The sequence below is a fragment of the Pempheris klunzingeri genome, chromosome 23, assembly GCF_042242105.1.
Source record: "Pempheris klunzingeri isolate RE-2024b chromosome 23, fPemKlu1.hap1, whole genome shotgun sequence".
Classification (NCBI taxonomy): domain Eukaryota; kingdom Metazoa; phylum Chordata; class Actinopteri; order Acropomatiformes; family Pempheridae; genus Pempheris; species Pempheris klunzingeri.
The window spans coordinates 17,920,982-18,061,643 of NC_092034.1; the positions used below are offsets into that span (position 1 = coordinate 17,920,982).

General features: G+C 41.9%; 5 protein-coding genes and 3 non-coding genes across 8 annotated transcripts in view; 3 read left to right on the top strand and 5 right to left on the bottom strand.

Moving 5' to 3' along the window:
- The first annotated feature begins 17,215 nt into the window (after window positions 1-17,215).
- trnat-agu (transfer RNA threonine (anticodon AGU)) lies at window positions 17,216-17,289 on the top strand. The gene has a single exon. It is a non-coding gene; the product is annotated as a tRNA-Thr (tRNA).
- A 191-nt stretch (window positions 17,290-17,480) lies between these two features.
- On the bottom strand, window positions 17,481-17,562 carry trnas-uga (transfer RNA serine (anticodon UGA)). The gene has a single exon. It is a non-coding gene; the product is annotated as a tRNA-Ser (tRNA).
- A 17,037-nt stretch (window positions 17,563-34,599) lies between these two features.
- Window positions 34,600-68,569, top strand: zanl (zonadhesin, like). The gene is made up of 52 exons (XM_070854472.1): window positions 34,600-34,675; window positions 35,888-35,913; window positions 36,380-36,529; window positions 36,698-36,963; window positions 38,596-38,680; window positions 39,054-39,206; window positions 40,280-40,447; window positions 40,541-40,638; window positions 40,734-40,812; window positions 40,913-41,875; window positions 41,993-42,186; window positions 42,341-42,482; window positions 43,007-43,251; window positions 43,406-43,554; window positions 43,797-43,925; window positions 45,678-45,816; window positions 46,067-46,208; window positions 47,152-47,348; window positions 47,541-47,679; window positions 48,513-48,629; window positions 49,185-49,309; window positions 49,751-49,896; window positions 50,498-50,641; window positions 50,732-50,839; window positions 52,528-52,697; window positions 53,531-53,733; window positions 54,669-54,813; window positions 55,534-55,781; window positions 55,984-56,161; window positions 56,290-56,398; window positions 57,086-57,180; window positions 57,399-57,575; window positions 58,267-58,475; window positions 58,608-58,752; window positions 58,965-59,062; window positions 59,230-59,376; window positions 59,503-59,667; window positions 59,873-60,000; window positions 61,233-61,504; window positions 61,595-61,803; window positions 62,223-62,367; window positions 62,479-62,726; window positions 62,814-62,943; window positions 63,044-63,245; window positions 64,176-64,337; window positions 64,515-64,645; window positions 65,418-65,620; window positions 65,727-65,862; window positions 66,370-66,507; window positions 66,853-66,946; window positions 67,351-67,394; window positions 68,480-68,569. The coding sequence occupies exons 1-52, from the start codon at window positions 34,602-34,604 to the stop codon at window positions 68,536-68,538; spliced, it is 8,568 nt and encodes a 2,855-aa protein (XP_070710573.1). The 5' UTR covers window positions 34,600-34,601; the 3' UTR covers window positions 68,539-68,569.
- A 4,054-nt stretch (window positions 68,570-72,623) lies between these two features.
- On the bottom strand, window positions 72,624-84,170 carry trappc14 (trafficking protein particle complex subunit 14). The gene is made up of 12 exons (XM_070854742.1): window positions 83,560-84,170; window positions 82,656-82,739; window positions 81,597-81,726; window positions 81,407-81,493; window positions 80,854-80,974; window positions 79,417-79,564; window positions 78,675-78,736; window positions 78,291-78,463; window positions 75,708-75,847; window positions 75,197-75,387; window positions 74,644-74,808; window positions 72,624-72,894 (listed from the first exon to the last, which is right to left on the bottom strand). The coding sequence occupies exons 1-12, from the start codon at window positions 84,007-84,009 to the stop codon at window positions 72,891-72,893; spliced, it is 1,755 nt and encodes a 584-aa protein (XP_070710843.1). The 5' UTR covers window positions 84,010-84,170; the 3' UTR covers window positions 72,624-72,890.
- A 6,680-nt stretch (window positions 84,171-90,850) lies between these two features.
- gal3st4 (galactose-3-O-sulfotransferase 4) lies at window positions 90,851-108,512 on the bottom strand. Its single transcript, XM_070854978.1, has 4 exons — window positions 108,490-108,512; window positions 105,759-105,875; window positions 93,041-93,341; window positions 90,851-92,205 (listed from the first exon to the last, which is right to left on the bottom strand). Exons 1-4 carry the CDS (start codon window positions 108,510-108,512, stop codon window positions 91,096-91,098), a joined length of 1,551 nt encoding a protein of 516 aa, XP_070711079.1. The 3' UTR covers window positions 90,851-91,095.
- Window positions 108,513-129,294: 20,782 nt separating this feature from the next.
- Window positions 129,295-130,240, bottom strand: LOC139223126 (lysophosphatidic acid receptor 6). Its single transcript, XM_070855089.1, has one exon. It carries the CDS (start codon window positions 130,238-130,240, stop codon window positions 129,305-129,307), a length of 936 nt encoding a protein of 311 aa, XP_070711190.1. The 3' UTR covers window positions 129,295-129,304.
- A 6,760-nt stretch (window positions 130,241-137,000) lies between these two features.
- trnaw-cca (transfer RNA tryptophan (anticodon CCA)) lies at window positions 137,001-137,072 on the top strand. The gene has a single exon. It is a non-coding gene; the product is annotated as a tRNA-Trp (tRNA).
- An 854-nt stretch (window positions 137,073-137,926) lies between these two features.
- The window catches only part of tm4sf21b (transmembrane 4 L six family member 21b), a 4,347-nt gene continuing 1,611 nt past the window's right edge, over window positions 137,927-140,662 (bottom strand). The window contains exons 2-5 of the mRNA XM_070854584.1: window positions 140,537-140,602; window positions 139,818-139,969; window positions 139,012-139,198; window positions 137,927-138,218 (exon numbers count right to left, since the gene is read on the bottom strand). Of these exons, the coding sequence (XP_070710685.1) occupies window positions 138,216-138,218; window positions 139,012-139,198; window positions 139,818-139,969; window positions 140,537-140,602 (408 nt within the window). The 3' untranslated portion in view covers window positions 137,927-138,215. The remainder of the gene's footprint in view (window positions 138,219-139,011; window positions 139,199-139,817; window positions 139,970-140,536; window positions 140,603-140,662) is intronic.

Sequence of the window (140,662 nt, forward strand, 5' to 3'; positions counted from 1 at the left end):
CAGGCCAAAACACCCACAAGACAACCACTTTCACCTAAGCCAACATACAACGGCTGCTGTGGATATTCACATTCCCCAGTGGATGAATCCTAATGCTTTGGTAACCCCCTCTGACCCTTTGTTCAATACCACCGCCAAGCCAAAATGTCCACTTTTACACAAGAGATTAATGTAATGGGCACATTTCCATGGAATATGCTGAGCATTACATGCACTCTCGCCTGGGTCAAGCTAAAATGACAAGTTTACACACACTGATGCTCACAAGAGGATCGCTTTATCTGAGAGATATTTTTTACTACCAAACACAGCAGTAAGAGTTACATAGCAGGGCTTTAACATTAGCTTATCTTCCCTACAGTCACTGTTAGTAGAGCCACTGACTCTCACTTTGGTGAGTGACACAACAAAACACCAAATTTGGTTGTAGCATCCAGCATTCCTTATCCCACTACTCACCAAGCATCTGGTAGACAGGACAGAGGGAACTAAACCAATCTGGAATGAGGCCTGTGGCAGACCCACCAAGATCTTTATTGAAACCACTTTTTCTCTTGGAAGTTAAGTTAAGACTTAACTGCCTCAGCTGTGTTTTGGTGCTCATTCAGAGAAAAAGGCTCATCGAATTTAGTTTGCAGTGCTCCCAGCTTTAAAACAATGACAACAACAGTGACAATGTTCAGTGTACTTTCTTCCAAAGAAATAATCAATCACTGTTATCATTACCAGGAACACCGAACATCATCAAGTAACACACAAGGTGCATTCAAGATTAGCAGAATGTCCCTCTGTGAGCGACTAAAGGCCTCACTGTTCAGACCAAGTGACTGGTGAACTGTCTCACGCTCGCACCTTTCTGACATCAGCACTGGGGGGACTGCATGTGTGATTTTCCTAAACCAGAAACCAAGACGCATCACAGCCACTAATTGTCCAGGTGAGTGGAGGGTGGTTCTTTGGTTAAATAATCTCAACGCTCGCAAGACACAAAGATGAGATGAGATCATGAAAATAGGGTTGTTCCATCATTTTTCCCAGCAGAGCTCTTATGTTCAGTGCTGTCTTGCTCTAATACCAAGGAAAAGGACAAACCCAGGCTATAAACTGAGATGACACGGTTTAGGAACTAGACTGCCCTGATGTCATCGTCTTCTGCCTTTCATCTTTTTCATGTCTGGGGGGGATATTTATAGGTCTATTTACACTGTCTTATGCTTTGTACTCGCCTTGTCATACTGCTTTAGTTCTGTGTATTGGTGGCTGTGTTTGGGTGTTGTTGCACTTTATTTGCCTTGTTAAGGGAAGACAAGGCAAGTTTTCTTGTGTTGCATATTTCAACAAGAAGGCAATTCAAAGTGCTTTACATAAACCATTAAAGGCATTGTGCAAAAGAAACTAATTACAAAAAGACATTTAAAAACTGTAAAGAGCAGAAACAATAGACAAAAACAAGCTAAGAAAAAATAAAATAGGTATAAAATTAAAGGATTAAAGTATAGTGCAGTGCAAGAAATTCACAAATCATCTGTTTTAATGAGTAAACAGAATAGTCTTTGCTGCTTTCCATGTGTAACTTTGTCTCTGGAGACAGAAAGCAGACCTGTCCTGTCCAAGACCATCTGAGATGTCTGGATGGTTCATAGCAAAGCAGAAGTCATTCACTGCTTCACAAACCAGCAGCGGTGTTTGAAATCAATTCTTTAGCAGACAGTCAAAGATCTGAGAAGTGGAGTAACGTGATAAATCACATTAAACTTTATTCTCTTTATTCTCCAGTTAAAGAAGCTGCAGTTCCCACTGATAACTTCGAAATCTGGCTCCTCGTCAACAAACAACCACAGAGATGAGCTGTTCTAGCTTTGAGTGAAAGGTCGGTGATATCATGAGTTATTTAAGGAGACCTCTGCTTCACCACCGCACATGTCATCTATCTGTTTGTTTACATAATGTTGCTTAAAACACATAGATGCATCAACACGTTTCTTTGTCTGACTTGGCCCCCACAATCACTGGGGATTCGGTACATTCCACATAAGGTTGTGAATGGAAATCTGACTTGTACCACCCACTCAGTTCTCTGCGTGGCTTCAGGAACATGGAAATCAACTGTTTCCCAGACAACACACAATATCACCCACAGACTTGGTAGTCAGTCAATCCCGAACTACCTTTACAGTTTTTGCAATTTCTGTAGTAACTATACAGTACATCTCAATTAGTATCAATTTGATACATCATTTGACATGTAATGAGGAGGCCTTTTTTAAACAGTTTTACAAACAGACTTATCAATACTTAATATAACATTAACTGAAGCTTAACAGATCTGTTATTAGCCATTACCGGGACGTTTTGGTTAACCAGTTTGTGAAAAATGTACCTGGCTGTACTTGTATCTTGACCTGCCAGATGTGTGACTGAATGCGACTGGACCAAAGGGCTCAGCACACTCCTCGTGCCTCACGCCAGCTCCTGTGCAGCTGCATGCACGCTGTCCACAATTCATTTGTAAATGCTTGTGCTCACAGTCGTGTGGGGGTTGTCATTCAGTGCTGTGGACAAATATACAGAGAGGCATCTATGATGGTAGGAAAAGCTACATGTGATGTTCTTTGTACTAAAACAGTGCCAGACCTCTTCTTTGTTCTTCTATTGGCTATCTAGAGCTAAACACGTCCTGGACCAGTTTCTCTTGGATAAACTGAGATAAAGCCGACATACATTTTCTCATCCAACTAAGACGATCAATATTTTTCTGAAATGTTCGCTGAAACCTTTTCAGTGTCCCAATAACAACAACATTGTAACGCGGTGCCAATCCCATTTTGAGTGCTAGTGTTCCACAAAGTTTTCCAGTCCTGGGATGTTTGAGTATTGTCAATGTATACATGTTAATGGAAACAGAAGGAGCTCCTTTTTTACAAAAAGTAGAGAAAAAGAATCATGTGACCAAAGCCATTGAATTAGCAGCTGTCAGAGAAACTTAGCTGATCAAATGTGCTGACAGAAGTTTCACCACATTTTTTTACCACAATTTAGGGAAAGATCTCTTAATGACTTCCCGTGAATTCTTAGCAACTGTGTTTATTTAGTTATGCGTTCCCCCTTGAGGCTAAATGTTCAAGTGTACAACAGTAAACAAAAACATCTACTCACATATGTTGCCAAGGAGGAAACGTTAAAGAGCCATGGAAAGGGTAGTGAACACATGGTGTACGGTGAGTAAGAGAAGACGGAATTCCCTGTTTCACTTGCTGACCTTTTGGCCTGCAGGTTTTGCGTCTGGCACTGGAAAAAATTACAAGTAGACTTGAGTGTTTGTGTTTCCTATCTGTGTTTGTGTTCCAACCATTAGGAGACACCTGAAAAACACACTGGAGGTATAGACTGAGACAGAAAAAGACTAAACATGTGACAAATGTCTCATCAGACTAGTCTGAACCAGTGAGTTTTCATTTGTATCAGCAATAAAATATTGTGGAGCTGCAATTTCTTTTTGTTAGCTATTAGATGTTTTACCAAAAACATGGAAGCTGACACCATCATCAGGCCACATGACAAACAGCAGACTTCTGTCTTTGCAGTTTTTCTGATTTTATTTGAATTTGCATATTCACAACATTTACAGTGAAGCACATGTTGGCAAGTTTAAGTTTCAGAGGATGATGTGATGAAATGGGAGAGGAATAAGAACACTGTTTGTCTTGATGTCTGGATTTATCTGCCTCAGACACTAATGTTATGAATAAGACTTCCTGTCAACCAGGGTCGTCTGTGGCTCCGAGTCAGCATGTTGAAGTGTCCTCGGGCAGGACACTGAACCCCAATGTGCTCCTGAAGCAGCTTCAGTGTGTGAATGTGTGTGAAAGGATAGTCGCCTCCAGCTTCTTCCTGCGTGAATGGGTGAATGAGGATGTGATGTAAAGGTCAAAATGACTGGAAAGCCTCTGTACAAATACTCGCCATTTACCATTACTGTTTGCCCTACATGAGACAAATAAATCCAGACATTAAGACAAGTTGATACTAAACACCCTTCAAAGTAGCTGTACTGAGTCTGTAAAACAGGATAAGGCTGTTTATAAGACGTGTTGCTTAGATTAGTAGTTTATACTTTCAGTGTTATTTCTAAAAAGAATAATAGAGATTACACCAACACAGTTTTGCTGATACAAATAAAAACTCCCCAGTTCAGACTGTTCTGATGTTCATTCATCACGTATCAAGTCTTTTTTCTGACGAGTGGACTACTACATGAGAGTTACAGAGGTATGTTGAGCTTAAAGCCAGAATTTGCAATCCCTCAAAGGTGGCTGTGTTTTAACCTGGCTAGACCTTGTATCCCTCATTATTGGACAGAGTAAGACCTAAATACACTTCTCAAGCACAATATATACATTTACTGCATCAAGTTTAAGGCTGAGAGCACACATCATATCATGATACCCATTATTTCTGACTGCTTCTGAAAGGTAGCTCACATAAAGCCTGGCTTTGATGGGTTTACTTGCTAGTATACCTCGTCAGTGTATCCAAATGGTATCTCAAATTTAGAGGGAAACACAAACACTCAAATCTGCAGTGTAATTCTTTCCAGTGCCAGACGCAAAACCTGCATGTCAAAAGGTCAGCTGCTGTAACAGGGAATTCCTTCTTCTCCTACTCACTGCACACCGGATTACATTTTTTCTCTGACGTAAGTAAGGAGAGTGGAAAAATCCCTACAGTAACTAAAAAGAGAGTTTAAAGTGAAAGATGTGGATGATTGGATGTTAAACCTGCATGCTTGTAGTGTGAACACAGCATCAGGGTGGATGGCTTTAACACGTGGGATTGCTGTTGTTTTGTGATTTCCTACTCATGTTGTTTAATTTGCTGTTTACAGCATAGAGTGATAATGATTTTTCGACCTGGGCTTTATTTTTGAAAGCAAATCGAATCACAATGTTTTGCCGTTTAATTTGCAAGACTTATACATATGTATAATATGTTTTAAATGTATACGACACTAAATGTTCTGTTGCCTGTATTAGAGTGTATCAGGGAGGTGTTTGTGCAACTCTGTGGCAACTGTGGAACCCCTGGATGTACAAGGAGGACCAAACAGGAACAGCACTGGTTTTGTCAGGTTTTGTGATGTCACATCCGACAACAGCAGATGTCTCATGGGGCTGAAAAAAGGAAGTGAATCAAGGAGCAGAGATAGTAGTCACATTCTAGACTTCCCAGCAGCGAATGAGAAATAAGGTTATCTTATTTGTCTTGACATTTTTGGGGATGTGTTATGTTGCTTTGCCTTGAAAAACACAAGACAAATTGAATAGAGTTCTACTGAGTTGGAATGTGTTGCAGGTGCCAAGAGAATTGCAACCAAGCATCCATCCATCCATTATCTATCCCGCTATTCTGTCAGGGTCGTAGGGGAGCTGGAGCCAGTCCCAGCTGACTTTAAGTGAGAGGCGGGGACACACAGAGACAGACAACCATTCACACTCACTCTCACACTTACGGGCAATTTAGAGTCATCAATCAACAGCAGGTCTTTGGTCTGTGGGAGGAAGCCTGAGTGCCCAGAGAAAACCCACGAAAGCACGGGGAGAACATGCAAACTCCACACAAAAAGACTTGATTCGAACCTTCACGCTGTGAGGCAGCAAAGCTAACCACCGCTCCACAAAGCTGACCCCAACAAAGCATCATAATCTTTTTCATACACCATCATTCATCATTCATTTCCTTTAAAACACACTGTATGATGTTTCCACCCAGTGTTCAAACTATGATTTTGCTGACATTGTTGCGTGATCTGCCACCTCTATAGTGAGGCAGCTAAAACCACTTCCTTAGGGTTAGGGAGAAAGTCCTGTGTCAGCAAATCAGTTCTCAATGTTAGAGTCAGATGCACCTTTGGAGGTAAAGTAAATTTGTTTTCAGTTTTCATTTCACATAAAGTTAAACCTTAAAAAGCTCATCGTTGATTTTGATGAAACAGACAGCTGGAGAGTCCAAACCCAACCCTGAATTGTGGTGTCATAGTCCTAAACTTTATATGTCTGTCATTCACTCCAACAACCTCCCTGTGAGTCAAGTGCGGTACATAAATGTTGTATTTCATTTCCTCAAAGGAACATTTTCTTTGGTAATGGTTTGGTTTTGGTTTTGGTTTTGGTTTACAGTAGAAGTGCAAGACGCATCCCCAACACTCAGTCCGTGCATTTAGACCACACTAGTTGTAATGAAGGTATGCATGGCAAATGTAGCTTAGTAAAAAGTAAGTAAATACTGGCTGAAAAATACACTCGAGTAAAGTACAAGCACGGTATAAAAGTACAGAACATTATAAATAAAGGCACAACAGTACTTAAAAATGCAGCTTTTCTACTCATGTGTGTTACTTGTACAGTGTTAGCACCCACCACTGGATAGGGACTGATAAAACTGACTCACCTCGCACTAAGAGAATGTATGGAAATGACACACTCATTCTTGATAAGCAACAGACCAAGAATGACCATAACGATGAATGACCTGAGAGCACTGCAGCATTATTCATGCTGCTAAGTAACCCTCAACAGCCCACTGTGTGGCAACTGAATCTGCCAGACTTTTCAGTTTGTCAGTTGAAATGAAAACTCAAAACTAAATCATCTTTCTCAAAAGAAAACTAAACTGATACTAAAATCCACATTAAATTGTCCAAAACTAACTTAAAACTAATGGCTACAACAAGCTAAATGAGTTTTACTTGTATTGATATTAAATAACTGATTGATTGATATTAAAAAACTAAAAACTGGCCTTGTAACACAAATACAGAATACCAACTACCATGTATTTGATCATTCATATTTGCCATTTCAGGACTTTTATTTTGGAAAGGTTTGGAGAAGGCATCTCTCTTTTAGGACATACGATAGGCTTAACTTCTAAAAAAACCCCACAAATGCAGACAGACCAGGGAACAATTTTTCCAGGAAAAGGAGATCAGGTATTGGCAAGAGTTCACGCCAAAGAGCAATATGTCATAGCAGGTATTCAATCCTGGACAGCACTAGTATCAGCTATAAATAGTTTGTCAGTTTAATCTTCATCATTACAGTGCTCTGTGTTCTTCCAAAGCAGAATTCATTTTGAATTACATATTTCAAGCTAAGGCTTAAGTTCCCAGCTCCGGCCTGAAAGCTGATCAGTTGATGCTGTTTATCTAACTACAAGATATAGTGAGTCTCTGCCAAGGCGTTCTCATCTGCCGGGACAAAGCCACATCGGTTTTGTCGGAGCACAGGAAACCAAAGCTGCCAGATACTGATGAATTAAGTTTGTATGAGGTATTAAACAGTGTCCGACTATTCAACTTTATTACTTTGTTTTCATAATGCTCTTGAAAGTTCACCAGCAGAAGAAGAAGAAAAACACCATTCTTACTGTATATGTCTGTCCACAGTTATATATATATATATATTCATATATATAATATATAATAATAACCAGTAAATATAATTCAATTCAATTCCTTTTAATCTCCACAGGGTGTAAGCCTGGAGGGGATCATGCATTTGGTTATGTGTGCGTGTGTGTGTGTGTGTGTGTGTGTGTGTGTGTGTGTCAGCGGCTAGTCTCGGAAAATACAGGAGCTACACAGGACAAAACAGGATACAGAAATTCAGGAGTGTTGACTCCTCACTCCTCCCAACAAGCCAGACGGGGCAGCAAGTCATCACAACAACTGCTTCAGTTTGAGATCACAGAGCAAAAGGCATTCGGCTTGGCTAAAAACAACTGATCTGAGATCTGAGATATATCCTTTTCTAGTTATAGTTATATATATATATATATATATATATATATATATAGATATATATATATATATATATATATATAGTTATAACACAGTTAGTTTTTCAGCTCCTATTCTGTATGATCAATCAATACTGTGCTGTCATTTCTGGCAAGAATTAGCTGGGTCAGTGTTTGCCGGCAGTCTACCGGTTGAAGTCTACCGCCTGGAGCCTTTGATAGTGCAGCTGTCCTCATGCTATTTCCTTAGAGACAAGACTTGGCTACCAAAACAAAAAATAAGATGCACCAGAAAACCAGTGTTCCCGGGGGCCTGCAGGCTATTGCAGTGATAAATATCAAAAAACTGAGCTGGAGCACACAGTGAGCGGCCTTACAGTGAGACTGAGAGAGTTGTGTAAGAAACAGAACGTACGGTGTAATCTTTAATGGTAAACCACGAAGCCAGTATTAAAAAGGAAAAGGAATGGAAAATTCCTTGGCTTGTGTTTGCCCGCATGTGGTTAGAGTTAGTAAGTGGGTGAGGTTATGTTGAATCAGACCGTTTGTACAGACAGAAGATACTGCATTCATGAATACACTTGCATTAACAAAACACTTCGACATACACAGTTACATAATCTGTTCTTTTGCCTCCATAAAGTCAGTTATGTATCGTTTGTTTCTTTGAACAGCTTATATGTTTGGTCGATATAGTTCCTGTAAAGTATCTCCTCTAGAGGGCTCCTCAGTTTCTTGGACTATAAATGATTCTGATGTTGCTTGAAGGTCTAGACTTACCCAAGTATTTTCTGATCTGCCACCTTTAGAGTCTTATCATCCTATTACAAAGTCACAACAGGCCCCTACATCACCCTTTGCTTCTGCTGTAAAACTCATGTGACCACCGACATGAGCTCTTGACCTGTGGACTAAGGCTGTTGTTTCCCTGATCAGGAGGCCAGTTATTGGTGTGTCTCCTCACTGTTAGCTAGCCCACACAGCAGAAATAATTGATTGTATTGCTTTGGACAGCAGTGTCAGTCATCAATCTGAAATATATCGGAAATATCCCCACTATTATTGGATGGATTGCCATGGAATTTAGCACACTCTTCTTCCCCTCAGGTTGAACTGTAGTACCTTTGGGGATCTTCTGACTTTCTCTAGTGTCGCCATCAGGTCACCATGCATCCATTATTTTAGTCCTGCAAGTATTTGGTCATAGCCCAAAGACATTCCCTCAGCTGTACTTTGTATTTACCGCTAACTAGCAAACACTGAGATGACAACGATCAATTCTGTTAACTTTGTGGCATGCTGATGTTAGTATTTATCTGAAAGCAGCACTAGAGCTGCTAGCATGGCTGTAGACACTTAGGCTGGTTCTAAACAAGGGGTGGAGCGGTGCAGCAGTAGATTCAGTCCTTTGTGTTGTTAGCTGCTGCTACATTTATTTGCACATCAAGCTCTGACTTACCTGCACCCCACCCCTTCCTCCCTACCTGCAGAGGAAAGTGACTCACTGTCTTCTTTTGACCATTTCTGAGCCACCCATGACTCTATTGTGTGTGTGTACACCCTCATCTCCCAGAACCTCGATAACAGTCTGCTGATTTCTATCAGGATCTGGGAAGAGACACAAATCTGTGCCCGAGCAAGGCAAAACAAATAGATAACTCCATAAGGGCATTTATGGCCTGTATCACAGAGTGTTAGCCAGATGACTTTGGGCTTAAACCACTTTTAACTAGGGCACATCACCATTAGGGGTGGCACAAATAATCAATATAACAGCATTTATTACCATGAATACAGGTGCCTCGGGTCAATATTTTCATTTTAATTGACTAGCCTTAGAGTTTCCTGCATTTTGCCCATTGACATTACCTTACCATTATATTCCTACTCACACATAAAGCAGGTCAGAGGTGATGGAGAAGAAGCTGCCATCTTCATACAAGTCACAAGTCAGGGAACACTTTGGTTTCTAGATGGCACAAAGACAATCAACAAATAACTTGTGGTTTGTAAATCCTGTCTAGCTCAACTAAAAATGCACAGGAAATACAACAAATATGCATAGCCACATCTTCACCCTGAACTTTCAAGAGACACCAACTGGAAGTAACATAAGAAAGCATTCCTTTGAACACAAGAGCCACCGCTGGTTTCACTGCAGGGACCTTAGGCTGTGCTGCTAAAAACAAAGGTTTCCAGTCATGTAGCAGACCATGCAGGGTTATGTAATGTTGAGCTGAGGGCTCAAAACCTTTGGATCAACAGGATTCTTCCAAAAGATATTTCTTCATTTGGTGTTGTGCTTTAGCTTTCCAAAGCCATCTGAGCCTTTTTATTCGTCATCACTGACTCTTTATCTCTCACGGCTGCTGCTGTGGCTCCCAGTGACTGTGGTTCAAAACAGTGTTACACAATGGGCATGATCAGACAACAGAGGCCCATCAGACTGATGATACTTCAGGCTGACAGACTCAAGCTGTCAGCTAATGCTGCAGCTACCATTCTGGATACAGAAGTTACGTTGCCTGTATTATTCTGGGAATTTGGTGGCCTGAGGTGAAATTTTCATTTTAGAGTTTAAAGATGCCAAAAGTAAATAAACAGTGACGTTATTCCCACCAGAATTCATCCCTAACAGGATATAAGAAAATGTACATTAGAAAATATGGAACTTTCCTTTCTTGGGGGGAGGCCCTCGCCCTGCTTTCACATGAATTCCAGTAGGAGGACTTCCTAAATCATCAGAAACTTTTTTTTTCCCCAGCCGGTACCTAAGCCTGACTTTAATTTAAATTTCAACCTGATTGTGCACTGTGGAAGGGAGACTGGCTAAATGTGTTCCATCTTTATATGTGGGGCCATTTGGTCTTTTACTACAGTGATTCATGCCTCACGGCACAAGTCAGCTTTCCACAGCTGTATTTCCCATCTTCCTCTGTGTGCTGGTAAGGGTTCAATCCTTGAGTTGTCAGTACGAGCCAAGACTCGACCTTGAGCACATTCTTCCATTTGCTCAATTCACAGTTGGGCTCAAAAAACACAACACGCTTCCAGTAAAGCGAGAGCTTCACAACTATAACACAAAGAGAAACAGAGAGCTGTTTCTTATAAATGAAGCACAGATTCTGTTTAACCAACCTTCTGTGTTAACCTAGGCCAGCCCACAAATTGACGATGCTTGTTTCCTCCAGCATGACTGGTGACAAGTGACTAGTCCCTAGTGAATGTCAGAGAACTAAATATATTTAGAACATCCGAGTCATTTTTCCCATGCAGCAGAACTTTTCCTTGGGTGATTTGGGTGACTCATACCACCGACTTTCTCAACAGCTTCTGCTCCCTTCACAGTTCATATGAGCAATAGACAGAAAAAGAGAAGGAAAACATGAGGAAAAAAATGTGTGAAACACCAGAGCCCTGTCCCAGCAGTCAGACTATGACCTCTGATGGGCAAGAAAAGTAAGAGCAATAGCAAGGAGGACCCAAGAGCCTGAGACCACATCGATGCACTCATCGATGATGAACCACTTTGTATGCATGTCTGTTCCAAGAAAAGCCTCATCAAATGCTTCAGATCTCTGACAGAGGTCACATGTTGCATGCACAATGGGTCAAACATCCCTTGTTGATAAGGGTAGAAACAGGTAAAAGACTCAATGAGACCGACTGCACTCCACAATACCAATGCAAAAAGCTGTAGCAGAACAGCATTCACCCAGATGCAAATGGTTTTACAGTAATTACTACCATCATCTAAGTACAATTAGTTTTAAAACCTGGATACAGCAACCCAGAACACATTATACACGATGTGCAGTCCTTAAATGTCACAAACAACACTACAAATTCTACAAAGTCTTTATTATATACATTAGATTATTGTAACCTTCATTTAAATAAACAAAATAGGAAATTAATCAATTTCTTTTTGGAAATACCAGAACAATTATATTTAGTATTGTTGGATTGTGCATGAACCATGTAGGGGTTAATTAAGGATAGGAGCTACACATGTGTTACTTCACACTCATCTGGTCCTGTCATCAAAGATTATAACATAAGTGATGTGCATTTACATGCTCCAAAGTATTTCACCAGAATGGGACGTGTCCCCATCTGCTGTAAAGTGACTCATCTACAAACACATAGTAAGCTGAACCAGCTCAGCCCCCCTCTGACTTGAATGGGAATAAAATGATTTGGTCGTGCGTCTCTCCTAGACATTCTAAATATTACCTGATGAAATGGATCAAATTTTGATAGTGAAATAAATCTTTCGGGGGGGTTGTGACACTCAAAGATGTCCTGAGGGCTTTTTTTTTTTTTGTCCAACTATTTCATGAGCTGCTGTGATACTGGGTTGAATCATGGAACGGTCAGCTGGAATGTCTGCTTCAGTCCTTACTAGATGTTGGTTGGAGGGGTGAAAAGAGGGCAAGAGGAAGATTTATGTTGTTTCATTGTGGACAACATGCAAACCTGTGACATAACCCACTGGTTTGTGGACTGCCGTCCTGAAGCCTGGAGTTTGGCTTTTTGCTCGTCGCCATCTTGGTTTGACACTTGGTGACACTTCATGTTTTTTTCCCAAAATGATGTACATCCATTTTTACACCTATATGCTCATCTGGGTTGTTTTAATATTTTAAATTCATCCTTTTAGTTTAAGGAAGACTTTCTGCAGGTTCCTTTTCAGGATTCATGTTCAGTATTCAGTATCTACAACTCAAGCTGTTTACTGACAGCTTCTTTCAGACAGCTGGGAGATTTGAACATAACTTAGCAACTGACTTAGTAGAAAAGTGTTTCACAACATTGCACTGTGGATAGTGCCTTTGTTTGCCTCTAATGCAAAATCAGTTTGCTTTGTGATTTCAGTTTGGTTTCAAAGTCAGACATCAGAAGTAAAAAGTATATTATTTGCCTCAGAGATGTAGTGGAGTAAAAGTAGGCCTATAGGTGGCAGAAAATGGAAATACTCAAACTAAAGCACCTAAAATTGTACTCAAGTAGAATATGTACTTAGTTACTTTCCACCATTGCATAATTGTCAATTGAGTCAATTGTTATGCAGCCTATAGTGTTTAGTTTTTGTTCATTTGATCAGTGAGCTCCCCACAGAGGTCTAACTGGACACCACAAACATGGTCTAAAGTGTTTTATCAGCTATATCTGCCATCGGTGCGGCAGGAGACACGAGCACTGTCTTTACATTAATGACAATGAGCTTAGTAAAAGAATACAGTCAGTTTATTCAGTCTATAAATACTAGAATGTGCCTGTTTCCTCAAATGATTCAGCATATTTTCCCACTGCGAATGTTGCTTGTATCTCAAGTTTGACATGAACAACAGCTTTCCTAAGGGTGGACACAGGACACTGCACTGTACTCTCTGCTTCACTCCAAAATGTTTAGTGTGATTCTGTGGATGGATGGATTTCTTAAACGACAGCTCAGATGGCTTCAAGGCTTTCTTTTTTAAATGATGTCCACAGATAACAGTGTTTTTACATTCATTTCATCATTTAAGCTGAGACAGACTGTTTGTTGTTATCATGCCAATGCTTGGCTGAAGTATACATTATACACAGATCACTCATGACAACCACTTTGTAAATGCATGTTCAACTGAATAAATGACTAAATACATTTATGAATTTGTCTTTTTACATTCATTAAAACATTGAGACCCACATGATTCCATATCAAAGTGCTGAGGAAATTTGAACACCTGCAACTCCATGACAACTGGGCAACTCCATCTGTTCACAAAAATCATGTGATATGATCAAAAGATTCAGAGGAGCCGCTGTCAAGGCAGAAGTGGTATCAGTTTGTTGTACAGCCACAAAACCTGTTTGTCAAGACAAGACAGGGTCAAGCTGTATCATTGAGACCAACGTTGTTTTCTTGATCTTCTCTGACCTTAACCATGTCATATTCGATTTGATTTCACCTTTTTAAGAGCAGCATCACTCCCACTTCAAACCAGTTAGAAGACAAAACAAAAAATACGGAAACACCTCATATCACATTAGTTTGGATTCAAACTAACCCTTTAAATACTAAAGTCACAAAATTGAGTGACTGAGACATGTTCTGCAAGGTAAAATGACTGAATGATTCTGTCTGGCAGCTTTGACTCAAGCACTATAACGGCTGTTTTTGATGGAACAATAAAAACAAGTTGTCATTGAAGGTTTTGCAAAAGTGTTCAGTATCATTTTGTACTTTTTCAGATTTTTCTATTTAAAGCGTTTACTCATGCTGTTGATAAAAAGTGTGGGTGGAGTCAACCATTCTAGACTGGGAATGTTCTAATAATAGAGACTGAGTGTGGTTGGAGATGAGGGGGCCCAGTGTCCTGGTGGTCGGGCTGATTAACGACAGGAAGTTATCTCATGGAAAATGAAAGCGTGTGTAAAATGAAGGCGTGTGCGTTTTTTTTTTTATTTATAGAATAAGACATGTTCAAATGTTAGCTCATTCTGAACACTCAAAGTTTGGGGTAGCCTCTGAGGGTCTTCACATGATAACTCCAAACAGCATGATCAACGTGGGTCTTTTTCTTTTGACGTTTTTTGCCTTTCCTGGGCGGTGAGGAGGCACAGAGGAAACAGAGGAACAGTCACCTGCTGCCTTTAGTCTGTGAGCACCTCTCTCTCTGCTGCTGAAGAACCCATTACTACAAACTATTAAAAAAAAAAACAAGTGTTCTTCTTCTATAACTTCTATAACTAAACTTCAAATCTTGCTAGACTTACTCAAAGGCGCCACCTGCCTGCTAACTCTGAGCACTGCAGCCTAGAAAATCATATTACACCAGAACATTTGGATTATAAACTTACTTTTCTGTATTTTTTACATTAGCAAGTGTGCCAGGTCAAGAGTTACATTGTGGAATTACTTGCCACCTTACACGTGTTTGAGACCATCAGCTGTGTTGTGCAGCCCTATGTGTCAACTGTTTTAATCCATGTTATGGCAAGAACAACTCAACTAAGTCTAAAATCTGTACTCTGGTCTGATGAGTCCAAATGTGAGATGTTTGGTTCCACCCCCCCATGTCTCTGTGAGACACAGAAAAGGTGAGCGGATGCTTTCTACATGTGTGGTTCTCACTGTGAAGCATGGAGGAGGAGGTGTGATGGGGTGGGGGGGCTTTGCTGCTGATTTATTTCAGATTAAAGGCACACTGAACCAGCAGGGCTACCACAGCATTCTGCAGACACATGCCGTCCCATCTGGTCTGAGCTTAGTGGGACCATCATTTGTTTCCCAACAGGACAATGAGCCCAAACACTCCTCCAGGCTGTGTGACCAGGAAGGAGAGTGATGGAGGGCTGCGTCACATGACCTGGCCTCCACAACCACCTGACCTAAACCCAGCTGAGATGGTTTGGGAGGAGTTGGACCACTGAGTGAAGGAGAAGCAACCAACAGCAGTGCTCAGCACCTCTGGGAACTCTTATTAGACTGTTGGAAAACCATGCAGGTGACCTCATGAAGCTGACTGAGAGAACGCCAAGAGCGAGCAAAGCTGTCATCAAAGCAGAAATTAGAGAATCTAAAATATCAAACATGTTCTGGTTTGTTTAACACTTTTTTTCTTACTCCATAATCCCATGTGTTCCTTCATAGTTTTGATGTCTTAATATTAATCTACAATGTAGAAAATGATTAAAAAAAAAAAAACTCTGAATGAAGGTGTGTCCAAACTTATGACTGGTACTATGTACCAGTGTCTCAGATTCTAATAAATTCTAATAGTCTATTTGAGGATTTTCAGTCAGGTTTTAGAGCGAACCATAGCACAGAGACAGCACTGGTGAAGGTTACAAACCACCTCCTTATGGCATCAGACAGAGGACTTCTCTCTGTCCTGGTCTTGTTAGACCTGAGTGCTGCTTTCGACACCATTGACCATCACATCCTGTTACAGAGACTGGAACAGTTCATTGGTATAAAAGGAACCACATTAAGCTGGTTTAAGTCCTATTTATCAGAACGATTTCAGTTTGTAGTCCTCCGTCCACACTAAAGTTAGACATGGAGTTCCTCAAGGCTCAGTGCTTGGACCGATACTATTTACCTTATATATGCTTCCTCTGGGTAATATTATCAAGAAGCACTCCACTGTTATTTCCACTGTGATGTAGATGATACCCAATTATACTTATAAATAAAGCCAGATAAATCCAATCAGTTGAGTAAACTTCAAGTCTGCCTTAAGGACATAAAGTCCTGGATGAGCAGCAACTTTCTGCTGCTAAACTCAGATAAAACTGAAGTTATTGTGCTCTGCCCTAAACACCTTAGAGACACATTTTCTAACAATATAGCTACTCTGGATGGCATTACTCTGGCCTCCAGCTCCACTGTGATGAATCTTTGTCCTTTAACTCCCACATTAAACAGATTTCTTTAATATTGCTAAAATCAGGCCCATCCTGTCTATAGATGATGCAGAAAAATTTGTCCACACATTTGTCACTTCTAGGTTGGACTATTGCAACTCCTTATTATCAGACTGCCCCAATAAGTCGTTAAAGACTCTCCAGCTGGTCCAGAACGCTGCTGCTCGTGTTCTGATGAGAACTAAGAGAAGAGACCATATTTCTCCTGTACTGGCTTCTTTTCATTGGCTTCCAGGAAAATCTAGAAAAGAGTTTAAAATCCTTCTCCTCACCTACAAGGTTCTTAATGGTCAGGCTCCATCATATCTTAAAGAGCTCATAGTACCGTACTACCCCACTAGAGCACTGCGCTCCCAGACTGCAGGTCTACTGGTGGTTCCTAAAGTCCTCTAAAGTAGTGATGGAGCCAGAGCTTTCAGCTATCAGGCTCCTCTCCTGTGGAATCTCCTTCCAGTTTGGGTTCTACATTTAAGAGTAGACTAAAAACCTTCCTTAGTGACAAAGCCTATAGTTTAGGGCTGGATCAGGCCTTGGAGCAGCCCCTAGTTATGCTGCTATAGGCTTAGACTGCTGGGGGACTCCCATGATGCACTGGGCTCCTCTCTCCTCCTCTTCCTCTCCATCCTGATGCTTCACGTCTCTTTAATGTCTGTTACTAACTTGGTATCTTCCCCAGAGCCTTTCTGTGCTTTTCTCATCTCTCAGGTTCCTGTGGATCCTGGTCCTGGTTCTCCTGCTGTGGTTCTCTGGCTTCATGAATCACTGCTGTGGATCGTCATTCACATCCACTTTTTACTGATATTAGTCGTGTTATTATTATTCATATATTAACTACTGTCATGTTTTTCAATGCTACCATATTGCTAATTATCAGCCACATTCCTGTTGACAGTACTATAGCTGCTGTTATTATTTTGGACAGTATTTGTTGCACAACGCGACGGTGTTCATTCATCTTTGACTGACACATGATCCACTGTGCCACCCCGGCTGTCTAGGTGGCGCCGTGGCTTAGTTGGTTAAAGCGCCTGTCTAGTAAACAGGAGATCCTGGGTTCGAATCCCAGCGGTGCCTTTTGTAACGACGGCGTGACTGATTTTGTCGATGTAAAATTGTTAATTTCCCAACTTACACGTTACAAAAGACAGTTCAATTTTAACATGGACTTGACTTTCTAGTTTCAAAACCATACCTCACAGAAAATTCGGGTTTATCTCTAATGGTGTCTTTACAATAAAAACCCTCGATGTAATGAAAAAACCTGTCGCTGCGAGCAGGGTTCGAACCTGCGCGGGAAGATCCCATTGGATTTCAAGTCCAACGCCTTAACCACTCGGCCATCGCAGCCTGTTAACATTAGAAGGGGAACCTATCGATACATAAATGATGATGTATGTCGATGTGGTTGTTGCAGTTGCTCCGATGACCAGGATTGCAGGCCAATTCATTTTCTCGGGCGATTCTTTTCACTATGGATGTAGTATATTTTTGGCCACAGGCAGAACATTGGTGGCGCTGGGAAGAGATTCCTCCGATAGCCAGCAAATGACGAGAGGGCGCCCTGCGAGCTCCTCTGTACTGATGCTGTTGTTTTTTACACACTATCTATGTAGCTTTATTACACAGCGCTTATTTATAACAACTGCAATGAGATCACCGTCAAGAGCGTTAATGGGTGACGTGTGCTAAATGGTCTGTACTTGTATGGAACCTTTCGAGTCATTTCAACAACTCAAAGCGCTCTCTAGCCCCCACCTGTGGGTGGAGGAGACCCTGGAAAAATAGCAGCAGCAGGAAGAAGAAGAAGAAGAAGATGATGACCAAGTATAGATGTAAAAAACTAGAGTGTACAAAGAGTGTGAAGAAGGCTTTGAGGAGCAATGGTGCAAAAATGCTGGAATAAATATTCTAATATTATAATATAATATAATAAATGCCTATGTACAGGTTCCATTAGACACCTGAGGCAGGTATATAGAGTAGGATGGGGGTGTGCAGAGCACAGTAATGGTGTGTGAACCAAAACTGGATTGTATGTAACGTAACAGCACCTTGAGTGGTTGAAATGACTAGACTGGAAAGGTGCTGAACAAATACAGACATTTAAGATAAGATAAGATAAGATAAGCCTTTATTTATCCCACAGTGGGGAAAGTCACATTGTTGTCAGCAGCAGTTCACAAATACACACATAGAAATATAAAATATAGAAATACCAATATTATTACCAATATTATTATTGGTAATATAATATAATATAATATAATAATATAATATTATTACAATTAAATAAGACATTTCAGTTTTCATTTTGTGTTTTTAAATATTCTGAAATCAATTCAATTCAGTTCAATTCAATTTTTCAATTCAATTTATTTTGTATAGCCCAATATCACAACAGAGTTGTCTCACAGTGCTTTACAAAGTTCACTGAAATAAACAAGAAGTGTAAGTGAACAAACAATCTAATAAAGAGTCCAGCAGTCGATGAGGCCAATGGATCGGTCCGATGGATCAGTCCGAGGCATCACCTGCCCTTTATGACCCTCCTTCTTCGGGAAGGAAAAACTCAAAAAACCCAGTGGGAAAAGAGAAACCTCCGGGAGCACCACAGTGAAGGAGAGATCCAGCTCCCAAGGACGGACAGGCTGTAGCCTTGGACAGACGCACATCCATTGGCTGGTGGAGAACCACATCAGCAGGACCAGGACCAGGATCCAGAGGAACCCGAGGACCACATCAGCAGAACCAGGACCAGGATCCACAGGAACCAGATAACCACATCAGCGGGACAGAGACCAGGACCCACAGGAACCAGAGAACCACATCAGCAGGGCCAGGACCAGGATCCACAGGATCCACAGGAACCTGAGAGATGAGAAAGCACAGAAAGGCTCCGGGGAAGATAGCAAGTTAGAGGCAGACATTTGGCTGACATGAGACATAACGATGGAGAGGAAGAGGAGGATAGAGAATAGAGGAGCTCAGTGCACCATAGGAGTCCCCCGGCAGTCAGAGCCTATAGCAGCATAACTAGGGGCTGGTCTAAGGCCTGAGCCAGCCCTTAAATATATGCTTTGTCAAAAAGGAAGGTTTTTAGTCTACTCTTAAATGTAGAGAGGGTGTCTGCCCCTGAACCCAAACTGGAAGGAGGTTCCACAGGAGAGGGGCCTGATAGCTGAAGGCTCTGCCTGCTGAACTACTTTTGGAGACTTTGGGAACCACCAGTAGGCCTGCATTCTGGGAGCACAGTGCTCTAGTGGGGTAGTACGGTACTATAAGCTCTTTAAGTTATGATGGGGCCTGACCCTTAAGAGCCTTGTAAGTGAGGAGAAGGATTTTAAACTCTATTATAGATTTTACTGGAAGCCAATGAAGAGAAGCCAGTGCAGGAGAAATGTGGTCTCTTCTTTTAGTTCTCGTCAGAATTCTGGACCAGCTGGAGAGTCTTTAACGATTTATTGGGGCAGCCTGATAATAAGGAGTTACAATAGTCCAACCTAGAAGTGACAAATGCATGGACTCATTTTTCTGCATCATCTGTGGATATGATGGGCCTGATTTTAGCAATATTACGTAGATGGAAAAAGGCAGTTCTAGAAATCTGTTTAATGTGGGAGTTAAAGGACAAATCCTGATCAAAGGTGACTCCCAGATTCCTCACAGTGGAGCTGGAGGCCAGATTAATGCCGTCCAGAGCAGTTATGGTAGTAGAAAAGCTGTCTCTGAGGTGTCTGGGGCCAAGCAGAATAACTTCAGTTTTATCTGAATTTAGCAGCAGAAAGTTGCTGTTCAACCAGGACTTTATGTCCTTAAGGCAGATTTGAAGTTTAGCCAACTGATTGTGTTCATCTGGCTTTATTGATAAATATAATTGTGTATCATCTGCATAACAGTGGAAATTAATGGAGTGCTTCCTGATAATATTACCCAGAGGAAGCATATATAAGATAAAGAGTATTGGTCCAAGCACTGAACCTTGTGGAACTCCATGTCTAACTTTAGTGTGGACAGAGGATTCATTGTTAATATGTACAAACTGAAATCGATCTAATAAATAGGACTTAAACCAGCTTAATGCAGTTCCTTTTATACCAATGAACTGTTCCAGTCTCTGTAACAGGATGTGATGGTCAATGGTGACGAAAGCAGCACTCAGGTCTAACAAGACCAGGACAGAGAGAAGTCCTCTGTCTGATGCCATAAGGAGGTGGTTTGTAACCTTCACCAGTGCTGTCTCTGTGCTATGGTTCGCTCTAAAACCTGACTGAAAATCCTCAAATAGACTATTAGAATTTAAAAAATTACACAGCTGATTAGCTACGACTTTCTCCAGGATCTTGGAGAGAAAGGGAAGGTTGGATATAGGTCTATAGTTGGCTAATACACCTGAATCAAGAGTGGGCTTTTTCAGGAGAGGTTTAATTACTGCTATTTTAAAGGACTGTGGTACATAGCCTGTTAGTAAAGACTGATTTGTCATATCCAGTAAGGACGTGTTAATTAGGGGCAGGACCTCCTTAAGTAGTCCAGTAGGAATGGGGTCTAGGAGACATGTTGACGGTCTGGATGAGGAGATTATTGAGGCCAATTCAGCAAGATCAATTGGAGAAAAAGAGTCCAAGTACACATCAGGTGTAACAGCTGTGTCTATGGTTCCTAAGTTTGAAGTTGGACCAGACCCTGTTGAGGGCAGGAGGTGCTGAATTTTGTCTCTAATAGTTAGAATTTTATCATTACAGAAGCTCATGAAGTCGTTACTGCTGAGCTCTAAGGGAACACAAGGATCAATAGAGTTCTGGCTCTTTGTCAGCCTGGCTAACGTGCTGAACAGAAATCTAGGGTTGCTTTTATTTTCTTCTATTAACGAGGAGTACTAGTCTGCTCTGGCATTACAGAGGGCCTTTCCATAGGTTTTAAGACTATTTTGCCAGATTAAATGGGAGTCTTCCAATTTGGTGGCACGCCATGTCCTTTCTAGCTTTCGTGAATGTTGCTTAAGATCACGTGTCTGGGAGTTATACCAGGGAGCTTGTCTCTTTTCTTTAATTCTCTTCTTTTTTAGAGGGGCGATAGAGTCTAGTGTCATTCGCAGTGAACCTGCAGCACTATCGACCAGATAATCAATTTGGGAGGGGCTGAGATTAACATGGGGGTCATCCACAGCACAGGGACACACTGGCTGAAATACTGAAGGAATCACCTCCCTAAATTTGGCAGCAGCACTATCAGATAAGGATCTAGTGAGGACCTCCCTGTCATATAGAGCATAGTCCAGTAACAGGAAATGTTATCAGGTAATGGTCTGATAAAATAGAGTGGGAAGACTGTTAACTGTTCAGTTTCAACACCATGAGCCAAAACAAGGTCAAGAGTGTGGTTAAAACAGTGAGTTGGTTCATTTACACTCTGGGAGAAGCCAATTGAGTCCAAAAGTGAGACAAAGGCAGTGCTGAGACCATCATTATCGAGGGCGGTACACTGTGACAACCAACACTGGTTTTAGAGTTTTCCAGGTTGGGTGTGAAAAACTAAGAACAAGGCTTTCAAAGGAGGTATAATTAAGTTTGGGTCTAGGTTGGACTATTAAACTAGAGTTAAAGATTGCTGCAACTCCACCTCCTTGTCCAGAATCTCTGGGAAATATGAGTATTAGTATGACTGGGAGGAGTGGCCTCATTAAGTGGTCAGATATCAGATCATTTACAGCTTTGGATGGCAGAGATCTGATGTTTAAAAGTCCACATTTCTCTCCTGTCCTGTTTCATAGGGCCAATGGTGGTATTAACTCTGATTAAATGTTTAGGCTGAACTCCTCTCCTGTTGGACTTAATAGATCTAAAAGGTGGTCGGGGGACAGACACAGTCTCTATGGGATGTTGGGTGGGTGACTGTACTAATGGAGGAGCAGAGAAGTGTGTAAGACTGCAGCTCTGCCTCCTGGTCTCGACTCTGGATTGTCAAGTTTTAGGATTTATAGACTTCGCCATATTTCTAGATAAGAGCGCAGCTACGTCCAAAGTGGGATGGATGCCGTCTCTTCTATGAGACCAGGTTTTCCCCAGAAAGACTTCCAATTGTCTATGTATCCCACATTGTTAGCTGGGCACCACCTCGACAGCCAGCGGTTAAATGATGACATTAGTGATGTGACGTTCGCGAACGAGTCGAGTCTTTTGAACGGCTCTTTTAAGTGAACGATGAGAACCGATTCGCAGTTGCGAGCCGTTCGTTTGCGAGCCGTTCTCATGCAAATTACTCACACTGCCTTCACGTGTCACCTGTGTGCATTGAGTCTGAGTTGTTCACGCTACCTTCACGTGAACCACTAATGACGTCCCTGAGTTTGAGTTGTCCTCAGCATGCTCCATTCACGTGAACGCAGCTATACATGCGCAGTTGACTTAGGGGAGGAGATATTACAGAGCGCAGCCCGACCGGACTAAAGGCATTTGCTGGTGTATAAGGGAGGAGGAGATTTCACCGCATGAAAAAAAACAAAAAAAAAAAAAAATGAGCCAAAGGAAACGTAGCAGCATTTGGATGCACTTTTCTGGGGACGACAGGCAAGGTAAAGCACAATGCAATATTTGTCGGAAAAACATCTCTTTCAAGTCCGGATCAACAAACAACTTACACCGCCATATGAAAACTCAGCACCCGACAATAATAGTGTCAGATGTCAGAAAAGAACGAACTGACTCCGGCACTAATGAGAGTGACGTCTCTGTCAGTCCCTCTTTCACTGAGTCCGCTAGTTCTGCCTCCACATCAGCTAGTGTGAGACGCCATGCCACTGTTATTCTGTCTTCAGCACCAGCATCACCTGACGCTCCCTCAGACACCACTGGGCCCACATCATTATCTGGCAAAGGACCTTCCTCTTCCACACAAACCATTCCTGCCACAAGAACCAAACAAACATGTCTCACTCAATACAGTTTTGCCACACCTGCCTTGACCCCATTGAGACAGGCAAAAATTGATGAAGAACTCTCTAAAATGATTGCCACTGACTTTCAGCCATTCAAGATTGTGGAAGATAGAGGATTTAAAAAGTTCTGCAATGCTCTCAATCCCTCCTACACTCTTCTAAGCAGGAGGGTAATATCCCAGGAAGTATTTGATATGTATGAGAGGGAAGCAGCATCATTGAAAAAGCGTGTGTCCAAAGCATCAGCTGTGTGCCTTACAACAGACTGCTGGACATCAAGAGTGACGACCTCATTTATGTCTGTAACGTGCCACTTCATTGAAGACTTTAAAATGCACTCCTGCCTACTTGACTGTTTTGAATTTAATGAGCGACACACAGCAGACAACCTGGCAAGGAAGCTACAGAATATTGCAGCAGAGTGGGACATTGAGAAGAAAGTGGTGTGCTGCTTACCAGACAATGCTGCAAACATAACAAAAGCTATCCAAATCACAGGATGGACCCACCTTCCGTGTCTGGCTCACACAATAAACCTTATGGTTAAAGATGCCCTTAAAAGTCAACAACAGATCCTTGAAAAAGTGAAAGAGGCAGCTGAATACTTCCACAGAAGCACAGTGGGTGCTGAAAAATTGAAAGAAACACAGCTCCAAATGAAAATGGACATACTACGGCTCAAACAGGACTGTGTCACCAGATGGAATTCCACCTATTACATGTTGCAAAGCTTCCTCATTAATAAAAACCCCATCATCTCCACCCTGGCCGTCACAAATCAGTCGGAACTCTATCTCAAAATGAATGGACCATTTTGCAGGAGATGTGCACCATCCTTAAGCCATTCGAAGAGGTCACTGTGGAACTGAGTGCAGAAAGGTATGTAGCCAGCTGGTCAGCAGTAGATTTCTATAGTATGCATGAAATTCCCTGATAATTAATGAATTAATTTGAGATCATAAGATACTTGTGTAAAAAAGTGCAATATATCACTGTTAGTGTAATTGTATCATTCTAACAATATTCATTATTTCCTCACTAGCTATGTGACTGTCTCAAAGGTAATCGTGCTGGCCAGGGGACTGCAGAGAGCCACGTCAGATTTTCAGAGGAGGGCAACAACCCAGGAGGCAAAACACATGGCCAACTGTCTGCTTTCAAATATGTCCATTAAATTCCGCAGAATGAAATATAACCACACTCTTGCAGATGCTGCTGCACTTGATCCCCGATTTAAAAAGATGGCTTTCACTGACAGCAGTGCAGCAGATGAAGCCTTTCAAAGAGTAACAACTGCAGCAGCAAGACTCCAAAGCAGCAGTGAACCCACCCAGCAGCCAGTCCTTGAGGAAGGAGAGGGCAGTGCTGCACCAGAGTCGGTTGTTTGGAGCTATTTCCATAAACAGGTAAAGGTAACAAATATAATTCACATTTTTCTTTAAATTTAGTAGGATGTATAATATCACATTTCATTATAAAATGGTTTTATCTTCCACCCCTGTGAGCAGCTAGCTGGAGCAGTGGCAACCAGAAACACCACAGCAGGTGCCATCATGGAGATGCAGGGTTATCTGGAGGAGCATCTTCTCCCGAAAAATGAAGATCCCCTTGTGTGGTGGAAAAGCCGGGCCCTTGTATACCCTAGCCTTACCAACATCATGGTCAAGAAGCTCTGTTTAGTGGCAACATCAGTTCCATCTGAAAGAGTGTTCTCGAAGACAGGACAAATAATATCAGAGAGGAGAAGTCGCCTCAAGCCGGCAAAAGTAAGAGCTCTTGTCTTCCTCAACTCGAATTTGCCGAAGGATTAGGAGAGGCAGCAGAACCAACAAAGGACGCAGCTGCTTAATATTTCAGAGATATCTTTAATTTAGTTTACACTTATTGTTTACACTTTGTTATTGTTTACATTCTGATGTAGATTGATTCAAGCGGGTTTGAGTTTCTGTTTGTAAAGTTCGAGTGTACACACACACACACACCAGGTATTGCATTCACATTTTATCATATCCTAATTTTTATTCTAGTTTTATTTATATTTTTTAATATACATATATATTTTTATTCTTATTTATTATTTTTGTATTTTTTCTGTCTTGTTAAAATGTTTGTAAAAATTGTGAAAATTTGACAGTAAAGTTGTTTTGCATGGAAATTCATCTGCAGCCTGCGTAGTTTTTTTTGTACCACAAAGTTTTTAAGGTGAGGGAAAATTCAAAATAGTGATCTCACTGTCAAAGCATGGGGTTATGGCACCACCTTATAGACTGTTTACAATGAAATCACAAGCCAAATGAAATTATGATCAATATTTCAGAATAACTCCCACCAATAGAGTATTGGTGGGATGTGTAAATCTGAATTATTCTGAACTTCTGAATTTGATTCTATGTTGCCCGCTCTGGCCCCCGGGATGCACTTAACTATGTTCGCTGGGGCCGCTAGCTTCACGTTCCTGACCAGAGTCTGTTTCTCAGCGGGTGTGTCGCTGAGTGGGGAGAAACGGTTGGACACCTGAAGGTGGTGGTGCACCGTGGGCTTCTCCTTTGGGCTATGTTTCAGTCACCCAGCCGCCCTGGTTTCGCGGCTGCGCGGGAACCGCCGGGTGAGTAGGAGCTAAGCTAGGTCGGCCCGCACCGGCTACTGGGGGCTGGCTAGCTACAGCTGACTTATGCTCCATGGTGCGGAACCTTGTCTCCAACTCACTAAGCCTCGCCTCCAGTAGGCTACAGTGAATAAACTACACTTATTACAGGTACCAGTTTCACTAAAGGAGGCCGAGGAATAGCTAAACATTGAGCACACTGAGCAGGAGACTGAGAGGGAGAGAGAGAAGCCATTGTAGAGGTTTTAGCTTTAGTTTTTTTAAGCTAGCAAGTGATTTAGATACAAAGCTACAGAAATAGCGAGATAATCACCACAGGGAAGTGAGACCTATGTACGCAGGTTTTAAATTTAAATGTACAGCTGGTGGTTAGGACAGTAAAGCGTGAAAATAGATCCAGTGGAGACAAAGGAATGTGAGACGCTGTTGATAGCACAGTACACGGAAACTCCGATAGCCGGAAATGACGCTTACTGTATAGTGATGGGAATTTCGGCTCTTTCGGCTCCCAAGTGGCTCCTCAGATTTTTTTTGTTGCTTCAATAAATGTATTACTAAATTATGTGTAATAATAATATAATAATATATAGAATATTTATTGTTTATATTGCCTTATTGATTTGAAATTATTTAATTTTACTGGGGTCATAGAGCTCTGGGCTGTCGGTCTTGGTGGCTGTGGTGTTGTTCTGGATAATGCTGTAGACATTGTAGGAGCAGTAGACACACTGGCACCTTCATTAACAGCAGCTTCCCTTGCTTGTCTTTCCTCCTCTAACTGAATTGATGGGTGAACAGTACACACATGCCTGTGCAGGTTATTTGTGGAGCCTGCCTGATGTGAAATTTTAATTTAGCAAAGTCTGCACTCTGCCTTTGAACTATCAATATTAAAAAATAAATAAATAAATAAATATCATATTAAAATGTGTCCAAATATTTCTACATTTTCTGTCGCTCATGTTTCTCACCTGTCCTGCCTGCAGTCTGACTTGTAGCAGTGCTCTCTCTCGCTCTCTTGTCTCTCCCTCACTCCAGTTTCTGTGCTCACTGCGCAGTGTCTATACCCCCCCCCCTTCCCGCTCAGTGTGGACACATAGACACCACCACACATCTTGACCAATCACGTGCAGCTTTAACAGAAAAAAGACGAGAAAAACAAACATATCGGCTCCCGATCAGGAGCCGGCTCCTGTCGTTCACTTCAAATAGCCGGCTCTAAGAACCAGATCGTTCGCGACCGACACATCACTACATCATGACACATCATCCACTGTAACAGGAAACAGGAGTCAGCAGCAGCCAATTTCCGATCGTTTGATGTGTTTTTCAATAAAATGACATTTATATTCATATGCAGCTTACACCCGTGCCATAAACATCCATTGTTGTGCCTTAATATCAGTTTATCACAAGTTCAACAGTAGCATAATGTTTGTAAGTTAGTACCTTCTTTCAAAGGGTGCCATCTTGTTTCTTGATTGTTTTGCTGTCATGTTGTGACTCAAAAAATGAGCAAGTCAAACTGCTGAAGCCTCTTAAACAAGTAACGAAGTGAGCTTGGCTCAGTAGATAAAGGAATTTCCACTGAGAATGGAGGGGACATGCCTATCAATTTTCAAAATCCTGTTTTTGTCTAGAATTTAACAAACTATTAAAGATAACATAGAAAAGAGGTGGAAAATGGTCTTATTTATCACCCACTCAACACTTCTGAGACACACCTAATTTGTCGCTAAGGTGATGAACCAATACAACTGTCCTGACTTTGTAAGAGTTTCCAGTATCTTTATGAGAGTAGGACTTCCACGCATGCAACTGACTCATGTCGATCATGATATCTTTTTACGATTCATGTCCACCCAGCGCCTACAGAGCAGTCGAGGTTAAAGGTTATTTTGTTTCTATATGCCTCTCTCACTGGTGAAAACTATTTATTCATCGTTCAAGTGATTTAAAAATGATGCACTGTATTTGAATTTCATGTTTAGTTGGTCAGTCGGCTATGCTGGATGTAATCTAAAGAGCTTCACTGTACGACTGAGAATGTCCAAGCACTTTGCACTCATACTTGTTCAAACATCAGAAAGGACACAATGCGACCGCTTGCCATTTATTACACCCATATGACTCAAAGAAAGTCAAACCTTCAGAAAAGCTCTAAAGATCAGATCAGAACAGAAAAAGAAAGAACATTCTTGCGGTGGCGCGATCAGACAAAGCTTTCTATACACCCTTTTTTCAAACACAGACTGAACTCTGCTGAGTCCCCTGCCTGGATTAACCAACTAAGCAAAGCAGGCAACTGCCCCTGGGCCCCAGACCCTGAGGGTCCATGGTTTAATGGCTGGTTTGTGGTCATTTGATTCACTTTCATATTCAAAAGTAAATACATAAAGTTGTTCGTTCCCATATTTTCAGTCTTTTTCAGTCTTGTGTCCCAGCTTTAGACAATACACACCTGTAGTGTAAAGGCCTCCGCTGCTTCAAACAAGCAAGATCTGAGACCTTAAAGGTAGGGGTGCCCAATACGTCGATCTCGTAACATTAAAAAAAAAAAAGATTTTAGTCCATCATCTATCATCCCTAATTAGGACTAAGCAGTTAAGATTGAATGTATGTATCCTCCTTGATTGACGTACAGGGCGGCCGGTCTGAGATCTCTTCTCTGGTACGGGTCACGGGCAGGGACATGCACGGTCAAACGCGTAGCTATAAACCCCAGGTTTCCTCCTGTTAAGGAGGAGTTCTTCCTCCCACCGTTGCCTAATACACTGTTGCCCATAAAGTTGAAATAATTGTTCAATACCCCCAATTTAGTTAAAGCCTGAATACACCGTTTGCAAAGGTTCATTGTGGTTTAAGATTCACTGTGATCTGTTTGGAAGAGTTTGATCAATAAAGTTGAGAAGATATTCACTTTATTTATCAAGAATAAATCATCCTTAATCCTTAATGTTGAATTCCTGAATCGTTGAGTCTCTCTCTAATTAAAGAGTTTGGTCTAAACCTGCTCTTTATGGAAGTGTCTTGAGATAAAGCTGTTATGAATTGGCGCTCTATAAATAAAGATTGATTGATTGATTGATTGAATTTATATCTGCAAGTCATCAGAGGAAGGTAGTGACCACAAATGTGCTGAATGTTCCAGTTACTCTTGTCACTTGTGTGCAGTGTTAAATGTTCCATCACTGTTGGTCACCTATGTGCATTACTGCTGTCAGTCTTTATGTGTAATACCAAGGGTTACATTAGCTGTAGTTATGCAGAGTACTCTAACATATACTGTATATATAAAGTATACTCAGTATATACACTCCCCTCCAAAAGTATTGGAACAGTGAGGCCAGTTCCTTTATTTTTGCTGTAGACTGAAAACATTTGGGTTTGACATCAAAAGATGAATATGAGACAAGAGATCAACATTTCAGCTTTTATTTCCAGGTATTTACATCTGGATCTGATACACAACTTAGAAGTTAGCATTATTTGTAACGGAACAGCAAATTTTTAGGCGAGCAAAAGTATTGGGACAGATAGACTTAAAATAGATTAACGTGAAAAGACTTAATATTTAGTTGCAAATCCTTTGCTTGCAATAACTGCATCAAGCCTGTGACCCATTGACATCACCAAACTTTTGCATTCTGCTTTTGTGATGCTTTTCCAGGCTTTCACCGCAGCCTCTTTCAGTTGTGGTTTGTTTTGGGGGGTTTCTCCCTTCAGTCTGCTCTTTAGCAGGTAAAATGCATGCTCTACAGGGTTGAAGTCTGGAGATTGACTTGGCCAGTCTAAAACCTCCCACTTCTTGCCCCTGATGAACTCCTTTGTTGTTTTGGCAGTGTGTTTTGAATCATTATCTTGCTGCACCATGAAGGATCTCCCAATCAGTTTGGTTGCATCTTTCTTTAAATTGGCAGACAAAATGTTTCTGTAGACTTCTGAGTTCATTTTGCTGCTGCCATCATGTGTTACATCATCAATGAAGATGAATGAGCCCATCCCAGAAGAAGCCATGCAAGCCCAAGCCATGACATTACCTCCACTGTTTCACAGATGAGCTTGTATGTTTGGGATCATGAGCAGATCCTCTCTTTCTCCAAACTTTAGCCTTTCCATCACTTTGGTAAAGGTTCATCTTTGTCTCATCAGTCCATAAAACTTTGTCCCAGAATTTTTAGGCTTGTCTCTGGACTTTTTGGCAAATTCCAGCCTGGCCTTCCTATTCTTCTTGCTAATGAGTGGTTTGCATCTTCTGGTGTGGCCTCTGTACTTTTGTTCATGAAGTCTTCTGCGAACAGTAGACTGTGACACCTTCTCTCCTGCTCTCTGGAGGTTGATGCTGATGTCAACAGTTGTTTTAGGGTCTTTCTTTACAGCTCTCACAATGTCTGTGTCATCAACTGCTGCTGTTTTCCTTGGTCTACCTGTTCGACGTCTGTTACTTAGTACACCAGTGGTTTCTTTCTTCTTCAGGACATTCCAAATGGTAGTACTGGCTTTGGCCAATGTTTGTGCAATGACTGTGATTGATTTTCCATCTTCTCTCAGCTTCACAATTGCTTGTTTTTCACCCATGGACAGCTCTCTGGTTTTCTTGTTGGTTACGCCTCTAACTATAAATGCTGTCTGCACAGGCAAAACCCAAATCTGAGACTGAACGTAGACATTCAGCGCGATTTATTGTTTGAATAATCAATGTAATAGGACACACCAGGGCAACAAAACACACCTGTCAGTCACATGTTCCAATACTTTTGCTCACATGAAAAATGGGTGGGTTCAAACAAAAGGTGCTAACTTCTAAGTTGTGTATCAGATCCAGATGTAAATACCTGGAAATAAAAGCTGAAATGTTGATCTCTTGTCTCATATTCATCTTTTGATGTCAAACCCAAATGTTTTCAGTCTACAGCAAAAATAAAGGAATTGGCCTCACTGTTCCAATACTTTTGGAGGGGAGTGTATATAGAAATAAATATATGTTTAACATTTTTAATGTAGGTGGATCGTTTTGACCTGGTCATTTTAAAAGTAACATGCAAGCCGGGAAAGTGTGGGCCCCCCTGTTTAAAGTCAAAGTGTTTCATAACTGAAAACAAACTACTTGGTTCAGTTTAGCAAGAAATTATGGTTTGGGTTAAAATAAGGATTTAGTTACAATAGTTAAGTTCCATTTTTGGTTTCACACAAGAAACAAAGCCCATTCTCTTGGGTGACGCTTAAGTGTCTCACACAGATGCTAAACTTTGCCTTATTTGTCAGGATGACATGCCTTGTGATAGTATTTGACATCCTAGGAATGAGAGCAGTCTGGGAAGCACACTGTCAGTTCAGTCTGATCAGTCTGTCCTTGTTTTTTTGTCTGCCCACATCTCTTTCACTCCTTTTCCCTCTTCCTCTTTCTTTTGTTAGTCAGATACAGGAACGTATCCACATCCTCCAAAGACCTGGAACAGGAGACTGACACATCAGTAGCAAACTGTCTGAGAATGTTTAGCCTGATTCTTTCCCACAATAGTTTTAGATGGTTCCTGTTGCCCTGGACTTACTGTATGTGAGCTCTTCCTCATCCATCCCATTTTGTTTGCACTGTAATCTGCCATCTTCCTCCTTAACCTCTCATCTGTGACTCAGTCAGTCAATCAATCAGGATGACGTTTGATGATGTTTGTGGCCCTGCTGAGACATCGGGCCAAGGAAATGTCCTCAATGCCAGGGAGTGCTCAATGCCAACCAATGATGCGTTGGGCCGTCTTGATGACCTTAATGACCGTCTGAATGGCAGTTAACATACCATGCTGTGATGCAGTACGCAAGCACACCCTCCACTGTGCATCTGTAAAAGTCAATCAATCTTTATTTTCTTTATTTAGTATTATCTAAGGATTTTTAATAGTTTAGATAGAGCAGCTGCTAAGATTTGAACATTCATGGTGACGACATCACTGACCATTTTTTTAATATTCTTTTTATTGAGTTTTATGGTATGTGCAAATAATAATAATAGTAATAAGAAGAAGAATAAACTAAAAAACAAGCAAACAGGAAGGCAAGAACAAAAACAAAACAATCCCACCCACCACAAAACTAACTTCATGCGCTGCAATACAATATACAGAGTTTTACAGAAATAAATGCAACCACATATACTTATCAGACAGTATTTAAAAAAAAAAAAAAACATTGCATCCTTCAGTGAGATACTGAATTATTATGCTATGGAGCTACAGTAGAGTTTTTGTAGAAAAGTATGCAGAGGTGTCCAGAGTCTCCAAAATTTTTCTGATTTGTCATTCAGATCGTGGGTCAATTTTTCCAAAGGAAGAAGATCACTGGCCATTTTGCTAACCACTTTACCGGCATGCTATCAACCTTTGAGTTCATATGGCACACTGCCAGGCCTAGCCTCATCATAATCAGGGTCACACCCTTAACCTGGTATTTCTAAAGCTTTAAATACAGTATATCCTATAGATCGTACAAAAGGTAGTTTCTGATAAATAAAAGTATCTTGGAGGAGTGTGGAAAAGAGTGAGGACACTACAAAAGAAGCTGGTCTGTGCACACACCGGATTTTTTACTGTAACAAAGCAAGGTCTTCATTTCTACTTGTAGTGCTCACATCCAAGACTGAAACATCCACTCCCTTATTCTGTTACAGCTCCTGACAGTTCCACATATATCACACACTTATTCTCACATAGTCCCAACTTGATAATCTGAAACTCAAAAATTGCTCAAAGGTGCAGACAACACATAGTGAGTAGAGTGGCCAAGTTAACTTTAGTTTTAGCTATAGACACGTCAACATATATGATATAATGATGTACACTCTGACAACCTACACTGAAATAGAGTGTTCATGCGTATCCAAGCAATGTGTAGTAAATAGAAAATGATTTTACAGCACAGATAGTAACTAGGCTGTATCAGGCTGGATGGAAGAGGAGGCTCAGGGAGGGGTCTGTGTGGCCCGGCATGATAGAGTGATAAACAACAGTCAGCCCACCGACGAGCACAACCCCCCTTAAATATCCTCCTCCATCAGTGGGGGAGGTCACTACACACTTATACACACTATTTGGCCAAATTAATATCTACACATTATACAGGTGAAAATATACTCATCACCAAATACTTTTTACTTTAATATTTGATGACGCTTTAAATTACGGCTGCAATTTGTTACTTCATCAGTTATTCATAAACCTTCATATTAAGCCCTGTGTTTCATATCCAGGTGCTAAACTGAGTACAAAATACAGACAGCTCTGACTTTTCCCACTGTGTCTTGGTGTGTGTGTGTGTGTGTGTGTGTGTGTGCTTTTGTACATCTATTTTTGTCCTTAAAACTGTGGTGTGGGGACATTTTTACCAAGTGAAGACATTTTGTTTGTCACATCATCATTGTCACATTTGTTACAACTTAGTTTTACGGTTAGAGTAGATTCAGTTTAGGCTCAGAGCTAGAATTAAGAATTGAGAGGATATATTTTGTTATTAAGGTCATCACAAGCTTAGAAATACAGATATGTCCTTAATCAAATTTACCAATCTAGTTCTGACAGGTGATTTTCTAAGTGTGCTAAAAACAAACAAACTGGAGGCTTCCTGGAGGCAGAGGGGGAAATGATTTGCAGTAATAGATGATTTCATGTTAGCAAGCAACATGAACAATCAATCAATCTTTATTTATATAGCGCCAAATCACAACAGTGTTATCTCAAGACACTTTCCACAAAGAGCAGGTCTAGACCAAACTCTTTAATTAGAGAGAGACCCAATGAGTCAGGAATTCAACATTAAGGATTCAAGAATTCCCACATGAGCAAGCATCAGATGTTATATTGAGCAACAGTGGCAAGGAAAAACTCCCCTTTAACGGGAAGAAACCTCGAACAGACCCAGACTCAATGTTGGGCGGCTTCTGTAGGGAACAGGATGGTCCTTTAAGGCAGTGATCAGATTAGAACATTTGTCCCCATTTTATAGATAAAGCTCGGCAGTGAGTGTCACTGCTGATGTCGTGAGCCAGAGATCAAACTGCACATGGAATATTCAGTCAGTCTGGTTGCTATGGAAAACAAAGTTACACAACAATTTGATTTCTGTTTAAAGAGCACAAAAGTGGCTGAAAATAATGCTGAATGCTGAAAATATAGAAGACACAAGACAAGATGGCCAAGTCAATCAATCAATCAATCAATCAATCAATCAATCAATCAATCAATCTTTATTTATACAGCACCAATTCATAACAGCATTATCTCCAGACTCTTTCCATAAAGAGCAGGTCTAGACCAAACTCTTTAATTAGAGAGAGACCCAACGATTCAGGAATTCAACATTAAGGATTCAAGAATCCCCACATGAGCAGCATCAGAAGTCAGAAGCCTTATAATTTACTATTATTGATTATTAATTAAATGCTGCATGGTGCACATCCTTTTCCCCACCATCACCTACACACATGTATCAATACACAGTACATGCCAAAAAGGTGTGGCCATGTGATCAAAGTATTCTATTTGTTACACAATCATCTCTATAATGTCTCACAGTGCAAGTTTTTATTTGTGATATAGTGTTTGATGGGCATCCCCACCCACCATGTGAACTGCTCAGAGGTCAAAAAACACACACACACACACACAACCAAAGAGAACACACCCTGCCCCTATCACTCACAGTTATTCATTTACACATTTTGCAACATTAGGTGATGCATTCAGTATTCACACCCACCTGGTCTCCATGCAGCACCCCCCTGACCATCCTGGGCCTTTATATAAAGTCCCGTGCTCTGTCCCTCTGCCTTTTTCTCCTGCTAACTAACAGTTAGCCATGGATACTTTAAAGTTTTTAATCCTGCTCTTATGGATGTGTGGCTGTAGGGCAGGAGGACGGGCACAGCCCAGGTGAGTCCATCACAACAAATTAAAAAAATAATCAAAGTTTTCATCATCAATAAATCATTTAAAAAATCTTTTTTAATGATTTAACTTATGAATTGATGGACAGCATTAGCTCAGCCCAAGCCAACAAATCAATGATTTTATTAAATCAGTTGTCAATTTAGAATAAGACAATAAGTAATTAATCTGTTAAGCCGCTAATTACTAATTGCATATATCCTTGCTCTCACTATTGACATTATGGTGATTCTATTTACTTGAATTGTATCCCTATAATATTACTGCAGTTATATAATATTATGGTATTAGGGGTACTTGGATTCATTGACTCAGTATTTGTAAAAACCTTCTCATTTCTATATAAGTTGTTAATATCATGTGCACGCATAGAGTGTTGTTCCCTCTCAGAGGTTCCAGACCATCAGGCTGGTAACTGCTGTTTTTTTTGTATCAGAGGGAATTCTTAATTGAATCAATTAATTAATTGAATTGATTAAATTCCTATACCGAGTACCTCAAGTAAGAATGAGTTTATGGGGACTATGTTGGGTTTAATGAGACTTTTATCTGGCACCATCTGATGCTTCTAACCCAATACACCTGAAATATTTGACTACAGGATTATTACAGCTATGTAGTAAGAGCCTTATTAATCCACATCTTTAATTATTGTTTGTTTGTTCTTTTATTTAGTTACTCTCTCCTACTTCAGTTAAACCCTGCTATCACACAGATCACAGACGGTTTCCCATCTGACAATTGCAGATACATTTGTGAATTCTGCAGGTCTCTCATACATGGCTCACAGTCATGCTGTTTGCTTTGATACGTTGAACCTGTTCAAATTAACGATAGAGATAGTAGCTCCTGTTGCTAATTGCAGCTTTGATGAAACAGGCATTTGCTTTTGTTGGGTCACCCTTTACATAGGATTGTTATGTAACAGCAGGTAAGTGGTCGCATTTAGTTCCCTCTTCTGTAAACACACAATAATGTCAACTGCAGTATAAATGAGAGGGATTTAGATGAATCTACACTTTACATTTCAGCCACATTTTATATATATATTATATATATTATATCATACAACCATGTTAAATAATTCATCAGAATGGGATATCGAAGTCCTCGCTGATGACCTTTTCACTTCATCTTTACTTGACTATAACATGGTTAACATTCATTAACATTCCGTTGTCTTTCTCTCTTTGACAGGCTTCAGAAAACGCACAGAGAAGACGGTAGGCTGGATTTCATCATCCAATAAATAGCACACATTCATGCACTGAAACACGCACATTCATTTAAGTTTATATTGTGCTAATATGGTGCATATTCCCAAGTAGATCTAGTTAGTTTATTTAAAGATTCATTGTAAATACAGTACAAGGTAGTGGTGGCTGGTCTCCAAAGGGGCCCACACCTAATATACCTGCTCACAGTCACACATTTATTTTGCACTTTACCTGTTGAGATTGTTGATCTTAGTGCTGAGACAGCACTGCTAACACCTGAGCCACTAAGAATATTCATAATCCAGTAAGTCAGTCAGAAGAATCATTTCAATGACACAAACTGAATCTTGCCAATAGCTACATTTAATGTATTTATTACTATTGTTTTGGTGGTAAAATGTTATTACATTTCTATTCTTAATGAGCAATATCCATTTGTTGATGTGCCTGCGTTGTGTTTGTGTTTCCCCAGCAGTAGTGCTGACCTCCTGCAACTTTAACCAGGACAGTGACCCATTCTGCAGGTTCAGTCAGGACACCACAGACAACAGTGACTGGACGAGACACAGAGGTCAAACCCCGACACCTGGAACTGGTCCCAATGGAGACTACCCTGATGGAAGTCAGTCCTCAATGCATGGTTTATTTGAAAGCTTTCAATTAATTTCTGTGAAATTAGATCAGCATTTATTGCATCAGGCCATGGATGAGATGATTAAAGTGCTAGATTGGAATTAAATTCTCACTCATGATAAACACACATCTTCCTTTTGTCTCGATCTGTCTGCAGAGGGTTTCTACGTCTACCATGAGTGTGACAATGTGTCTAATGGACAGAATGCTCGTCTGCTGAGCCCTGTCCTCTCATCATCGGCCTCTCAAATCTGTGTCCAGTTTCGATACTACATGTATGGCTCAGACAATCAGAATACGTTGAAGGTCCTGGCCAAAACATCCAGCGGTGAGGCCGAGGTCTGGAAGAAGACCGGTGTACAGAGTCCATCCTGGCTGAAGGGCTCTGTCACCATGTCAAAACCCAGCAGCCAGAGCATCACGGTGAGTGTTACTGTAGCAGGTCACTGGAGATGCTGCTTTAACAAGAAAAAGTGGGGCCTGGCAACTAAAATCCAGTCTTATTGGTTATGATGTATCCATATTCAAAATGTACCATTAAAGTCTACTGACAGGTGCGTTGTATTAAAAACCTTTTCAAGGAACCAAAGAATCCTGAATGTTGTCAGCCCCTTGAAATTAAATAGTTATAACTGAAACAATTCATCCTGACATCAAGTTTTTATAATATACTTTTCCAGTTCATTTGCCTATTATTGCGCTGAAACTGGTGTTCACTAAAAAACATCAGAGTTGGAGAAATGAATGAGAAATACAACCAACTTAGTGTACATACTCATAACTGCTTATTCAGTCTTTTTTGGTATTGATGGCCAAATGTTTACAGAGGCATTTACACCATCCAAGCACCATCCACCATGTTTAAAGGATAACTCGTTCTATTTTTAAATGTGGGCCAAATCAAAGTAGGTCCACTAAAAGTGTTTCTTTATGCCACTGACAGGCTCAGATTGTTAATATAAGTGTATGACAACATCAGGGAAAGGACCCCTACAAAGATAGACCTGTACAATCCTTTATGTTTAACCAGAGAGAGCTGTTATATTGCACTGTTCAAAATAACTTGACTACACTGACAGAGACAGAACATGTGAGTGGCTGCTCTACTGCTGCCTCAATCTTTTGGTTTGCTTGTGTTATTGTGTGTCACACAACTACTGTGTTGGGCCCAACCTAACCCTTGACAACACCAAAGTTACACAATAACACAAACATACTAACTGACCGAGACAGCGGTAGACCTGCAACTCCCATGTAAAATTGTTGTTTTTGTCAATGGAGTCTGGTGGCTTTGAACCAAGTGATATAATTTGATAAACTGCTAAGATTTTATTTGATAAACAAGCACTTTTGATGGACATTCTCTGATTTGGTGCAATTGCCAGCAAGGATTTCATTACAGCCATTGTGGCTCCTTCGCCACCCACTCTCAGCTGCCAGCTGCCAGCCCTGGTTTAAAAATGCTAGAATTATTCTTTAACCTGATGAAAACGTTTGGCCGGCGGGTGAGCATGGTCTTTAGACGCTCTAGAGGGCTCGGTCTCGAAGCAAGAGTAAAACATGGGTATCATATGAAACAAGACGAACTCCAATCACATAACTAGCTTGTCGCCAAAGGGGCTCCAAAGTCAGGCAAAATTTTGGTGAGAAAAACTAGCATAGCCATTTTCAAAGGGGTCCATTGACCTCTGGCTCCAAGATACATATTGTGTGTATAGAGTAAAAAAAGCGTTCGTATGGGTCTATATAGTGGAGGCCTATGGAAGTGACAATGATGACTGTAAGCAAAAATGCCAATGTACTAATGCACTGGCGAATAATTTCTGTTCTATCAAATCGCTGTTACACTCTGAAAACTGAAAAACTAAAAAATATAAATAGTTCAAATAACTTCTGGAGTATTAAGAAATATTTTGTTTATGTCTCTACAGTCAATATTGTTTTGGATCAACATATTCTGTGTCTTTAGTTAGTTATTGATGAAAAACATCTGATTTTATGTTTTGTTCTGTTTTTCACGTGGCACAATTTCCTGTTTTCTCTCTGTGTCTATAGGTTGTGTTCGAGGCTCAGCGAGGCTTCAGTGCTTCCTGTGACTCAGCTCTGGACAACATTGTCATTACTGAGGGAGCATGTCCCTGTGAGTACATATACATGCACACACACACACACACACACACACACATACCATGAGTCGCTATCTTTGTGGGGACTACCTATGTATACTGTTACTGAAAACTATTAAACTATCCCTGACCCATACCATCTCCTCGCGACCCTGACAGAAAAGTATAGATAATGGATGGATAGTTTTATCAATTACAACAGCATCGTTCAGAACATTGTTTTCCTAGTTGGGTCCAGCAAAATGGCCCCAGAAAACACTGTGGGCCCCATATTGTGAGTTTTCTCCCAGTTTTAAGGCTGCTCTAACTAAATAATAGAGGAACACACACACACACACACACAGACACTGCGGTATCATTGATTGTCTAAATGTTTTATCACAACAGCTTGTGTTACCGGCTGCGATTTTGACATTCTTGATGACCTGTGTGGGTGGACAACTCAAACGGAAAATCCTGATTTATTTGGCTTCGGTCAGTGGATTGGACCAACAGACACTGAAGGCACCGGACCTGATGATGACTTCTCTAAACCTGGATGTAAGTGAGGCTTCTTTTCAAGAGTGAGTGACTGTGAGTTGCTGCAGTAAAAGTTTCATTAGCAACATGAAATTGCTGCCAGTGATCAACAGAAAATATATGGCTTTTGTGTTTTAATTTTAAAAGAAATAGCTGTTTCAATATAGCTTTTATAGATGCTTGACAGTACATGCTTTTACAGTTTTGAACATCAGGTTTTCCTGCTACAAATATTTGTAAATAAAAAGATCCATAATTTTGGTGTGTATGTAAAGGACATTTATTTTATGCACACTGTATAATGTGTGAAAGCAACATGAATAGTGTAAATGGTATGGTCCACAACAGACGGATATTGCGTTTATTGTGTTTAGAGTTTTGGCAATGTGACTACAGATTTGCAAAAAACTATAAATGTTGCAATTAGGCTTTTGGTGTTGTCATTTTGCATAGATTTAACTCCACATGCACAAGATGAAATTAAAGTAATTCAATAAATATGATGCAAAACAAGGCATTTTCACTAGGAAATGCTTGTATAGGACAGCTACAAGCACAGATTACAGCTGCAGAAATATCTGCATGTGACCACAAATTCTTATCTAAATCACACCTCATATCCTCCTGTGTGACCCACCCCTGGCACTCATTGGCAAATATATCTAGACATCCAGCTGTTATTGTGGCACAGATGAACATCTAATTATGTGGCTGCTGTTTAGAAACTTTCCACCTCCATGAGGAAGAGGAATTTCTATATGGGGTTGAGGAATGGACAGTAAGGTTCCCCCTTTACTCACCCGCCACAAGTCATCCATCATCATCAAAGAATGAAAATATGTGCTCATTAGGAGTTTATTATTATTATTATTATGGACTCATATAGACAAATGTGCCTTAGCTATCGTAAAAAAAAACTGTAGTAACTCTTGATCAGTGTTATATGCAATAAACAAACTGTTAGCAACTTTCTGGAACATACACGTTATTGTGGTATAGGATAAATCATCACAATGATAAAGTCTTTATTTCATTTGTTCTTTTTTATTCTTACCTAAATGGCAGCTATTTATTTTTGACCTTTCTATATGTAGTGGGGGCCTACATGTTGCTGGATTCTTTCGAGGCTCTCCCAGGGGCCAAGAGTCAAATCAGAAGTCCTCTAATAACCCCCTCCTCTGGATGTCTGGACCTCACCTTCCACTATTACCTGTACGGCACCAGCACCACTATGGAGCTCAGTGTCCACACCATCACCACAGGTAAAACTGCACTCATTGTAATGTCCATACAGACAGGAACACAGACAGCATGGCAATGATTGTTCTGCTTGAATTTGTTTTTCTTTTAAACAGGTGGAAGCCTTGGACCTGCTCTCTTCACTGTCAGGGGCAACCAGGGTCAAGGCTGGAAGCCTGCAGAGGTCCAATACCTGGGATCTTCTGCCATTCAGGTAACTACTAGAACTGTGTGTATATGTATGTGTGCATGTGTGTGTGGATCGGTTTATATTCCATAACCTTCTTGTAACATTAATGTGTATTTCAGTTTGTGATTGTGGGCACCTTCGGAGAAACTCCTGAGACAGATATTGCTGTTGATGCTGTGTGCGTCTTGGCCTGCAAAGGTGAGAACATCATCAGGTTACTCTCTGCATCATCAGAAATGTGTATATGCTGTGTCAATGATAAATGTCTTCATATTTCATATTTATGTTTAATTTATAGCGCAACCAACAACTCCTGTACCACCAGTAACCACACCAAAACCAACAACTCCCAGACCAACCACGCCAAAACCAACAACTCCCAAACCAACGACACCAAAACCAACAACTCCCAAACCAACCACGCCAAAACCAACAACTCCCAAACCAACGACACCAAAACCAACAACTCCCAAACCAACCACTCCAAAACCAACAACTCCCAAACCAACCACTCCAAAACCAACAACTCCCAGACCGACCACTCCAAAACCAACAACCCCAAGACCAACAACACCAAAACCAACAACTCCTAAACCAACGACACCAAAACCAACAACCCCCAGACCAACCACTCCAAAACCAACAACCCCAAGACCAACGACACCAAAACCAACAACTCCCAAACCGACCACTCCAAAACCAACAACTCCCAAACCGACTACACCAAAACCAACTACACCAAAACCAACAACTCCCAGACCGACTACACCAAAACCAACAACCCCCAAACCGACTACACCAAAACCAACAACTCCCAAACCGACTACACCAAAACCAACTACACCAAAACCAACAACTCCCAGACCGACTACACCAAAACCAACAACCCCCACACCGACCACTCCAAAACCAACAACTCCCAAACCGACTACACCAAAACCAACTACACCAAAACCAACAACTCCCAAACCGACTACACCAAAACCAACAACTCCCAAACCGACTACTCCAAAACCAACAACTCCCAAACCAACTACTCCAAAACCAACAACTCCCAGACCAACTACTCCAAAACCAACAACTCCCAAACCGACTACACCAAAACCAACAACTCCCAAACCGACTACTCCAAAACCAACAACTCCCAAACCAACTACTCCAAAACCAACAACTCCCAGACCGACTACACCCAAACCAACAACTCCTAGACCAACAACACCCAAACCAACAACTCCTAGACCAACAACACCCAAGCCACCAAGTATGACAAGTCCTTATTAGAGTTTTGTTTTGATTTTCAATAATCTTTCTTTCTTTCTTTCTTTCTTTCTTTCTTTCTTTCATCAACCAATTGTTTGAATGTCTTTCTTCTGTACAGGACCATGTCCCCCTGATGCAGAGTATATAGAATGTGGTCCCGCCTGTATCCCCACCTGTATGGAACCCTCCACGAACTGTTCTGGCTCCTGTATCAGTAGCTGCTTCTGTAAACCAGGGTTTGTCTTCAAGGGACGGCGTTGTGTACCATTGGAGAAATGTGGTTGTCTGGATGACCAGAATAACTATTATGAGGTCAGATGTCTTTCTTAACATACACATACATTAATTCTTGCTTGTGCAATGATATAATGGCAAGACAATAAATGACAAGAATGTTGTAGTATGTAGTTCTAGTGTCATACAATACAGTCTGCCAGTATTAATCCTTTGTTCAATTTGGTTTCAGCCTGGCGAAATCGTGTTTGGTGATGGCTGTTCAAAGCTGTGTCGTTGTGTAGGGAACTACACTCTGGAATGTGTTGATACCTCCTGTGACCCGACTGAGGAGTGTCGCGAGGTTAATGGTGTTGCAGGATGCTATCCTAAAGGTAATATATGGTAATTTGTGAAGGAATTGGTACAAAAACTGGTAGAAGCAGCTTGAAACAATCTTGTTCTAACAATGTGTCGTCTTGCCATATCTGAAGGCGAAGTGTTTAGAACTGTTCATGATGGCCACGCTTAAGGAAAAGTCTGAAAGTCTGTCTTCAAATGGGGGGAACTGTGCACACTTTTGGACAAGCTTTCCTTGAAGACATTCATAGTGTTGCACTTTTTGTACACACAAAATGTAATAGCCGTGAGCATAATTAAAAAGGAGAGCTAAATAGAAATGGATAAGTCCTGTTGTTTTCTCACCTCACCATTCCTGGTCAGTCACTGCGTAAAGTGAGCATGCTTGTCAGGCTGGTTTCAGACTATCCAACCATCTGAAAGGTTTGGGAGGGATGGAGTTTCAGACACTGATCACACTGCAGGGTCTTAGGACTTTCTTAATTTTTAAATTACTGGTCAAACCAGTAAAACCTCTTCATTACAAACTATATAATGTTTCTCTCTTTTATTTGCTTAGGTACATCCACATGCATTGCATCTGGTGATCCCCACTACACCACCTTTGACAAACGCAAGTACAACTTCATGGGCAACTGCAGCTATTTGATGTCTGCACCCTGCAATGAAACAACTCTTCCATACTTTGAAGTCCATACCGACAATGAAAATCGCTATAACACACCCACTATTTCCTATGTGAAGGCTGTGCATGTATATGTACAGATGGTGAAGATCTCCATCCTAAAAGGTGGCACTGTGCAGGTAAGAAATAAGAGGAGGAGCTAGCATAGCTGCATGACAAATTGAATAGCAGGGTGATGACTTAAATGCAGTTTTTCAGTTACTAATGCCATTGAATCTTGAAAGTATTAGATTCCATACGTATACGTTATTTGCATTGGCTTCCTCTATACAGGTGAATGGGACCAATGTAAACCCGCCAGTGAGTCCAGCCCCTGGTGTCTCTGTGTTCAAATCAGGAAAGCACTACACTGTGTCCATGAACTTTGGTGTAACAGTTCGTTATGATGGAAACCACTTCATGGATATCAAAGTGATCAAAGAGTGAGTGAGGACTGAACAGATTCTGTCACTGGAGACGGTCTCGTTACACGCATTCTTACCCCAACTCCACTCAGAATACTGTTTTTAATTGAAGTTTAGAAATAAAGCTGAAAAAACACTCAATGAGTGGAATTAAAACAAATCACAAACTCTTGGACATGGTGCAGAAGTAGTGAAATGGAGCTCTGACTTAATTGTTGCTCTCACTTCCCACATATTGCTAACTTTCTTGTAATCTGCAGCTATCAGAGCAAACTGTGTGGACTGTGTGGGGATTATGATGGAGACACCAAAGATGACTTCCGTAAGCCAGATGGATTGCTGACCAACAATGCCAATGACTTTGGACACAGCTGGAACACTGATCCAGAGTGAGTAACATACATTAAAGGTGTATTTTGTAAGATTTGGTCACTTCAGTCCAGATAAATAGGGGACAACATTTCCCCTCCTCTTCCCACCTTTGTCCTCCCATGATCCCAAGGGTCGAAACCATACAGACAACGGCTGCCGAGGGAGTTGGCCACGAGTACATGTCCACAAGAACTTTACACACTCAGAGAAGACAGAAAAAATAGAACCAATTAGATACATTCTTATTCTTATTATTACAATCGAGCCAAACAGTCTAAAAATAGAGCACACATTATTAACTAATAGAAAATTACTTCAGTACAATCAGTGAGTCAGCTCCAATGACAATCAGAGTAGTGTATGCTGTAAAAGGAATAAGCATCAGTGATATCAAGTCATTTAGATTTAAGATAACACATCATTATTCCGGTGAGGGAAATTTCCTATTAACATAATGAGACATAATGAGAAACGAATAAAATAATGAGTAATGCAGCAGGTCTAGTCCACGCTTTCATACACAGTGTCGTTCATGTAGACCTCTCTTGTCGCCAGGTGTGTAGAGCAGCCTCAGTCCGCCTGTTTTCAGTGTCAGCCTGCTCACGCTTGCTTTCTCCCACTACTTCCTACGCCACCAGGAACCAATTATTCATCAATCAATCAATCTTTATTTATAGAGCGCCAATTCATAACAGCGTTATCTCAAGACACTTTCCATAAAGAGCAGGTCTAGACCAAACTCTTTAATTAGAGAGAGACCCAACGATTCAGGAATTCAACATTAAGGATTCAAGAATCCCCACATGAGCAGCATCAGATATTAGATTAGGAAACAGTGGCAGGAAGAACTCCCCTTTAACGGGAAGAAACCTGGAACAGACCCAGGCTCGGGGGGGGGGGGGGGCTTTCTGTCAGGGTCCATGTTGGGTGGAGGTTGGACAGAGAGAGAGAGAGAGAGAGAGAGAGAGAACACAAACAGCAACCAACATGCTAACAGTTACTATAGCACTAACAATAGGAGTATGACTAAAAAATTTGCATTAGCAATATGGTAATGTTGAAAAACATGACTAGTATTCATCTTTAGTGATCAGTCTTATGGTTCAGTGCCAATGGCGTACGTACGTCTACTAAACAATATCTGTTTATATATGTCTATTGTAAAGATGACGAGGCCTCGTGTTTGAACTGACAACACCTCTTGTTCTCCCAAGTTCAGGTGGAGTATCACGTATATCATTAGTGTATCATTCAGGGTTCAACTTCAGTGTTACATGGGTTCAACACATTCATGTTTCCTCGCTAGAACAGATGATCGACAGTAGCATGGTAGAGTCAAGTCATTAACAACGGTGCAGGAGGATTCTTGTATAGAAAACAGATTTTCTCCCCTACAGCAGTGTCATCAATAATGTATAGTAACTCAAGGTCCAAGGTTTATTTGTCATTTTACAACATAGGGTTGCCCGCTGAAATAAAAGCTGTAGCACCGTCATGCTGCACACACATAAACATACTGTCTATGCAGATTATTCATTTTAGAACAGAACAGGATCACATACAAAATAAAAACAATATAAACAGATATTTACTGTATATACATGCATTTCTGTATACACCAATGAAATAATTCTGTAGTGCCTTTTATGAATATGCTTTTGTGAAATGTAAACAGCAGCGACAGGATAGTGTTGATAATGGTGGTCTTCATTTTTCACACAAAAGGTTTGACCACACACAGAGCTCTAACTGGCTGTCTATGTTGACAGATGTAATAAGAAACCCAACACCACCGTCCCTGGGTGTGATGAAGAAGAGAAGGAACTGTATGAGAGCTCCGGGTACTGTGGCAACCTGCTGGACAAAAACGGTCCCTTTGCTGTGTGCCACTCCAAAGTCAACCCCAATGTAATTCCTCACACGCACATTCAAACACATGCAGACATGCAGTGTATGCAAACCTATACAGTGAGAATATGAAGAAGTTCCTATATATATTGGTAAAACACAAGCACACTGTCTTGGTGGTGCTCAGATTGAGGTGATAGCTATCTTTTGATTAAGCAAGTGACAAGTTCCTTTTTCTTTTATTCCATCCTTGTAAAGATCAGAGAGAGACAGAGCGTTGTTACTCAACAAACTATGTGTGTGTCTTCAGAATTATTTCAGGGACTGTGTCTTTGATCTGTGTGAGCTGGATGGAGCTAAGCCCATACTGTGTGAAGCCATTGAAGCCTATGTCAATGAGTGCCAGGACCGTGGAGTCAATATTGGACCTTGGAGGAATGAAACCTTCTGCCGTAAGTATTAGCTGACAGAATGGGTGGAAACTATAGGTTGATGGAGGAATGTAGGGTTTCTTAGTTGATTTGGGACTCTATTTATCAAGCATGTTAGAGTAGGAAATCACTGCCAACTGGCTGGTGACGTAGATTTGGCCCTTCTGTTAGGACTAGAAATAAAACAGTGAATCAGCTTTCCTAGCTGAACGTATTCCTATTTAAACCAAAATTTTGAAAAGCTTCATCGGTGTTGGAGTCATCAAGGTATGGCAGTGAGGCAGGCAGAGTGATTCCATGAGAGGAGAGATGTTTTTAGAACACTCAATAACAATAAGCTAATAGAAAGATCTTTTGACAAAAACCAAAGTGTTTTGCAGACTGATCTTTCTGTGTGAAGTTTGCATGTACTCCGGCTTCCCCCCACAGTCTAAACACATGCAGGTTGACTGGCGACTCTAAATTGCCCGTAGGTGTGAATCTGAGTGTGAATGGTTGTCCGTCTCCGTGTGTTGGCCCTGTGATTGACTGGTGACCAGTGCAGGGTGTGCCCCACCTCTCCCCCACAGTCAGCTGGGATTGATTCCCACATGATGTCCTGGCAGAAGCTGATTTTCTCATAACACATTTTTGTAATACAAAAATTGCAGATTTACAATCACGGTTATTCTGTCAGTAATAAATCGTACTTTTATCGCCATTATTCCCCTCATAAAGATAATGGGTATGACGAGTGTTAAAATTGTCAGAGACATTTCTTTGTCGCAACGTTGCACTCCAGGAGTCTCTCCTCTGCTGAAAAGTCAGTGCTTCATAAATATACTCTTGAGTGTCTTTACTCCTAGATTAACCTTCAGAGGGATTCCTTGAATGATTTGGAGACACTTGATAAATACAGGCCCTGGTTTCAACATTGCCTCTATACCCACCTTATTACTGACTTCAGCTTCCATCCTTCCCCTAGCTCTGACCTGCCCCCCCAACAGCCACTACGAGTCCTGTGCAGATCCCTGTCAGGAGACATGTTCTGGGAAACCTAGCTCCTGCGGGGGGCCCTGCTCTGAGGCCTGCGTGTGTGATCCTGGCTACATCCTGAGTGCCGGCAAGTGTGTCAAGAAGAATTCATGTGGTTGCAAACACACCAACGGCCAGTATTATGAGGTAATTGTGTGTGTGTGTGTGTGTGTGTGTGTCTTGTATTTATATCTTATCTTTATTTAGATAGATAGATAGATTGTATCATTGGTCCAGTGATCCCAGCTCTCACATTAATACAATTTCATACATATTCATTCAAGTAAATATTTGATATAAGCGTCAATGTGTGTGTGTGTGTGTACATGTGTACACTAGCCTGGAGAGGAATTCTATCTGGAGGACTGTAAGCTGAAGTGTCGGTGTGATGCTCCCTTCGTAACCTGTGTGGCCTCTGAATGCCCCCCAATGCACGAGTGCAAACTCCAGGATGGAGAGCTGGGGTGCTATCCCTCAGGTAGGTCCACACCCACAGCACTGCTCGCCAAGCAATAACTGCAATGGATGTAAATTGCCATCAGGGTTCAGCATTCACACACACACTCACACACTGAGGGTGGACAGCCTGCTCCACCTCTGAGCTGCTGCTTCTACACTGGCAGAGGCAGCAGAACAGAATGACATCCCATAGCTTCAGATGATATTTTGTGTTTCATTCAAGTCAAATCATTTTCATTCAGGAATTTAAAATGAATTGTAAAACAAATTGTGGCACATAGTGATCACTTTTGGTAAGTAAGGCTTTGCCCTAGACCCTGTAAATAACTTTTCACTCTTGATTAAAAGGATTAATCCATTTAAACATCCCAACAAGGGAGCAGTGTGAAGGTGTTTTTCCACAGAGAACCTCCACAGTTGCTCTTCTCTCAAAGTGTTATTAAAGTTAAACAATGCCGTTGTTGTAGCCACGTCTTAACTAGCAGTGGCCACTGAAACATGATACTCATTTCTCATACTCATTGCCTTTGTAAATACCCATGTATCGTAGAATTTGGATAGGCATGATGAATCAGGTTGAACAATGGAAGCTAGTGGAACTGAGGACCTAGAAGTTTCGCTTTCAATAACAGTTCAAACATCTTTATATCTTACAATCTTCACAGCATTTCCTTTTTTCAGCAGTGTAATTCATAGAGCTGACATCATGGAGCTAAAGTTCTGTCAGCTTGAAGTATCTGCCATTTTTTATTTAGAGTTTGAAGGAAAGCAGTAAGTCAGCTGCTTGTGTCTTAGAAAAAGGTTCAGCCTTGTTAACTCAGGTCTGTTGTGGTCTGATGTTGTCTCGCTCAGGCTCTCAGGACTGTGTGGTGTCTGGAGATCCTCACTACAACACATTTGACAAGAAGTTCTACAGCTTCATGGGAACATGTACCTACACACTGGCCAGAACCTGCAAGAATAACACAGGTAAGATGTTGTCTCTGACTTGCCACTGGGTAAAGAGAGAGGGGGTTTTATTCTTTTCTTATTTTGGTCATTTGAGATGATGCATGTCAAGGGTTGGTATGAGTTGAAGCTGATGTGCTCGGGGTACAGTAGTTCTTAAAATGTGGGGTGCGTGTGTATTAGAGGGGGTGCAGGGCAGTCTTTTCGTGTTTTTTAATGTATTGCCTAATTGCAGCTAGGGCTGGGCTTTGTTTTAAAAGTTACAGAACCAGTACCAGCTGCAGCATCCTTAAAGTGACACCAGTACCAAAAGACTGCTTGTGTCACTGCCTCTTTGTTCTACACATACTCCTGAATGTTTTGGTGGCGTTTTGACCAGCTGAACTGCACCTCGTGCTCTGTTTCACCACACACCACTGACTGTATGGGTCGTAGCTGCTGTGGGAAAGGGGCTAATCACATGGCTAATTGATTAGCTATTATCAGATATTTTGCTTTATTGGGGTCTGTCACTGAAAACTGCAGCAATATATATATATGTCCTTGGTTATGTATGGTGTCGTGCTCCCTGTCCAGGTCCTTGGTTCTCAGTGGAGGGGAAGAATGAGGAGAGAGGACTGACGGGGGTGTCCTACTTGAGAAAGCTCTACGTCACTGTGAATGGAATCACCGTGACCCTGATGAAAGCCAGGAGGACTCTGGTGTGTACAGACAACGTTTACACCCGTGTTCTGTGGCTGTAAACTTTTACAAGCTATCAGTATCACAAGAGGATGACGAGCACACATGCACACCAGCTGTATCTCTTCTCTTTATGTTAATCTTAATCTTCTGGTTTAGTGAGAGTACAAATCAAAGCCTGTCCCTTACTCTCCTCAGCTTTTTATTTCATCTCATCTTCATTCTTAGACTTTTATCTCTATTTCTCTATTTAATGCCATAATCCCACTCATGTTTCCTCATCTGTCCACAGATTGAACAGGTTTTCACAGTATCAGTTCTCCCTCATCTTATACAGCCAGTGATCTAAACCCCCCATGTACTGACAGACTGGCAGGAAGCTGTGAATATTTAACAAACATTAACTGTACCTGTAACTTCTGTTAAACACTGTCTTTACATTTCTTCCTTCCCCATGGCAGGTGAATGGACGACGGGTGGCCCTCCCCCACTCCCCCTCTCCTCTTATCTCTGTCAGCGTTGCTGGTCAGTACATCAACGTCCAGACGCCCTTCGGCCTTCAGGTGCGCTGGGATGGAAACCATTACGCCCAGATCTCAGTTCCCAGGTTAGTATAGAGATTTGTTGGCTTATAATATTCATCCAATATGACATTATGACACATATACATAAGAAACAGCAGGTAAACGTTTCCATCCTTTTCCATCTTTTCATTGATAATGAAGAAATAACAGGTATCAGCTAAAAAGGAACAACAGGTTGTGCCTCTGATGACATACATACATTTTAAAGCTGTGAGGTATTCTCTAACCTCTAAGACTCATAGTGTATTTAGACTGAACCACATTTCTTTATGCAGTCCATGTTTATTTCCCAAACAGCTAATCTCCAGTGGAACTCAAGACAAGTCTTTTCTTTTGTTTCCATCTCCAATTATTCAACAATCTCAGTTTCAGTCATCAAGTTAATTTTCACCCAGACTGAAACACTTTGAACTACATATATATATATATATATATATATATATTTCAATTCCTCCCATTCTTTGGTTATACATCTTCAATTGATGATGCCCTGACTAGTGCCATCAGAAGCAGAGATTTTTGTATTGTACGAATTAAAAGTCCAAACAGTGGTCTTGGTCTTTAAAGTCTTTTTAAGACTTTCCTCTTCATCTGTTAATCCTGTCTTTGTCTTCATCCCTACAGTTCCTACTACGACCAGATGTGTGGTCTCTGTGGTGACTACGATGGGAACCCAGACAACGACTTCACCAAACCAGATGGCACTCTGGGAGCAAATGTTAATGACTTTGGGAACAGCTGGCAGACAGAGGAGGATGAGGATGACTCGTGAGTTTACACGCATGTGATCAGGCTCATGGATGGACTCTATAATCTGACTACATAATGTGACCCCCTTGTTGTGTTTGTACTGATCAGGTGTACCCCAGGCACCAAGCCTGACCCAGAATGTGACCCCAAGCTTGAAGCTGAGGTGGTTAAACCGGACAAATGTGGCAAAATCAAAGATCCTGCAGGACCCTTCAGGTGAGAACACAGTTTTTATTCCTCATTTATGGCCTGCTCCCACTGTTGGTCTACAGCGTCCACTGATTCAGAATGTGAACAATCATGTCAAAAAACAAAAAAATTGCTGAAATGGAATTTATCAGAGCAGTTTATAAGGTTTCCTTTTTGTGATTCTTTACTTTAACAGTAAATACTCCCTTGTAAGAGTCAATCACCAAAAACACAGAATCCATCCATGATGCAACTCAGCTGTGTCTCTTGTTAGACCTTTAAAATACCCAGCGAAAATTCCCAAACTGCGCTTCTTCAGTCAAGTTAAGAAACCCTTCATGATATCACCGTGGCATAATCAGGAATATTTTCCTTAAAAATCAACAGGATGTCCTCGGCGGGGTCAAAGGTTTGTTTTGACACATTCGCCACTCTGGAAGACATTTATTCAGACCCAGTTCACAATGTAAAATAACTCTTTTAGTTATTTCATTCAGTAAAACTGAGAACAAAGCAGAGCATACAAAGCATGTATAAAATTTCATTTTTCATGTTAATTATTGTAGTGAATTATTCTTGTAAAGTTCATCAACATACTGTATCTATTTACATGCCTTCACCTTAAATCAGCTGGAACGTAGATGTTCTGGGCAGTGTCAGCAGTTATTTATCTGGGGTGGGGGTGTATCACATCAGTGAGCACAAAGGGTAGTTAGAGGATGTGGCTGGAGATAATGACAGTGGTCTTAATGTGATGGATTGTGTACCTACCTTACAACTGCAGAGCCAGTGGGCGTTAAGCTGACCAATGGTTACTGAAGGAGAGACACACGTGTCTATAAATCGCTTCGTTTCCCAGACTCTGAAATCCTCACAAAGATTATCTGACTCTATATCTTATTTCAGATTACATTTACAGCTTGCTTTTGGAATATCACATGAGCAGGACTGGACTCTGAACCACACACACATACACATAATATGTGTTGCTATCTTTGTGGAGATTTCCCATGGACACAATGGATATTGTAACTAAAAACCTGACCCTGACCCTGACCCTTAACCTTGACCTTAAACATCACCAAAATAATATTTGACACTATTAGTTTTGTCTATAACAACACCATAGTTCAGAAGAACGTTGTTCTCCCAGTGGGGTCCAGCCCAAAACACTGTGGGTGGGTGTTCTCCCAGTTTTATGGTCCCATTTAGTGTGTAATACAAGAGCACACAAACTCAATTTCCAGACAGTGCATGTGGGATTGAGTAAATACAATAATGCAGTCCTGAAAGACGTCATCAGGGGGCTCCTACAGCGAGGTGTGGGCTGTTCTCAATGATGTCCTCATGAAGCTTTTAAGCTTTGTGTATGCTTGTGAAAGACACTTGGGCACAGGCCTCCACGGATCCTTTGCATTTAATAAAATTAGAAAAAAAATTTAAAAAACATGTCCATGTGACTTGTTTCATTTCACTTTGCTCTGAAAATGTTTAGAATAGCTCATTTTCAGAGCCCAATCTGTCTCTCTGAGGCTGAGTTGTTTAGCATATATACATTATATCTGTCATTTTTACAAGCAGTGAGTTGGGAACTAATAAGAGGATGGTGAAATCAGCAGCATGTCATTCGTTGTTCTGCATTTGTTGTGTGATTTCCGTGTGTCGGCCCTCTGATGTGTTCATCCCAAGTGAGCGAGTTCCCTCTTTCTCTCCAGGGAGTGTATCGGCGTGGTGAATCCTGCTCCGTTCTTCCAGAGCTGTGTGTATGACATGTGTCAGTTCTACGGCCAGCAGCATGTCCTATGTGACCAGCTCCAGGCCTACACCGATGCCTGCCAGAGCGCTGGAGCCAAAGTCCACCAGTGGAGGACTCCAGATTTTTGTCGTGAGTCTTCAGTGTTCTAATAGGACAAAGCTAGAGAAGGTGTATGTTTTGTAATATCTCTGCAAAAAAGGAAAACATACTACTACTGATTTTATGGCATTGGAGGTGAGACTGTTAGAGATAGCAGGTCAGTCACTTCGTCCACAGTGAAAAATCTTACCATTTGGCACAGCAATTTTTGGCTGAGACCAACTGGCAATAAAGCTTCCCCTCAAGAACTTGGATGTTCCCCTTATTTTTCATGTCAAGTTACATTTTTTTCCACCATCTTATCAGTATTGCAGTGTAAGCACGTGAAACTAAGAAGGTGAACATGCTAAACATCAGCATTTCAGCATTGTTAATGCAAGCATGGTCAGCATGACAGCACTTAATCACAACTACTGAGGCTATTTTTTCTATCAATTAATTATTATTAGGTTCAAAAAATGTCAGATAGTAGAAAAGTAAGTTTAAGTTCAAATATTCCCATTGCTTGTTTTGACCAACCAGTTCTTTAAAACCCCAAATTATTAATTTTATTATTATTTTAATTATCCGATTCATTGTAAGGAGTTAATTAACAAATGATTTACGACACAAGGCCCAAACTAACTTTGGACAGCTTTCATGCATATTGCAATCTAGTTTTCCTTGTCCTCTGTCCTCACAATCCATCAAATGAACGAGACAGACACCATTCTCTGAACTGTAAATCACTTCTTCCCTATGTAGCAATATAACTAAGCACTGCAGCATCTCAGCAGACAAGCAGACGATGTTGTCTTTATGACTTTAACTTCATTTTTTCATCCTTGTCTTAACCCTCCTCCTCCCTTTGTCTCTCCCTGCAGCCCTGGCTTGTCCTCCCAACAGCTCCTACTCTCTGTGTGTGAGCTCGTGTCCGGAGACGTGTCTCGGTGTGATTGGCCCATCTGGCTGTGAGGACATCTGTGTGGAGGGTTGTGCGTGTGACCCCGGCTTCGTCCTCAGCGATGACCAGTGTGTGGCACTGAAAGACTGTGGCTGTATGGACACCAGTGGCTCCTATCACCCTGTAAGTGCTCACAACCTCCAGGACATTAAGCATATTCCATTTACCTTGAACCAGAGGAAAAGTGTACCTCAGCTTATAAAACGAAACCAGACTGAGTTTGAGGTCTTACATAACATAATCAGACTAGTACCAGAAGCAAAGAATAATAAAAGCTCAGTGAGTTATTCATGAGTTCATTCAAGCAGAAGAATATCTAATTCCTAATCAAAGGAAAGAGCTGTCAATCATTGATTGTACAGCTTACTTGAAATGACATCATCTGAAGCTAATGCCTGCTTAACCTCGATCCAGCACCTTCATACGTCACATCGCACTCCTGTTGCTGTTCTGAATGAACATTTCAGGCATTCACTGCTCAGAGGGTTTAACTAAAGAACACTGCAAATGTAAAGTGACCCCAAAGGTGAACATCACAGTGCCCCATCTGCAGATTCAAAGTAGTTGTTACGATGGTGTAGAAGAAAAGAGAATGATGTTTGATAAACTGTGTTTATTTAAAGGAAGGTTAAACATTCATTTCTGTGAGTCTGTGTCGTTGCTTTTGGCTCTTCAGTTATGCACATAAACATGTCTTTTAGGCAAGCTTCCCTCCACACACGGTCCCAAGGAAAATGAAGGAATCAGGGTTACATGCTGTGCACCTAAATCATTTAGTAATGGGTCCTCTGATGTAAGCATCTGGAAATACAGTTATGGGCAGAAATACAATATGAGGTACTGTTTTGGTCTTGATGAGCTCTGACCCGCATGACAACATTCTCAGTCACTATACACACTGAATAAACCAGTGGGCTGTGAATGTGTCTCACCTCAACAATTACATGTTTGTGGTGGCTTGATGCATTTAGACCTGTGTGCACCTGTGTGTTTTGTATCTGCCTGTATAATGCATAACTTTCTTTTTCTTGTGTGTGTGCGTGTGTGTGTGTGTTCAGGTGGGCGAGGACTGGTACTTGGAGGGTTGTGAGGAGAAGTGCAAGTGTCACAGTGGAGGTTTGATCCAGTGTCACAACAGCAGCTGTAAACCAGCCACTGAGAGCTGCCAGCTCCAAGATGGAGAATATGAATGTCGGCCTCTGGGTGCGTTAGACACACACACACACACACACACTCACACAAACACACACACAGCTAACACAGGCTTGAACATTGTATTCAAACAATCTAAATAAAGATACGCACAATACAAAGAGGGTTCTCCTCCACAGGGTGCATTACTGTTGATAAGTGATAAGCCACTGGTGCGTAATCCTAATACGGTGTATCTATATCAGCTACTATACTTACTGACTGTATTTACTGACTGAGTCCTGCTTCATTACCTGATTACCTGAGGTCTGGTCTTAGAGGAGTCTTGTATCAAAGTCTAGCTTTAAGGCTTTCATTATCTTAGCTTAAATTATGTTTATTTGGTGCATGCTCCTTCATCATTTTGATGAATAGGTCCACACATGCTCATTTTAGCCCTGCGTGCCCACCAGCAGATTAATCCAGGACTGGATTTTGAAGACAACTACAATATTTGGCTTGAAAGTGATGATCTGTACCGATATACAACATGTTCAAATTAAACTGGGAATCAAATTGGGAGTACTTGAGGATATATTGCATATATACATGCATGCATGTCTAAAATTCACTGAGGCTTAATGTGTCTTGTAAGTTCTATGTGATATACAATGTCATGGCACAGTGGTGTAGATGTTTTTAAGCTAATACTAGAGGGGAGCAACAGTGTGAAATCCCCCCAACAGTTCCTACACCACACAGTTCAGCTGAATTCTTACCTTTCTTGTTTAGGAAATGGTATCTGCTCAGTGTCTGGCGATCCACACTACACCACCTTTGACAAACACACCCATCACTACATGGGAGCCTGCTCCTACACCCTGACCAAACCCTGCAATGCCTCCACTGACATGCCATACTTCACCGTGGACACCCAGAATGAGCACAGAGGGAGTAATAAGAAGGTTTCCTACGTCAGGGCTGTGGTGATCAACGTGAACGGCGTGGATGTCATCCTCGGCAAGGGCCGCACAGTCCAGGTACGTTACCAGATAGGTGGTTCAGTCACAGCAGCTGATACACTAGAGCTTTAGTTCTGCATGATAGATCAGTGATCTCTACTGTCCCCCTCGCTGCACATGTGTACCACTAAGTCAGGTTTAGAGAGAGAGCTTAGAGCGCCAAGAGGACCAGGTGCTTGTAATATTTAGTGCTCAGAGTAAATATGTCTCTGTCTTTCAGGTCAATGGGACAGTGGTTGTCCCACCTGTCACCTCCATCAGTGGAGTTAAGATCTACCTGAGTGGCAAGTTTGTTGTCGTAGAGACGTCCTTTGGCCTGAGGGTACGTTTCGATGGTAACCACCACGCTGATGTCACTGTGCCAACTTCCTACAATGGCCTGCTGTGTGGCATGTGTGGTAAGAGCCAGTATGATTAATCAGTTGTGTCCTGATCTTAATAATATAATAACATATTATATAATTACATATATAGTAATAACAATTATATATAATAACATAATTCATCAGGCTTTTTGCTATGGCAGGAAATTTCAACGGTAACCCTAAAGATGACAACCTGAAACCCGACAGTACACCAGCTGCCAATGTAAATGAACTGGGAGACAGCTGGCAGGTTCCTGATCCACGGCCTGAGTGAGTCACATCACCAAATACATAAATACAGAACTGATATCAATCAAACAGATAACTCACTTACTTGTAAATAGTGGCTATATTTATTCCAGTGGCAAAAAGAACCAGGTCTTTATTTGTGACGGTCGTACATTAGAGACAGATGAACATTCATGAAGAGTTTAGCTTGTTGATGAATTCAAGACTATGTGCATGCACGCACTGGAAGACTTGTAATGTGAAACATCTGCACAGGAAGTGACTGTAGCTTATTTTCACGATCTCTCACTGAGTGAGTTAAGACAATAGTGAATAAGCCTATGGCCCACTGATGACAGACATTTTGCAGCATTCTTTGTCATTACAAACTGGGCATTTAGTTGACATTCCTAGAGAAGATCAGGAGCGGCAGCCATCACCCAGCAGTGGTTGGTCCATCAGTGAGGCGGAAGCGGTGTAATGTTTACTACAGCCGAACAAACCAAGAAGTGATTGGTAACTGCTGACAATGAAACTTCAAAACAAGTCCAAAGAAAAAGAAAAGAAACTAATGAAAAAGAAACTACAGTAAGTATTGAGTTTGAGAACAGTGAGACAAGAAAGTGGAAGCAACTGTGAATCACTGGTGAATAAAAGTAGCATTTATGACATACACTCAAGCTTCAAGCATTTTATCCTGCTCTAATGAGTCCTCCACCTTTTCTCCAGCTGCTCCAATGGTGGAGGACAGGAAGACTGTGATAAAGAGGTGGAGGAGGAGGCCAAGAAGCCCACGAGCTGTGGCATGATCACCGATCCCAATGGTATGACATGTGGATGTGGATGCTGGAGTGGAGCGTGGGTTTAGAAAAGACTTTTACAAAGTGATGTCTGTAACATGTGATAGGTTATAATAAAATGTAATGACATCGGTTTGATACTTACTATGATGGAAAGTTTTACCATGATAAATACCAAACACGGTATCACTTTGGCTGCCATTCACCCCACCGCATCTCTGTGTCTTTAATCTTGACCTCAGGTATCTTTAAGGCCTGCCACTCCGTCGTGCCCCCCGAGCCATACTTTGGAAACTGTGTGTATGACATGTGTGCCACTGGAGGTCAGACCGTGGCTCTGTGCCAGGCCATAGAGAGCTATGCTGACATGTGTGCTGCTGCAGGAGTCCCCATTGCATGGAGAAACAACACCTTCTGTCGTAAGTCTGTGTGTGTGTGTGCATGTTCGTTTGTTTGTAGACAACAAAGAGGACCTTTAGCAGTGTGTCATGGCATCACTACTATGTTGATTCCTAGAATCACAACTGTAGCACTGTTTTCCTGACAAACCAGAACTATCACCAAGCATGTAAGGATGGGGGGTATCATACTGCTGACTGAGCTCTGCCCAACCTGGAAGATTTGACCTTGTAGTTTTGTTCTTATCACTGACTTTAGTGAGTTGTCTTACTGTAAGTGGCAGCCATGATAAGGTGGTGCGGAAGACAGATTATGTAACTCTTCAGAGAATAAGTAACAATATGTTCTGGTTACAAATGAAAAACTGATCATAAACATTAAAACAGCCGTCATCTGCTGGGTTTTGCTGCTACATACTTACTTGCTTTGGTACCACTAGCATATGGGAACTAATGTTAATTCCTGTGTTTACCACTGGTTGCCACAGTGGCCACTGTTCAACAAATGTTACATAGACTTGATTTAAGAAATCAAACTTTTGCAGAGGAAACACAGGATCCAGCTTTATCAAGCGTTCCTGATGCACAGGTTCTATGTGTCATATCTTTAAATATGTCCCTCTTTTTTGTTAAGACATTAATGAAAGCTGTAATGTAAGCAGTGAGCATTGAGCAAACATCCCTTTTCCAAATGTCCTCACCCACCCCCTAGCTCTGAAGTGTCCTCCAGGCAGTCATTACAGTCCGTGTAGCCCTGCCTGCCAGCAGCCCAGCTGTCAGGACCCTGCGGGCCCCGGTGGCTCCTGCAACCAGCCCTGTGTGGAGGGCTGCGTCTGTAACCCCGGCCTTGTCCTCAGTGGAGATAAATGTGTCCCGCTCAGTGAGTGTGGATGCACCGATGAAGACGGAAAGTACCGCCCGGTATGTGTGCTCAGGTGGAACGCTCAAAGGGAATGATTTTCACTTTATTTTTTTGAAAGACGCTATGTTTGAACATGCATTGAACTTCTTTATGTGAATTCTTTATGTGTGTGTGTGTGTGTGTGTGTGTAGGTGGGAGACACATGGTTCAGTGAGATGGACTGCTCGGAGCGATGCAGGTGTAACGGCAACCACAACATCAGCTGTGAGCCATGGCAGTGCAGTCCTGCACAGGAGTGTAAAGTTGTAGAGGGGGTTCTGGACTGCCACTCTACAGGTAAACTGTAGAACAGACTGGATGACCAAAAAGTCAGTACACCTGAAGTGGGTCAACATTTTAAGAATAATCATGATCATCATGATCCGATCATTTTCCATCTGAAGATACAACATCCGGGTTGTGACTTGATCATTTTTCTGTGAGCCAATCACTGATTATATCGTCAAATATCAGTTTCACACTTCACAGAGCCTCATTTCCCTCCTTAGGTAAAGGAGTGTGTCACGTAGCTGGAGATCCTCACTACTACACCTTTGATGGTGTGATGCACACATTCATGGGTACCTGCACTTACACGCTGGTGGAGGTATGGGATGACTTTGAGCTATTTCACATTTCTTTTTCAACTTTATACAAATCTGTCATGTTTGTGCCCCTGGCTGCTTTGTGTGTCTGTTGTCAGTTATTTTTAAACTACAGTTAACGTAAAAATTAAAACCATGTTTTTTCAAATTCTATTTTTGAATCCTGTAGGTGTGTAACACCACTAAGGTGACTCCCTTCAGGATAGTGGCTAAAAATGAGGAGCGTGGTCAACCAGAGGCCTCCTATGTTCGCTCTGTCAAAGTGTACCTGCCTCATGATACCATCGTTGAACTGCAGAAGAGCCGCAGAGTTCTGGTAAGTAACATAACTGAGTATTTTCAGATTGAATGGATATATAACTGCAGAAATAGTAATGGGATACAGCAGAGCGCAATGACCAGCGGCTGGCTGATGTCTGTGTTGTCTCTTGTCTTGTCATAGTTGAATGGACGACGGGTGCGAACCCCAGTTGCCAATGACTTAGCCGGAGCCAAGGTGATAACCAGCGGATCCTACATTCTGCTGGACACAAACTTTGGTCTACAGGTGAAGTTTGATGGTGTCCATCACCTGGAGATAACTGTTCCTGGAGAATACTTCAACAAGGTATGAAGACACAAGGCCAGTTTTACTGTCCTATTGCCCCTTCACCTCTTTTCTCTGCGTCAAGTCACGACACAAAGGGTGATCATTTTAATCATTGTACTTGTAGTTAGACACTGAAATTAGTATTTTTACTGGATTATAAATGCTATGTGATGCTTCGTGTATAACTGTACTGTAATAACCGGGCTCCACCTTCCCCTCCCAGCTGTGTGGCATGTGTGGCAACTACAACCACAACTCCTCTGATGACAACCTGATGCCCAACAAAAAACCAGCGGAGAATGTGATTGAACTGGGCAACAGCTGGAAATCAGAGGGAGACAGTGATCCTGGGTCAGTGGGTTACAGCCATCAAACATGTTTACCAAGATTATCTGGATAGTGGGCTATTTCATAAAACCCTCTGATAACCATTTGCACATTCTGTAAGCATTCTGTAAGCAGTACACGTTCTCAGCTGGTGACATCGTCTCCTGTGGGTGTGGCATTCCCAGGGTGGCTGTGTTATGAGTATACTGACCAACAGTCTCTTCCCTAGGGGATAGGAGTTTGTGATCAGTATGTGTGAGAGAAAAATCTCACTTTCAGGTCCATTCAATAGTTTTTTCAGAGATTTCATCCACATGGTCTTCATCAGTGAATGGGGTTTAAGTCCCATATTAATGTCATGTGGTGACATCAAAGCCAATTCCATTTGCTGAGGAAGACCGTTCGATGCATTTGAAAGCTCCAAAAAGCACGTAGATGGACCGTAGATGGAGTTCTTAATTACAAAACTCTTTCCCTTCATAGTCTCTGTGTGTTCTAATGAGGGGCTGTGCTCTTGACCAAATAACCAACACCTCATTGCCCCCTATATTTCCATAATATCCAACTGATTATTGCATTACACAGTAACAAACATAGCAGCACCATTCAAAGTTATGTCACCCGAATAATATGACAAAGTTGAAAATGCACTTTACAGTTCTCATGATTGTCCCACACTTCCAAAAGTTCTTCTGTTGGTTGAAAAATGCATTTGAACTTTGGTGTTTTGTTCACGTGGAGCAACATGTACAAAATGAACATATGCATATACAACATCACCATATAAATATTAAAGGAAACCATCAGGAAAGTGTGCACTTTTCACATTAGTAATATTTAAACACTGATTTTGTGGGTTACAGAACACAGGAGAAGTGTAACAGACACCCCCACCTCACATAGCATATCATAGCAATCTTTTGAGAGAAGTGAGTCATCTGTGAACTGTGAGCTGTGTATGATTGATTTTGACTGTTTGATAGTTTTCACTTAAACCTAAAATAACTATTATTGGCTCACATCAGCTCATTGTTTTTAATCAGTAACCCCATCTTCTTGACGTAAACACCATCTTTAGCAATAGCAATCAAACAGAGCATCAGTATTCTATCCTGTGTGCTCACAGGCAGCTGGAGTGCCCAGTGAAATGTCACGCTGAATAGTGTGAGCTCATAAATCACCAAAGTCATTCAGAAATGACACAGCAACATGGCAGAGCCTGACTAAACCGTTCATCCAAACATTCTCCCCTCTAGCTGTCAGCCAGACACTCGTCCAGACATCCACCCCAACTGCACCACTGAGGAAGAGAAGATGTTCGAGGCCCAATGCGCAGAGGTCATCCTCTCTGACCGCTTCAAGCCCTGCCACGCTGTGGTGCCCCCCGACGCTTTCCTGGGGAACTGCATCTATGACATGTGCGAGTATGATGGTATGCAGGCGACACTCTGTGACAATGTGGAGGCATATGCTCAGGCCTGTCAGAGCGGTGGAGTCACCATCAGCTGGAGGAACAACACCTTCTGTCGTGAGTTCCACTTACACTGATCGACAGTCTGAAGAAAGGAAATATTCTAGTTTTAATATTCTCATACTTAACTGCTATCCTGCCCCACAGCCCTGCCCTGCCCTCCGAGCAGCCACTACTCAGACTGTACTGCCCCCTGCCCCCCCACGTGCTCCGATCTTTTCCCCATCTTCTGCCACCTGCCTCCGACCGCCTGTGTGGAGGGCTGCCAGTGTGACGCCGGCTTCGTCCTCAGTGACAACCAATGTGTTCCTTTGGACAAATGTGGCTGTCTGGACTCAGATGGAGAGTACCATGATGTGAGTGAGTCCGTGCTGCTGCTGGCTTACTCACGATGTGGCATCATAGAACATCCTGAACACTTGAGATCAGAATCACACACAGGTTATAAGCATTAAAGGTGCTGGTGAACTTTCCTGAGTGTCTTAGTAGAGACCAAAGATAAAAGGCTGGGTCAGGACCCACTGAAGTGCCCAAAGACAAATCTGAGGGCTCATAAAATCTTAGTTGTATAAGTCTGTGATCTCTATATAGTTTCCTAATAATTTCTTGAAGAGAGTAATTCAATTTAGAGTTGAGTAGAGGGGAAATAATATCCCAGTAAATATTCATTCATTATTAATATATTATCATGCTCCATCTATGTTGAATTGTGTGTTTGGCTGTAGACAAATTGACATTCTCTACATCTGGATAAATCTTTTTTGTGTGGGTGTAGGTGGGAGACACTTGGCTGACGGATAAATGTGATGACTTATGTACCTGTAACCTTGGTGGCAAAATCACATGTAAGGACCACAGCTGTGATTCCAACTCAGTGTGTGCCCTGGACAAATATGGAGACCTCTACTGCAAACCCACCAGTGAGTCCTGAATGGATTCATTACCACACTACACCGACACAGAGTACATTTGTACATTGTTTTGGTCATAACCCATTCTGACCATTTCAATCATGTTATCATCTCCACCAGAGTTCGACAAGTGCAGCATCTGTGGGGATCCTCACTACCGAACATTTGATAGTTGGACCCATCATTTTCAGGGTCCTTACACCTACGTCCTGACCCAGAGCCATAACCTGCAGAACTCCATGACACCTCTGGTAGTGAGGGGAAGGAACATCAGACGTGGAGGGAACAGGAGGGTGTCGTTCCTGGATCAGATGTACATCGACGTTTATGGCGTCAATGTTCGCTTCCTGCAGAAGAAAACCGTCCTGGTCAGTACTTCGTCTTTGTCCGCTTAAAGCAGCATTTAGTGTTGGCTGTTTTCTACAGTAAGAAGTCCATACTGTGATCTCCTTCAGGTGAATGGGGAGCGTGTTGCACTGCCTCTCAGTCCAGTTGACGGTTTGACCATCACAATGAACTCCAGGCAGGTCCAGCTCACAACTGACTTTGGACTCACTGTACGCTTCGATGGCGACAGTCGAGGAGGTAAAAGAAGAAGAAGAACCCTCTGCCCTCACTAACTGAGCCCTTCTGTGGCTTGTTTGTGAATCTGCTCATTTCCTTTGTCCCTTCGTTTGTTTATCAGAGATCATACTGCCCAGTACCTATAAGAACTCTGTCAGGGGTCTGTGTGGAAACTATGACGGCATCACCCGAAATGAGTACATGAAGCCAGATGGCACGGTGGTCAGGAGCCTGAACGAGTTCGGAGAAAGCTGGAGGGTCAGTGACCGCCTGGCTGATGGACCGAAGATCTTCAATCTTCCTCACACAGTCCACACCCACAGGTAGGACCACAACCAGGGCCACTGCTTTAGCTGTCAACACAGTTTCTATTGATTTTGACATTTGCTGAAAGCTGGTACTGATTAGAAACATTAGTGTTTATGTGCGTGGAGATTCAATCTTGACCTTGGAAACATAAACTATTTTGTCAAATATTTTAAACTCTAGACTTTACTTATCACCTTTTTCTGCACCTTTTGATCCTCTACCACACCCTTCTTCAGCCACATCAGTCCTTCACCTTCAGTCACATAATAACAAGTGATTGTTTGTGGGGTAAGATCATAGCCTCTGTCTTTATCTATGATTTATACATTCTTGAAGATGGATGTAGGATATGTGTGAAAGCTTTGAGAACAAATTAATAAGAGAGCTTTTATTTTGGGATCATAAAAAACCACAGCAATTCTTATGAAATACAACTATTGGGCTTGGTGATACCTCGTCATGGGCCCAAGAGTAGGTTGAATGGACATTTTGACTAGATAGTGGAGGTGGAGGAAAGGTTAGAAGGTTTCCACGATCACTGGCAATCCTCCAAATAATCGAACTTTAGAGTTATTGCCCATTCTGGATCATAAACATTGTGCTCTGGACCAAACTGTAGGACTGACTGACTTTGGCCCACTGCTAAGAGCACTTGTAGAATTGCTCTTTACCAACACATGCATGCAGCCAAGTAGTGGTATTGTTCACATGCATGCTTGACTTGTGACATGGAGATCTTAACATTAACAGCACAGTAACCTCTCCAGGTGACTGTACAGGTTCCTTTGCTGAGATGTGATCTTACCACACTGTTGCCATACCTTGCCTTGTTTTGTGTTGCTATTTCTTCAACTTTCTTGATTAGGGCTGCATCTCTCTAGATGTCAGGTTAGACAAAGTCACTTTAAGAAAGTCCTTCCATTCTTTCTGCCTACTGTCTCCAGGCGAGAGCTGGAGAATGATCCAGATTCAGGATTTGAGACATCAGGCTGCTCTCAGTCTCAGCTCAATGGGTACAACAGTGTGCTTCAGTGTGGAGCACTGTCTGACTCCAAGGGACCTTTTGCCACCTGTCATGCGACCCTGTCACCTACATCCTACCAAGAGTGAGTAGTTCAAGCTCAAGTCAAGTGTGTGTGTGGAACTGACAATTACTGTAGTGTTTTAATTGTGCACATAATGTGGTGTGTGACTTGGCAGTCTTTGCTCATGCTCAGTATGTGTGTGTGTGTGTGTGTGTGTGTGTGTGTGTGTGTGTGTGTGTCTGTGTGTCTGTCCCTCAGTGACTGTGTGTTTGACCTGTGTGCTGAGCAGGGCAGCTCAGTGCTGCGTTGTGCCAGTTATGAAGCATACTCTGCAGCCTGTCAGGAGGCTGGAGTCAAACTGGGACCCTGGAGGCAGCAGCTGGGTTGTGGTAAGATGCTGAACACACACACACACACACACACTCACACACAGATACATTCACATCATTGGGAAATAACGACATTGGAAAGATTACCATACCAGTGGTCTGCTTATTTACGGCGAGTCATGTAAAGTAAGTAACATTTATTGAGTACAGCACTTTTCACTGAACCCAGTCACAAAGTGCTTCACAGGTGTAAAAGAAAAAGAAACATATATGACAGAATCATAAATGAGATCATAAAAACAGATCTAAAACGCACTAATACGCCAATCATAACTCATAAACTATCAGCACAGGGTTGCATAGTGAAGAGGAAGTTTGTCCCTTCATGCAACACACACATAGAACTTAAGTACTGGTCTTTAAATTTAAGATAGAAGCAGTCATGAGATAATATGATGATAAAACAATATACATTTATTTATATACCTTTACACATATACACCCAGTATGTACAATGCCAGTGTCCTTTACAGTCACATACATTTCTACAATGCATTTTGGAGCAGTGGTTAGCATTGTTGCCTTGCAGCAAGAAGGTTCTTGCGTGGGTTTTCTCCGTGTACTCCAGCTTCCTCCCACAGTCTAATGACATGCAGGTTAATTGTTGACTCTACATTACCTGTGAATGTGAGCAGGAATGGTTGTGTGTCTCTATGAATTTTGGAAACTACTACTAGTTTGATAAATGAACTCAAAATTGAGGTGTAAAAGTGCAGATTATCAGACAGGGTTGTGACCTCTCTCTCTCTCTCTCTCTCTCTCTCTCTTCCAGTCCTCAACTGTAATGCCAACAGCACCTACTCTGCTTGCATGTCACCTTGTCCCGCCTCCTGTGCCGACCTGGCAGCACCCTCCGATTGTGACACCACTTCCTGTGTGGAAGGGTGTCAGTGTGCGGCAGGCTTCGCCATGAGTGAGGGAATGTGTGTGCCATACACACAGTGTGGCTGCACCTTCCTCAACAGATACTACCCTGTAAGAGGCCTTATGGGAAAGACTATGGCAGAGACTGTGTGTGGCATTTTGTGACGGTGGGATCTAATTACATCCTCCCTCTCACCTCTCTCCCTCCATTCTGCAGCTGAAGGAGAAGTTTGTGACTGAAGACTGTTCTCAGTCCTGTGAATGCACCAGCACCGGCGCCGTGTGCCAACCCAAGAGCTGCCAGGATGGTTTCGTCTGCACCATCTACAACTTCAAACGTGACTGCTACAGAGGTGTGTGTCTGCGTTTTCAAGATCTTCAATATGATGTACTCAGTATCATTTCAGTTTTAACTCCACTCACTTAGACCTTATTTGACCTTCTCACAACCAATTAAAATCTAAATCCAAGAGGAATGATGGCAAAATCTGTCAAATATTTTATTTTGTAAATAAAATGGTCACATTTTATATAGTGGATAGTAGACTTATTAACACACAGGGCAAATGTTACAAAATCAATTTGCACTCGCAATCTGTATGTAACTAGAACCTAATTTACTAAGACACTACAGTATCTGCCTCCATTTGGTACCTAACACTGAGATTCTAATGCAGTCATTACAAAAACTGTTAATGTTAAATGATGACTATAAAAGAAAAGCTACATCCAACTAGAATAGAATAGAATAGCCTTTATTGTCATTGCGTGTGTACAATGAAATTAGGAGCGCTAATCCAATTCCAAAAAGGAATGTAACAATATACACAGTATATGTAATGTGTGGTTTTGTGTTGCAGCGAGTCCCTGCCTCTCGGACCCCTGTCTGAATGGAGGAACATGTAACGAGGAGAGCAACAACACGTTCACCTGTCAGTGTGCAGAGGGCTTCGAGGGCGCCAACTGTGAGGTGGAGATAACGCAGACAGGAGGACTAGGTATATCCTATCTCACTCTTCAGGGGGACAAAAAGCTCAAACGAAAAGCTTGTACATGTCCTTTACTTTTATAAACCACTGAGTAGAGTCACACTATGGCATTTACATCTATATCAGATTTCTGATGCATTCACTTAACTGTTTAGTAAGACAGCTCTGATTGGAGGCAAGGCAAGGGTTACTGTTAGCTGCAGACTAGAGAAGCCTTTTATTGCCAGACAAAGAACTAACCCTCACAAAAAATGGTTTCACATGAGTCCATTTCTTTTTCTCATTCCTAAGATTTAACCTACTTTGATCTTCTTGTGTTTTTGTCTTATTTTCTGTCATTGTTGTTTGTCACAGAAACCAAGTGGATTATCCTGATCGTGGTCCTGGTCTTAGTTGCTGTCGTCATCATTGTGACAACCACTGTGTGTGTTTGCAGAAATAAAACCAAGTGAGTCTCAACTAAATCTGTGCTGTACAAGTATCAAAACATGTGTGTGTAGGGGTGTGTGTGTGTGTGTGTGTGTGTACATACCATGACTGCTGACCAACAGCTGCTAAATGTCCTGACTGACATCCCTTTACTAACCAGTTAAGACAAAAGATCCGTTTTCATTGCAGGTCACAAGTTTATGTAGTTCAGAAGCAGCAGTCATCCCACAGTGGGTGAGAGAAAATTATAGACACATCACCTTATTGGGAATTTCTGGGAGCACACTGTATCAGCACTGGGAAGGGGGGGGGGTTAATTCACTACCTTCACTCTACCATCCATCACTTTCTACCTACAGGAGCCATTGTGTTATAAATCATGTTCATGTTCAAGTCTCTCACCTCAGTTCTTTCTCTCTACAGGAAAGAGAAGAAGGAGGAGAACAAACTCAGCATGAAATCCACAAGTAAGAATTGTCATTATTAGTAATGGACATTGGCACAGTTAGTCACTCTCTTTGTCCCAGTTACTGCACTGTTGTCACCGTATATAATGCTGCACACAAGCACAATGAATGTATTTTTTCACTGCCAGTACTTGCTTCCAGGTCATAATGAAAAAAATCATTGTCTCAAAACTAAATAGAATTGAAACTGAACCCCATAATAACAGCTTGAGTTGAATAGTTATATATACACACTGTTGCCCATAAAGCTGGAATAAAATGTTTTTTACCTCTTCTCATGAAATGATTGTGACAATGTGATCTATTCTTGATAAATAAAGTTTATATCTTCTCAACTTTATTGATCGAACTCTTCCAAACAGATCACAGTGAAACTTAAACCACAATGAACCTTTGCAAACTGTGGATTCAGGCAAAATTGGGGGTATTGAACAATTATTCCAACTTTATGGGCAACAGTGTATATATAAATATATAATATAATAATAGTATTACAGGCTGATTCATATTTCACTGTCCAGTACTGACAGATGTGCAAATAGAAACGTGATGCATTTGAATTATTTTATATCTATTTGATTTCTAAAATAATACTGTTCAGAATGTATTGTATTATTATTTTATATATACTGTTCATCCGTTCATATTCATTCATATTCTGTCATCCTTTAACTAGAAATAGTCACCTTAGCCTTAGTCACCCCTGTCAGAAGTATTTATCAGATTTTAGGCATGATTGCCAAAAAATCATTATGGTCATATTTTGTGTAAGACAGGATATTAGATATTGACTAAATATGCAAAGTGCTCCCCCAACATTTTGGGGGAATAAATAACCCACAAAGTGTCCTGGAAAGTTCTCTTTGGTCCTACTGTTTCTGTTTAGTAAGCTTGTAGTCGGTTATTTATTTCCAGAGGAATTTCCTTGAAAGCCGGCTTTAGTCATCTTTAGTCTTCAGTTATAGACAGATTTTACTTCTATGAATATGAATCTGTGAGCAAAAGCAGAAAGTATCTTTATCTCAGTTAGAATTCTTCCTCATGGTGTTTGCAGCTCTAATATCCATACTTTTTTTTCCTTTCAGGCGTTCCATATACAAACATAGATGACAAAAGAAGTGATATAAAAATGACAACGCTGTGATGACAAACGGTTCTAACAAACCCCTGCTGTATGAGGCACAACCTGCTGAGAGGCCTCTTCATCGGGCCCCAGAAATAAAACTCTGTTAAGAAATGTTTGTGTGGAGAGAGTTGAGTATATTATAGTTTGTGTACAAATGTTTTGCTTTCTTAACTTATGCTTTTGAAGACGTTTAATGAATAGAAAAGTTCAAATCGCTGTGTGTGTCTTTTAGTGTCTGTATGTATTTTTGGAATGACCTGCTTGCAAAAAAAATCTAAATGTGTTTGAAAGTGTGATTGTCTTTGTTAAAGAATCACCTGCACATCCTAAAAGACGTTACACACAGTAGATTAAGCTCAGTGTTTGGATTCTTACAAATCACAAGCATGGATAGCCACACTACCGCTCCACGGAGAACAAGCTGCTTTCACTGAGTTGCATGGGAGTGCTTGGCCACCCTGTTAGGCTGTGTCTCACCCTCACCCTCACCCTCACCCTCACCCTACATAAATGAATATCCAGACAGACCAGCACATTGCTCATCAGTTGTAATCGGAATACATCACACTGAATATGACTCAAACATTTGAGTCCTTAGAAAGGAGGTTTAATACCAAGGCCTGAAAGTACAAAGCACATTCAGATTCAAAAGAATTTAATACATTCTGCTATTATAATTGTACAAAAACAGTCTCGGTTACAAAATTCCACACATTTTTCTCCACATCTGAAGGCCTACATTTCAGGATTTAGATTTTCAGTATGAACAGTGTCCTGATTGTCATCATACACAAGTGGTCTATGATAATGGAGCCTGGGGATGTTACAATGGTGCAGACACACTGTAGATGAACACCTGACTGGCTTTCCATCGTTCTGTTTCTGTGTTTACAGCAGAAGAAGAAGAACATTCCTATGATTTTATTCACTATTTGACCTTCAGTTCCCCCTCGTCTACACTTTAGTCCACGACAGTCAGAGTTACCCAACATTTGCTGTGGACATTTATGGTCACGGAGGAAACATGAAAACCTAATGTGCAGAGATACTGCAGTGACATTTACAGAGCACATTTATGCCTCGACGCTGGTAAATGCTCCATTTATTGAATACCAGTCATGCTCTAAGAGAGATGAACCTCTTGGATTTGGGGTTCTTGGTCTTTTCCTCCATCACCAGCTTTTTACTTTTAGTCCCATTCCTGGTGAGGCCTCCAGAATAGACGCAGTAAATCATCAGTGCATTGGTCTTCCTGTGCAGCCATTAGCACAGTTTTTGTAATCCTACGTTTCACATTAAGTCTCTTGTCAAACGCGAGTCACACCTGTAAGCAAGCTGCAGCAGAAAGCTGGAAGTATTTTAACTAACATCATATGAGGTCTATGAAAATAACTTTCCTGACTCGTTTGTGAACGTAACACTTTTAACACACAGTTTACATATTTGATGATTTACAGTATTTGTGTTGATTTGTAACAGTTCTATTACATTAACCTGAAGAAGCAGCCTCTCTGCTGTGTTACCTGCAATACACTATTTATCACAATGCAGCTGCTGTTGGAAGCAGTTTGAGTTTTAATTATTGTGGTAACATTGTATTGTACCGGTCACATTGTCTTCTCTTTCGTCTAACTGTAAATTCAATGCTTCCTGGAAAGAACGATGTCATTTGTTACTAATCATTGGGCCAACAGAGACACTGCTCACTGAGCACACTTCAAGTCCTCACATTTCAGTGAATTACTGGCAGGTAAAGAGTCACAACAGGAAAGCTGTTTTCAACAACAGTTCAACATACATGAAGAGTAAAGCTTCCAATAATAAATGAGTATTTACTTGTATGTAAATACATTTCTGACAGTTTTTCAAGTCATCAAGATCAAAACGATGGTTTCTCCACACATAGAACCAGAAAAAACATCTGATGGCCCCCGGTGACATAGATGCTGATGTTTCCCAGATCACCCGAGTCTTTCTGACAAGTGTAACAGGAAACAGCCCTATGAAGTTAGTCATTCTGTTGTAATATATGGATGTTTATTCAAAAGCTCACTCAATCTGAAACTTCATCATACAGCGCAAAGTCAATGTTAAGAATCTCTTCCACTCTGATAACAGTGTAAAACTAGAAAGGATTTTAGAAATGTAAAGGAAAGTGACAGCATTAATCCAACAGCAGCCTGTCGTATCAGCCCCGCCGTGGATTCCACCATGAAATGAGGAGACTACACTGTAAAGGTGCAGCAGACCGCTGCACTATCAAACCACAGAATGCATGTGAGGGGTCAAATAAAACAAATCAATGCAAGACCTGAAGCCATAGGACTAAAATGAACAATCCAACAATACACAGCAATAAATAGTCAGCATTAAGACGATCAGATTTAAATAAGTCAGCCAGTGTGAAGCCTGTATGGGGCTGGATCACACTCACATTTAAATTCTATCCTGTTTCAACAGTAGACTTTTTTTCCAGTGGATGCCAAAAGTGCAAACCTCTTTCTGTAGGAAGGATGCAAGGCAACGGTCCTTCAAGTCTGAGGTTGGATGCAGCTCTAATCCAGTGTAAACCAAGAATACGTCTGTACTCCAGTTAAAACACATAAACTATATTCATATCACCTAATCGAGGCTTTTTTACATTCTTCTGGAACAACAACAAGGAAATGTAATGAAGTATAAGTAGAGACTAAACCTAAACTGGTACATACAGGTGATACAGATTAGCATCTGTTCGAGTCATAGACTGGATATAACAAGTGTACGTCACCACCATGATGTTTTGCTTTATGGGCGTCACCATCTTGGCGTTTTGGAGCCAGAAGTAAATGGTATGTAGAGCTCCTTTCTAGTCATATCGACCACTCGAAGCGCTTTTACATCACATCCTCATTCACACAATATTCATACAGGAGGAATCTAAATTGGAGGAGGAGACTAGTCTTTCACACAGCCATGTTTCAGGAGCAGGTTGGGGTTCAGTGTCTTGCCCAAGGACACTTGCTAAATCTATCAATTGATGGACAACCCGTTGTCCCTCTAGGCCACCGCCCAACTCCAGATGCTAGAAGTGATGTTCGTTCAACGAAGACTGCCTCTGATTGGTTCGTCACAAGGTAGTCCCGCCCTAAAGCGAGTCCTGATTTATCTTCTACTTTCCTTTCCATGGGCCCATAAATTACTAAATGGACATTGTGCCGTGTTGAAGAAGACTTTAAACTAACGGCTGAGAGCATAAACTCATTTGGAGAGTGTTTACTGAGGTAATAAATCAAGTGAGGAGAAATAGACTCATTTTCACATAGACTTCCATTCATTAGGACTTCTTTGCAACCAGCAGAGTTGCCCCATGCTGGCCATTAGAATGCAGGTTTAAGGCACTTCCGCATTGGCTTCAGTAATCTGACCCAGAACCAACGTCCACTTCTTGGTCCTAGTTGGTTTAAAGGAGCAGTCTGACATGTTGGGATGTTCGTAGATCATTCTGACAGTGTAGCATGTGATTCTGCCACCATGAGCCACCATGAACAGTAGAAAACTTCCCTCTGGCTTCCACCACATGTTGGAATCTGGCTGCAGGGATTTGGTGCCATTAATACACAAGATTTATTAGTGAGGTGAAACACCGATGTCAGGGTCAGGGTCACATGATCAGGTTTGGCTCACTGTCGGCGTTCCAGTTCATCCCAAACAAAGGTGTTGGATGGAATTGAGGTCAGGACACATTATCAGGGACATACTGAAACATGTTGTGGAAAAGGTGTACATTAGATAGCCTATGTTTTCAGATGCAGCCAGGCTAGCAGTTCTCTTATCTGACTGCGGATTTGATGGCAAACAAATGGATTTCACAGAATGTTGGAGTGTTCAAGAGAAATACCAACTGCTGGATCCCTCCATCTGAATTTGTGCTCGACGCGAGCAACCGATCTGGGAGGTCCCGATTATATGCTACAAGAAAAAAAGAGCTGCCATAAAAACAGTGATGACTCCTTATTGTAAATGGACTTTAGTAACTATGAATATTGACAAAATCAAAATTGGGTCAAATGGAATGAAAGAGATTTTATAAAGAGTAAAAAAAAAAAAAAACTCCAGTGAAATGTAGCATTGTTGTGGCTCCACAAGGGCTTTTCTTTTCTTTTCACTCCATCACCCTCTTCTCTCCCTCTCTCTTCGTGACTGAGCCTCCTCTCAGGCCGGTCACCTTTGTTCCCATTCCTCTCTGCTCCTCCCATCATTACATCCACATCTTGTGGCACACTGTCCCGCTCTAAATGTCTCCTTCACACAGAGGATGAGGCTCTGGCAGCAGCACAGCTGGATCAAACTCTGATGTCAGTGTCTCCAGGAAAGCTTTCCTCTCCAGGTCATCTGAGGAGACAGAAGGAGGATTTGCTTTATATGCTTTGACAAGTTCCAGTTAAGATGTTTGCAGAACTGTGTAAAAAAACTAATACAGTAGTAGTGTAGTAGATAGCTGTCCAAGAGTGTTTCTCAAACATGGTGCAAAGTGTACTTCTACTTCTGCTCATCTGTCTTTGAGAAGAAACACATGGCTGTAGCTGCTTGACTTGCTTTGAAACAGCCACAAAATGTAAGTGCCAGCATAATTCAGCGTTCTATACCATACAGTCACCCATACTGTATGTGCCAATCACCTCCCATTCAGGACTGTGGAGATTCTACACAAGGGGCAACTGTTTGTTCACTGCTGGTCTAATCTGACTTCTACCAACCTGTGGAGCTTTGGAGTCATTTCAAATACTACAGCCGGTAGGATACCTTAGTTTGCACAGTGCTGCACAGAACAATGTCAGTGACCTGCTGTTGTTGTAAACTAACGTCTCATTAAAGTGAAGAAGCAAAGGTTCGTTAAAACAGTCATACAACAACTATGCCTGATGACAATAGTAGACCTGAAATGATTAGTTGATTAATTGATTTTGAATAATTGATAAACTTTTTTGTCAATAAAAATCAATTCAATCATTTGATAAATATTCAGTTAAGACATTTTTCAAGATAAAATGCCAAACTATTTATGGTTTCTGCGTCACAAATGTGAGGCTTCCATCCGTCCATTTTCAACCGCTTATCTGGGGTCGGGTCGTGGGGGCAGCAGTTTTAGCAGAGATGCCCAAACTTCCCGGGCCCCAGACACCTCCTCCAGCTCATCCGGTGGGACCCCGAGGCGTTCCCAAGCCAGCCGAGAGACGTAGTCCCTCCAGCGTGTCCTGGGTCTTCCCCGGGGCCTCCTTCCGGTGGGACATACCCGGAAAACCTCCCCAGGGAGACGTCCAGGAAGCATCCGAAACAGATGCCCGAGCCACCTCAGCTGACTCCTCTCGATGTGGAGGAGCAGCGGCTCTACTACGAGCCCCTCCCAGATGGTCGAACTCCTCACCCTATCTCTAAGGGTGAGTCCGGCCCCCCTGCGGAGGAAACTCATTTCGGCCGCTTGTGTCCGAGATCTCTTTCTCGAGGCTTTGCTGCTTTTCTATTTTCTATCATTGTAAACTGAATATCACTTGGACTGTTGGCTGGACAAAACTTGGACATTTGCCATTATTTTCTGCCATCTCATACATAATACTATTATTTTTAATGTTTTAAAATTGTATTTTTGATTTAGGTCAGAAAGTGCAAGTTAAAATGAAGAACTACAGCAACTACAGCTTCAACAAGCCTTTGTCTGCTTGATTTAATGACATTAATTACATTTAAATAACTTTTTTAATAATAATATATGCTATCAATAATAAACAGGGTTATCTTTCCTAATCAGCCTACACTGTTACTATAGCATGTTGCCATATACTTTATTTCATATACTATATATAAAATAAAGTATGTGCCAATGTATTGAAATTACATGTATACCCAGTCCTTACATCCAGTTACTTGGAACATGGTTTCACAGCAGGTTTTCCATAGTTGTGACCGACTGTAACCATCCTCCTCCATGCTCTGACTAGACACACAGAAACGTGCTGTATTTTGATCCTGAACTCACTAAAAGCAAAGAATTACCACTCCTGAACACTGGGATTGTACATTTAGATAAACATGGTAATTGATAGCTCATAATTTACTGCAAAAGAGTGAGAGCTGCTTCCTTACCTGCTGTGTGCCTCTTGGGTTGATTCCAACACTAACACCTTGCACTCTCTCTTGGCAATTTTCTCCAGTGAAATGTGTGTGTGGTCAGGAGGCAGGGAGAGGACTCTGCCCACTGGAGATCCAACAGGAGGGCTGACGGCCCAACGCTCCATTGCACTGCCTGACCTGGAGCCAGCATAGACACGGTTCATGGGCATGATCGTAAAAAGGGAATGCATAGATGTGTCTGAAAATGTCCCTCCAGTCTGTCGTCATGTTTGTGTCTTACAGGGACATCATCTGCAACATGATGCGTTTACACATTAACACCTGTCTAAACTCTGACGCAGCATTTGATGAAGTCCAAAGACGTGTGCATTTCAAAAATTACTCTGAAATCAGTTGGGTGAGTGGGCCTGTACATGAGATGCAGAACATTATTGCTGGCAGTCAGCTGTGCCAACTTCACCAGGAAGATGGATGAGAAAAGAAAAACATCCATCAAGAAGCTGCATCTACCTAGAACACTCTCATAAAGGCTGATTTAATGACATTGGACACTAATCCTGTGTACCTGACGTGGTGCGGCCTGGACTGGTGCTGGTGGGAGAAGCTCTGAGACCGGCCCAGACTGTGTCTCTCCAGCTGCCCTCTGACTGCAGGGCTAGCTGATGATGCAGAGTCCGTCAGTGGTGACTGCGGCTCCACGGAAGGAGAGGACACCGAGGCTGTGAACTGGAGCTTTAGCTTCATGTGCTGGCTCAGCTATGGTGTTATCACGGAGCAGGGTAGGGATGGACAAAATGGAAGAGCACTTTGAGTTTCAACAAAAACTACAACAAATATATTTGTTTACAACAATAAATGAATGAATGTACAATGAACTAGTTACTTTTGTCATGACCCTGCAGAACCTAGCCTCATATCTGTGGAAAACCATTATATTCAAGAGGAGGGAGGGAGGGAGGGAGGGAGAGAAGGAAGGAAGGAAGCACTCTTTTGGTGATATGAAATGGCCCAAAAAGGCTTGACTGAGGCTCTAATAAAGGAATACCTGCACCCAGACAAATCATTTTGTTTGGTACCTCAAAAAGTCCCGTCTTCAGGATCTGGAAGGCCACAGTGAAGGACAGGGTGGAGCCCTTCCTACACTGTCCCAGGAAGTTGAGGGGAGACTGGCACACCACCGCCCACACCCTGGTGTCCTGCTGACATCCTCTATGAGCTGATGAATGGATGGATGTAGGGATCGAGTTGACCAGTGGAGGGGTGTTAACAAGCACATGCAGGAGAAAGAATGTGAAAGTACATTAAGATAGAAAACTGGATGACTCAAAGGGGGTTTGCTTCAACAGAGTGCACAGAACTTTTCTAATATGCTCTCTCTCTTTTTAATGCCAATATTGTGCAGATACACAAATTCCAATGACTTCTACTTTGTAGCTTCTGTATCCATTAAGCTCCTGTAATTTAAAGTCTTGCAGAAATGTCTGTGTAGACACTCCTTGGAGTCGCAGGAGGGCCAGTCCTAGCTGACACTGGGCGAGAGACAGACAGCCCATTCACACTCACATCACCACTTGTACAACAACAACAAAGTCTTTGGACTGTGGGAGGAAGACAAGCGTCAGTGTCAAACACTGATCATCATGCCCAAGAAACCGATTAATGAATGAGAGAAAAAGATTTGTAGCTTAAGTCAAAATCAACACATTCTAACACGGTCGTGTATTTATCAAGACAGCAAGTGAACATGGAGGAGGTGCTGAGTTTGTAATTTGATCTAAACAGGACATTAGAAATAAAGGCAGCTGGAGTAGTGAAGGACCTGGTCCATCTGCTGAGGAGGATCATGTTATTCGACGACAAGCTCCAGAATACCTACTAAATGGATCACATGGGGACATTGTTCTGTCAACTGGGGACACATTATTTGTGGAGGAGACCCGGGGTGCTAATTTAGCTGATTTGAAGAAACAGTGTCTAAGCTTCAGGTCCAGGTTCCCGTGGCAGCTGTTTGTGGATTACAAGGAGACAAGCTGTCATCTTCCCTGGTGCACTACTGACTGCGACTCATCGTCCCTGGAGGCCTCTAGTCTATGAAGGCTGACTGAAGATGCTTCTCTTCCACCTTTTTAAAAGCTATCATAGTGCTGGTTATGTTATATACGTCACTTTACAACACCACCCTTTTGGAAGGCCCCAACATCAGCAATGTCTCCACCCTGTTTGTGTCTTATTGTAGGAAGGAGGGGGGCTAACTAGCATTAGCTGCCTCTTTCATGGGTCCAGATATGAGGACAGCAAAAGACCAGACAGTCAAACTCACAGCAAGGGGTAGTGGTGTAACTTCAGTACTCTGCATGTTGCTCTGTGACTCAGTCACAGTGTGTTACTCTCTAATCACACAACTGGTTGCCTGCCTGTGTGCACGCCTGGACTGTTCAGTGCTCACAGACGTTAGACCTGTCTGAACACTCTTAATGTCATTTCTGTACTGTACTCCTCTGTACTGTTGGATTTCATCATAGGACTGCCAAATTCCTGACACACCCAGCAAACATCTCGAAAGCAGCTACACCAGAGATTACACAGCTGGATCAGGGCGGCTGACTTTACCTCACAGCAATGCAGTTATTATGGATTCCACATTCCTGTGATCTTACACTGCAAGTGATTAACGTACATCTCACTCATGTGTTACACTACATTATTCTTGATAAACACTTAACTACATCAGAAGTGTTTTAGTTTCATTCCACACCTATAGTTTGTTTGTTTTGTACTCCTAAGATTTAAGCTCCAGAAAACCCAGCGTGTGTTGGTCTACTGACTGTCTGCAGTCTGTCTCCTTTATGGGTTCTAAATGGTAGACACTTTGCCCAAAGGAGAAGTCTTTCAAAGAAACATTAAAAACTTTTTTTCCTGAAATATTTCCTTTCACACTAGTCTTCATGGCCCTACTTTACTTTTGAGATCGATTAGTGTAGCTTCTGTTGATGAGTACAGCCTTCACCTGAACGTGAACATTATCACTGGGAAGTATAAATGAACTGGCACAGTTCCACTGTAATGAAACTTGTTCTATCATGTTCATCAACATGATGAAATACACTAAACTCAATGGGTTGTGTTACTAATGAAGCAGTCAGAAGTTAGTTACTGTGACAGATAAGACACCAGTCACACCAACCAACCCGTCCCTACAGAGCCAGAGCGGTAGTGTACTCCTCTGTTATTGGATGTATGTTTATGGATGGCATTTATACCATCACAATTTAGCCAAAAGAGAATACAAGTACCTACCTGTAGCTGGGGAACAATAAATAAATAAACTAGTGAATTAATTCTACTTTTATGCTGAAAATGAAGCATCTTATTATACAGACATCTTTGATAAAGCCAATGGTGTCACAAGATGCCATGAAAACTCCATAATTGTGTGGCTTTGTAAAGCACTATGAGACACTCTGTTGTGATATTGGGCTATACAAATAAATAAATTGAATTGGTAGATGAATGAGGCAGTCATTGTGCCTTTGAGCAAATAACTGAGACTGAGACTAAACTACTAATTACTGAGACTAAATGTAGTGAACTGAATTTCTTTTGCCAAGCAATAAAGTAGGAGGCAGTGAGACTTGGTGATGATAAAGTTTGCTACTCACACTCAGAATTCCAGATCAGACGGACGGCCAGGAAGTCCTGCAAGTTGTTCAGCAGGGTGTATTTTACCAAGAAGTGCTCCAAAGGCCTGACAGCTCTGGGACAGGAAGCTGTCATCACCAGCCGAGGCCGATCCAAGCGGATGCTGGGCAATGAGTAACGGCTTGAGATGTATCTGGAGAGAACAAACTAGTATTTTAATTTCCTTTAATAGACCTTTTTCAGGGAGGACATCTTCAATTGTAGCATCATGTGGTCATGTGTGACCATTTAACCCTGCACAGGATTATTCTACTACCCTGTTTTCACACAATATCTCACTGCACAACATTTAGGTAAAGAGACCTCCTGAATGGCTACATTCCAAACAGAAGAGGAACAGGTACCTTGTGAAGGGCAACGTTGGAGTGTACCATTGTAACACAGCCACCAACGGGACTTCCAAACCCTAGAGAAACATATACAGCACACTCATTAGGACACATCATTTTATGCATGTGATCTATACAGACAATGTGTCAGACAGGTGTACAATCCAACAACAAGTCTGCCGATTCTATATTTTTTATTGTCAACAAATCCGATGTGCAGATCAAAACCTACAATGAATGTATCAATTAACAACTGTGCAAATTAATTCAGCGATCCGAAGCCTCCTTTATCTTCTTCCTCAGAGCAGCTCTTTTAAGAAACAACTGAGCCTTTTTTAGAAACTATATATTTGTGACCCACTTTAGAGATTTTTCTCTTCAGTAGGAACCAACGTGGCTGAGAGCCAGATCTACCTGTCCATCTACCTCCTGGGAATTTGGATAAAGCAACACTTTAACCTTCAATAATACATTCCATATGATTTTTTTTTTTTAATGTGTGTGTTCTGTCTGTGGGTAAAAGAAGACATATTTTTACACGGAGACAACTACAGTAGCATGCCTGAAATTCGATATGCCTGATTCGATATTTGGAATTTTACTGAAAATAAAATGTATTAATCATACACAGTTTGTAACTCATTTGTGTGCAATGTACTACAATTAGTGAAGTGATTTTCCCTGTCATCTGAAAGAGCTGTTGACTGCAGACTGATTGAATAACTGAAGAAAGCCGAAACGGCCTTCACATCAACACCTCACTGGAGTCCTCCTCTGCTTTGTCTTGTAGCTGCAGCTGGAACATGAAGTTCTGTTCCTCCAGTGCACTGAGAGTGCTGGGTAAACGTGATGACTCACTGTCTATCCGACAGAATGAAGCCATGGTGAGCTCAGCTGATTGGTGGCTTTGGTGGACAGTGGAGACAAAGAAATGTTTGTTAGGAGACTTTAAAGCTCGTCTATATGGTATCTCAGCATCTCAGACCAAAACATGTGCCAAAGTTCTATTTCATTTCAGAACTGAAACATCCATACCTCTATTCATTCAAATCTTACAATTCTAATTTTTATAAACATAAAAGCACAACAATGGTTGGACATGATCCTTATGTTATGAAGAGAAATGATTTTTCAACTGGATTGAAGGACCTGCATGCTATTGAGGCCTTAGACGTGAGCAGCTACCTTGTCCTCCACGTATCCTTCTACTCAGGTATATAAACAGAAACTTGGAGGCATACGTCTTTTTTGTCAGTTTCATGAGTTCAGTACCGAGGTGCTTCACAATGACTGTTACTTTTCTTTTGTTATCGGGTGAATTGACACAGCAACCAGCATTCAACACCTCTTACCATTACCATTGTTTAATGTTGCTTAATGTTACTAGGTTAACTGTCCACAGACTCAAAATGACTTACGGCACTAGGGTGGCCTAAAGAGAGCAACAAAGAAGCAATAAGGCTGCACCATGTGAATTTGTATTTAGCTAGCTGTAGTAAAAAAACTTTAATGTTACAAGTAAGGAAACAGTAAGCTGATATGAACATAGCTACATGTTACCTTATGTACAAGACCTTTTTGGTACTCAGTAAAAGCTCCTAGTGGTTTCTTCGTTTTCAATGACTTGCTAATATGGATTCATCCTCTGGGAACATTATCTGATAATCCCATAGTTGATGAGGTGTTTCATTCTGGACCAAAGCGGTAGACTGAGCGACCAGTAGACTAACACTGACTTCCATAAAGACACTCAGCTAGCGTGGCCAAAAAACAGTCTAGAATGGGGGTAAACTGGACATTAAAAATGTTCTACTCTTCAGCCTCATTGAAAAAAACAGTGTCCACTGCCATGGAGAAACAAAGGTTGTGAAGGCAATCAAATGAAAGGCTATGCAACTGTTAACTCTAAGATCTCAGAGTTTCCAGTCAACCGTTCAAATCAATCCTCACTTTTCTCTATGCATCATAATACAATGGCAACATATGTACTGAGGGTGCACCTCCATCCAGTCCTTCAGGATACGTCAGGATTTGTGCACCTGCTTGCTCAATGGTTTCACTTCCCCAGGAAAGTGAGAGTGCAGTTTGGTATGTGTAACTTTGACTGTATCCTCAGCGCATGTTTCACATGTCGACCCTGCTTCTGGACAGTTTTTAAAATCAGAAAATATACTGTAAGTGCGAATGTACTTACCAGACATTGTCGACGATGAGAACCGAACCATCCGGCATTATTGGGAGGTAGGACGAGTTATAGTTAGGAAGGATCCTCACGTCTCTGACACACACCTCCTCCTGAGTGCCAAAGTTTAACACTGCGGAGAGGGTTGGCAAAATTCGTTATTCATCAGCTATTTGGTTCTAGTTGTTGAGAAAGTTGCCCCCCTCTACTAAACGGTAAATGTCTGTATTTGTACAGCACCTTTCTCGCCATTTCAACTACTCAAAGCGCTTTTCCATCACATCCTCATTCACCCATTCTCGCATCACTCATACAGGAGGAGAACAGTTTATTCTTCAGACAGCCTCTGAGCCACAGCTGCCTGCTCTACTAATAGAGGGCATTTTTAAAGGAGACTTCTGGGTTCGTGTCTGAGACAGAGTACTGAGTCGTTCTCTTTCAAAATATCTACTGCAGCTAACAGGGTCATCAGTTTTGGACAAGTCAGCAGCTACCTCTGCTGTTGGAGTGTATCTTTAAAGATCTGTGTGCCCGTAGGAAGTGTGTGTGTGAGCTGCTGGACTACCTTTGACTACAGTCAGGTGTTTTCCAGAGACGGTCATCTGCTGACACTGGACGCTGGGAGGTGGAAGAACATTCAGGATGGTGCTGACTGGGAATTGAAACCAGACACAGAGAAAACAGTTAAAAAAAAAACATCATGACATTGTTGAACAATTAGACAACTCCATCAAAAAGAGAAAGAGTGTGTGTACCCTGTGCCTTGAAAGTGCTGAGATCATGTCTGAAGGTGTGTGCTGGACTCCTGAGCTGCAGAAGAGTCCGGTAGCCATGTTCTCTCACCTCCACTTTGTCCTCCTCCTGTGTCCACACAGTCACTACGATCTGATGTGACAGAGAGGCAGACAAACACACACCAGGACCACACATTTATACTGCATCCCAGTATACTGTAGGTTCTAAGTAGGGATTCATGGAAGGAGAAATCTGATTTATCACAGAGATGGCAGTGATATTTGACTTGTGTGTGGATTTCAATTTTGTATGCATTTCAAGGTTGACTGGAGCCATCTGTGCCCCCTCAGTCTACCCATGTCCATGTGGATCAATGCCTCGATGCACTGGTCAGACACTGCTTACCTGGACATCTTTAAATATTTCATAGCATAGGTAGCATCAGGCTAAGTGCTGCCTGTAAATCCCCATCCTGTTGACACGGCAGGCATTCTTGAATCCTTAATGTTGAATTCCTGAATCGTTGGGTCTCTCTCTCAATTAAAGAGTTTGGTCTAGACCTGCTCTTTATGGGCGATTGAACTCCAGCATCCTCCTGTCAGCTAAATATCCATCAATAGTGACTGTCACTAGCCTTGTTTAGCTATATTACACACACTTCCCACATATTCATGTAGCTTACATGCCGCAAATTTTGATCACATCAGATTTGAATCTGATAATTTCAGATAATCTCAGCTCTCAGTAGTTTCTCTAATTATGTGAAATGATGGTGTTTTAGATCACAATACATACTAGCTGTATGTATATAAGCATATGTTGGAGTGGGTGATATGGATGTATAGTATACCGTAGATAGAGAAAGTTCTACTGTACATACAGTAAGTTACATTTTCTACACTTGTTTGAAACATTCTATATAAATAAGATGTTAATGTCTGTTAGTAAAGTGAAATTAATACCGGATAAATCAAGGTAATTCATAAAATGTTGCTCCAAACAATCAAATACAACCTGAGATAAGGAATAGTTACAACAATATACCATCATATCCAACCCTTTTTGTTAGCATGTCTGACCTTGGCTTTGAGTGTGTTGACTGGCAGCTTGTCCAAAGAGACAGTGAGACAGAAGACGACCTGGTCATCCAACACCAGCGCAGACTGCAGGAGGACAACCAGAGGACCAGATGTTTGAGATGATCAACCAGCAAGCCGAGGCTGCAGCTTACAGTTACTTATTAAATAATCGGTTCGTTTGTAAAATGACAGAAAACAGTGAAATATGCCAAGATCGCTAAAGCTCCGTCAGCACTAGAGGAGAAATGAACACAGGCTGTTAAAATCAGTCACATTTCACACGTCTTTTCACAAATACTGGATTGTTTCGGTTCTGACGTGGAGTCTCTGTATTTATCCCCCAACAACCTCATAAGTGTTTAGAAGAAAACTGATCAGAGAATAAAATACATCATTCAAACATCTTGTTTTGTCCAAGCACACAGTTTGCTGGAGCTGAAACAGGCTGAACAGACGCTGTCCCCAGCTTCTAAAGCCTGTCGCTGTCATCTGCGGTGCTGTCTGCAGCCTAGCAGGCGGGCAGGTGGGGGCTGGAGCCGGTTTAAAACCCCTGGAGGTAGAACTGCACTGTCAAGTCTGGACACATGTGAGGCACAGAGATTACTGAGCAAAGGCTGCAGGCGCTCAGCTCACAGAGGAATCAAACAGGAATACAGAACACGCTCTTTTCCTGTCAACTCAGGAAATGTGTGAAGCTCACTTCATGTTGGGGGGGCCAGTGCAATAAGTGGTGATGACAGTTCAAGAGACTTTAAAGGTTACAGCTACTGCAGACATCCTCCACTACATGCACAAGTAGGCTTTCTGCCTTAATCACAGACTTAAGATGATAAACGCATTGAGGAGCAAATGGAAATGTCCCCATCCCTAATACTTCTCATTACACATGCTTGGCCCCTCTCACCTTTACCGGCTGCCTCCCGCTCTGTCGCCCATCACCGGCCGAGCTGCTGTGAGTGACCACCGGGCTGCACCGTGTGAAAGCCCGGCTGCTGTCCTCTCCTCTTCCGACTCCACACTCCCTCTTACCGGGCTCTTCTTCCACACCGTCCCCGCTGCTGCTGCTGCTGCTGCTGCCGCTGCTCTGGAGCTCTGCCTGGTCGTCGCCGGGTCTCTCCTGCCGGCTCTCGGCCACGCAGGCATTGGCCAGAGCAGACATGGAAGCCACCAGGTCCCTCCAGGGCAGAGCACCGGAGCTGTCACCGCTGCGAGCCCGCAGGACCAGCAGGCACTGCACGGTCTCTCCGAGGTAGACGTGCTTTCGCCGCGGAAGAGTTGTGTACTCCGCCGGGTCAGACAGAGTCGAAAATGCGGCGGCAGGGAAATACAAGAAATACTCGCATTGTGACTCCATCCTGAACACACATCCATACAGGAACTAGTTAGTTCACTCTGTCACCATCCGCGGCACTGGAAACAAACCGACGCTGAAGATTCGCGGTCTTTTCATGAAGAAATAGAGCCCGTGGGGTCAGTGTGGAAGAAGACAAGCTTGCTGTGGCTGCTTAATGTGTCTTTTTTATCGTAAACAGCTCGATTATATTCACATTCACGCGCTGGGGATCCATCTCTGCTGCGTAGTTTCCGCTAACAAGTGATTCAAACGGTGAATCGATGCCAGAGCAGAGCCGTCAGCAGACCTCACTAGTCGATCACCGAGTGTGCGCTCGGTCCAGCGACCCGCACCACTCCGCTTAGAGTTCACCACAAAGCAGTGATGGAAACAAGGTAATAAAGGAAGTTAAACACGTAAATAAAACTCTTGACTTCAGCACAAGAAGTAATACTTCTGTAAAAATGTCATTTTCATGCTAAAGGCCTGCATTCAAATTTTTACTGAAGAAAAGAAGTATTATTAGTCGTATGATATTAGATCAGTATAACTGATCCACTGCAGAAGGGTTAGGGTTAGAGCTAATTTAATTCATCAAAAGGGACATTGATAAATGATAAAATGTAGGTTAAAAAGCACAATAATGTATTTATGAGTGCAGCAACTCCCCCTTGAACCACGTTGACTTCATAAGCCAACAACTGCTGTCAGATACAGGAGTGGTATTTACCAGCTGAACCTGGTTAGATTTCAGTGGAAACTACATATTGCAACACATCTTTTCTATTGGACACAGATGTAATGTAGATCTTATCATTTATGACTCAGAGTTTTCCTATCAATCCCTTGACACTTAAATACACCATACGTTCAGCTGATAGATTCAAGGACTGATTTCAAGTTCTTGATGCCATCAACCACATTGTCATCCAGCTGCTGAAAACTGAATGTTGGTAATCAATGTGTAAAAATCAAAGATTCGAGTAAGTGAAGTGAAAGAACTGTTGCTTTTATTCATACAAGAAAAAATAACAACTCAAAGGATGCATACAAAGAGCTCGATCTACTACAAATTTCAACAAAAATATGCAGTTTCAAGTAAGATCTAAGCCAAAGTTTATTCTTGCTTTCTGAATGAACTCTTGCACCAATTTGTAACAGCTTGGGAGAATATCAGACCAATGTAGTGCTTCCTGTCAGTAACAACCGAGAGCTGTGCTCTCCAAATGACGTGTTCTGATAAAAGATGAATCGCGCTGTGTAGTAGAGCTCCTGCCCTTTTTCACCTCTGAAAACATGTTCATGTATGAAAACTTAAATACTAGTAACAAGCTACAAAATCCGTCACAGTACCATATCAGCAAGACATTTTTAACCAGAATTCTCTCGAATGAAGACAATGTTTAGTAGGATGTATGTGGGAAGACGGGCACAGTTTTCATTTTCCTTTCTGCTTCCTGTTAGCAGAGAGTCTGTATGTGTGTCTGGGAGAGTAGAACCATGTGTGTGCACAACCACATTGTACTCACATCACTAACTCATATCTCCTAACAGTGACCTCTGTGACATACCATTCATTCATTCATCTTAATTAAGAGAAAATATATCACAATTAAAAGATCTGTATCTCCCAGTCATGAGACAGAAGATGTTATATTTTAGAGATAAATATAACAATCTGTATTTCGTAATTATGAGATAAAGACTAGATGATTGTGTGTTATTAATATTAGCATTATTATTATTATTATTATCTGGAGATCAACTCTTGGTTATCTTGTTTTCTTGTCTTGATTAATCAACCCTTTATTCTTAAAATATTAAAATAACTTGTTTTGCTAACACTTTTCACACGGTTATCATTAGAAATCTAACCATTTTCACTTAATCATGACAATTATCTTAGTATCTTGAGACAACAGCAGTCAGTCAATATTAAATTCCTATCATGCGTAGGCCTACTCCTTATCTGTTGATGCAGAAACACTGATACTTAAGTTGGAGGGAGAGGGCTGGGGGGCATGACTGAAATCAACATCATGACATCATGTACTCAAAATCACATGAAATAATCAGATTAATGCTGTGTGATGAGTTTTTGATGTTCAGTACTAGAGACTAAACTCTTCACACAATCCTCAGTAACTCGTTTTGTCAGTTCTTCTTTATCATTGGCTGAAAATCTAAATGTGGACAATTACATTTTGTACAGCATTAGCATGACGAAGCTTTATGATCGTGCTGTGGTCCCAGACAAAAATCACTAAATGATAATGCAAAATTATGGGCCAGCCATAATCACTGAGTGGTATTTGTCACTGGTGTTTCAACACTGACTAAACAAATGGTTGAGTGTGTGCAGATTCAAGGTTTTCTTATTGTGTCAGATGTGAATTCCATCAAACTGTGACAGACGCACTCTTTCCATCATCACCTTCAAAGAGAACAAACCACGATAGATACAGTATGTACAAATATTAGAATAATAAATAGAAAAGGACATTGTTTTAAAGCCCTGGTCCATGAAATGACTGCATCCTAAGGCATGAAAGAAATACTATAGTGTTTCTATGACTGTCTCTGTTCTGTAGTGTCTCTCCTGCCGTTCCTCTAACGGTGGTGGACCAGAACAGCAAACATCTACTAGATGTAGTCCAGCTTTAACTCTAACACAAACATGTGACACCCATTTGAAGGAGACATATTTGTATTTGCGGGTCCTACAAGAGTCTGTTTATATGGTGTAATGTTCAAAAACACATTCTTTTTCTCACACTGTGCATACTGCACACAGACACACTGATGACCTAGCTGTTCTTAGAGCTTTAGCAGTGGAGCTAAACATGTCAAGTTTGTCCTGATGGTGACATTAAAGGAAATGGGGTCATTTAAATCATACGTTACGTTTTAGCAATCTGCGTAATTAGACATATCTTGTACCTAAAGTTAGTGTTTTGGGCTGAGGATGGCGCTAAAGATGGTTTATTAACTGTCCAGTATGAAGGTTTGAAATGAGTGTGCAGTTCCATGGCAACGTGCCCATTATGAATGTGTTGAAAAAATTCAGAGAAGTTCTTCCTGCCACTGTTTCCTAATCTAATACCTGATGCTGCTCATGTGGGGATTCTTGAATCCTTAATATTGAATTCCTGAATCGTTGGGTCTCTCTCTAATTAAAGAGTTTGGTCTAGACCTGCTCTTTATGGAAAGAGTCTTGAGATAACACTGCGCTATATAAATAAAGATTGATTGATGATTGATTGATTGATTGATTTCATGGAAATTGGATATTTGTTTTCTATATCTTGCATTAAAGCCTGGCCAATACATTGACAAGAAATGCTAAATGCTAAAGAATGTATTAACAGTTTCTCCACTAGACAGCGCTGACATTTTTAAAAATGTATTATGTCATAACAGCCACAGGTGACTGATTTTTTAAACTCTTAAATATTCATTTTCATGTGTTCCTCAAGAAATCGGCTGTGGTTGACCATGTCCTGTAACCATGACATTTTGGTCAATGAACAATTCATAGCAACTCATTAAGGGAAGAATGTTTCAACTACAACTCGGTGGACAGCAGACAATCTTCTTAGCAATTCATAAGTCGGAAAAAAGGATGTCTTCAGTGGAAGAGACCTTTCTGCATCAGAGTAATTTGTTCTATAACACATTTCAGTATGAGTGGAATAGTTTTCCAGGGGACAGCCATGCGGGACTGCGACACACAGTGTGAGCTCTTGAATGAGGGCTAAGTATTGGTCAGGCTCTACTTTGCACACAAAGGTCAGTTTAATGATGGATTATGTTAAGTGAAGCAAACTTGAGGTGTTGTCAAATAAATATACGCCAAAGTTTGCCTAGAAGGAGGGGAAATGTCCAAACAGTTATGTCCCTTTCATTTAGCACCCTGGTTAAGCCTTTATCATCGCTTTGACTCAGTGTCTGAACTTGGTAACTCTAAGAGCTGGTCAACAATCGCCTTTTCATCTGGGGAAACAGAGGAGGTATCCATTCAAACACAATGCAGTACACCCAATCCACCCCTGAAGGCTGACTGCTGTAAGGGGACACCATCCACACTGCACAGGATGGAGAATACACTCTGCTGTTCTGTGGAACTGTGGAACTCTTTGTGAGGGACTATTAGCATCGCTCAGTCAAATGTTCAATGTTGGATGTTTTAAAGAGACACACAATCGGAGCTCCAACACACTTCAAGCTGATTCCAGGCTCTTCTTCCATAACTGAACCCAGAGACACTGACCAGCCTGTGTATATATACATATATACTGTATATATATATATATATACTGTATGTTCCAAGGTTGGCAAATATGTGTCACAAATAGTCACTACAAAGAGAAACCATTGCCAAAATATGACTGAATACAATACTGAATACTGTGATCAGGCTAACAGCCTCAGTGTAACCAGGATATCCACTCTGAGCTGTATAGCTATGACAAATGACATAGGCCTTATTTTTTTAAAAACAGCACATCGCTCTTTTCTGACTCTGGACACAAAGATCATCTGTCCCACTTAAACCCCCTACATGTAAAATACTTGGATCATTTTCAAACAACTTGACTGCATATTGCATACTGCTGTAAAAAAAAAAAAAAGGAGACCACAGTGCTTCACATCCCTGTTTTTCTTTGTCACGTGAAAGACTGAGTTGTGGTGTAGTGAGTGACAGCAGTAAGCGAAAACCACAGCAAACAGATGTCTCACTTTGAAGAGCTCTAAGTGTTCAAACAAAGACCAGCTTGTCTTCCAGCCTGTCCGATAGCTGCTCTCATAAGGAGGTGCTGACATGGGTTTCCTTTGTGTGCCACACCACATGACTACCAGATTAGCAGGTACAGGTACTGTGCTGGAAGATGGCTGTAGTAAAGTTAAAGTGTCAGCACTGCAGTGTAACCCATTACAAATAAAAGATTACACATCTCAAAATTAACTTTTAACTGTAAAAGAACTGTAAACCATCTCGTGGTCCAAAGCAAGCCTTCATTTGAAAGTGTCCTGTGGTCATATTTTTTCAAATTTCAGTAAGAAGCCTTCCTGTTTTCTGGTTTGTTCTTAGGGTAAACAACACTTCCTAAATGTTTATCTACTGTGCTGATAAAATCAGCTTATTCTCCTCAGCAGTGGAAACATGGAACCACACCCGAGCAGTGATGTGTTCTCACAGATCCAAGTTATGTATGAACTACAGCACCCACGAAGGGGGACATGAAGGGACTTTTTTTTTTTTTACATCAAGGTAGCTGTTTGGAAAAAACAGTTAAATGTTAGCAAGCACACGTGTACAATTCTATGTGTGCACACATGTAGGAATTCTGTGTTGTTGGACTGTACATAACCGCAAGTCTATCAGAGCCGATCAGAGTGAGAGCCTGTCCGTCGTCACATGTCCCTGACAAAGAGGTAGACATGTAGTTCTTGTTACACATGTAGTAATCAATGAGGAATGACCAAAAAATATCACCACACGAACAAGGAAGCGGCAGCCTTTCAACAAGTACCATACAGGAGCAGGCTGTAATAGAACATGTGACACACTCCACGTTTCACACACAACAGTGCTAAGATAAACACGCCTAATGCTGCATTCCAGAGATGGTGAGGGGTTTCAGCTTCTTACTCAAAGCCTAATAATACCAGTTTTTGTAAAACTGGTTAATTTGGAGAAACCTTTATATATCATGTCTATATAGATATGATATAAACCACCCTGCTGCAGCAGCTCAAAACAGAAGCACAGACCTCAGATCATTTTCCCCTCTTATATTATTAAAAGATATCTAAGAAGCCGTTCAGTTCAGTGGTTCTAGGCAGGGCTCAATACTGACTGAAGGTGAAAGTGTTTCCAAGAGAGAACTAGTGACTTTGTCCTAATGATTGTTTGTACCAGACTATACTGACTTCACAAATCATAGCAGCAACAGAGAATTAGTCCTGTTAAGATACTCATACCCCAGTTTGTGCCTCTCATGTAGTGTGTATTGTAAATTATGTACCACTGCGTTAGAGTTACGTAGTTAAGCATGTCCTCTTCTGAAAAATACCCAGCAGTCTAAAGTTTAACCAGTTTAACGCCACTAAGAATCATCACAAACACCTTTCTAACATGTGACTGAAACTAAATTCCATCCAATGCACTAAAAATGCAATAAAATGTGTTTTTTTTTTTACCCATGTTTCAGATTTTTAATCACTGAGCTGGGAAATAAGACATTTCCAGCTATCATCTTTGATGTGATCCATCCATCACCTATACCACTTATCCTTAAGGGTCAAGGGGGAGCTGGAGCCGACATTAGGCTGACATTGAGTGGGAGGTGGGGCACACCCTGGACAGACAACCATTCACACTCTACAGGCAATGTAGAGTCCCCATGTCTTTGGACTGTGGGAGAACATGTGAACTACACACAGAAAGGGCCGGGTTCAAACCACAAAGCTGCTGGCCAGAAGATTCAAAACTACAACCTTGTTGCTGTGAGGCAACAGTGCTAACCACTGCGTTAACAGAGAGGAGTAAAAAATATTTCTTATGCTGTAGAATGTGACAGAATATTTCCTCATACCTTCAAAATGGGGGGAAATATTATAGCCTGTGTATTGCAAAGATCACCTGGCATTTATCTTTCAGAAGAGCGAATGCTTAGCTCAGTGACTCAATGTAAGCACGAAAAGGTAAAAGTGGGGCTATATGTACCTTTATGCTGAAAAGTTTCAAGCATGTGCACTAAGGTCAACATGAAAATCTGAAGTATTAACATGAACAGGGAATAAAACCTGTTTCCATCGGCCTGCATCATATTACTACGTTATAGAGTCCTCGTAAAAAACAAAGTGGTCCTTTCACTTTCAATAAACAGCCATGAAAGCATCCCAGGTACTGAGAGGTCAAGGGACAAGTCCACGAGAATTACTATACCTAAAAGCAAAGACAGTTTTAAGAAAACAAGCAAACGACCAAAAAGTGGAAGTGCAAAGGAGTTTTTTGTTTTCTCGTGTAAAACACACTCGGCTCAGTTTTCAGTCAGTTCCCAGACCAAAGGTATCATGTTTAGGAGCAAGACTCACCACAGACTATCTCAACCTTCCTTTCTCTTTCCCTCGTATCAAAGTGTGGTTGCTCCTGACAAAACGGCTTCCGTCCCAGTCTCTCTCCCCCTCCTCCACTGTCCTCCCCCCTGCCTCTGCTCCCATCAGCCTCTCTCCTGTCCTGGACGAGTCTTTTCTTAAAAAAGAGCCACCGGCTGCTGCGATCGAGCCCTGGCTCTGTTGCCCTGGCTGGGCTAGGACCGCTGCAGCCCGTGGGAACTGCTTAGCATCCAGCACGTCTTTATATTGGATCTCAGGTCTGATCATCCTCAGACAGGCCGTCCTGGTGGCATTGTCCAACCCTGGTTGGAGCTCGTAGCCGAGAATCTTCACTAACCCACTCTGGAATGGCCGGATGTTTTTGTCTCGGATCCGGTGTGCCTCCACAGGTTTCCCACCATCCCTGAGACAGACCCGGGCAAGTTCTTCCCGACGTATCCTGAGAAGAGCTACTTCCTGCTCCATCTGGGCATGACCAAACTTGTCAATTTCCTCCCAGAAGGTCTGGTTGAAGGCTTTGTACAAGTGCCAGTCTAAGGCATTCCATTGCCGCAGTTTCTCCCGCTGTTCTTCTGTTAGTGACAAATTGGGCGGCGCCTTGGCTTGTGAACGTCCCCCTCTACCACCAACACCAGCTGCTGCTGCTGCTGCTGCTTTGCCCACCCAGCTCCCACTTATCCCCCCAATGCCGCCGGGCTTCTGCTGCCGAGCGTTGAGGCTGAAAGAGACGACAGCATCCAGCGGCCAGCAGAGGGCATGTCTCAGCAGGATCATGGACTGGTCAAAGTACTCAGACACTAAAATCAGCTTAAAGGCCCGATGGATCATGGCCTTGCCACGCTGAGCCAGTGCCAGAGAGAAATTAGCATTGTGGTCCATGCCAAAGTCAAACCACAGTAGGTTGCGGGCGTAGTGGTTGTTGCGGAGACGAGGATCATAGTATTTCTTAGGGTCGTCAGCAAAGTCACCCAAGCCTTTGGCTTTCCGAAAGGCAGGCGCTACCTCTTTGTAATAAGCAAAGGAGGACTCAGCCAGGGCGACCGGGTCCCTGATGATAGAGAAGTAAAATGTGTCTGCAGGCATCACTTTCTCCACCTAAGAAACAGAAAAGGGGAACTTGTAAATGCAAAAATGTGCTATTTGATACAACTCAACTACAACAGTAATATATTGTATTTTATTTGCTTCCTCTGAGCAACAGAGTCCTGATGCAGCATGTTTTTGTAGTCATCCTTTTCAACGCAAATGATTAACAGTAACCAGTCAGGGGTGCCCAATGACGATTTTCGCGATCTACCAGTCGATCGCGAAGGTAGCGCAGGTAGATCGCGTGACATCCCTCACCTATCATCCCTAATTAGGACTAAACGGTTTAGAAAATGAATGAATGTATGTATCCTCCCTATGGCGTTTGCTACTTGACTGACGTACAGGGCGGCCAGTCTGAGATCTCTTCTCTGCTACGGGTCGCGGGCAGGGACATGAGCGGTCAATCGTGCTAGGTACTGCAAAACTCCAGCGAGCGAAGTGACCTAGTTAGCCTTCCAATTTATATCTACTAAATATCTACTATTCTGGGATAGGGAACAGGATAGGAAGGAATATTTGACTCCATTCAGTGCAAGTCATCAGAGGAACATTGCTGCTGTCAGTTTTTATGTGTAATACCAAGGGTTACATTAGCTGCAGTTATGCAGTGTATGCCAACATATATTGTACATATAAAGTATACTCAGTATATATATAGAAATGAATATATGTTTAGCATTTTTAATGTAGGTAGATCATTTTGACCTGGTCATTTTAAAAGTAGCTCGCAAGCCGAAACAGTGTGGGCACTTGCTTCATAGTCCAATGTATCCACATCACTACAGAAAATTCATCTTTGTCGCTCCCCATGTCATTCCAGATCTTCTTCTGAATAACTCACCTCTAGCTTATTAAATCTCATATGATTGCCCATGATGTGGAACTCTACAGCCCTGGGACCTCGGTAACCTTTGACCCTGTGAGCGTTGAAGGGCAGTGGGTAGCCTAGCTGGTAGCCCAGAGGCAGGGCGAAGCGGAGGTCATGCTCCTCTCCGTAGCGGTACAGCATGTTGAGCACGGTGCTGCTGGCCGTCTTGTGGGTCTTCAAGAACATAATGTGGGTGTGGGGCTGACAGGAGCCCAGAGAGGGCCCCTGCGCATCAGGGGACGAGAAAATGGAGTGAGCAGCCGGCTGGACACTGCTGGAGAACACATAAAAGGAAGGGATGTTTACAGTCCTACAGTTTGTAGCTTAAAGTCACACTAATCAACAACAGATCTAATGACTCCAATGGTTAAAAAAAATCTAATGATCAACAACTTTCCCTAAAGTTCCCTAAAAGCTCATTGCTTTAGATTTCTGGTAAACTCTTAAAAAACAGTTAGAGAATATATGGTGAACACAGTGGAGCATTTATCAGCCAAAGAGCCAGATATTGCCCTCAGGGGTTGGTGGAGACCAAATGCGAGCTAAAAGCACAGTGACAGCAAATAAATGCTTATTGGGTTTGAGTATACTGGATGTGTGAGTAGGCAGCTGCTTATATTCAGTAACTTATAAGGTGATCAAATGTCAATATCGCTTGCTTTGCAAAAATTAATCAAATGACATTTAACGTTTTTTCAGTAGCATTCATGTACATTTCACATTCACATTTTGTACAGACAAAACATATTTCATGTTAGAGGTCACTTCCTTCACCAAAAACCCAAGAAAACACAGATGGCACTGATTTAATAACTTCCTCTTTCGGAACACTGAAACTGAGGACTGCTGAGCAATTTCATAATTTTTGTGAGTTGAAAGCACTTTTTGTGACGGGGGTTTGTTCTTTTCCTAACATTATGATTAAATACATGCAGCATACCTGCTTATCCTGTGTGCACGTATCCAGAACTTTGTTGCTCAAAGGCATCAGTGCTGAGCACCAAGGTGCCTTAATATGTGTTACATGTTCAGACATGTCCACTAAATCGTAGAACAAGAAACACAGAAGTTGTTTTTATTGCAGACATATTATTTATTATTATGGCTATGTTTAGGTTGAGATGTAACCGTGGTTACATACAAATGTCAAAAGTTGTCAAAAACCCAAATGGCAGATTTGTTCATACCATACTGGTTTAATAAATGTAAATGTTTTTACCATTAAAATCAAATTCCCACAAACATTTGGAAAATGTGATTCCCATTTTCGACAGTTTTCCATACTTAGTGCTGGGGGCACGTTGTGGTCAGCACTCAATAAGTGATGAGGTTCAATACCGAGCCCTAGCTTTGTGTGTGTGCAAGACTTGCCGCTGCATACTTTGAAACAACACTAGCACTCTTGTTACACTGTTGATCAAGGTTACCATTCTCAGTGTCTCAGTGGTTTTCAGCAACTCAGATTCAATAAGCATGAAACCCATCCAGGCCCATGAGATCACTGTGTGATGTAAAGTGTAAGATGAGCAACAATCAAAGAAGAGTAGAAGGCTCTGCACACACGAGCATTAACCCTGTCAGCCCTGCATGTGATCCCACTGTTAAACAACATACCAACAGTACTGTCTCTTAAACGCTCGTGATTGCATGTGTTGCCATGACGATCTAAGCAACATGTGTACATGTTTGGTTGTGTGCAGTTCTCCTGAAGTGGGAGCAGAGGCTGGAAAGATGGGGCACTTTCTAGGTGATGCCACCTACGAAGTAGCAATGGTGAGTGAGGTGGTTTGAGTGGAGGAAAACATGAGTAAAGGGCCCTTGAGTAAAGGTTTGTTGTTGCTCCTTATCAGTTTTGGCCTGTGTTGTGTCGTGGTTCTTGTGCTGCTGTAAGCCAATAGCTTCTGTTAGACTAAAACCTCCCACATGTGAGAGTCTGAGTGGACGGCTAGATGCTCCTTCAGAATCCAAATGGACAGCTTACATAACTGTAAAGAAACTTGAATTCTACATTTCTATAATTCAACATAAATATTGACTATAAACATTCATATGAGATGTTTCTTCATTTTTAATTATCCCTAATTATCAGAATCAGAATCAGAATACACACAGCTCCAAAACAATAAGAATAAACTTCAAACACAAAAGTAAAAAATATAAATATATAAAAGTATGTATTAAAAATTATGTATCAAAAATTATTATTACAAATTATTACACAGAGGTAAATGATTGCACCAGGTGAGTCCAGAGTCTTATAATAATAATAATAATACCACTACTACTAACAATAACATAACAACATGTACATTCAGAGTAAGGCATTATGCTATATAATACTAATAATACTACTATCACTACTACTACTACCAATAATAATATATGACATGTACACTCAGAGTAAGGAGCTGTATTATATAATAATAATAATGATACAAATAATACCACTACTACTAATAATAATACATATAACATGTACACTCAGAGTGAGGAGCTGTATTATATAATTATTAATTATCAGGAGAAAGAACATGCATATGCATCTGTATTTGAAGGTAATAAGCAGATAGTGGCAAAATCAGTGACTATCTATCATTACTATTATTACTATTATTACTATTAGTACTATCATTACTATCATTACTATTAGTACTATTATTACTATTATTACTATTAGTACTATCATTACTATTAGTACTATCATTACTATCATTACTATTAGTACTATCATTACTATTAGTACTATCATTACTATCATTACTATTAGTACTATCATTACTATCATTACTATTAGTACTATCATTACTATTATTACTATCATTACTATTAGTACTATCATTACTATCATTACTATTAGTACTATTATTACTATTAGTACTATCATTACTATTAGTACTATCATTACTATTAGTACTATTAGTACTATCATTACTATTAGTACTATCATTACTATTAGTACTATTATTACTATTAGTACTATCATTACTATTAGTACTATTATTACTATTAGTACTATTATTACTATTAGTACTATCATTACTATTAGTACTATTGTTACTATTAGTACTATCATTAGTACTATTATTACTATTAGTACTATCATTACTATTAGTACTATCATTAGTACTATTATTACTATTAGTACTATCATTACTATTAGTACTATCATTAGTACTATCATTACTATTAGTACTATCATTACTATTAGTACTATTATTACTATTAGTACTATCATTACTATTAGTACTATCATTAGTACTATTATTACTATTAGTACTATCATTACTATTAGTACTATCATTACTATTAGTACTATTATTACTATTAGTACTATCATTACTATTAGTACTATCATTAGTACTATTAGTACTATTAGTACTATCATTAGTACTATTATTACTATTAGTACTATCATTACTATTAGTACTATCATTAGTACTATCATTACTATTAGTACTATCATTAGTACTATTATTACTATTAGTACTATCATTACTATTAGTACTATCATTAGTACTATCATTAGTACTATTATTACTATTAGTACTATCATTACTATTAGCACTGTTGGGCCTTGCCGCATGGCCAGACAAGAGCGGCCTACATGTACCTGGAAAAGCCTAACAAAGGAACAAAGGGCCATAAAATAAACGGGCGCCAAAACTTGTCGGCATTGCCTCCAATAAACTCAGGTAGGGGGGCGTGGCCTGGATCCAACACCAGGAGTTCTCATTGGGGGAAAACTCCCCAAATCCACAAGGAACTCCCAGTACGGCCATGACATCACTAAACGTTTATAAGCAGTGAACACCTAAGACACGCCGCCTTTCCACTGTAACGTAAAGTTACTACAGGGGGTGTTTTCTGTTTGGACGTCTTTCCCCTTTAAACCTAGGTAACAGCCTTCCCCACACTCGCTGGACGAGCAACCGGCTGTTTTCGCCCCGTTTTGTTTTTTTGGTTTCAGTTTCGTTTTTGTGTCCTTCACCGGACTCGTTAGGATCCTGAGGAGAAACGCCGAGCAACCCGCGGCTTTTCCCTCAACTTTACCTGCGGAAGGGAGAGACAGTACGCTGTTCTCTCCAGGGAAAGATCACGAACGTTCTTCTCCCTCTAAGTCGACTCCCGCTGCTCCACGCTGCCACACGCGGACCAGCGCGCCGTTCCCCGCTAACACAGCGACGCAACGGACCCTTTCCTCGCCGCCACCCGAGCCGGACCGAAACCCGCCAGGCGTGCAGGATTTGCACACACTAATCGCTCGCGAAGCGATTTCAAGTAAGAGGCATTGTGTCTGGGCAGAGACAGATAGGATTTAAGTGTGCTACCTTTGCTTATAAGCTAAAGTGCCGGACCGCCGTGTCCCGTGTTTCAACTGTGTGTTTGCTGCTGTTGTTTTGTCTCCTGCGTTGTTTTGTGCGTAAGCCCACGCAGGGACTTTGTTGTGTTTATAGCCAACACGTGGAGAGTCAGTAAACGTGAGTCTATCAGTTAAAGGACCAGCGCCACCATCGGTAAACAGAGTTTGCTGATCGAGCCGCTGAGTGATAGACATACGGTTATTGTGCGCTCCTGTGACGGTTAAAAACCAGATTTTCAGTGTTTTGTGTTGAATGCTTTCCTTTCCTCTTTCTTCCTACTAACCCACATTACATTCACATACATACACGTGTTCATACCGTCCCTTACAGGCACGATCGGCGCCATTACAGTCTAACTCTAGAGTTCAGACTTGTAATTACAGTTGCCATTACACTTTTAGCAGTCAGCCCCTAGTGTTTAAGCTCCTAACTACCGCCGTTACAACACCCGGCAGCATCCTGCCCCTAGTGTTAAGGCCGGTAATTACAGTAGCTATTACACACTTAGTAGTGCCCTGCCTCTAGTGCTCAGGGAAGGGATTTCAGTCTCCACTGTACTCTCGTTCCCTCTAGTCACATCTTGCGAGCGTCCGCCATATTGGGGTGACGTATTCACGCACGTGATTGCGTCACCACTCTGCGGCCTCCTCCTTGCCCCCCCCCCCTTTTCCCTTCACACACACACACACACACACACACACACACACACACACACACACACACACACACACACACACACACACACAAATACACACACACACATGCTGGATGCTTGTATATATATCTTGTTTTGAGTGTTAACAATTTGTACCAATAGCTGCTTTTAGATGGTTGAATAGCAGATGTTTATTTTAACTAGTATTATTGATCACAAATCATTGTGCTTGTTGAATAAACTCTGTTATGCATTTAAAGAGTAGTTGTTTGTGATTACTGTGCATATATTTGTTGTGGTAACAGCTGGTTGAGATAGTCAGTGCTCGGATTCATGCCTTTCCACTCACTTTATAAATGTAAGATAGTAATTTAAATATCGACATTTTTAAGTGAGGCCCCTTTTTATTCACTCTTATAAATGTGAGATAGTGATTTAAATATCAACATTTTGAAGTGAATAACCCCTTTTGAGACTGTATTCCAGTTTGTTATTGGTCCCTGATACCAGGGTGGTGCCCCGATATTATTAATTAATAATTAATTAATAACTAATTTTTACTGATATTGATAAGTACACTGATAAGTGCTAAATCTTATTGATAATACTGCCAATAACTAAACTAGCTCCATCCAGTGCACAACAAATGGTGCCCCGTGTGAGGCTATTTAATACCAGCTTTATTGCAATATTTATGCACAATAATTAAAGTTGTTAATATAAAAAAAAAAAAATTTTTTTTTTTGAAAATTTGGATTTTCAGTTTTCTTTTTTTTTACCAAGCATAATCCAGCTGTGTTCTGTGGTTTGTGTTGTGTTTAGTGGTTGGTACTGTTGTTTGAGGAACAATAATAGCACATTATTGTTTTAAGGATTGCTAACTCATTAACACAGCTAGAGCTCTTCAGAGTTGTTGATGACATCTCACACATCCTAACAGAGTAGGGTGTGCTAGAGCATTGTTTTGCACTGTTACGTGTACACTTAGCAGTGTTTGTGTAAGACACAGGTTGAAGCCTCACCTGTGCATCTACAGCAGCAAAGTAACCCATCACACTATTAGGCAGAGCTACTGGGCATTTTCCTAGGTAAAGCATAGCAAAATGAGCCATCCCAGTGAGCCGAGAGCTGACACTTGTGAGTCAGACGACCCAGCCCTGCAGGATGTGGTCGCTGGTCTCCTTAACCTCTCTACAGCAGAGAGAGGCCATCTTAATCATTACAATGTTAAGACATGTGATGAAAAGCTGAAGGAGTTAGTGGAATACATTAACCACCCCACCGGGAAACCTGTGCGCACTATCCCGGAGTTGTTAGGTTTAATAACCCTCCTTCATCAGCGTAAGTCTCAGCTATTAGCTGAGCAGCACCAAGAGCGGTTAGCTCAGCTGCAGGACAGCCATAGGGCTGCGCAGCAAGCAAACGCTAGCCTGCGACAGGAAGTTTTGGCTGCCAAGTCTGAGGTTGCTCAGACACAAGAAACTTGTGTTCAGTTGCGATTAGATACAAATCTCTTGCATTTACAACTCCAGGCTGCTCGCAGACGAGCAGAACCAGGAAGTGAACCCATAGTCACCCAGGTAGGGACAGCCATTGACAACCCAGCCGACGCTGACTCAGACCCAGCAGAAGACCCAGTCATCCAGGGTCCAGACCCAGGACAGCAGGATCTGCAACGTGAAGTAGCTCGGGCAAGGGGGGCTGTCCCACTTAAGAACCTTGATCCCAGACCAAGTACCCATGCCCTCCAAGTTAATTCAGGTGGCGCATCTAGGAGGCATGCAGCCTACAGTGACAACACCACTGACTTAGTCACCTTAGATAGTTACAGAGGACCTCCGTTGCCTCGCTCAGCCGACCCAGGTGCCTCTTTCCCTGTGCAGCAGTCCCTCCACAGCCGCACAACCTTAAATTTTTCCCCGCCACATGGGCGGCGGAGTTACTTTGAGCCCCCACAGTCTGCTGAAGCGTACGCGTCACATAGTCTGCCCCCGCGTCGTAACCGCACTCTTTCCCCATCACGCAGGGAAAGTCGAAATCGGTACCGCCATGCTGACTATGGTGACCTTGTAGACTCCGATGACTCAGATGGTCCAGGTCCACCTCGAGAACAGGGTCTGCGCACACGCCAGATTGAATCACTTGCGCGAGACATAGAGCGCTTTGATCCCAGCAGTCGGGAATCAAATATAGACGATTACCTCAGGGAGGTAGACCGGTGCTTGCTTGACTTGCCTTATCCCTCCTCACGTGAGAAGCTCAAGCTGGTCTGGAAGACCACAGCGAGAAGTGTCCACGTCTTCATGGAGACACTCCCGCCTGCCACTCGTGATCGCTACTCAGCCCTCTGTCAGGCCCTGCAGGAAGAGTACTCTTTGTATGCTGACCAAGCATCTGCTACTCTCAGTGCTTTTGCAATCATGCAAGGGAGGCGAGAACCCCCAAGAGAGTACTATAGGCGCCTCAGAGCTGCATACTTTCAGGGACGTAATGCCCCTGGCCTGGAGGAGGAGCAGGTTTTCAAATCCCTGTTCCTGCACAACCTCCATGACAGTCTAAGATACGATGTCACAATGCAGTGTAGAACCCGTGATCTTAGCATGCAGGAAATTAGACAGTATGCCCAACTGGCGTGGGAGACGCACACACGTCCTGTGAGAAAACACGAGGACGATGCCAGAGTCCTGGGGATCCAAACATCAGGAGACGAGCTGGCACTTGAAGGCAACAAAATGCCTCATGCCATGGCCGATCCTAGAAATAGAACCCAGGGACATCAACCTTTCCGCCAGCAGAGCAACCGACAGCATCATAGGTTTGAAAACCAGACATACTCCCGAGACCAGAGTAAATTTAAACGAAATACTTTCCAGCCAAAGCGGAAAGTTCAATTCGAACGATACACCACACAAGAGGGCAGGTATACAGGGAGAAATTCAGAAAATTCCGAAGAGCCATTTCACCAACAGGAAATGGAAAACTGTATTAGGAGATGGGTGACTGAGGCAATAAAACAGCAGATGCCTCATAGCCAGCCGGCATTGTCTGACCCCGCAGAGGGATCTGACACAGAGCCTCCATTAAAATGACTAGGCCAGGCGCCCCTTTTCCCCACTGCCAAAGGCTACGTGATAGGATGGGAGAGGGAACACAGGGGGGCGCCAGAAATCACCACTCCGCATCTCCCAGACTCCCACTTTGTGACTTTCTTGGGCAATCTTGTCCGTCAGGGGAATTCAGTCATTAGCACCCTCCAACAAGCCACCAAGCTGGCTATGGTGCAACTGGCTGTCTACTCAATTGATTATCCAAACTATGCCCATCACAGTTTCATCCTACACATCACCATGTGGAAGGAGAATGACATGAAAAGTGACTGTAACAAGGAAGTAAAATTCTATATCCCAGGCCTCCCCCAGTCATTCAGCCAAGTAGAACGTGCTAACCGCACCATAGTTAACATATATAAGACGTATGTTAGTAGTAGTGGCAAGGATTGGGATGTGAAACTCCCCTTGGTGCTAGTGGCCATCACACCGCACTGCTCCATGGGAGTCACTCCCCATGAAATGATGACTGGGAGAGAGATGACCCTTCCGCTGCACCTCCGGTACCAGCCAGAGAACGTCAGTGTTACAACTGCCTCCATGCAAATCAGATTAAGTCTTAGGGACCAGCCTCAATCCAAGGAGAAGAGAGAAACTCTACACCCGAAAGGGGGGAGCGGCCTCCACTCCTGGAGGTAGAACCTACACCCAGAAATTGCAGGCTAGACTTCCTACTGATCGTCACACCACAATTTGGCAACCAGTCTGTCACCATCCCACAGACTTGCTCCAAACCATCACAAGAACAAGCCACTAACCTCTAACAATCTATCCTGTCCTTCTTTCCTCAATTCTTTTAAATTCATTTTTGAGAAATTGCAAAGAAGCAGCAAAAGATTGTAATTTTGACTTGTGAATGTGTTGTGATTGAATAGGATAGTCAGTTAGATGATGTCTGCCCAGACAATGCCTCAATGTCTGCCCAGACACCACTGCCTCATGAACCTCATGAACTCAATGGACTGTTTAATCCTTGTAGCTGTTTCAGGAACACATGGACACATGGACTGTTGGCCCTCTTGGTTGCCCTAAAGACTGTGGCCGACACCCCACTCTTCAGGCCAAAGGGGGGATGTTGGGCCTTGCCGCATGGCCAGACAAGAGCGGCCTACATGTACCTGGAAAAGCCTAACAAAGGAACAAAGGGCCATAAAATAAACGGGCGCCAAAACTTGTCGGCATTGCCTCCAATAAACTCAGGTAGGGGGGCGTGGCCTGGATCCAACACCAGGAGTTCTCATTGGGGGAAAACTCCCCAAATCCACAAGGAACTCCCAGTACGGCCATGACATCACTAAACGTTTATAAGCAGTGAACACCTAAGACACGCCGCCTTTCCACTGTAACGTAAAGTTACTACAGGGGGTGTTTTCTGTTTGGACGTCTTTCCCCTTTAAACCTAGGTAACAGCCTTCCCCACACTCGCTGGACGAGCAACCGGCTGTTTTCGCCCCGTTTTGTTTTTTTGGTTTCAGTTTCGTTTTTGTGTCCTTCACCGGACTCGTTAGGATCCTGAGGAGAAACGCCGAGCAACCCGCGGCTTTTCCCTCAACTTTACCTGCGGAAGGGAGAGACAGTACGCTGTTCTCTCCAGGGAAAGATCACGAACGTTCTTCTCCCTCTAAGTCGACTCCCGCTGCTCCACGCTGCCACACGCGGACCAGCGCGCCGTTCCCCGCTAACACAGCGACGCAACGGACCCTTTCCTCGCCGCCACCCGAGCCGGACCGAAACCCGCCAGGCGTGCAGGATTTGCACACACTAATCGCTCGCGAAGCGATTTCAAGTAAGAGGCATTGTGTCTGGGCAGAGACAGATAGGATTTAAGTGTGCTACCTTTGCTTATAAGCTAAAGTGCCGGACCGCCGTGTCCCGTGTTTCAACTGTGTGTTTGCTGCTGTTGTTTTGTCTCCTGCGTTGTTTTGTGCGTAAGCCCACGCAGGGACTTTGTTGTGTTTATAGCCAACACGTGGAGAGTCAGTAAACGTGAGTCTATCAGTTAAAGGACCAGCGCCACCATCGGTAAACAGAGTTTGCTGATCGAGCCGCTGAGTGATAGACATACGGTTATTGTGCGCTCCTGTGACGGTTAAAAACCAGATTTTCAGTGTTTTGTGTTGAATGCTTTCCTTTCCTCTTTCTTCCTACTAACCCACATTACATTCACATACATACACGTGTTCATACCGTCCCTTACAGGCACGATCGGCGCCATTACAGTCTAACTCTAGAGTTCAGACTTGTAATTACAGTTGCCATTACACTTTTAGCAGTCAGCCCCTAGTGTTTAAGCTCCTAACTACCGCCGTTACAACACCCGGCAGCATCCTGCCCCTAGTGTTAAGGCCGGTAATTACAGTAGCTATTACACACTTAGTAGTGCCCTGCCTCTAGTGCTCAGGGAAGGGATTTCAGTCTCCACTGTACTCTCGTTCCCTCTAGTCACATCTTGCGAGCGTCCGCCATATTGGGGTGACGTATTCACGCACGTGATTGCGTCACCACTCTGCGGCCTCCTCCTTGCCCCCCCCCCCTTTTCCCTTCACACACACACACACACACACACACACACACACACACACACACACACACACACACACACACAAATACACACACACACATGCTGGATGCTTGTATATATATCTTGTTTTGAGTGTTAACAATTTGTACCAATAGCTGCTTTTAGATGGTTGAATAGCAGATGTTTATTTTAACTAGTATTATTGATCACAAATCATTGTGCTTGTTGAATAAACTCTGTTATGCATTTAAAGAGTAGTTGTTTGTGATTACTGTGCATATATTTGTTGTGGTAACAGCTGGTTGAGATAGTCAGTGCTCGGATTCATGCCTTTCCACTCACTTTATAAATGTAAGATAGTAATTTAAATATCGACATTTTTAAGTGAGGCCCCTTTTTATTCACTCTTATAAATGTGAGATAGTGATTTAAATATCAACATTTTGAAGTGAATAACCCCTTTTGAGACTGTATTCCAGTTTGTTATTGGTCCCTGATACCAGGGTGGTGCCCCGATATTATTAATTAATAATTAATTAATAACTAATTTTTACTGATATTGATAAGTACACTGATAAGTGCTAAATCTTATTGATAATACTGCCAATAACTAAACTAGCTCCATCCAGTGCACAACAGCACCCACCAGATTTGAAGCATTTTATCACCACCCCCCTCTTTCTGCTCTACACACTCACACCTTTACACCTTTTTTGCTGTTGCCATTGTATGTGCTCAGCAGCCCTGCTGTGTCAAATCTTGTTAAGTCACCCAATATATTTCTTTCTGTCCCGTCATGTGTCATGACACTACATTTTAAGAAAAGAATTGATGTTTTTCAGGCTCTGGACCATCATCAGGGAAAATGTAGTCACAATAATATTTAAGCAGCATTTAGCAATTTTAATGTTGTGGAATGTGAAAAGAAGGCTTACAATTTGATTTTAGATCCTAAATAAAGAGGTCTTTTGACCTCCAAGTAACTTGAGTACAAGGCAAAATTGCAATATGGTCCTGGCTAAGTGTTTGTGTGACACTGCAGACTTCCAGCTAACACTGACAGCCATTGCAACAATAAGAACATGGTGAATGATGGAAGGTTTGTCATGTTTTGACTGGCAAGTGCTCACATCAGTCAGTTCAGGACTAGTGTGCAATTACAGAGCTGGTAATGTGAGGGTTAAATGAATTACTTGAAGTGGGGTTTTATGAGTTACTTATTCATACTTAATGTATCTCTTTAAGTACAATGTGGACACTACACAAGTGGACAGGGTCAGCATAAAAACAATGTATTAGCCTCTCGAACACTGTATTTGGACAGCCCTCCAAATATAGTTGACATAATATGCCATCAGACAAGCTAACCTTCACTTCAGAGCCACCAGGCTCCACTGATATTAACAGTCATTTTACCATGCAGAACACAGGATTTGCTGCTCCACTGCTTCTCCACTCTGTCAGTCAGTTGGCTTGTGTTATTGTGTGACTTTGGTATTTGTCAATGGGATCTTGTGGCTTTAAAGCAAGAGAAGAGAAATCTGTTTGGGTGCATTAACTACGGATAAGTAGCTCATACGACTATTCCTTTAAGTGGTGCAGAATTAAGTTGAATTGTCAGATCTAATAATGTGCACATTAAGCATCAGTATAGGCACTGACACTAGAATATTGGCCCCTTTGATGCTGAGCAGAAAGGGAAACGCTGACAGACGAAGCTGGGGCCAAATCATGAAGACATCTGTGACAAAGTGTTGCCTCATTCACAGTAAACACATGGTTTGGTTTTAAAAAGCTAGGCGTGGCAGACTCCAATATTCTGCTAAGTGTGCAGGCCAAAGCAATCAACCTCTTGTGTCGCCTTCAAACACAACATGTCTGTCAGGGAAGGCTCTGGCTGAGAAGTGGGTCGACATCATAGTCATCAATAACTTTTGATCATTTATTCCTTCATTTCAGCCACATCAGTGAAGCAAAACTGTTGCGTTTCTTTGACTGCAGTGGGAGGATTTGCTTCATCTCTGTTTCACAACAGAACATGACATACCTCTTGTTGAAGATGACCCCCAGCAGCTGGCCAGCAAAGGCAATGGCCACGAAGAGCAGCAGTGCTTTCCACATCCAAACTGGACCCAACCGACCACACACCAGCCATCGCAACATCCTGGAGGGGTGGGGGGGGCGGGCAGATGAGGGGAGCAAAGAAGGGAATAGAGAAGAGATACAAAGACAGAAGGAAAGGAGATGGTGGGTCAGAGAGAGGGTTAGAGGAGGGAGGTGATAGGAGGATAAAGAAAGAGGAGGGGGGGATGAGAGAAGCAGAGTGGAATGAGAAATGGAGGGACAAAGAGATGGATGGGGGAAGGAGAGATGGGACCAAGCGAGATGATGTCATATAAAAACAGAGATGATGAGGAGGTGGGCAGAGCGTGGGAGAGAGAGAGGTGGGGGAGGTGTAGAGGGAAAAAAGAGGGATAGAGAGAAGGAGAGAGAGATATGGATGAGTCATACAATAAACATGACTAAGGCATCATCATCATCAGCGTCGTCATCGTCATCACAGGGAGGAAAGCGGTGTGAAGATACCCAGAGACAGCCGGCCTGATTGCTCAGCATCTCGTTTTCTGATCTCACTCTTTCTGCTGACGGTTTATTCCCTCCCCTCTTCTACACTTTCCTTCACTCTTTGAGCATCATGAACACAGAATACAGCAAAATAAATCTAAGTCAAATGCGGATGAAGATTCAGGATGGTGCTTGTAGTCTGCTGATGTAATAGTGCACCCAGAACCCCCCCCCCTTGGTGATTTTAAAACGTCCACAGTGGGCTGGGAGCCAATTTGGTGATTTAGGGGCACCCTTGGGTGGGAGGGTAGATGGTGATTTAGCATTATCATTTATGATTAATGCACTATGACAAAGTTCTACAAAGATTTATGGTTGACATGCATGATGTGGAGTCCTACTGAGACAACACACGCCTTTTACTTTTCCCGTGTCCTTTTAAATAATTGCTCTTCCTTTAACATCTCGGGGTCACTCCAGATATGAACTGCTCTGATGCCCCGCAGTAGAGTGGCAAAGGGAGAAAACAACTGGCCAATCAGAGCTGAGCGTGGAAGGCCAACATGCGGGCTAGCTTCAGCCTGGAGAGACGAAGAGGCAGCATTTCATGAGGATGTTGACTTTACAGGATTTTTGTATCAATGAGATGAACGTCATTGATTTGTAACCAAACCAACTGAACCAAAAACAGACCCTGTGGTTATTTTAATCAGTTTCTCAAATACATTTTCAGAAAATGTACTGTATCACGATGTGTTGTATTTCACTACTGAGTCTGCTGTGATGAGACTGACTTACAGCTTTCATTGTTCTGTGAAACGCTGTGATGACAAACAAATGAGCCTCGAATAGCCACGAATCAAGACAGTTATTGAAATATTGATTTCTGTTAGTGAAAGCCATGACAATATCAGAAACTGCACCCTCCATCTGAAGATGACGATCAGCTTTTTGTTTTTAAACTTCATCTTATGAGGAGCTACAATTTGTAGTAGCAGATAAAAGTATCTCTGTGAAGTCAAACCCCAGGGACAGGGAGGGAGTTTGTACGAGGACATTCAAATTCCTCCCCATGTGAACAACTGTATTTCTGTCCTCACTGGTCAACAAATGCACTTGTGAGTGGGCCAAACGTGGCTCAATGTAAATGTACAGTCAGTAGAGTGCTCAGCCGTCACATACAATAAGAACATTTGACAGTCACGCACTGGTGGACGCGGCCCACAAACCGCCAAACTCATCTCGTTCCACCAGCTCTTTGTTGCTAACTAGACGACCTGATCCAAAAGCACTTGTCAGTCTCCAAGTTTATTTCAAAAGTACAAAGGGTTTCCCGGCTGTGACGCTGCTCTGACGTTTTCTAGGCTCCATTTTCAATTCAGGGGCTTCCAGTTTACCCAGCATCAAGACCTGCTAGTGACATGAGATGGAAATACTTGTTTTGTTTTGTGTGGGTCAGGAAAAATGTAAAATCTTTGCAGTATTTTAGTTTGTGATTGTAATTTTTTTTATGAAATAACTTGTTGAAATATAAGTAATCAGTTTCAGTCTCAATCTACGGTCATTTAGACAGAAAAAGGGATCAACAAAATGTACCAACGTGCAAAAAGAAGGATTTGTCATGTTAAACTGAATATTTTGGGGGTGAAAATCCAAATGCACCTCCACTGTGATGGACATCTCCGTCAGCAGTTACTACCATATAATAACATGCAGAGGAGCACAGGAGGTGCAGGGTGCTGTGTGAGGGGTGGGGTGGGGTGGGGTGGACACGTCTCAGCAGGGTCATAACAGAAGCAAGCACGGTAAAGAACGCACAGGCCTCCAGGAGTGCCCCCCCCCCCCTCTCTGATGGTGACCACACAGTGTTAAACATGTGCTGCAAACATAAGGAAAGCTGGCAAACGGTTACATAAGAGTTCCACAAGTAGACGATGAACAGAGAATAGGAGCGGCCACCACCCCACGGTACCCTCCACACACACACACACACACACACACACACACACTGATGGACTGACTGAACCAAAGGCCTGTGCGTGTGAGGGCGCTCCTCCAGCCCTCCTCCACCCACACCTTCTCCTCTTTCTCTGCAGGATCCCAGCCCAGCGCCACCTTTGATCCACCACAATCACTGCATCTCACTCTCCGCCTGCGCCTCCTTCTCCTCCTTCTCCTCCTCCGTCCGCCCTGCTAAGCTAGCTAAACGTTACCTGGCTCTCCGTCTGAAAAGCATAGCTGTGTCCCCAAGCCGGTATCGGTGACGCTGTTGTTGTGCAGCTGCAGAGAGCTCCGGGCATCTCGAAGGCTTCAGCTGCAGCTGATCCGCCGCCGGCACAGATCAGGCCATAGAGCCGGAGCAGCCTCGCAGGCCGGGATCCGTGTGCGGGATGCGGGGAGCGGGGAGCGGGGAGCACCGAGCCGGTTACCGAGCCTGACACCGAACCGCTGTGCAGAACCAGCGCGTTCTGCTGGCGGCCAACACACACAGACAGTGAACACAACACAGCGCAGAGACAGAGAGAGAGAGAGGCACGGAGAGAGAGAGAGAAAAACAGAGCGAGGGAGTAGTATTTCCGGGCGCCTACAAAATAAAGCCGTCTTTCCACCCGTGCAGCAGAACAATCCACAAAGAAGGCCTGCCTCCAAGGATCTGACAGAGGTACAAGTCCTGTCACATAGTTCTGGTCCGACTAGTTCTACTACTACCAAGAGAGCTACTCCTACTAATATCTGTAATACCAATTATATTATCAATATGTTACCCTACAGTGCTCAAACACAAATTCTGCCATCATGACAATTTCATAACCACAGTGTTCTCCAAAGGTTGCCTTTAACGGCTGTTCTCCTTCATAATTACTTCTAACTTATAAATTATTATACTTGAAATTCATTTTTCAATGAACTGCTTAGTTTATGAAATGTCAAAGGATGATTGCAAATGTTCCCACAGCCCAGAATCATTCTTCATCTTCAAAGTGCTTCAAATCAGCCAGAATTTTTAAATACTGATGTCATGAGTCCACTTTCCCACACAAGCTGGGCAACTCTGACTAGGCCTTAATACGTTATTCACTGGAATGTTTAACTATGTTTTGGGTGAGTTGTATCTCCTTACAGGTAGCTACTCCAGGGATATGTTGCCTTTATGTCGTCCTGTGGAGGATCTAAAACCCCTCCTGAAACTAAGCAGACGTTGAAAAGATGAGAGGATACATGGAATTACGGTTCCGCTGAAGAGTCAAAGCTGCGTCTGGAAGCGCTGAGAAGAAAGTGAGTTACACTACTTCAGCTCCTTTCTCCTCTCTCTGCAGCGCTTCACTTCTGTCTCCCCCCCAGCAGAGGAGGCTGTCATGCATGCGCAGGCTAACCACAGCTGAAGAGGCAGCAGTGGTGCACACGGCGGTACACAACAGGTGACAGCTTCACTGCATGAATTCATGAGGTTATTGATAACTATTAGCTCGCAAGCAAATGCTTGTTGATCAGTGCAGAGAACTGCTCATAAGACATTGCCCCCTCCCCCTGTGTGTCCCTGCAGTGACGTCAAAACACAAACTACTTTGCATAAAGTTCAAACAACATGTTTTTTCATTGGTTTATCGGCTTTTTGCCAAGTTCCTCTGGAAGCCATAGCTGAAGATATTAGGACTCCCTCTGCTCTACTCCGTTGTTTTCAAGCAGGCCTATGACGTTAAAGGCTTTCACAAATGATCTGTGTCATGTGCTGTCAGGATACAATCACAGTTTCAGCAGATATGACAAAGAGATATTTCCATAAAAGTCGCCCCCTGAATCTTTACAGGTTCTCTATATGACATCACAGAATGTCACACCAAAACAAGTGTGTGCCCCCCCCCCCAGAGGCCAGGCCCCTCATTCCTTCTCGCTGCTCTAAATACAACCACTGACTGACAGCCTCTCTGAGCTTGTGTGCTACTGTGTTAGCTCCGGATCTGAACTGAGTCTGTTGCTCGGCGGCGACTTTGACTTGTTTTCCAGTTCAGTTTCAGGTTCCCACACTGCACAATTAACAGATTCACACGCATTCACATGCACATGTGTGGTCAGTGAACAGGGAAGCTCGGGTTACAACACACACACACACACACACACACACACAGTGTTGCTTCATTCTCTGCTCACATTGCCATTACTCCACTGTAGCTTCACATAGAAAATGCCATATTAGCCATAGTAGCCGCATCAGTAATGCTATATTAATATTCTGAATGTCAGACAGAGCACCTTTAAAGTTTCCAGGAGAGAACGACCATGCTTTTATTTTGAAGGCAAATGTGGTGCGTGTTTCTGGAGCACTTTGTTTCACTTCTGTTGACTTGACAAAGTGGATTTGGTGACTCTGACGTCACCCTGTGATGTTGGCGGACAGACATCCAGAGAAGAAGCAGCTGGTTCTTTACTCCACCTCACTCCTTCATAACATATGAAATCCACATGAAGTGAACGATGTGAGTCAAGACCGGCTCCGGGTCACCAGTGGAATATGTACACTTGTAACTTAGTATGTTTGAATCAATGGTCACTGAAGAGGTGTGAGTGTGGAACAGTAAAAATAGACTATTTACATTGTTACATGGTTGGTCAGTAACAGTTTACTGCAAGTAAGGCACTTCTCCACACTCCCTGAGCCGGCAGCGCAGTCCACCCCTGCAGGCCGCTGCTGCTGTTCAGTAATCTCACACTGCTGCAGCTGTTACAACATGTCAACCTATCCAGCAACTCAGTGCTGCTCAGAGACCCGGAGCCTGTGAGTGCCACTCATTCCCACTCTGCTGTGTACGTGGAAGAGTGGGGATGTATGGTTTTGGCTCTCTGCATAGTGTGATGTGTTCACACACACACGGCCAGAGTGGACATGGGAAGATGAAGAAATTGGACATTTTAAATTGTTTCCACTCCATTTCCTGCTTTACAAGGAATGCACATTTAATTGGAACGTTTTAGTAATCCTAATCTCCCTGTAATGTCATGTCTTATTACCATGATATTATTATTTTTACCCTTTAAATTGCAGCTTCATTCACATAACATCATTTTTCCTCAAAATATTTCAGATACATTCTGGAAAGGGATAGGAAGCCACCCAATACTGCTCTGTAAACTCCTTGTCCTGTAACTGTGCCCTTTAACTAAATGGGCATTTTAACAGCTGTGTGTGTGTGTGTGTGTGTGTGTGTGTGTGTGTGTGTGTAGAGTGGCTTCATGCTGGACTGCTGGGTAAAAGAAACATCAGAACTTTCTTGGAATTTCATGAGCCACATATTATTGTAATATTATGGTCTTTGTCAGACACAAAAATGGATCAGCTGTGGTATGTGTGTCAGGTTGTGGACTGCACAGAGCGTAGAGAGCTCTACATGTAGACGACAGAGGTGGAACCGACTCACCTTGACTTAAACTATGAACAACAACCAAAAGCACAAAGTGACTGTGACTTTCTGAATATTCCTCAGTTGGGCATCCAATGCTTGGATGTGTTCATAAATGATTCAAAACAAAAAGTTCATTAATTATGATTAAAGGGCTAAAAATAGGTATAGACAAGGAATCAGTTCAAGGAGGAAGAGGTGGGGATATTCTGCATGGGTTCTCGTCCTTCACCTTCACACTCATTTTCTCATTAATGCCTCCTCCAAGATTTGAAGGCTCAGATATCCTGAGAGGAGTGATGGAGATGAGAAGTCAAGCTTCAGCTTCATTTAAAGCTGACCTTTGTTTTAGGCACCACAGGGTATCAGCGGACATGAGAATAATCTGAGCATGTCTTATCTTCTCAGAGATCCTGCTGATGGAAATCCCTCTGTGGTAGGCCTGAGTGGGCTGCTTCTTACTATAGGTGGGAATACATAGGTTCACTTGTAGCAACAAAGCACTGTGTTCTGAACTTATAGACTATAAATTATAGACCTTTCTCATGTGAACCTTAATTTGGATGGGATTATTATTAGTAATGCATTTTAAAATAACTGATTAGACGCTGGTGGTTAGCGCTGTTGCCTCACAGCAAGAAGGTTCCAGGTTGAAATCCAGGTTTGAACCTGGGTTCTTTCTGTGTGGAGCTTGCATGTTCTCCCTGTGCTCGAGTGAGTTCTCTCCGGCCTGCTCTCACAGTCCAAAGACATGCAGCTTAATTGGTGACTCTAAATTTGCCGTAGGTGTGAGTGTGAGTGTGAATGGTTGCCAAGTCAGCTGGGATTGGCTCCAGCCCCCCCACCCTGTGAATGTGAAGGATAAGCGGTATAGACAATGGATGGATGATTAGTAGGTAGTGTACTCTGAGTTTACTCTCAGTATAAGCAGTCCTCTCAGGACTTCTGGAAACTAAATTGTAAACTGCCATGTCAGCATGAAGAATAAGTGAAAGAAACAGCTGTAAAGTTGTAAAAACAAGTCTGAACACGTTTTTCAACAACAATTTCAAGACTGGCTGAAGTATTTATCTGTGACAACTGCATGGTATGAAGAGTTCGCCTTTAGTTCAACAAATGCAGTAATCTTTAGAAGTGAAGTGCCAACACGCTGATAGTTTTGTCCTTCATGATTTGGTTGAGCGTGATCAGTTATGCTACCTGTTTTCAGTGCGTAATCTGTGGCTGGTTTCTTCTATTCATGTACACACACTGGATTTGCTTCAGGCTTTATGGCACACACACTGCAAGTGAGTGTTTCTTCACAAACTGGTTTAAGTAACTAAACACACACAAAAAACCTTCCAGTGTCGTAGGTTAAAAAGAAGTGCATGTGCTCCATTGTGCTCCATTGAGTTAAAAAGCATTGAGTGCAAAGTTAATTTTGCCCAAAAAGTTAAGACACAGCATCCTGATGAGTATGGATACAGAGTCAGTGTGTACAGCAGGAGGCAGCTCTTGCTCTAAATTTAGCATTAAAGCCTCTAATCAGTTAACTGGTGCCTTTGTGAAGGGGCGTAGCACCAGCTGCTCCTGACCACCTCCTCATCTTCATCCCCTCCTCTACTGTAACCATATGGCCCAATACCAGGGCCTGCATGAGGCACTGCTACAGGTACCAGTGAGGAAACGCAATATGAACAGAAGATCCAGGTTTAAGGCTTACCAGACACTGGACAGCTGTTTAGAATGAGGTTGCTTTTCAGAATATGTTATGAAAGATCAACTTTTTTGCTGAAGAACTTTTTGCCAGAGCCCTCTGGGGGAACTGCAGTAATGCATCTTACTGAAAATAATGAGACAACTGCATTCAGACCAGCAATATGCATAAATATCCCCGACCCTTCCTGCTTATTATGCTTTCTTGTTCCTTCTTCTTGTCACAGATTACTGTCCTTATTAATCTATGTGCCATCTCAACACATTCTATGTAAGTCTCATATGACATTGTTAAAACCTTTGCATTGCCTTTGCACACCACAACTGTGTATTTCTACTTGCCTTATCGAGTGAATGAATAAATTCACTATTCATTCTCTAAATAAATACAAGGATAGTTTCTACACTCCCTCTCCTGCTCTGTTTCGGAACTTCCCAAACACTGGCAGTTCAACATACTCCCACATTCCCACCATTTTATAAGAGCACGCTGAAATTACTACTTGATTACTTACATAATTATCAGAGTATTAAGGATCTGATACTTTGCTACATGCATTGAAACAAATATATATAATATATAATAATATGTATAATTGTTGAATATTTATTCATTCATTATCTATACTGTTTATCCATGGTAATCCACAGGGGTGACACATAGAGACATTATTTTTTTATTATCATTTCTGATATCTGAAATCTGCCATTCAGGCTTTTGAATAGTTAAAAAGATGTTTTTAAATGAATTTTAATTAATTTACTTCTACTACTATATTAGGGCTTAATTAAAACCACAGAACCAAAAGCATCATTCATCAGTGGGTTCGCTAGTGGTGGGCAAACAAACCAGGTTTTTTTTTTAAAGTCTTCTCACATCTAAAATAATTTTTTTTTTTCCACACCTTCAGTCCGGTTCTGCTAATGTGCATCAAAGAAAAAATATCTCTTATTTTGTGTCATATACACACTCACTTGACGAGCCAAGAGAAGTAAACATGAAGACGTGTGGGCTGCCAGGTAACTCATTCAGCTCAGTGTCAGCGCTGCATGTACATGTAAATGGATTAGTGGTTTATCCGTAGAATTCATGTCAAACGTTAGATAGGTTTTCAGGCAGTCCCTGTTGTTGAGTTTGACAGCTTGCACAGCAGCCTAAATGAAAACAGGCAAACAGAGATCATTCCAACCAAAGCAAACAGGCTGCAAGTGAACGCAGAATCCTCATATCTTCACTTCAACACTTGCTGTTTCACAAAACCCCTGTAAAGGTGATGCTGCGATATTAGAAACATCAATACATAAGATGCCCTGGTCTGAAGCGTACCAGTGTGAGACTATGACTACTTTCTATCTCCTCTGTGTTTATACTTATATTACAATTCATATCTTGTATAAATGAACTCTCTCTCAAGGACAAAACTCATAACTTGTTTTTCTTAGAATCATGGTGGGTGGTGGTTTGTGTGACAATGCAGTTGAGAAGTAGAACTTTTAATCTTGTGATTCATGTGTAGGTGTGCTGGAACAGAATGTTTCAGCAGCTGCCTGAAAATATAAATACTGTAGCCTCTATTTGGAAGACTGAGCTCCTCACTCAGCCACTCTGTGACTGTGTGATTTCTGATGAAAGACTTTACTGACTTGAGATCGACAGACTTTTACTATAACTCTGACAACCAGTATGCAAGAGTAAGAGTAGTGTAACAAGATGTAGTGGTGAAGGGAGCTGGTAGTACAGTGACAGCATGAGTGTCATGGTAACAGTCTACAGGAAAGGACCCAATTATGTGGCGGTGGAATGTAATGTGTTAAAAGTATGTGCAGCACCACAGAAACAAAGGAACGTCAAAGAAGACCTTTTTTTGTGGTAGACACATAAATTCCTGGTTCCTGGATGTTGGGCTGTTAATCAGGACATCATACTGCTAATCTTTTAGTCACATTCCTATTGCTAGTGCTATAGTCACTGTTAGTACGTTGGTTGCTGTTTGTGTTGTCTGTCTCTCTTTCTGTCTCTCTCTGTCTCTCTCTCTCTCTCTCTCTCTCTCTCTCTCTCTCTCTCTCTCTCTCTCTCTCTCTCTCTGTCCAACCTCCACCCAACGCAGACCCCTACAGAAGAGCCTGGGTCTGTTCCAGGTTTCTTCCCGTTAAAGGGGAGTTCTTCCTGCCACTGTTGCTCAATATAACATCTGATGTTGCTCATGTGGGGATTCTTGGATCCTTAATGTTGAATTCCTGAATCGGTCTCTCTCTAATTAAAGAGTTTGGTCTAGACCTGCTCTTTATGGAAAGAGTCTTGAGATAACACTGTTGTGATTTGGCGCTATATAAATAAAGACTGATTGATTGGTTGATTGATGACTGTTCACGTCCCACGTGAAACCAAAAGTCAGTTTTCATTTATTTCAACTTAACTCTTTCATGCACAGAGGTCACTACAGTGTTCAAAAGCTGTTTTCTTGTATATGCATGAGTTTTGATGGCATAGTTGCACATCAGTCACTACAGTGGATGCTACTGCATCATCTCATACACTGACTGCTACCCAGTGGGAAGCCATTGATAGTGAAAAATAAAAAGAGCGAAGCCAAGATGGTGGACAGACGGCCAGAAAGTTGCACATTTGTTTCTGTTCAAACCTTCTATAAAAAGAGACCATGCAGGTGAGAAACATATGGTGACATCAAGTAACATCTAAGGAGTCATGCAATTGCCAAATTTTCCAGGTATTGATTTTATATTGGGAGGAAATTATGATTAATGTCCACTGAAGTGTACATCATGCATCACCAGCAACATCACATGCAACACTTCTGACTGAGGTTATCATAATTCATGCATGAAAGGGTTAAAAGCCAGATGCGGTTTGCACACAAAGCAAATGTCAGGCCTGAGAAAGATGATCTTGAGATCGTGGTCTTGTGACTTTCATACTAACTTGAAAATAACTGCAGTTGTTGCTTTTCACATCCATTTTTGCCTTTGACTTTAGTTATGATGTGTTTTGCTGACTGAGAACCTTTTTTACATGTGTGTGCACAGTTGGTTTGCACATTGAGAGCTTGGAAGAACTGAGCTAGATGCATAAAACTAAAACTGCCTCTCTCTCTCACTCTGCCTGTGGGACATTTGCAGACTGCAGCGTAGTCTACAAATTAATAACACAATCAGTACACATTGTCAACGCACATTCTTCTTTTATAAAAAGCAGTTTATATGTGAGATAGCAGATGCACTCTAACGTTTCTATGTGTATGTCTGAACTCTTACTGTAGCTGCTCAGTTTGATGCTTGTGTAAAAAAGATCCTGACTGAGGTTATCATAACTCATGCATGAAAGGGTTAAGTACATAAATGGACTTATGTCACACACACTTCCGTAGGCAACATACTTATTTTAGCCCCGACCATGATCTTTTCATAGACCTAGCTACATAATCTGGTGCCTAAACGTTTCAAAACACTAACCACGTGTTTGTCACCATGACAACAAATGTCCAGTGTGCCTGCTGCTGGTAATTACTCTCTAACAGTTTCCTTGGTGCCGCCACATCATTTCAACACATTACATGCTTTTCAGTCAATGTATGTATTTCTGTCAGAACGGATAACTAAAAAACTTGGAGAACCGACAGAGGACATGAGATTTCCCCTGTGTTACTTTACTCTACAGTACTTACAGTGGTATTGATTATGTATTTGTACATGAATAGTGCAATAAATGTGGCTATCATGACACTGAACTTGTTTCTCAAGGGAGTTATGCCATAGTGTGCAACGCATGGCAGCGCAACTATGTCCATGTGATCAAACATGTGAGACTCTAACACCACAGTATCAGTGTGATGGGCTGTCTGAAGTGCTGTCATGTACTTAGGACAACATTATGTGTATCAGGGCTTAACAGAAACATGATATATAGTAATATGTCAAAGACAATTCCCACAATGTGCTGTTTAGAAGGGTCTTCTCTTATCCACAAAGACAACAACAAAAAGGAACGTGACAACAAGTGTGACCATCGTGTGTGGCCAGATACACCCGAGCAGTATTACTTATTACACCAGTGTGATAGAGGTGTTTTACTCTTAAACATTTTTAAAGGAAAAAAAACAACAACAAAAATGATCAAATTTGAACTTTAACTGCTTTGGTAGTAACTCTGGGGACAAACCACACTTACAATGTAGCTGGATGTGTGTGAATAAAGAGTCAGTGGACGAGGAGGAGGTTTCTCTAAGCTGTTGTTACAACTGCTTTAAGTTATGATGTATATGACAAAAGAAAAAAGAATCTATCTCAGAGGTAACCATCGACTGAAAAAATGAAAAATGACCTGAGATGAGATTTTCTACACAAATGACTTCATAAATCCAAACTCTGTTTCAATAATGAAAGTAAAATGTTTCCGATATTGACAGCACATAAAGTTAGAGGAAGTTCTATTCTGTACTGCTTGTCTATATATATGTCTAATATGGGGTATTTAAGTTAAACTGACTGCATGAAGGCTGTGGCTCAGTGGTAGAGTGGGTCGTCCCTCAATCAGAAGGTCGGGGGTTCGATCCCCAGCTCCTATGGGTCAACATGTCGAAGTGTCCTTGAGCAAGACACTGAACCCCAACTTGCTCCTGAAGCATGGCTTCAGAGTGTGAATGAGTATGAAAGAATAGTCTCCTCCAAATTACATTTCTCCTGTATGATTGATGGGTGAATGAGGATGTCATGTAAAGCGCTTTGAGTAGTTGAAATAACTAGAAAGGCTCTAATACAAATACAGACCATTTACCATTTACCATTACACCACAACAAGAGACGTGTGAAATTACTCAGCTAATGTTCCTCCCAGTGACAAATCCTAACACACTGATCCACCAGCACTCCAGTGCTCCCATCCACTGACCTGGTGGACTAAGTTTAACCTGGCCAAGTTAATGCTGCAGGATCAGTCAAACAGGATTACTCCAAATGCCTGGACACCACAGTGCTCTGTGTGGTCTGGTGACACGTAGGACACGAGCAGAAACACCAGCTCATCCTTGGTTCTTTTCACCACGAGAACAACGTCATCACACAGTAAACAGCCCAGAAGTTGATGAAACCACAGACTGTCAGTGGAGCGGCGTGAAAAAGGCGACTTCCGGCCACTGCTTTCAAAATAAAATAACTAAATATATTAAATGAATCCATTATTCTGACAGCAAGGAGGCTGCTGTAGTTCATCTATTCTACAGTGAGTTATAATCACGAGCTGTTCCTGTGCATGTACGTTAACTCACAAAGACCTTTTCATACTAAAGGAAAAAGACATTTCATTTTCTTTCTTTATTAGTTTACTTGTGAAATATTTAATGCTATGACTTGATTGGTGGGATTATTTTTTGTATCTTGGATGTTTGATTGCGGTCACAGACCCTCTGTTTGGCAGGACTGACACTTTAAAGTGGAAATCTATTCACGACAAAAAGGATTCTTTTGGTGTGTTTTCTACTTTGGGACCATCACCTTGCTGTAGTATTAGTTTGGTGTCTTATGTTGAAGGGAAGCCGTCCGATGGTGCATCAGAGCCTGTTCTCCAGCAGAGCCTGTTCTCCTTTCTATCTATCGCTTCAAAATCAAGCAGACTCACCTTCTGTTCCAAGATGTCGGGAACTGTGAAGGTAGAAACAGAGTCTCTCCGTCCCGCGTTCAGCGGCTCCTGATGGAGCCACACTTGCCCCCCCCCCCCCCCCCAGATCACAGTCTGGTGAGCACAGCCATGCAAACACACATCTCACCCCGCGTCCCGGTGGTGACGACTTTATATTCCCGGTTCCGTGTCCCGGCCTGGGGGAGCAGGATCAGGAGCAGGACAGGAGCAGGTCATCCGAAACCTCCACGGTGGATTCATCAGCTCCTCCTGTCCTCCTCACCCCCCCCCCCTTCCTCTCCTTTCTTTCCTTCAGGCTTCCAGTGCCTCCGGCGGAGCAGTGTGCTCCACACCCCCCTCCCGCTAGTGCCTCCACCGTGGCCCACTGTGAGACACCTTTGTCTGTGTAGCATTCAGAGGAATGTCTTCTTCTGTCTTTCTTTCTTTACCAGACATGAGGCTCTGGAATGGTTTAATAGTTGAAACCTTTTTGTCTGAGAGAGCCATGAAAGCCAAAGATTTTAAAATGTATTTCCGTGAGAGCCATATAATATTTTTTAACACTGAATATAACTAACTGCATGCATTTTTAAGTAAGACCAACAATTTTAGAGTATAATAAGTCTCTTATTCATTTTAATAACATTGTTACACTGAAGCTAACTAATAATAAATAAATTTCATTGGCAAAACAGCAAGACTTTCCTCACGCAGGATGTCACCGGTAACATACCTTGCAGTCACACTGAACTGGGATAAATGGCTTCTGTCTGTTGACTCATCCAAAGCGAGGGAAAAGAATGGCGCTGCATTTATGTCCTTTACTTGTGTTTCCTCCACTTGACTTGCCATCATGATGGTACGATCGTGAACAGTTCTTGCTGACAGAGGCATGTCTTTAATTCGTTTGATGATCTTGTCTTTATCCGAAAAGTCGGCAAAAAGTTCATTGGCAACATCAAGCATGAATGTTTTAGCGTACTCGCCATCTATGAATGGCTTTCCGTTCCTCACTATTGCTAAAGAAGCAGTAAAGCTAGCCGAATTCCAGTCACCTTGGCGGGCCCATACACGGAGTTACTCTGCACAGTAGCTCTTGGCATGCTTTCCTCCTGCTGTCCCCCGCTGGATATTTCAATGCAAATGTAGCATGGCGTGGGTCTGAGTGCCGCTTTATATTTGACTGTTTCATAGATGAAATTTTATCATTGCATATTAGACACACCGCAGAACCTGCTCTCTCTACAAAGGGAGAGTTCCTCTGTCCATTCGTCCAGAAATGTACGGTAGTCCTCATCTTTTTTCTTTTCACCATCTTCTTCGTCAAAAGGGTTTATGCTGCATGAACTAGCTAGCTAAAAGAAGGGAATTTTTTTTCTTCTTGACCTCACAGTGACCCATGTTGGCTACCGCGTTAGTCAATAAAAATAGAGGACCCTCCTGTACCCCGAAGGACAGCTGGGATTGGCTGAGCCACCAGCAACCTTGACCAGAAAACGGATGAATGGATTAAAATGCATGAGAATGTTTTTATATTTTGAACGTTATTTTTAACACTGTGATTTCCAGCAGAATTATTCATCGTGTTCAACTTATCGTGTTAAGCAGTGTAAGCTAAGATTTATCTGAGAGCCACATGCAGTCATCAAAAGAGCCATATCTGATTCGCGAGCCATAGGTTCCCGACCCCTGGTTTAAACTGTGGCTTCGGTCTAATGAGACATTTAAATAGCCTGAGTCCTTCTCCTGGGGGACTTCACCAGGTGAAGGTGTTCCTGTTGAAGTTTGAAGATTTTTTTTCACAGAAATAAAAAAAAAACAACGATTGCACTTTTTATTCAGTCTGTCAGTCAACACAGAACAAGAGCATCTTCACACAAAGTGGAGGAAGGTCACGTAGAATCAACCAACCAGAACAATAATAAATCATGGAGATGTATCTAATGGTCTAAAGGTGTGTGTTAGGGATGTCTGCTATCTCCATGTTTGTTTTTACTATGCACTGAAATCTTAGAAGAAATCTTACTTACAAGTAGAAACCAGTCATGCATAAATGTTTTAAAGCTCATGGGACAGAAACAATTATAACATTTTATGCAGAATATGAACTTTTTTCTGCCCCCTGAGGAATCTTAATTAGGTGTCTCCTTACATACACTGTTACCCATAAAGTTGGAATAATTGTTCAATACCCCCAATTTTGTTAAAGCCTGAATACACAGTTTGCAAAGGTTCATTGTGGTTTAAGTTTCACTGTGATCTGTTTGGAAGAGTTTGATCAACAAAGTTGAGAAGATATACACTTTATTTATCAAGAATAGATCACATTGTCACAATCATTTCATGAGAAGAGGTAAAAAACATTTTATTCCAACTTTATGGGCAACAGTGTACGTATGTATTGGTAATTGGTAGTGATCCAAATATCTTCAATTGAGTATTTACATATAAATGCTTTTCTACAATCAAATGCAAAGCCAATCATTGAATTAGCTCTGACCTAATTACCAATTCAGAGGGGTGCAGCGCAGGCTTTCATACTTTGGCCCACTGAAAAGGATTAAAGCCTAGCCAGATGCACGTTTGTCCTCCTCTAAGTCAGTTCAGGGTTGGAAGTCAGAATAAGTGAGGCCAGTGTGTATACATACATCCAGTCCTTGACCTGTCCACCACTCTATCTATATCGTTAGCTCAACCCTTCACCATCCACTGGAATTTAAACGTGACAATGTGCACATGATGATGAACCGACAGGAAACTGTCACCTGAACCTGACTTTCTGCTCATTGTTAAGCTGTCATTACTGTTTTGCCTAACTCTCACTACTCTCATTGCATCAGCAGACACCGAAAACAGCTAAAAGAGTGTAAATGTTGGATGTGGATTTCAACAGAGCAAACCTCATGCTTCAAACGCTCCACTATCATCCCGGTCCCCAAGAAGCCCTCCATCACAGGATTAAATGACTACAGGCCCATCGCCCTGACATCTGTGGTCATGAAATCCTTTGAGAGACTGGTGTTGAGCCATCTGAAGGACATCACAGGCCCCCTGCTGGACCCCCTGCAGTTTGCCTATTGGGGAAACAGGTCAGCAGATGATGCAGTCAATGTGGGACTGCACTTCATCCTGCATCACCTCGACTCCCCAGGGACCTACTCGAGGATCCTGTTCGTGTACTTCAGCTTGGCGTTTAACACCGTCATCCCTGAAATCCTGCACCATAAACTCACCCAGCTCACTGTGCCCACTCCACCTGTCAGTGGATCACCAGCTTTTTGACTGACAGGAGGCAGCAGGTGAGGCTGGGGAGTACCACATCCAGCACCCAGACTATCAGCACTGGCACCCCCCAGGGCTGCGTCCTCTCCCCACTGCTCTTCTCCCTCTACACCAACGACTGCACCTCAGGGGACTCCTCTGTGAAACTCCTGAAGTATGCTGACGACACCACGGTAATCGGTCTGATCCAGGACGGTGACGAGTCAGCATACAGACAGGAGGTGGAACAGCTGGTCCACTGGTGTAGCCGGAACCACCTGGAGCTGAGACTGTGGAGATGACAGTGGACTTCAGGAGAAATGCCCCGACACCTGCCCCCCTCACCATCCTCAACAGCACAGTGTCTACTGTGGACTCCTTCAAGTTTCTGGGATCCACAATTTCCCAGGACCTGAAGTGGACTCAGCACATAGACTCTGTCCGGAAAAAGGCCCAGCAGAGGTTGTACTTCCTGCGTCAGCTCAGGAAGTTTAACCTGCCACAGGAGCTGCTGATCACCTTCTACTCTGCCATCATCCAGTCTGTTCTCTGCACCTCCATCACTGTCTGGTTTGGATCGGCCACCAAACAGGACAGGAACAGACTGCAAAGGACAATCAGGTCTGCAGAGAGAATAATTGGAGCCGATCTGCCCTCCATCTAGGACTTGTACCTGTCCAGGGTCAGGAGGAGGGCAGGTAACATCTTTGCAGACCCCTCACACCCCGCACATAAACTCTTCAAACTCCTCCCGTCCGGTAGGCGCTACAGATCACTGTACGCCAAAACCACCAGACACAGAGACAGTTTCTTCCCCCAGACCGTCACCCTGATGAACTCTCACTAACCTCAGAGTCTCAGGATCCACTGTGAATAGTTCCACCCCCCCACCCCCCGCACATTTGCAACTTTTGCACTACTTTCTTGCACTGCAATTCTGCACTACACCTACCTCCATTGTATATACCGTTGACAAAGAGTTCTATATTGTTTATTACTGTACATAGAGAGTCAAGTTTCACCAAGTCAAATTCCTTGTTTGCCTGCTCAAACTTGGTCAATAAAGTTGATTTGATTTGATTTGATGTAAATGAAAATAAAAGATGACGTTGCTCTGTAACTGCTGGATGTGTAAATAAACAAGTGTTTGCTAACAGGTCCACCAGGTAATGATATGTCAGTGTTCACAACTTGTTTCTGCTGCTTCCAGATGGACAGACAAAAAACAGGTATTCCAGGTTTGATAAAGATATTTAAAGAGAAACTGAAAAATGTGAGTATTCACATATCTAAGTTTTTATGCCAGTGTTAGACTCGTTTTCAGTGCCGAATGATTTACTATTCTGTGAACAGTGTGGCCTTTTGCATCAGCGCATTTGTGACCACAGGGAACATTATGAGAAAAGAAAGTGTGCATGATGTGGTGCGATGTAGCAGCTGTTGTGTGTTTACTGGGTTCATCACTGGCTGAAATAGTGATGTTCTCTGACTGAAACCCACAGGTGGAAGTTTATATTTGTAACCTGGCACTTTACACCTCCTCTGCATTGGTCCAAAAATACTGTGTAAGGGTTCTTCACCGGTATATCAAAACTCAGGTCACTGACATATTGATACACTGTAAATAGCCAGTTTTAACAAGGTGAACTTGCTGCAGTCTTTAGGAATGTCTTTATCTTTTGAGGCCACTCACATCCACAAGCATTCAGTACACATGCAACATGCAACACACAGGAAACCACAAACACTCAAGCACAACTTCTCCATCACGTATGTCTCTTGGAATGGTGCTTACAGAGGCAGAAGGTAACACTGACTGCTCACACACAGGAGCTGCTCCTGTCCCTTAATCACCAGTGTAAGAAAGGACAGTGCACATTACTGACAGCATGCTGGCAACAATGTGCACATGCTGTAAATGTGCTACATTTAGTCCTACAGGCTATTTTTCATCTACAGTCCATGACAAGTTGATGATATATACAAAAAATATTAAAAGAGAACATAGAAGATGAGCACAACAAAGGCGCCCAAGCTCAAACAAACAGTCAAACGCCATGACCACTGCCCCAGGTTATAACAGCATGTCTGGCATATCTGACCTGTCTGTCAGATAACACGGATCTGTTGTCTGGATCTCTGTTGACAGACTTTGAAAGCACTTTGAAAAAAAAAGATTTTTACTTACACTTACATGCAAACATTCAGATTCAGATTCAGATTCAGAATCCTTTATTTGTCCCCGAGGGGCAATTTAAAAGGGCATGAAAATAACTTAAAAACACACTACTTTCATTCAACCATGAATTTGTAGTCAGTCAAAAATATTGACCGCTGAAGCTGACAGCTCAGTTCTGTGGCTATCTCTCTACACAAGAAAAACTGTGACATACATTTTTATTCATGACATAAAGATGGAGAGATTTCATGTAAAATCTACTCTTAAAACCATGATGTGAATAACAATGGGGATTATGACGTTAGAGACGCTGTCCGCATACAAGCTTAACTTCTTATATTGTATCATGTAGATCAATGTAATTAGAACAGATGTCTCAGTTTGTAAGCCTCAGCCACAGATAAACTCATTGTGACAGCCCTGGGCCTTATAACAGGGCCTGCTCCGGCCTGCTCCGGCCTGCTCTGGCCTGCTCTGCTTCCCTCCTTCAGGTCCTCTCTGGTTGTCTGGCCCCTCCCACCTCATTGAGGGATTGGTCTCATCACTTTGGGAGCCCATAATCAGCTTGGTTCCAAGGCAGATCTCCCTCCCTCCTGGAAGGCTGCTTTCTTCCAGGCACACAAACAGGTCTTTGCTAGTTTTGATTGTGTTGAGTGTATTCTCTGTCCCTGTCGCAGGTAGTTTTGGGTGAGCACCCTTGGATTCAATGCACTCACAGCCACACTTCACTTCTTGATTACTTAAACTTAAAGTCTAGATCTTCCTGAACAAGCCAGACACAACGAGTAGGGACTCACCCGATCGCGATCCAGAAAAATGTAAATCTCTCAGGTAAATGCAAGTAATATAATTGTGTTCGGGGGCCCACAGCAACAAATTCCCTACGTTTGAGTTTTTTGGGAGTCTTAAGTTCTCTATTATTGTGTTATGCTGCATAAACAGTGCAGAGCTGTGACTGTGGGTTATGCAGGGTAGCTGTTCCATTTGTGCTGTCTGGCCCAAGCATTGATTATTTGCCCCAGATAGGCCACAGCAGCAGTCATCTCAGGGCTGTTTGATATGTATGTGTGTTGTCCTTGTGGGTAATAACATTTGACTTGGGCGCTCTCACAAAAGCGCTGGGTGGAGACAGGTTATGAATCTGCAGGTGTTTATACTGCTTTTGACATTGTTCGAAACTTGTTGACCCTGACACATGTTTTACATTGTGTGAGCATGTGGCAGAGGTTACAGAATGGCCCCAGTGGGAAATTCTGGTGCTACAGCAGCAAAGGAGCAAAAGCGAGTAAAAGTGACCACCACCATGAATACAACAATAAACAGGCAGACAAAAATTGTGGGTAACAAAGGCATTTGGGTGCTGGTTCAGAAGTCTTGCCACAGTGGAGTGAATAGTGAATAAACACATACAGTATTTTTGCGGGTTTGGCAGTGCAGGTTATATAATAACGCCTCTAACAGTCAGTGATGGCCAGATGGCTGAGTTAAAGTGGGTCACACTGTTACCACAAAATGTTCAGCAAATTGATTACTGACAGAAAATCAAAGTTTGGCACTTCTCTAAATGTTCATATTTGATCACAAAGTCTCTGCACTGACTGACAGCAGCCTCTCTGTTTTATTTTTAGCCAGAAAGTGATTGTCAGGGATCTGTGCCACAAAGCCGCTGATGGATTTACTCGCTCTCTCCCTCTCTCTCTCTCTCTCTCTCTCTCTTTCTCTCTCTCTCTCTCTCTCTGAATGTAGTTTATTGGAGAATGCATGGGGGCACATTGGTTGCAGTTGTTCTCTCCACTTTACTCATTGATTTGATAACATTAAAGAAATTCATTTAAAGAAAACTGGATTGCATGCAAGCATAACTAGATCCTAAAGATTACTAAAGGTGGCTCTGAATTAGTCATCACCACTTTCTGGAGTTTTAGCTTTTTAATATCTTCAAATATGTGACCTGGGGCTTACAAAAGTTACAAAATATATCCATACTTATTCCTTCCTCTATCCAATTTCAAAGAAATTAAGAAGAGTGAGGAGTCGACAACCAGTAATGGTATAAATATCAATGATAAACATAAATAGGTTATATAAATAGGTTTTTCAAACTAGTGAAACTAGTGTGTTTCTAGTATTGTCCATCCCATTTAAATCAACGAGGAAAGGCTAAATGATCAGTATAATGCAATGCAGTTCAACAGTATCACCAATTACGTCATCCAAAACGACATACAGTTGAATCTACACCCCTCAAAAATATTGTGGAGAATATCTGAAATATTTTTGAGGACATTTTCATTTTTATTTGATGTATTATTGGCTACTATGTTTATGTTTATGTAAAGTGTGCTAAGTCGGCTGAGATGAAGATAGAGATGATGAGATATTTTTGGAAGCATGCTCATTGGCTCCCTTTCAGAGAGTGAAATGCTGAAGTTAGGACAAGATCAGCCCAGTTTAGACATAACCAACACTTCACTAAACAGTTTCAACAAAACTGAACATCATGACCTTTATGAAGAGAGGAGTTATGCAGGGCTGTTGCATCAGATAGCATTATTTTCCAAGTGCCACTGTATATGTGTATATGTATGCTGATTGACTGATTGATTGATGTCTCTCTGATAGAGACAGGTTTCTCAGTCTGGGTGAAGATTAAACACCAAAGCAAATGTCAGGCCTGAGAAAGATGATCTTGATCGCTTGTTAGCATGTTAAGTTCTTGTCTTGTGACTTTCATACTAGCTTGAAAGTAACTGTAGTTGTTGCTTTTCACATCCATTTTTGCCTTTGACTTTAGTTATGATGTGTTTTGCTGACTGAGAACCTTTTTTACAGTTGAAGAACTGAGCTAGATGCATAAAACTAAAACTGCCTCTCTCTCTCACTCTGCCTGTGGGACATTTGCAGACTGCAGTGTAGACTGCAAATTAATAACACAATCAGTGCACATTGTCAACGCACATTCTTCTTTTATAAAAAGCAGTTTATATGTGACATAGCAGATGCACTCTAACGTTTCTATGTGTATGTCTCAACTCTTACTGTAGCTGCTCAGTTTGATGCTTGTGTAGCTTATGTAAAGCTTGAGTGTAGCATATAGACAAGAACTATTCATTAAAGCATTATAACTTGGTCAAAGGTAATTTGTTTTGATTTTCTTTTGTGATATCACTTCAAGACAATGCACTACAGAAATGATTGCAGTTGGCACTTATTTTTCCGGGCATTTCTGCCCCATCATGCCACAGTGAAACTTTATAGTAATAGATGAATCCAGGCTTTTCATTAATTATTGAGTCTACTGTGTAACACAAAGAGTGTAGTCTTTTATTATTCCTCAAGCCCCAGTGTTGTTTTTTATGTTCATTCCTTTATAGGGATAGACATTAGAAGTACAGAACACCCACTGCTACACTTCATAGCATTTATTGTCCAAGCAACATTTGTCCCGATGGAGTTCCATGAAACATGCATATACACTGCAATAAAACATATATGTATTTTTATACAAATCACAAACAATGACAGGACACAACAGAGATCTTTGTTTGGTGGTAATTGCCTTTTCACCACAGTCATGTGAAATAGAATAGAGTAAATGAAGAGACACTCTCCAGTCAGCCACACACCAGAGGATGCATATAATCTATTTGATAACACTGGGCTTTGAGTCCTTATCTTTAAACTTAGTTGACTCATAAGTTTCAGTTTTCTTTTATTCATATCAGTTTCCAGTCACAACTGGTTAGGTTCAAGCATAGACTGTACATAAGAAGTGCACGTAGCCGCCATGACGTCACTCCTTGGTTTGTGGACTGCGGTTTTGCATGGAAACCACCTCTGAGTTGTTTGTCACAGCGTAGTCCCCCCTGAAAGTATGCCTACTTTATGGCCTATTTTCCTCTAAATAGGACCATGATTTACTAAGTGAACAATATGCTGTGAGCTAGCAGCTGAGACCATTTTGTTGTCTCAGTACTCAACTGACATTGAAGCAGAATCTGAATTCATCTCATTAGCTATTTGTCAATAGTTGTATTTTGTTTCCTCTTTGTTCAAGCACTAAAGAGAGCAACTGCTGAACTGCTTAGGAACGCCAATGAATCTGTTCTTAGGAAATTAAAATCTGGGACCTTACTGTTGTTGGAATGAAACCGACACACCATTGTGTAGCTTTGCTACATGTGAAAAGGTTGGAGATGTCAAAATATCAATGTCATACATATTCAATATTCACATGATAACTGAGCAAAATTCCATACAAAATATATTCATCTAACAATGTAACATGAAAACAATACCAAATAACGGTGTGTCTACACAAAGCATTTCAGTAACTATGTCACAGAATCTTTTATTTTGTTTGCTTTTTTACATGTGTAACCTACACTCACTACTGCGAGCACACACCATGTGTAGACACCGCTCATTCTGAAAGCCCATCCCTCACAGTACCAGATTATTACAATTAACAAATACACAATTAACAATTAACAGTTCTGTTTTTGGATGCATTTGGATGTATTTATTCTGTTGTATATATAATCATGATCATTTAAAGCTGAGCATGCTTTGAGTTCTTGCTTGTATTGAGTTGGAGAATATTGTGTTGTGTCATTTCTGTCTGTCTTTGCTTTGGCCACAGCCATGAGCAAGATGAGGCACACCTGTGAAATGAGACACAACTGGGAATAAATAATATCATTCAGATATTAGATGACTGATGTGATGCTATAAGATGTTGCACCAATTATTATTGTAGCTCCTCCAGCCTGAACTTTACATTTGTCCTAAAGCAAAAAGTCTTGATTGTTTTGATAACCACCTTTGATGTTTTCTGGATTGCAGTGAGTCTTCAGTCAGGTTTAGTTGTTGTTTGGCACTCTGTTCTCAGAACTTCGACTATTCAAAGGGAACATCCTCCAAACTGCTCGTACACCTACGTTCCTGAAGGTGTCGGTGGTGAAATAGTATACAATAGGATCTAATACTGTGTTGAAACATGCCACCATCAGGCTGTAGCGGTATGCAGCCAGCATGGGGCATGGTATATTTTCTCTATACAGGGACAGGAGAAGCAGGGTGGTGTGGTAAGGGAGGAAGCTGAGTAAGAAAACCAGGAGGCTGGTGGCAATCATCTTCTGGATCTTTTTGCTGTCCACCAGATCGGTCTGGGCCACCGTGCTAAGACGGATTGCACGGACCAAATGCCAGGAGCAGATCAGCATGATCACTAACGGGATCCAAAACCCCAACAACAGTGTGGGTAAAACCACCATGGGGAGTGTGGCGTAGACTGGCAGGTTATCAAAACAACGCTCATGGGAGACTTGTCTGCGTGAGAGGTAGATAGGCAGGCTGGCACCAAAGGTCAGCATCCAGATTCCAAGACAAACCAGTGGGGCTTTCTTTCTCCCTTCCTGGACACATGTTGACATAGGAAAGGTGACAGCCATGCAGCGGTCAAAGCTAATGGAAGTGAGAAGAAAGATGCTCCCGTACATGTTGGCCTTCAGGACCAAACCAAGGCCATCACACAGCCACTGAGGAAGGCCAGAAAATCCCAGGTGGTAGTAGATCCTCATCGGCAAGGTGAGGATGAGCAGTACATCTGCTATGGCCAGGTTGGTCATGTAGACAATGGTTTGTGACCTTGATTTTGTGTGACTGAAGAAAAAGACCAATGCTGTGAGATTAAAAATGAGACCCACAATGGAGATGCAGGAGTACATGCACACAGGGATGATGTTGATGTGCTTTGTGCTGTCCTTATGGCAGGCAGTGGAGGTGTTGATGGACATATTGACCTGACAGACAGAAGAGAGTAGTTAGAGTAGTTAGAAAGAGTGGTTGTAATAAGCAGCAGAGACACACCTGAAGAATTATGTCAGGATGGAGGTCAGAATGAATAGTTGGGGTAATTGTGGTTCACATCTTCTTTCGGACAAACTATCATCATTGGTTTACCTTATATATGCTTCCTCTGGGTAATATTAACAGGAAGCACTGCATTAATTTCCACTGTTATGCAGATGATACCCAATTATATTTATCAATAAAGCCAGATGTCAGTTGAGTAAACTTCAAATCTACCTTAAGGACATAAAGTCCTGGATGAGCAGCAAATTCCTGCTGCTAAACTCAGATAAAACTGAAGTTATTGTGCTCTGCCCTAAACACCTTAGAGACACATTTTCTAACAATATAGCTACTCTGGATGGCATTACTCTGGCCTCCAGCTCCACTGTGAGGAATCTTTGTCCTTTAACTCCCACATTAAACAGATTTCTTTAATATTGCTAAAATCAGGCCCATCCTGTCTATAGATGATGCAGAAAAATTTGTCCACACATTTGTCACTTCTAGGTTGGACTATTGCAACTCCTTATTATCAGGCTGCCCCAATAAGTCGTTAAAGACTCTCCAGCTGGTCCAGAACGCTGCTGCTCGTGTTCTGATGAGAACTAAGAGAAGAGACCATATTTCTCCTGTACTGGCTTCTCTTCATTGGCATCCAGTAAAATCCAGAATAGAGTTTAAAATCCTTCTCCTCACCTACAAGGTTCTTAATGGTCAGGCTCCATCATATCTTAAAGAGCTCATAGTACCGTACTACCCCACTAGAGCACTGTGCTCCCAGACTGCAGGCCTACTGGTGTTTCCTAAAGTCCTCTAAAGTAATGATGGAGCCAGAGCTTTCAGCTATCAGGCTCCTCTCCTGTGGAATCTCCTTCCAGTTTAGCCTGACAGAAAGTCGCCCACCTCTGAGCCTGGTTCCGTTCCAGGTTTCTTCCCGTTAAAGGGGAGTTCTTCCTGCCACTGTTTCCTAATCTAATATCTGATGCTGCTCATGTGGGGATTCTTGAATCCTTAATGTTGAATTCCTGAATCGTTGGGTCTCTCTCTAATTAAAGAGTTTGGTCTAGACCTGCTCTTTATGGAAAGAGTCTTGAGATAATGCTGTTATGAACTGGCACTATATAAATAAAGATTGATTGATTGATTGATTGATGATTGGTTGATTGATTGATTGGTTTCTTTTTAACCATGTCAATGTCAATGTTTCCGTAACTGTAACCATATAGTGACCGTTACCTAAGCTTAGTAAGTCAGCCAGCAAGTAAGGACATTTTTTACAACACAATGTAGACTTTAAAACAAGAGGGCACCATGCATGGTGGATCGGTTTCTTTGCTCAAATTATGTGTGTCACTTGAGCTTTGCTTAAGTTTAAAATCTAAAATTATGCATCACCTCTCTGACCTCTAATGGGCATTAGCACTGCCTTAGGGGATGAACACGTCCACTGATTGGTCAGATGCTGCCTCTCAAAATTTCAATTCTGTCCACAGACATGCAAGTACACTTCTTTCAATCTGGCTTCCCTGGTGACAATAAAGGTTTTTAGATATTTAGTCGTTGCTCTGGTTTTCTGTAACTTACAGTCAGTCACTTAAAGTATCTGCTTGATAGAACAGTCATTTAAAACAACGAGGAGGGGAGATGCTCCTCAGCTCCTGCCTGCAACTCCACACCTGCTGACTGCATGCTGACAGCTCAGAGAACAGGGGTAGACCCCATTAATGTGAGCAGACTGTGATTACCCTTAGCAGTATGCATGGTTACTTTAATAATGTTATATTTATCGCTCTGAAGTCGCTACGTGAAGCCTAGCAAATGACTAGTAAGTGTCCACTAGCCGTCCACCACAAGACCCACCTGTCACTCAAAGTGGCCCCGCCCTTAATTATGCATAACGGTAAGGCTTAATATAATTTATGACGGATGAGTTATATTATATTATCGTATATTATTTATTATATTAATGAGCTATATTTCTATTGTAGCAAACTGCACTGGTACTTCTGAACTGGCTTCATTTTCCAGACCTAGGGGTTGCCGTTTGACTACAGGCAAACTAGAGGGCACTGTGTCATCATCATGTTCATGTTGATAGCAAACATTTGGCTCCACATCATGCTCATTTCTATTTGCCCATTTTGTGTAAGGCAGAAAACACTGAGGTGAGGGTCAGAGTCATTTTTCATGTGATTGTTTTTGTAATAAAGGTTTTTCTAGGTGATTTTGCATCTCATAATCAAGCATTTCTTAAAAGAGGCACATAACAGCATTAATTGTAGTGTTCTTTTCAGTTGCTGGCTAAACACGTGCGGTAGTTCCTCCATTTTACTTCTCATTCCAGAGAATAATTCACATTTATGGTTTAAACAATCAGACAAATACACTGAGTATTATATTGGTGGTAATTCTGTTCAATTTAAAATTTAGTTGGTTAGTTGTTAGCTAAAACAAAACTGTGAAGTTATAGAAGTTTTTTTTAAATAACACTTTTTTAATGAAATCCAAGTGATAACCAACCCTATCACCAACCAAGGCTGGTTGTCAAATTGTGTAAGAGTGTCTTCGATGCCGTCAAAAAGTTATAAGAATGCAAGGGATACCTATTTTAACCCAAGATCCTAAGCTTCCCTCTAATGTAGGACTGATTGTTGAAAGATGTGTTGATAATGAGCAATTCACGTGGGAGTAAAAAGTGGAGGCTGGAGGCAAAAATCAAGGCGACATGGAGAGAAGTTAGTAAACTCTCAGCGCTACGGAAATGTGAGGGGAAGAAAGAGGAGCCTAGGAAGTACAACAAACTGTCCATACCTGAGGCACTGAGACTGGAGAGCAAAGGCTCACAGCCCTGGCTGCCCGACTGAAGAGATACACCGGTGAAGCAGAAGTCAGGAGAACAAACTCCACCGAACCATCCAAAGTGTACTCGTGGAGGCAAAGTATCGACACTACTGGAAGAGCATCGGGGGGAAGGAGGCAACACATAACACTGATGCTCAGTGGCTAGTGGATCTAAGAGCAGACCACAGCAATCTCCCTGAACAAGAGCCAGTAACCATCACAATAGCAGTCATCCAAGACTGGACAGCACCAGGCCCTGATGTGATCCACACCTGGCTAAAGAAAGCAACCACACTCCATGAACAAACCATGGTAACCACCCAGAGAATCCATCCAGTTACCTGCCTCTGTACAACATGGAAGCTCCTTCAGGAAACTAACCTGTGCATCGCCTGGATTGACTTACAAGAAAGCCTACGACGCTGTGCCACAGACACATGGATGCTGGAGTGCTTGGAAGGTGCTCATGTAGAGGAACATACTGTCAGTTTCTATGTTGATTATTTCTTTCTTTTTTTTTAATATCACTAATTAGATCCATAAAGAGGTTCCAGGCATATGTCAACATGTATTTATTTGAATGTATTTGTTGTTTGTTTTTCAGCATGTTCTATTAAATCAGTATTTGTTATTTCCATAAAGCTACAATAACAATCTATTTAAGACGAATCAGATGACTTTTCTCAGTGTAGCCAGCAATTCCTGGTGGAACGCAGAGCTCAGTTGTGTCACTTGCATTTTTGCACTCCAAATTTAGTATCCACTATTTCACCAAACTTTAGATTTTCACATTCTGTTCGTTTTCTGCTCTCAGATGTCTAAATATTCATCATTTCATTATTCATCATTCTCAAGCAGAAAAATACAGCATACACCCGCACATGTTACCACGAGTCATTTAGTAGCAGCAAATGCCTTTTTTCCCCTCTGACAGATTTGTGACCGCTGTGAAATTGACTGGGACTTGCTGTGCCGTAGTGCAGTTTACAGTAAATATACAAACAAGCTGAAGGTTTGCCTTTACCTGTTGGATGATCAAAAGACGTGATGATTCAGAGGAAGTCAGTGAGAAAGAGGAATCTGTCTGTTCCCCCAGCGTACTGACACACTGATACTCTAGGTCTGTGAGACTCTGCACAGGAAGTGCAAGACCAATCTAACAGTTCCTCTTCTTTCGTTTTGTTGACCTCAGTGATGAGTCGGTTTCCAGTTCAACTAATAACTTTATTGATTTTTTATTCTTCTGGTTCCTACCAGACCACCACCTTTCTTAACCCCTGTGTAGCCATAGTGACACCTAGTTCTCAGAGTGTTAAGCTATCTAATTACAATACTGTGTCAGCAATTATGAACCTTAAATTTCTTTTTACATTTTCAACCTTGTCATAACATATAAACATCTGGCTTCAACATATTCAGCGTGAACAAAGCTACATGGACTTTTCAACCTGCTTTCTTTAACATCTCACACGTTACTAGTCTTTAGTTCACAAATTTAATCTGTCAGGTTTTCTGGTTTCCCTTGTAGATGTTCTGACTGCAGGTTGAGTTGGAGTGTGTGTGTTGTTGTTACAGGGAGTGTGTGGTGAAGGCGCTGACTCAGACTCAGTGTGTGATTCACTGGGCGCTTGAACAGCTTCAAAAGACTGCGACGATTCCTTCTGAGGATTTGTCCTTCTTCAGTTCTCACTGTCAGTGACCTTGGTGCAACTTCTTCAAGAACAGTGGCTTTTGTTCTCCATCCATCAGGACCTTCAATCCTGACTATGTCACTACATGACAGTAATGGAACCTGCTGTTGTTTGTTGTTGTTGTAGTTTTTGTTTCAGCTTTGGGTGCTCTTTCTGTTTCGTGGTTCTTGCCCTGACATTTAGAGCATTGCTTACCAAAGGCTGGTCTGTCGTGGCTGGTGTTGCAGTTGAACATGCCATCATCTGGTGGCTGTGTCTGTGAACGCTGGGAGCTTTGGCTGGAGACAGCACCGACACTCCCGGTAGTCGTGTCCGCGATTCTCTCGCTGAATGTCTTCACATGCATTTGGGAGAGCTCACTTGCACGGCAGATCTTTACAGCTTCTTCCAGAGTCAGTTCCGTTTCCCACAGTAGCCGTTCTCTGACTTTTTTATCCTCCATGCGGAAAACGATCTGGTCACATATGATGGACTCATCAACTCATAACTTTATTGCCATATGGAACAACTACTAATCCAACATACAAACATCACCTGGTGCCTAATCATGTCTCCAATAACCCCTGTGTAGCCATATGGCACTTTTCCACTAGTACCTACTTGGCTCAACTCGACACGGTTTGGTTGGTTTTCCATTACAATTGAGTACCACCTCAACGTGGGTGGGGTCGTCATAGCAAGGCGGCCCAAAACTCCTCTGACATCATTTGTATGCGACACAATACACAACACACAACACAACTAAGAACTCGTTGGACCACGGTGTTGGTTTACATGCAGCCATTTTCCACGTTTCACTTTTCGCTAACTGATAAAAACACCCGGTCACTGTTGCAAGGGTTTTAAAAATGGTGGGCTTGCTTTTTGTGAACGAGTCGCTCTCATGACTCATCCAGTGACACGGTACCAGGTACTATAGCTAGTGGAAAACCAAAAAGACAGAGTCGAGCCGAGTAGGTACTAGAAAAGCGCCAATAGTGACACCTAGTCACAATCATAGTAAGGCGCTGTACTATATAATACCAATAATACTACTACCACTACTACTACTACCAACAATAATATAAAACAACATGTACACTCAGAATGAGGAGATGTATTATATAAATTATAATAATGATAATGATAATAATAATAATAGTAATACAACAACATGTACACTCAGAGTGAGGAGTTGTATAGATTAATGGCCACCGGCAGGAATGATTTCCTGTGGTGCTCTGTAGTGCATCGTGGTACAATTAGTCTGAAAGAACTCCTATATCTAACCAGCACTTCATGGAGTGGGTTGGACACATTGTCCAAAAATATGATTGTCTTTCTCTTTCATGTTCTTTCCATTTCCTAAATTAAAACCTTTTTTATGCTATCTAATCGTCACACCTCTCTTTCTTCATCACTCTCTATGCATGTGTCTACCAGCCTTCTTTCTGTAGACTTGCCCATGACAAAATGTAATCTACACATTTGTTACATACTAACTTAAAACTTTTTTTTTCGGATCCAGATCATATCCACATTTTTTGTTCTTTTATATCAGAAATTGTAAATTTTTTTCCAATTATTTCACCAATCCTTTCAAAACGACATCCAGCTCAAACAGGTCTAAGACCAGAACTTATATTTTTGTGCAGACCCGTCTGGCAAAATCTAGCAATATACACACCAGATACACAAACACACACACACACACACATGACACACAGTCTTTTGTACATTGCATAGCTGATGTTCTCAGCATCAGGATCAGCATCACTGTCAAGTATCAGCAAAAGCCAAGTATTGTGAACCACAGGGAAATGTTGAAGTGTTGCAATAAATTATATTTTGTGGTGTGATTTCAAATTTTAATTTTTCCCTCACTGTCCCAGTGATGGAGCATATTGTAACAGTAAAGGTTGGAAAAATTTCTGGTTATAGCAGAGAGTCCCTGCTGGACATTTAGATGTGATGTTGTTGGAGAGCTCCCTCTAGCGGCTGATGGATACAGAACAGTGCCTAACGTGATGGCGTGAAAGGTAAAAGTGGCTGTTCGTGTGATGTCATGTCACAGAACGAGACTTAACATACACACACATACACATACGTGTATCCGTGTGGCACTAACAGACCATCTCTAGATCATCATCATCATTTCTTTATATTATAGTTTTTCTTCCCTTCTCGTTGAGACCTCGTGGCGCAACGGTAGCGCGTCTGACTCCAGATCAGAAGGTTGCGTGTTCAAATCACGTCGGGGTCAAACTTTTTGTGGCTAATTTCCACGGAGCTCACTGATGTTTACAGGAAAAGAATGACATTAATGAGAGATCTCTTCATGTTCCTTCTAATTTCTGACATTCTGTATGTTTGCAGTGGTGGGAGAAGTGTGAATGGCAATGTAAGATTATGAAAATAGTAGGACATCAAAGATTCAGTTCAGATTCAGTAAAAAAGGTTTTAATTTAGGAAATGGAAAGAACATGAAAGAGAATGACAACTTATGTGAACCTTTAATGTTTTTATCATATGTAATATACATTGCTTGTTTTAAATGTTATTTACTGCTTTTTAAAAACAAAAAAAGTTTCATTACTAATATTAGCACTAATTTGTCCACCTTCCCAGATCAAATCAAACCACATATACTGTGTGCTTTGTTTTATTATTGTGGCTGGTGGAGGAAGAGCTGTTTCATTTATTGGTGGATACTTTAATCTATAACAATGCAAAACATTTTACAAGATGCTCATTTGTTTTGGCTGTAGAATATAAATAGTGATTCTAGCTGTCAGTGCAAGTACCTCAAATTTGTACATTAACACATTTACGTGAGTAGATGTGTGTAGTTACTCTCTACAGCATATACTTTAGATTTAGATGACATCTTATGGACTTACTTATTGACAATTCTTTTCCTGTGGCTCTGTATTTCTGCCTAAATTGATGTTTGTATCACTGTATGATGGACAACAAGAAGACAACTAGACTCAGTTCATCTAAATTCTCTGTTTGATATTTTTTGTCCTGTAACTAGCAACAATCAAGTATGTTCACTTATTTTTATTAAAAAACACCTTTTAAAACATACACATACAGAGCCAAGGACAGCATCCATCAGTCCCTCTATCTCTAGTCTATGATCAGTGTAATCTGAGAGGAATAGCTAAGAAAATATTCAACAATGGTACCCAACCATGCCTCTTGAAGAATTTCTAATAATGATGATGATTTGGGGCTCAAAGGCAAACCCAGAGGCCTAATCTGTATTCATTAAGACTCTCAACCCCTATCCTATTAGATTATGATAACGCTGATGATAACGGAGATGAAGATAATGAATGTGACAGCGGTGATGGTCCTTGTCATTTCTTCTTCAAGATGTCATGGTGTGTTGTAGTTCAGCTTACTGGAGAGAGAAGACAGAGAGAGAGAGGGATTAGCTTTACATGCCTGGACCAGTTCAAGCTCACACCCTGAAAACACCTGACCTCAGTGTCACTGAGCACCAGATCTCTGACTGGAATCGCAGTCAGGCAGTCAAGCCGGGAAGAATCGCCCCTCATAGGTGGAGGATTTCTGTAGGCATCATTTTGTAAGCAAATTAAACCCAAATCACAGAATTCCTTTTCCTTCCTGTGGGGAATAGTAAAGTTTTAAGTACTGAAATATTTCTCAGAAGCCTGCAGATTAGCTAAGTGAGCAGTTCCTCCATATAAAAATATGCAGTCAGTGGTGTACACAACCACACAGCCTCTCTTCAGTCTAACCAACACACAACAAGCCATTTTTTTGTGAAATCATTTAAACGCAAGAAAACAGCCATCAGGACCGCAACATTAGCTCATCAGACAGTCTGTCGCTGAACCATAATCTAAAATGTTGGCCCAGCTTTCTCTGCCATGCTAGTGCGACTAGCTCGCTAGCTTAAACCTTGTGGAAGACTTTGGTCGATGAATGTGTGTGCGTACATGTGCTAGGCAGGTGTGTGGTCTGGTGTGTATTACTGAGTTGAGACAGGACTTTAGTCTTTCTTTTTTGTCAAACTATTTCATTTATTGATTGCTGTTGGCCTGTTATGAGTCAACCAATAAGTGCTCCTAAAATAAGTTGCAGACCCTGCCTTTAAAACCGTGTGTCATAAAAGTTGATCTAACTTCCCCGTCAGGAGGCAGACAGAAAATAAAAAGCGGTGGTCTCACCTTGTTGCCACTGCAGGTGCCGCAGAGGCATCCAAACAGTCCATTGATCATTTGAATGAGACAGAGGACGAGCGACACGCATGCTGACATGAGCAGAGTGGCGAACAGCCCCACGTTGAATTCAACCACATTCTCTGGAATCAAACACCACTTCCACATGTCCTTGTCGGTCAAGTAGCTCCCAGAGCTGGAAAACATGAAAATGAGCAGTGCAGTCAAACATATGTCGAAGAACAATACAGTGATACATCTGGAAGCATTATTTTATTAATACAGTTCTCACAGTAATTTGTATTTTAGTGGACATAAAAAAAAAAAGATGTAATTTGTGACAAAATACTTTAAGAGATTGTATGTTTGCATTTGAAATACTTGAAATAAATGATTTAATATAGCATTTTATAGTCAAATAAGACACCTTCTTATTCTCAGGTTTAAACTATAGAATGCTTAACCTAATCACAGTCTATGGCCAAATGCAAAAGAAACACATGTCCTGCTGGGTCGATCAGCATTGTGAGCGACAGAACTTCATCTGTGTTGCTCCTAATCACTAGCTCTGGTGTTCAGTGTAAATTTCCTCTGAGATATACTTGTGCTTATTACAGTGGCTAACAAAGAGACTACTACTACAGAGATGACTAACATGTATAATAAAATATCACTTTGTGTTAAATGGAATGTCGTATTTTCAAATTACAAAATCCTCGTATTGTATTATTATTATACAAGTATTATGCTTGTTGATGTATTTGGGCCCATTTCTGAGTTCTCATAAGAGTTTCAAGTGAAAATATCAAATGTACCTGTTAGCAAAAGGTGTCCCCCATTGTAGTGTAGAGTCGCTTTCATTGAGCCACTGGCACAGCGGCCCGTTAACAAGGCCCAGGGCAGCAACAGTCAGACTGTACAGGGACCCTGCCACACCAGCTGCTGCAAAACCAATGGACAGGAACATCTGTAAGGAGCACACACAGTGGAGTCAGTGCTGATAACAATGTGACATTTCCCATGTTGGCTCAACGAGATATTTTTGATGTTGGCAGGAATATTATTTTAAAGAGCTGAGCACCCATAGAATCCTTCTCATGTTACAGTGTTACACTGTACTGACTCTTGTATCCCATGTTTTTCTTTTTTCTTGTATTTTTGACTGATTGTATAAAAGAAGTGGACGTAGCTTCTGGGTCTGAAAAGTGAATGCGGAAGTGCCTAAAACCTGCATTCTTCCTAATGGCCAGCAGGAGGCGGCTCTGCTGGTTTCAGAAAGAGGTCAGAATGAATGGAAGTCTACGGGAAAATGACCCTACGTCTTACTTGATCTATTACCTCAGTAAACACTTTCACACACTAATGAGTCTATGAGCTCAGTCACTAGTTTAAAGTCCTCTTGATACGACCACTAGATGTCCCCAGAGTCACATTCTTTTTACAACGGACTTCATTCAAATGGTCTGGTCATCTATGCAGAAAATGTAGAAGTGTTTTTAAGCTTTTCAGTCAGGCGGTGTCCATCCACACTTACCCCACAGCGGTTGGCACAGCATTTCTTAGCACTGGTCAGATGAATGTGGATGGCAGGAATGAGGATCTGACAGCAGAAAAAGAGAGATGCAGAGAAAGGCAGGATATTTGATGTAAGGAGAGAAAC

Coding starts and splice junctions, on each gene's coding strand:
- zanl (XM_070854472.1), top strand. CDS start 34,602: ATGGATACTTTAAAGTTTTTAATCCTGCTCTTATGGATGTGTGGCTGT. Junction 40,448..40,540: donor TGTCCACACCATCACCACAG/GTAAAACTGCAC, acceptor TCTTTTAAACAG/GTGGAAGCCTTGGACCTGCT. Junction 41,876..41,992: donor AACAACACCCAAGCCACCAA/GTATGACAAGTC, acceptor TCTTCTGTACAG/GACCATGTCCCCCTGATGCA.
- trappc14 (XM_070854742.1), bottom strand. CDS start 84,009: ATGGAGTCACAATGCGAGTATTTCTTGTATTTCCCTGCCGCCGCATTT. Junction 78,737..79,416: donor CAGAGGAGGACTCCAGTGAG/GTGTTGATGTGA, acceptor ATGTTTCTCTAG/GGTTTGGAAGTCCCGTTGGT. Junction 75,388..75,707: donor TGAAGACGGGACTTTTTGAG/GTACCAAACAAA, acceptor ATAACACCATAG/CTGAGCCAGCACATGAAGCT.
- gal3st4 (XM_070854978.1), bottom strand. CDS start 108,512: ATGCTTTTCAGACGGAGAGCCAG. Junction 105,876..108,489: donor CTTTTCAGACGGAGAGCCAG/GTAACGTTTAGC, acceptor CCACCCCTCCAG/GATGTTGCGATGGCTGGTGT. Junction 93,342..105,758: donor GGGGTCATCTTCAACAAGAG/GTATGTCATGTT, acceptor TGTGTTCTCCAG/CAGTGTCCAGCCGGCTGCTC.
- LOC139223126 (XM_070855089.1), bottom strand. CDS start 130,240: ATGTCCATCAACACCTCCACTGCCTGCCATAAGGACAGCACAAAGCAC.